This window comes from Protopterus annectens, chromosome 1.part0 (assembly GCF_019279795.1).
Source record: "Protopterus annectens isolate FY-2018-M chromosome 1.part0, PAN1.0, whole genome shotgun sequence".
Classification (NCBI taxonomy): domain Eukaryota; kingdom Metazoa; phylum Chordata; order Ceratodontiformes; family Protopteridae; genus Protopterus; species Protopterus annectens.
Genome location: NC_056725.1, coordinates 198,229,889 through 198,374,067, shown reverse-complemented (window position 1 = coordinate 198,374,067; position 144,179 = coordinate 198,229,889).

Genomic DNA, 144,179 nt, shown 5'->3' with positions numbered 1-144,179 from the left:
GATCCCCCTTTCTCCGCTTCAGGTCGGCATAGTGCTGCCTGACCTGCTCACCAATTCGGAGTATGCCAGTGGCACTGGTGTGATCACAGGCGACACGGTCCCAGGCTTCTGCTTTGTATTGGGAATCATGTTATTGGCCCTGCAGTAGTCTCTGGTCATGGTCTTTCACAAGGAGTCCTGCCATGACTCTGGACTCCTGGATGTCTCAGCGCTGCACCCAAAAGTGCACACCCTCTCCCATTCCAGACATAGTGCCTACAGGGGGAAGCTACAACCAGTTATGAGATGTATTCCCGCCTGTTGGGTTTAAATAGGGCTTGTTTCCCACACTTTGCATGACTGGACGGTTTTGAAAATACTAGGCTATGGGGCAGACCTGCTTACCTAAGGTTGGCATTGCTTAAAGGGGTATACCAATGGGCAAACTGAGTTAGCGGGCCTACACATTGCTTACACCTACTTAGCTGGGTTGTGTAATGCTTAGCATTGCTTAATATTTAATTTGCATTATATTTGCATATTGGCATTGATTTATTATTTATTACATGTTATATATGTGTTCGGTATCCATGATTCATGTGTACGTATACTGTATGGGGTCCTTGTGTTTATTAGGGGATTGCAACACTTTATTACAATGACACCTTACATCTGGGCCTGATGCAGTACTCCAGTTCACATATTTCTGTTATGTAGTAAGTTATACAATATAACACTGTATATAGATTCCTTTGCCATGTTCAGTTTGAATTTCCTATAGTGAGGATCTGTTTGGTGATACCTCAATCTTATGTACTGCTGTGATGGCTTAGTGTTTAACTACTGTGACTATAGTCTACAGGGTCATGGGTTCAAGACCTGCAAAGGCTGTTTATTTTGTTTCTGGCCAGAACAGCGGCTGATGCATACAGAGTGATTACGGCACTTTTAAGCAATTGTATGCGGGTTTGCATGGGTTTGCACAAAGGTAAGAAATGCTAACCTCCGGTTAAATATGCTTACAGAGAGTTATGTTCAGTATTGCTTTACCTGTGTGCACATTGCTTACCCCCATGCATATGGGCTTAAACTCACTTACTCCTGCTTAAATATGCTTACTCTCACTCACTACTGCTTAAATATGCTTACTCTTGCTTACTACTGCATGCTCCCACTTACCACCGCACTAACTTAGACAGTAATATCTAATGGTTCTTGGGAAGGTGGTGGATTTGGAAACTGTATAGATTTATCATTCATTACACATTTTAACTTCTATTTGTATCCCTGATTCCTGTGTACATATACTGTATGGGGCACTTGTGAGTATCTGTGGACTTTACAACATTATGACAATGACATCTCACATCTGCATTTAATGCAGTACTCCAGTTCACAAATATATGTTATGTGGTAGGTTATTCAACAAAATAAATTGATCATAATGTGATTTGACATGGAAAATGGATTGTACTGGAGTGTGATTCGAACCGGGGATGACTGCTCGTAAGGCAAATGCTTTGCCCACTGCATTTTTGCTGTTCTGCTTCATTTGCATATATCTTGATTTTTATTCTCTTGTGCTATTTAAGCTGCATTAGCTGTAGCTAAGCAATGGGCAAACCCGCACACCTACAGTTACATTTGACCTGTTTCATAAAAAAAGTTCTTTATATTTAAATGTTTTAACTATTGCTCTTGTGAACTTGGGGGGATGTTGCTAGGGGTATACGAACACCTTTGAGTGGTATCACTCATTCTTACTCTTAAGCTGCTGTTCTTGATTGCAGGGGTGTATATATTCTGAGAGCTCTGCTCTCAGACATGTGCCCTGCACTTGTACATGTTCCCTGTCCATTTAGGAGCTCAGGCAGCACACCTTCTTTGATATGCATGGCACGCTGCTGTCCTGCTCCGAAACGGCCACTTCTGTGCAGGACTGTGCTAGTCCTGCATGGGAGGATAGTGAATCTGGGGGAGAATTTTGCTTTTTGAAATTGTTGAGGAAAAATCTGTTTGAGTGATGAAGCCAAATAAGGGGTGAGTTGGACTGGTGATTTTTGACAATATTGTTTATGTTAATGCTATGAATATTATTTTAATGGAGGACACTTATCAGGAAATTTCCCGTAACTAAATGTTTGTGGTTTCTCAAAAATAGATTTACTTTTTGAAGATATGTTGTTACAGGGACAAATATCTATGAGTGAATATGATTTTATGATGAATGATAAATCAGACATTGCTAGTATTTTCAGCATTGCAAAAATACATAAAAGTCTAACCAATCCGCCTTTGTGGTCTATCATGGATGCTACTTATTCAAAACATTTTTTATTGCTGAATGTTTAGATAGTTGTCTAAAGAACAGTATTATCCACACTAAAGATTTATAAAGATTCATGGCACTTTTAGCAGTGTTTAGATGATACCCCCTTCAGTTGTAATGCTATTTTTGTGACCATTAATGTTAATAGTTTATTTACTGTTATCCCACATGACATGGGATTGGATTGGTTTGAGGAACAAGTTAGAAAATGTGTTGGCTTCTCAGTGGGTAGAATTAAGTCAATTGTAGTTCTCATGGAAGTAGTATTGGATAATAATTCTTTGTTCTTTGATAGTCAATACTTTAAGCAAAATACAGGTGTTGCAATTGGAGTGGCATGTGCCCCTCTGTTTACAAATGTTGTTATGGCTGAATGGGAGGATCAATATATTTTGGATAGTGAGTTTAAAGACTGTTGGTCATTATATACCAGATTCCTGAATTGCATTTTTATTTTCTGGACTGGTTTTGAAGCAGGGCGCCAGGAATTTCTGGTATATATTGATTCTACTACAGAGTTTTTGAAGTTTTCACATACTTTGAGTTTAACTAAGATAGCCTTTTTAGATGTGGAAATTACCAAAGATTATATCTTCAGAGATATTCTTCCAATGTTTTTAGAATGGTTACTTTTTCAAACACATATCTTCATTATCCTTGTATCCATCCAAGGTATCAGACGAAAACAGTAGTTAAAGGCAGCTAGTTATGTTGGCCCATATGATTACTGAACAGAAGGTATTTTACAGGAATATGATGAGGTTTTGATAAATATCAGTAAAACCACAACAGGCACCCAAAGAGGCAGAAGGTAATAATAAAACACAAGCCTGTAAGTGTAAGCAGCAGCAGGTTTAATCACATAAACGCCACACAATACAAAGCTTTTTCATCCACCAGACTTCTTCAGATGTAAAATGAATGAATGAACGGTGTGCTGCTTATATACCCCTTCCAATTTAATTAATAGTTAAAACAATTGTTTAATTGACACCAATAAAATCCTGTAACTAAAATATTCGTGACAACCTACCAACTTGTCACAAATACAGATGAAAGTAGATAAAAACATGCACATTTTTAAAAATAACTTTAAAATAAATATATAAATACTAAAGCCATCACAATGTGTTGGACAGATAAATAAACTTGAATCAAAAACCAAAAAAAGGAACTTGCAAAACAGTATATGTACTTATTTTATAGTTTTGCAGCTCTCATTTTTAAAATACGGGCAATGGATATGTATTCATTCAGACCTGGGAATCTATTGGCTTCCAATAACAACTGCCAAAATATTTCTCTCACCTCTATCCTATTTTCCCACGGGCCCCCCCCTCACATCACATTGCACCTTCTCTACAACAAAGAAGCCCCATTTTGCTTGGGGACATGTCAGTGTATGTTTAAACAAGGCATTTTTAATATCTTCGACTCTAATAGCATATAAATGCTCAGAAATCCTCCTTCTGAGTTTATGAGTAGTTTTTCCAATGTAAAAGGCACCACAGGTTTTACATAGGGCTAAATAAATCAAGCCTTCACTATAACAATTGGAAAAACTACTACTCTGAATCTGATAGTCTCTTGACAGGATGTGTACAAATCCTAAGTATATATGGCATTGGGCACATGCCCCACATTTGTAGGTTCCCAATTTCTTACATGAAACAATAGAACCTTTATGCTCCAGCAAATCCTTGAGGTTCCTGCCTTTTTTTATATGTGAATCCTAGGGTGTTGGTAAACAAAACGTCCAACTCTGAATAACACCTAAACCTGCTCCAATGTTGAGTAATAATGCTTTTAACCCTAGAGGTATTCTGATTATAAAATATTGAATAATTACCCCCAAGGTTTCTTGATTTCATCCCTGGTAACGTCACCCCTGGTTGTTGTGTGGTACCCTGCACATTTATTGGTACTATCACACTTGTATCTCCTGTTCCCAAAATAAGGGCAAACCTATCCTTTCTCCCATTCTTTACTTCCTCCAAAACCTCATCAATTAAATAGTTAGGATACTTCCTAGATATAAACATTTCTTTGACTCTCTGACTTTCGTCTTCGAAGTCCGAGTCCAAAGAGGTCATCCTACAACTACAGACAAATTGTCCCTTGATAATACTTCTCTTCTGTTTAAATGGATGGGAACTAGTGAAATATAGGTACGAGTTAGAAAAGGTTTCCTTTCTATATACATTAGATGTAAACTGCTGCCCTAGGACGTCTTTTTTAATAGTGACGTCCAGAAAGTTCATATAGTCATGTGTAATATGTGAAGTAAATTTAAAAAAATTAGTGGTATGGTTTAGATAGTCTATGAATTCTGTTAACTTTTCCATACTACCTTTCCAAAAAATGCAAAAATCATCCAGGTAACGTTTGTAATATACCCAATATTGTGCATATTAAGACTGGAACACAAACTTCTCTTCCCAAACCATGAGCACAATGTTGGCATATGAGGTTTTGGAGGAAGTAAAGAATGGGATAAAGGATAGGTTTGCCCCTATTTTGGGAACAGGAGATACAAGTGTGATAGTACCAATAAATGTGCAGGGTACCACACAACAACCAGGGGTGACGTTACCAGGGATGAAATCAAGAAATCTTGGGGATAATTATGTGATGTTTTATAATCAGAATACCTCTAGGGTTAAAAACATTATTACTCAACACTGGAGCAAGTTTAGGTGTTATTCAGAGTTGGACTTTTTTTTACCAACACCCTAGGATTCATATATAAAAAAAGGCAGGAACCTCAAGGATTTGCTGGAGCATAATGGTTCTATTGTTTCATGTAAGAAATTGGGAACCTACAAATGTGGGGCATGTGCCCAATGCCATATATACTTAGACAGGATTTTGTACACATCCTGTCAAGAGACTATCAGATTCAGAGTAGTAGTTTTTCCAATTGTAATAGTGAGGGTTTGATTTATTTAGCCCTATGTAAAACCTGTGGTGCATTTTACATTGGAAAAACTACTCGTAAACTCAGAAGGAGGATTTATGTGCATTTATATGCTATTAGAGTCGAAGATATTAAAAATGCCTTGTTTAAACATACACTGACATGTCCCCAAGCAAAATAGGGCTTCTTTGTTGTAGAGAAGGTGCAATGTGATGTGAGGGGGGGCCTGTGGGAAAATAGGATAGAGGTGAGAGAAATATTTTGGCAGTTGTTATTGGAAGCCAATAGATTCCCAGGGCTGAATGAATACATATCCATTGCCCCTATTTTAAAAATGAGAGCTGCCAAACTATAAAATAAGTACATATATTGTTTTGCAAGTTCCTTTTGTTGGTTTTTGATTCAAGTTTATTTATCTGCCCAACACATTGTGATGGTTTTAGTATTTATATATTTATTTTAAAGTTCTTTTTAAAAATGTGCATGTTTTTATCTACTTTCATCTGTATTCGTGGCAAGTTGGTAGGTTGTCACGAATATTTTAATTACAGGATTTAATTGGTGTCAATTAAACAATTTGTTTTAACTATTAATTAAATTGGGAGGGGTATATAAGCAGTCACAGCCTTCATTCATTCGTTTTACATCTGAAGAAGTCTGGTGGACGAAAATGCTTTGTATTGTGTGGCGTTTATGTGATTAAACCTGCTGCTGCTTACACCTACAGGCTCGTGTTTTATTATTACCTTCTGCCGCTTTGGGTGCCTGTTGTGGTTTTACTGGTTTTTGGTTCTGTGGCACCCTTTCCTTGAAGTTTTTGGATTACTTGTTACATGGAGGTGTCTGAGGCAGAGGCTAGCTTCCAGGATGGGGAAGCAGTTCAAGGTACTGACCTGGATTTGCGCCTGTCTCGTTTGGAGGGGCAGCTTACCTAATTGATTTCGCTTATGACTGGTAACTCTCAGTGAGGGAAAGACAATTCTTTTGATATCAACCCTATGAGGTCTACCCACAGGAGGGATTGCATTTCCACTCCTGCATGCAATCAGGAAGCAGATTTGGATCGCAGACAGGCTGATGTGCCTGTAGAGGAAGTAACGGCAACTTCTTCCGGTTTGCCATTGAGGGGCACTAGAGGCGAGGCTGCATTACAGAAGGGAGCTGCAACTAAATTTTTTTACAATCATTTGGCATTGAATTCCCAGGACCAAGGTCCAAGTGGACAGTCCTCCCTTTTAGGGGATTGTGGTGTTCAGGGACATGCTCTTGTGGGAATGACTGATAGTATGGCTAGTGGCGACAATGGAGTGCACGAGTGGACGGATACTTCATCTTTGGCTTCATGGCTTGTTAGTTACAAGTCTTTTTCCAGTCACCAAGTACTGATAATAACTTTATATTTAATGACCGGGATGCTGAGAAAGACAGTAAAGTGTCTTATAGAGCCAATATTAAAAAACTCACTGATTTAATTTACAAACATAAAACGCTGAGTATTGACAATTGTTACTTGCATGACTGTATCAAAAGGGGTATAGTACCCAAAGGATTGAGTTTTTATAAGTTTCCGAACAATGTAGTGGAAGGCTCCCCCTTTCACGAAGAATTGTTGAGTATTTTTGACCGTAGTGGTTTTGAAGTCATGAAAGCCCTGATTAAAGACAATGAAAGGATTATAGGGTAAGTATATCAGGAGATAGAATGCATAAATTAAGTAGTGACTAATGATCTTATGTTTTCTGTTGAAAATGAGAAGAGAAAATATTTTATTATTAAGCAACAGGTGGAAGAAAAATGTCATGTTATTTTTAAAAGGAAGTGTGGCAAAATGGATAGGGATTTGAGGGATTACAGACAGTAAAAAGCATACCTGTATCCTAAGAATGACAAATTTGGTCGAAAAAATAATAACAATTTTTTTGATAAATCTGGACCACAACACAATATTTATTCCTCTTCTTTTAAACCAGGGAGACACAATGCCTGGGACTCCATGGTCCGTAGAGTGATCTACAGTGATTCAGGGATGGGGGAACATCAGGATTCAAACAATACTGAATTCCCTGAACTTAGGAGATCAGATAGGTTAAGGCACAAATCCCCTGTGTGGTATTTTTACAGGGGTCCCCCAAACAGCACGAGATAAATAAGAGTGGTAGCCAGGAAGGGGGACTAGCCAACATGTTGGGCCAATGGAGTACAGGGAATATTACTGTGGATGGACCATGTCACACCCTACATGACTTTAAAATTTACAATTACAGCAGTGAAGAGATTGACAGGAAACATTTTATTTTATTTTCAAAAGGTTTTAAATTCATTCCCTCTACAGGGGGTAATTTAGTGGACAGCTTAATAGACTTGAGGATTTTTCTACGGAAAAAGAATTTAGATATTATGTTTCAGGGGCAACAGGACAGTGGTACTAATAGTGGTATTAGAAGACCTAGTACCTATAATCCCCCTATACACCCCCAGCTAAACATTTTTGAAAGGGAGGTCAAAGAAGAAATCAGGAATGTTTACAGGGGTGGATTGGCATGGTAAATTTAACATGACTAGAAAAGAAAAGGTACTTCTCAAATCCATTCAAGAAAATAGATACCTGAGGGTGATGCAACCCGATAAAGGTGGAGGGGTGGTCTTCATGGACAGTATTTTGCATTCCAGTAAGATGATGGATATGCTTAATGATACCAACAGGTATGTTAGGGTATCCAAGAATGAGATTAACTTAGCATATCGTAAGATTGATTTGGTTTTACAGGACATGCTGAATGACAATTTTATAAACCAGGACACTTTTAAGTATCTCAGTGTGGACAGACCCCATATCCCTACTATTTTCGGGATACCCAAGGTACATAAAACTGTGGAGGATCCACCCCTGAAACCCATTGTGGCAGCCAATGGCTCTAAAACCCATCAGTTGGCCAGATGTTTGGATATAAAATTAAAAGATATTTGGGTTAGGGCCAATGGTATACTTAAGGACTCCTGGGATTTTTTGAGAAGCATTAATAGCAACATGTATTCTGATTCCTTAATATTTGTAACCCTTGATAGTCGGGATTTATTTAATGTGATTCCACATTCTACAGGGTCAGAATGCTTCCAGGATGCCATTCACCAACATGGAAAACTCGACCACAATACTTTTCTGGTTTATATAGAGTTGATGGATTTGGTATTGAAACACGACTTTATATTTTTTGAGGGTGAGTTGTTTAAACAGATCCAGGGAGTGGCCATGGGAGCAAGTTGTGCCCCTACTTATGCCAACATTGTGTTCATGGTTTGGGAAGAGAAGTTTGTGTTCCAGTCTGATTATGCACAGTATTGGTTATATTACAAACGTTACCTGGATGATATTTGCATTTTTTGGAAAGGTAGTATGGAAAAGTTAACAGAATTCATAGACTATCTAAACCATACCACTATTTTTTTTAAATTTACTTCACATATTACACATGACTATATGAACTTTCTGGACGTCACTATTAAAAAAGACGTCCTAGGGCAGCAGTTTACATCTAAAGTATATAGAAAGGAAACCTTTTCTAACTCGTACCTATATTTCACTAGTTCCCATCCATTTAAACAGAAGAGAAGTATTATCAAGGGACAATTTGTCCGTAGTTGTAGGATGACCTCTTTGGACTCGGACTTCGAAGACAAAAGTCAGAGAGTCAAAGAAATGTTTATATCTAGGAAGTATCCTAACTATTTAATTGATGAGGTTTTGGAGGAAGTAAGGAATGGGAGAAAGGATAGGTTTGCCCCTATTTTGGGAACAGGAGATACAAGTGTGGTAGTACCAATAAATGTGCAGGGTACCACACAACAACCAGGGGTGATGTTACCAGGGATGAAATCAAGAAACGTTGGGGGTAATTATGTGATGTTTTATAATCAGAATACCTCTAGGGTTAAAAACATTATTACTCAACACTGGAGCAGGTTTAGGTGTTATTCAAAGTTCGACGTTTTGTTTACCAACACTCTAGGATTCACATATAAAAAAGGCAGGAACCTCAAGGATTTGCTGGAGCATAATGGTTCTATTGTTTCATGTAAGAAATTGGGAACCTACAAATGTGGAGCATGTGCCCAATGCCCATATATACTTAGACCGGATTCTGTACACATCCTGTCAAGAGACTATCAGATTCAGAGTAGTAGTTTTTCCAATTGTAATAGTGAAGGCTTGATTTATTTAGCCCTATGTAAAACCTATGCTGCATTTTACATTGGAAAAACTACTCGTAAACTCAGAAGGAGGATTTCTGAGCATTTATATGCTATTAGAGTCGAAGATATTAAAAATGTCTTTTTAATCATACACTGACATGTCCCCAAGCAAAATGGGGCTTCTTTGTTGTAGAGAAGGTGCAATGTGATGTGGGGGGGGGGGGGGGCCCGTGGGAAAATAGGATAGAGGTGAGAGAAATATTTGGCAGTTGTTATTGGAAGCCAATAGATTCCCAGGGCTGAATGAATGCATATCCATTGCCCCCTAGTTTAAAAATGAGAGCTGCAAAACTATAAAATCAGTACATATATTGTTTTACAAGTTCCTTTTGTTGGTTTTTGATTCAAGTTTATTTATCTGTCCAACACATTGTAATGGCTTTAGTATTTATATATTTATTTTAAAGTTCTTTTGAAAAATGTGTATGTTTTTATCTACTTTCATCTGTGTTTGTGGCAAGTTGGTAGGTTGTCACGAATACTTTTGTTACAGGATTTAATTGGTGTCAATTAAACAATTGTTTTAACTATTAATTAAATTGGGATGGGGTATATAAGCAGGCACAGCCTTCATTCATTCATTTTACATCTGAAGATGTCTGGTGGATGAAAAAGCTTTGTATTGTGTGGCGTTTATGTGATTAAACCTGCTGCTGCTTACACCTACAGGCTTGTGTTTTATTATTACCTTCTGCCTCTTTGGGTGCCTGTTGTGGTTTTACTGGTTCTTGGTTCTGTGGCACCCTTTCCTTGGAGTTTTGATAAATATGTTTCTTAGGAGAGGTTATCTTCAGGGAATTTTGGTTGAAATAAGGGATAAAGTTATGGTTAAAAGAGAAAGGAGTGTATATGTTCCCATCTTGAATGGTAATCTAATATGGGTAGTAACATTAATAACAGGAATACACAGAATGTGGTTACTAATAAAAAGATTAAATTTATTTCTGCATTTACATTAGATAGTATTGCTATTATTGATAAAAGTATTAATAAAAACTAGAAGGTTATTTCAACTGATAACATGTTTAGGAGTAAATTAGAGATGACCCTCAGATAGTTTTTAGACAAGATAAAACTTTTAAAAATGATTTAGAATCTCACAAATCACAAGTGGTTTTAACGTAAAAAAAAGTCTGGTACTTTTAAATGTCTGGGGTGTTTACAATGTCCAAATATATTGGTAGGAGAAGCTTTTAGTTTTAATGGTATAACTTATAAGATACATGGTCATTTGTCATGTTATATAAGAGGGATGGTTTATTTAGCCCAATGTCAGTTATGTGCTGCTTTTTATGTGGGGAAGACAACACGGAAATTCAGTGACCTTGTGTATAAACACCTCTTGGATATTAAGAAAAAGAGAGGCACAAATGCTTTATATAAGCATATAGCAGATTTTAGTAACTATTATTTTAAGTTTTTAGTTATATAACAGGTGAAACAGGATCTTTAGAGGTGGATCAAAAAGGAACATTTAGAGGTCTGTGGATTGAAATAGCAGGTTTTATTAAATTCAACTATACACCCAGGATTAAATGAAGCTTGCTCTATTAATTCTATTTTAAAATTAAAGCATTATAATGTTTCTGATTGGTTGTTTTACATTCATGTGACAAGAGTTGTGTTATATAATCTGGTTAGTACTGGTTGTTTTAGTTCTGATGAAGTTCCAGCATTTAGAAACAAAGGTGCACAACATTGATTGAATACAATTTTGGATATTATTGCTGGCTTGTTCATCATTTCCACTACTACTACTACAGGTATGTTTCTTGTTGGTTTGTTCTCACCATTTGGTTCTTGGTTTGTCCCCTTGCAGTTTAGCCTCCCTTCTTTTTTATTTCTATAGTCATATCCTTAATTTGTGTGCACACTGCCCTTAGTAAACTTTCTATGCGTGGTCTACCTTTGGCTGTACTTGCCCTTGTTGTTTAGTCTTCCCTCTTTCTTCCTTCTGTAGCCATAGTTTTCATTTCTATGCAAAATGTCCTCAGCATACTTTCCATGCATGTTACACCTTTGATTGTAGTTGCCCTTACCATTTTAGGCTCCCCTCTTTCTTAGTTCTGAAGTCATATCTTTTATTTGAGTGAACTTTGTACTCAGTACACCTTCCCTGCCTGCTGCAGTTCAAATTATTTGCCCTATGTACATTTTTCATGCTACCCACCAGAGCATACTTAACAGGTTTGCCCATAGGCAAGCCTGTTTGTTTACTGTGTGTGTGTGTGTGTGTGTGTGTGTGTGTGTGTGTGTGTGTGTGTGTGTGTGTGTGTGTGTATGTGTGTGTGTGTGTGTGTGTGTGCGCTTGTGCTGTCCAACTCATTGTCATGGCTGCCAACACTGTCATTGGCCATGAAAATGTGCTTGTATTCATGTAAGCACGAGCAACATGAATATGCGATTAGCGCTACTGCTCAAAGCTCTACCTGCACAGTCATTAAGAAACCCATGGTTTGTTTAAATTCTAAACATTTTCTCCTTCACTCACTCCTGAGTGAAGATTAATTGTTATGGAGAAACCAGAAAAACAAACCTTGTTTTCACTATTACAAGTTACAGCTAATAAGGAACAAACTCACCGAACACAACCTAGAATCAAAAGTAACTGTCGACACATATTTGTTTTTGCATGAGTGCAAGCCCCCTGTAACTCCTTGTTTGGACAAATTCTCCTTACCCTAACCAGTTCCATGGTTGTATGAACATGAAGAAGTAAGAAATCTCCTGACAGAAAGATCTCATTGCTGGAGCATACTTAGGAACTGCACCACCAGTGATTTCCAGTAGAAAACTGCAATTAGGATTTCAGCTTCACCAGTTTATTATTGGTGAGTTGGAACTTCCTTATTTTGAATGATATCAGCTAAAAGATAATTCAAAAACTTTATGGCCACTAGTTATATTTTACACAGAAATAAACCACTGGAGTTAAAAAAAATATATTGTTTAAATAAAAATCTGTATTTGAACTGTTCTAGTCAGAATCTTTCAAGAGAAATGTGAAATATAGCACAAATGTGACAGGTGTTTAAATCTGGAATTAATTTGTGAAAATGTTGATATTCCCCTGCCATATCCTGCAAAGTTATTCATTATATCAAGTTACAATGGGAAAAAATTCACAATAATAAAACAAAAATGACTTACTAAAAGTCAAAATGCCATTTTGAAACCTCTGTTAATGTAAATGGTTCACTCACACAAAACATAACACTTCTCATATGAAAAACAAGTCTAAACTGATTTTTCAGTTAAAACAGAAAATTTGATACCATAGAAAGCAGATCTAAAGTAAATAATATCAGGATAAATGCCTTAAAGGAAGGCCTGGAAAATAAAATGCTGTATTATTCTTTCAACACACATTTCTCAAGCCACAATGTATAGCTGTCTATTACTCTGAATTTCAGAAGTGTTCATGACATTTTTTAAACTTCTGTCAGCTATGAGTGACAAGATAAAATAAATAATAGCTTAACTATTCAAATTATAAAGAAAATCAATTTTCCTTCATATTTCCAGGAAATTCAGGCAGATCACTATGCTGAATTGTTCAGTGAAGACTATATCTGACCATTGTAAAACAATACAAAAATAAATGCAATTATACAACAACATAAACAAAAATTATATAGTAAAGGATTACTGATCCTACAGACATTGCCAACATACTGGCTGACAGGTTCAGTGCAAACTTCTCCCCCCCCCCAAGGAGAGATATCCCCCAAACATCTCCAACGCCCAAGTGAGAACTGAAAACACAGCATCCATGGGACCTGATGGTGTCCCCGGCTGTGTGCTCCACGAACTCAATGAGGAATTAAACCCACAGCTAGGACAGCTGTTTAATCATAGTCTTACCTCTGGATACGCACTCCAGGGAGTGCGCACTGCAACTGGTCCACTCACAAAGGCGGTGCCTCCACCAAGCCTTATCTGCAAAGCCATGGAGAGGATCATAATGGACCTCATAAATAAAGACATAGGGAATTTGCAGACTTTGGATCCATCCCAGTTTGGCTTTGTCAAAGGCAGATCATGCCTTCTAAACTTGGTTGACTTTTTCAAACAGTCACCAAAGCCATTGATGAGGGAAAGGCAGTCCATACAGCCTATATCATTGAAAAACTCATCAGCTTAAATGTTAACCCATACATCATAAGATGGGTTGCAAACTGGCTGAGTGACAGAACCCACAGGGTCAGAGTTGCTGGCGCCATGTCAGACTCAAAGCCTGTCACAAGTGAAGCAAACACAGGAGGGTTATGACAAAGTTTGCAGATGACTGCAAACTGGGCGCCATAGTAAAAACACATCTGACACAGATATCCTTCAGAAGGGTCTCACAGAAACGGATAACTAAGTTAAATGCCAAAAATGCTAGCTACCAAATAGGTGGCAATCCACTGAGTACAGAAGAAGTTATCAGGGACCTGGGGACCCAGGTTGATAGTAGTCTGTCATTCGACACCCATGTAGCTAAAGTAGTTAGGAAGACCTTCTACATTGCCCACCTTATCATGAAGGGATTCTCATCTAGATCAAGGGAGGTCATAGTCTCCCTATACTCATCACTCATCAGACCAATGATTGAGTACAATGCCCCATTCGAATGTATCTGACCCGACACTTGCAGCAGCTGGAGAGGCCACAAAGTTCCTCACCAAAAGGATAAAGGGTCTCAAACATCTGTCCTATGCTGCCCGACTGAAAGAACTCCAGCTCTATTCAGTGCTCAGAGGTGACCTTTGCCTAACATACAAGGCCATGTCAAACCCAGATTTGATGAATATGCTTCACCTCAAAAAATCTAGATCCGTCAGAGCCACAAGCTGGAGGGATAGATTCATCACCCAAAGACTCCTATGCTGTGGAATAAAATCCCGGTATATGTGAGGCAGAGCACCTCGCTGGCCTTGTTCAAGAGAAATCTTGACCAATGGATGGGAGATCGCAGATATACCCCAGGGATTACCTCAGTGTCACTGCTCAACAGAGGCACAGCAAAATAATGGGTATAGTTCCCCATACTAAAAGCCACAAAACTATGGCAGATAGCCTAGTATGAACCTATGAACCTATGAACCTATGAAAGGCATAACAGATTAAGTAAGATATCCAGTAATACTAGTCTGTATAATAGAAAGAAATTAGAATTCCATACATTAGAAGGTGGCATACATATTTTTAAATACACATAATGCAGAAGTTCAAGATTCCATATTAGAGTACAGTTACAGTGAAATTATGCAGAGTTTCGAGTATCAAATGGAAATTTGCTGCCAAAAGTCAAAAATTGCTTTAAAGAAAACAATTCCAGTATAAAATGTCATTCAACTTGTACCTGAAGAGGAAGAAAACTAGCTATTAAACTGACATCTCAGTCCTTTCTCAGCTGACTAGACCTATAAAATAGACATATGTGTTGCATTTTATATATCTTCAGTTTAAGAAATCTGACCTAAAAGTTAGTTAACATATCGGTGTTTACTTATACAGTATTAAAACTAACTTTTTATGTTCAGAAATGTTTTCATCTGTAAACACAATCATACAGGAGCCATTCTAACTAATACATGTACCATTTATTATCATGGCAGCTATTATGAGGAGGAAGGGCTATGTGACATACACCTGCCTATTAACCTAAGGGGTAAGCTTATTCTTTGAGATAATTATTAGTATATACATAAAAGAGAGGAGGAGGATTTGAAGTTGTGTACTTGCAATGTAAGAAAGAATTTATCATCTATGCAAGAGACAGACAAATCAAAGAAAGTTGCTTAGGAAGCAGGTGGATATTACTTTTTTGCAAAAGGCCAAGGTAAATAAGTATAACAAGGAAAGCTATTTGAGCTAGCATGCTGAGTGGGATGGAGAGTTAATCATAGTAAATAGTAGACTGAGGACAGAGGAATAATTTCTTGAGAAAGATAAGTTACTCATTTGGGTTCCAGATGGTGTTTCACTAGTGAGAACTTCTTGGAATTTGAGATTTATTGACCCAATATAGATTATCCTGTTTTTTATTTTTATTTTGTACAAAGTGTGGCAGAGGGGCACTCTACTAGTAGTAAGAGGATTGATTTCTGGGTATTTTAATGAAACAACTTAAGAGGGTTTGGATCATAAATATTGGAAAAGACAGCCTCGTGTGAAAGCTCAGAAGATTGCATAGAGTAGGGGAAGCAACAAGGTTATGATGATGTTTGGAAGTCTTTGTACCCTTTGTTTGATGTTTTACCATTTCTAGAGGACAAGAAGTTAAACCCAATAGGCTGGATATGTGCATGATGTTGGGAGAGATAATACTCCTGGTAGAGAACATAGAATTAGAAGACAGATGCTTATCTAATCATGCACATTTAGTTATGTCTATGAGTGAAATAACTAAACCATTTGATATTCAATAGCTAAAAATGTAAGTTGTTGGCGTATGTGAGTGATGACAAGTAACACCTGGGCTCTAATCATGTTGTGCAAGGGCTGAATTCCAGTCAAATGAGTCAAATGAGTCAATATTTTACAGGGACTGTAATTCATTTGTATTGAAGTTTAATGCATTATACTACACCTCATAATGCCAGTCTATGGCAACTTGTTACTTTGCTTTTTTAAATTCTGTCTTATTTTTGTAATTTTTTATCTTGTATTCTTGTGACTTCTTGCATTTATATTTATATTGCATTCATGTATTTTTCTGGAGCTTTTCTCCCCAGGCTCCATTGAAATGGGCTCTTTGTAGCCCAATTGGACCATCCTGGCAAAGAAACTGCAAATAAATAAAATAAATAAATAAAATGCACCTGCGCCTTTCTCCTCCACTCAAATCCTAACATCTATTACTGATTACTAACAAAAATGTTTAACATTTACTGTGTATTAATATCAGGTGTTATCCTTACTGTTCCTACAGTCAGAGATATCTATTATACCTGTAATATATCCAGTTGTTAAATATGTTACCTTTGCTGCATATACTCTTAAATTGTACCCATTGCATTGTATTTTACTCTGTATTGAATATGCAGTGAACAGAGACATTATGAGTCAGAAAGGATGGAGAGATAGAGAGAAAAAGGATGGATCAGGACTAGGTAAGAGTATTTGAGGAAATACTGATGTGTATGCAATTACAGTTGCAGGACGGATCAAGAGGCAATGGTGAGAGTAGTTGTAGACAGTTGTAGACTAGAAGCATTGCAATGGTAAACATTAACTGATGAGCTGATGGCAACATCCATGGAAAGGGCTTTTATTAGTAGGAAACATTTTTGTAGGTGCAATGTAAAAGTTGGCAAATATCTAGAACTGAAGGTTATGGAAAGAAAGAGAGATCAGTTTATGAGCGTATAGATATATCAGGGCAAGCAATAAGAAATAGAGAAGGGGTAAATACTATATTGTACATTACCTGCATGTATTCAAATTTATCCATTATAACAAGTCCACCTCATCTGGTCTCATGATTTATAAATTACTGTTCATTACTTGTCTTTGAAAATGAAAATCCTATCAGAAATAGAACATATAATTGATAGCTATCTATGATATGATTATTTATAGTGATGGTTACTATTATATATATTCAATTTTATTTCATTTTATTCACATCATTTTATTCTTATTCATCATTGCCCATTGCTTTAGGTATATGTTTTTAGCAGGAAATGTAATTTTATTGGATGATATAGTCATGTGATAATGCTTTAGATTCATTTAAATATTTTTTTTAAGTATGTAATATTTTTTGATGAAGTCCATTGCACAATAGAGAACAAAAGTGCTTAAAAATAAAAATACATTCTGTATGCTGAGTCCACTTCTTTGCTGTTTTACGTTTTCATCAAGTTTTTTAGTTCTTCAGTTTTTTTAGTATAAGGTTAGTAAACTTTACCAAAGCCATAGCCAGGAGTGGCCTTAGGTCATCTGGTGCCCTAGCAAAAAGGCTCCACAGCACTCTCCACCACACCTCCCAGTGCCCCCATCCTGGTCTATCTATATCAAATAAATACTGGAAAAGTGCCCCTACTAGAGTGGTGACTAGGCGGCCGCCTAGTTGGCCTATGCCTAAGGTCAGCTATAGCTGATGATAAAATTCTGTGCTTTTTAACTTCATAAGTATAATTTCCTTAATGTATACAGCTAAAGTCCCCAGCCATTATCAAACTTCAGTTCTTATTCAAAGTTAAAGTTTTCCTATACTTCTGGAGAATTCAGCCCCAAGTCCAGAAACCTAGTACATGATTGGTAAGGTTGAATGTTTTTTTTTTTTTTTTTTTTTTTTTTTGGGAGGGGGCATAATAATGAACATGCATACCTTTATTATCACATTATAAGTCAATAACCAGGTATTTTAATAGAATTTCTCCATAAGATTAGCTTTTTCTTATCTTTTCTTTATAGATAGCAATTTCTAGTAGTGAATATTCCTTTGTTTTTAATCTTCTAATATCATTTTGCAAAAGTGAGATTCTTGTTAAAAAGCCATTTATGTTTTATGCATTGTTAAATACTGAAACAGACTACTTCTTCTATTGCCACTTTTTAGGTTATTTACAGAAACACATTTTAAAGCAGATATATCACAATCATAGTGCGAATTAGTATTTTTTTAATCTATATAATAACCCAGATCCTTGGAATAATGGGTGCATAAACAGAAGTAAACTATTGTCCAAATGTTCATTTTATGTAACATAGACAACCCCCCAGATTTAATAAACTCTGTGTAGGAATAGTGTAAGTTCTACATGGAGTGTGCTGTAGCCATGTCTGCAGCTCCTCCTCGGCAGTGCGCCTTGCACATTAATAAAGGCATGCTACTGAGAGATAGCCATGTAATGTGGTTACCGAATCAGTGTAGGGGTTGTGTTCCAGTGTTGGCAGATGTGTAACACAACCCCTGCACTGTTAAAGTGCCGAATGGCACTTAAATAATAAAGTGAAACACATTTAAATATTTTATTTTTGTTTTTGCATGGCATGGGGCTTAGCAATAGACACATGCCAGACATCTAAAAATAGAAATTGGATGCATTAATTATTTTAAGAAAGGTCAGGTGTAAGCATAATTAAACAGGTTTGTGCATTGTGGCATATTGCTCAGCAGTGCTTAAACATAACTGAGCACTATATAGAAATGTATAGCTGTAATAACCATATCCTTGGTAGTTGAGTGGTTAGAGTCATGGACTTGTGTGCACTAACTACAGGGTTCAAATACACAGGCAGACCATTCAGCTTTTACATGAGATAGGAAAATGTTATAAAAATATATTTTTCTAATTGTGTATACATTGACATTTGTTAAACGTGTTAGTCCAGCTGGACCAGAAGCCCATTTTCAGTGGAGACCAGAAGATAAAAGCCCCAGTTACATACAAGTGTTCAACACATTAAAGTCATACTCCAAGATAACATCACTAAAATGCAAAAGGCTAAGAGATATAAAGTAAAATTGATACACATTATAATAAAGTATCATTACTGAACAATTGCATTCAATATTCTTTTTTTTTATTTAAAAAAAAATCTGGTTTGCCCATAGCTAAGCTCTGCTAAGCATTACTAAGCCAAGCCAAGCAATGCTTAAACAGACCCAGTTTAGCAGTACTTTCGGCAGTGATAAGCATTTGCCAGTTTAAGCACTGCTCAGCTAAGCTAAGCAGGTTTTCATGGTGCTAAGCTTCAACTAGCATTTTTTAAAAATGGTCCAGTGGCAGCAAAGGGCAGGAAATCAGCCTTATTTAAGCTGAACAGGTGGGAATACAGCCAGAACCTGTTGGAGTTTGATCCATGCAGGAGTTGGAGAGGGTATGCACTTCCAGGCACAGCTGTTGGGCATGTTGGAGTCCAGGGCCATGGTTAAGCTCCTTGTAAAAGACCATGACATCCGGCTGCTGCAGGGTCAGTACCAGGGGTCCGAATACAAATCTGAGGCCTGGGACTGGCTGGCACATGACCTCACAACTGCAACTGGCATCCCCCACACTAGTGAGCAGGTGCATCACCACTATGATGACCTGAAGCATAGGAAGGGGGAACTCTTGCCCAGTGGATCCAAAATGCTCAGGACAGTGCCTCACAATTTTGTAAGTATAAGAAGCATTGATTTACCAAAGTCTAGTATGAATACCTGATAGACAGGTATGCATAATGGTGTGTTTCTCTCCCTACAGCTACAGAGGAGAAAGCTCACAACCTAGTAGCCCATGCATGGTGCCTGGCCAGGTTGCACCAAGAGTGTGGTAAGTACAGATATATCCTGCAATATATAGTAATATAATTAAGAAAGAGTACAGTAGTAACTGCCAGTTGATATATTCTGTTTTGAGTGTACTGCAATGAATGTGTTCATAGACTTGCAATGATATAAGTGAGTTATGTCAGGTACAGTTCTATATACATGAAAGCATGAAACCTGATAATGTTAAGCAAAGCAATTTACTACTGCATTAATAATGTTAAGGAATAGCAAGTGTATATTGTACTAATAATGATGTTCTGGTAATAAAGTACAACTGGATAAATAATGTGATTGGAATAAATCATCTGCATTCATAAATTCCAGGAAATAAAATACACCTGTGGTCAGAATTGTTAAGGAAATAAAGTCAGTAATGTATACATTGTGGAATAACAGCTGTTTGTCAATGTCTGCATTATGTAAAGTGTTCAACAATGAAAAGACCGTTAACTGTTTCATGTCACCCTCAATAAATGTTTGTTGTGTCAAATGTGTGTATTTTGGGCTGTTAGTCAAGAAGTTGAGTATTATAAGTGCTGTGAAGAAAACATTGATATAATACCATGAAGTGAAGGTTGTCCGATAAAGAACTGTTTTGCTAAAGTGTAAATGTGGAGCTGTACTACAAGATATACTGCATTATAATATTTGTTCTGTACTATATGATCTGAAACTTGAATAGTAATGTGTAAGTTATTATAGTGTGTTTCCCTTAGGATTGTCTTGTATTAACCTTTGCATTTCAGCTATATGCATTCCTGAATGTAGTTATGCCGATGTAGGCAAGTATGAAACTGTAATAGCTGTAAACTGCAAATAAGCCATCTGCAACTGTGTATGGGTCAAGTAGCCAACCCAACACCCTGATTTGGTCTGTATACATCACACATATTCCCATCCACTAGGGGTTAAATGTGTACACTTGCATTCCAAGTAGTACTGCACAGTTCACCTACTATCTCTGTCATACATGCATCTCATGCATGTGTGTTCAAGTGTCACTGCAGTCTTGTGTGATACTCTACCTATGTTACCAGGTCAGAATTTGTTACCAGATGGGATCTAGGCACATAACAGTCAATCAACCCAAATCAGTGGCTCAGTAGTTCAGTTTGCTAAATAATAAGTATGCTTTTCATTTTTCAGCACAGAGACCAGGGTTCAAATCTAGGGACAAGTACTAATATATATTTATAGAAACAGACAAGTACTACTGAATATGTATAGAAACAGTTATGTATTAACAGATGTTCTCCCCACAGGGATCATGAGTAAATACATTTTTTTGTAGTAGCTGTTCCAATGGTATACTAATTCATGTGTCCAGATGTATTATTTATTTATTTATTGGCATTTGTTAACCGGGTTTGTCCAACTGGGCTTGTGGCCCATTTTCAGTGGAGACCCGAGGAGAAAAGCTCCAGTAATACATTTTAAAACATGTACAATTTTAAACAATATTGATATAATAGCAGTTATAGCAAAATGATTCACATATGTTGGGATACATGCATAAAGTTAAAGTTGCATTAAAAAGAAGCTAAGTAACAATTTTACATTGATATAGTTCAATAGGTCAACAATGAACATTTTTTGTTTGTATAAAATTGTGCAAATGCATAGTAGACACATTGGAGAGAGAAGTGTAATGAGGTACTAAGTATGGTCCTTTTGAGGGTACATAAAGGGAAGGAAGACTAGGTAGGGTCATGGCAAGGGCAGGTTCTGGAATTGAGAAAATAAGCTTTTAGTTCATTTTTAAAGTGTGAGGTGTGGGAGATTGAATGTAAGTCAAGGGGAAGTTTGTTCCAAGCATGGGCAAGGGAGTGTTTGTAGAGTAGTTTGCCTACTGACCTTTTTGGGTGGTAGATATCAAGCAATTGTTGGTTAGAGGTACAGAGGGTCCGGGATGGGATGTAGATGGAGACTAAGGAATATAGAGATGGACAGAAGGAGGGTTTATAAAGAATAGAGTGTAGCATATGAAACTGATAAGATAGAAGAAACTGGGGAAGTTCAAGCAATTGAAGAGAGTGTAAAGAAATCCAGTGGTGTGAGTTGTATGTGGAGTTAGTAATGAATCTGGCTATTTTATGGTAAGTCTGTTGCAGTTTGTTTAGAGTGGAGGCCTGGGTATTGGTAAGAACTGGGGTGGCGTATAAGAGGGAGGGGAGGAGGAGTGCCTGGCCAAGGGTAAGTCTAGATTTAGGGGTTAGGAAATTTTTGTTCCGATATAGCAGACCTAGTTTCTGTTTTTTTTTTTTTTATACATTGCAGTATGTGTAGGTTGAACTTGACTTCGTCATCGATAATGACCCCTAGGAGTTGTACTAGTGTGTAAACAGCATTTCTCAACAAGGTGATAAAACATCATTAAATTAAACGTCCACAAGTACATGACTATTCCAAGTTAATATTACAACTAAAACTGTTTATTGCTGCTACAGCTGTATGCCTGGTGCATCTTTGAATGTCTGCTGATACTCTAACCCCATGCCTTCCAAGGATGGCAGGATATGTGTAAACTCTCTGTACTATGAATGATACATATCTCTCAAGTGTCATGCTGTCACAGATAGTGATGACTGTTGCCAAAACCCTTGGACACAGATTTAACATCCATTCGAAGTATATCAGTAGCACACTCACACAATATCAGTGCACAGTACACCTTGGTAGTCATATATATTCCCCTGATATGTAATAGTCCCCTGTAGTTGTGTACGTATAGGTGTTATAGCTTGACCCATACTGTCCCATGTGGAAAGCTTGAGAGGTTTGTACGTGCTAAAGAAGATATAGGGCACTTGTAGACATAAAAGTGATGACAGACCTGTAGAGTATAGAACAGTACTACTGCAATAAATATAAGCCTATGCTGCTGTTAATGGAATGTTTCTCTCTCTCCCCAACCCTTATCAAATATTATTATTGTTATACTATGGGTATGGTTTCTATTTTACATATGTTGTTCTCAAAACCTTATGCTGGGCCTTGTGTTTAATTATTGTTACATATTACAATGATTGCATACTAACATACCTTGTTGGAATACCAGTGTTGTTGGCCTTTTGTCATAACTGTTACTGACATGCTGTTACAATACTGACTGTTATCCCATTTATTGTTGTGTTTTGTATGCTATACAATTGTATTGTTCTGGGTTAATTTGAACACCCATGCATGCTGCTATAACTAACATTTAAATATTCTGTGCATGACTAACCTATACACTTTAAAAAACCCTCAACACCATACCAGACGTGGGTAGGCCAATTCCTGTGGACCCATCTATTCCACCTCATCTGGCCATGGCTCTGGGTCCCAGCCCATCTGGGACCCAACCTGGAGCTGACCCCTACACCACCCATGGGTAGAACCGCCTCAGGGGACATGGCTCACCCCCCCCCCGGGCACAGGCATGTAGAGGGTGTGGTCATCCATCAACAGCTCCTAGGGATAGTGTGCAGGATTCTCTAGAATAATAGGGATAATCAACTGCACCAGATTGAGGGCAAACTGGTGTACCTAGAGGGGCAGGCCAGCCCCAGCACCCAGCCCACAGCAAAGCCACATTCAGGGCCATGAAGGAGCAGTGATGACTGCCCATAGGTGGGGAGCTCAGTCTTACTGCTGCCGTCTGGGGGCACTTGGTCATCCAATTCCACAATACCCTCCCCATCCAAGGTGTTTACCCCCATCATGTGTCATACACTGTCCCTGTCTGCTCTCTTGTTTGTCTTGTCTGTTTGCAAATGCTACCTGTCCTATCCAACTTACCTCCCCACATGTACCTACATCTTTTTCCCAACATCCTACCCTCTCCTTAAAGAAAAATGGCATCTGTCCCACACAAAAAATAAATATTGCCCATACATAGCTCTCCATTTAGTCCACACCTACACTGCCATCAATCAATCATCACAGCAATTAATCAACAAAGTTATGCTGCCCATACCCCTCCCTCTGGGATGTGAGGCTCCAAATTCCAAATTGTCCACAACATGTACAAAAATGGAGAGCTATGGTCCTTTCTTACACCCGTCCTGCAAACCCCTACCTGCCTTTCATATTGTTTCCCCCCTGCTTATCCCCATTTCACCACTTTCCTATCATCCCTTTTTCTTTTCTTTTTTTGGAAATAGTGTAGATTTAAGCAGGTCTAAGCACCACTTGGCATCACAGCTTGTCACGCAAACCAGCACAAACCTGATTAAAGCTGCTTAAAAATGCTTTAATTACATCACCTTCTATCTGTCTGACACTATTCTGTATTTCAGCAAAATTATAACACTGGCAAGTCTCAAACCCAGGACCCTGCTAACTATATCATATTGCATTTGCCCACTAGGCCACTCAGCTTTGTAGACTGATAGGTGTTTCCATAAACTTATCCTGTTTATCAGTGATGCACAGCAGTAAACTATTCCGCTACTGCTAAGTTTCAAACTGAGGACACTGTCAACTACAGCACAGGACATTAACCCACTAAGCCACTCAGCTTTGACAACTATCAGGTGTTTCCAAAAACTTATTCTGATCAAACCCAGTACACTTTCGACTACAGTACAGTACATTAGACCACTAGGCCACTCAGCTCTGAAAAATAGTAGCTATTTCCATAAACATATCCTTATTGCCAGTGGCACATTGCCTGTACATATAATGGGACAATGATAATGTACTTGGGACTGTGATACAGACACCAAACCAGTACGCAGACAAACACATTTTGATGGATGTACATGAGGACTAGGATATCAGGTAGAGATGACAACTGCAGATTGTTGCAGAATGTTCACAGTTGTGCCACCTATATTTGGCACAATTGTCACACAACCTATGCTGTGTGCTGACATACTGGCAAGTCAGTACACACTGAGATTATAAAATCATGACAGACAGTTCAATGTCACATGTCATACACATCTGATCACACATATTCATGCCAATCCTGTGTAACAGGCTGTATGTATGCATATATGTCTTGCAAATAGACCAGCTATAGTATTGAATCCATAGCTCAATCTGTTACATTCCTTACATGCTTAACATTTTTCCATCCACAATCCTGGTTTCCATTTCAGTGTGTTGCATGTCAAGTACATGGTTGTTGGAACAATTAAATGACTGAGCCATGCAATTTTAAGCAGGACTTTTTTCTGCTACTGCAGTCACTGCCACCCATATTAGCATCTCATTGGCCTGTAGGTTGGGACACACTTCACAAATATGTATAGGTGTCCTAAATGTCACCTACCAATCTCTGGATGGCACTATTACATAACAGATGTACCAGAGGCATATGCCTCACCTGGACTATTATGGGTACCCTCACTCTGGCTATGCTATGACAACAGAGCAGACACTGCTCCCGCAGTGACATATACAGTTTGCTGTCCAACAATGTGTTTGCAATCCCCAGTATGGCTCCTGGGAAGAATGCAGCAGCTGCAGCCTGCAACATATGCATCAGTATGTTCAGCTACCTACTACAGACCTACAGTACCTCCCAAACACCTACAACAGGGAATTCACACAACACTCATACATAAAGGGGTGGGGGAATGGTCAAGTGACATGGACATGCGTCAATCTCTTCCCCTACCAACATACACAGCTGATAGACCAGCAGCAACTGAAGCAGCATGCATATTCTGATGCAAATGATGTATGATGCTCACATCTGTTTGTCTCGTTACTGACCTCAACCCACATTGTTAAAGAGTAAATGGCCACATAATCAGAAAGTCTGTTCACAATGGCCAAACATAGCATGCAAAACTGTGGACATACCACACAAATCCAAACTGTGGACAGTATTTCAACCTACCCTCTAAGATGCTGTAGTCCCCACACCTCAATAATGTCCTTCTCACAGGCCAGGAATAGAGTCATGGCCTACATGAAGGCCTCAAATACAGCACTGTGTTGTCATGATGTTGGCTAATGAAAATGCAACCCAGCTGTTCTAAATGTAATTAGCAAGTCTGAGCCATAGATTGGTAAACAGGCAAACATCTCTTCATGAGCATTACCTAGAAAAGGTAAACTGCTGTGTATGGTACACAGGTCTGCGACTTTCTCTACGATGACAGACTGCACTATCTTAGCATTCCACCACAGGATTTCTGCACATAAAGGAGTACAGCACTATACCAGGTATGTAATAGCATTCTCCATGTAATCAGTTGCAGTTGGGGGATGCAGGTATGGGAAATAGGGATTACAATAATAGAGGTCTGTGGTAAATATCTTGGAATTACATGTCGCTGTTAGTCAACTGTCCAGCAGCTACAAGCTTTCCTTTTGGCTCTTTCTGCTATGACATTGATCACAGCTATGGCCCCTGACTCCCCCCAGGAATGGTTAGCTCATGTACAAATGCAACCGGATTGTGTATTAGACAATAGTGGCAGTCAGTAGTGGTAGATATAGCTGCCATATCACATAATGTACTGTCAGTCTGCTCCTCACATGCTGTGAATGTCATACAGGCATAGTTCAAACATAGTCCAGATGTCCCTGACTGTTCCTGATGTACTTTGACTAGGTCACTGTGTACTCAACACCTGCATATCATCATGTGAGAGCTATGGTTAACATACCTGTTGACCCCCTACAACAGGAAAGCAGGTTATAGCCAGTAGTAGTGGGGGGACACAGGCTCACCCTCAACAACTGAGCATATATATATATATTGAGCTTGCAATGTGAGGGAATGAATACTGTACCAGATATTAAAGTGCCATAACTGTTTACTGAGGTGTCTGGCCTGTGACAGCCAGATTCCCCACAGTCTAGAAACAACTGTTACGTTTTGTCCAACTGATTTCTAGACATTCACAGTTGTCTGGCAGAGGGTCTATATATATCAGGCACATATACACATTCTGCAAACATCTGTCTACTGTGGATGTTAGACACCCACATGGAGGATGCCCTACAACATGTTTGCAGTGTTGCTTGTAATTGTGTCACACAGATGTTGCTGGACTGTCCCCATACACCTGTGGTACCACTCACCTATTTGTCGGATGGTGGATGTCTGACATGGTACTGGTTCGTCACCCATGGTGGGCACAACACAGTAGATGGTAGTGATGGGAGTGGACACATAATTACACAGTCTATCACAGCCCACAGGGCCATAACTGGTATACCTGGGATCATACAAAGTTACTAGGCTATTGGTACTGAGGCCCTTACAAGCCTAGCCATTAGTTTATCCACAACAGAATCATTAATCAGCACCTGTTGCCCCTGTCATTGAGGGACACAGGTGGAACCCCTGGGACAGATTTGTGGTATCACAGAAATAAAGCAAACTGAGTAATGTAACAAACATTTTTAATGAAAAACAGAGCTTTCAGGTCACAAACCCTTCATCAGTGTTAACATCATATTCTACTAAGCACATTTACAGTGGATATAAAAAGTGTACACACCCCTGTTAAAATGCCAGGTTTTCATGGTATAAAAACATGAGACCACAATAAATTATTTCAAAACTTTTCCCACCTTTGTGACCTATAACCTGTAAAACTCAATTGAAAAGCAAACCTGTTAGGGGAAAAATATAAAAAATAAAAAAAATACAATAAGCTGGTTGCATAAGTGTGTACACCCTTAAACTAATACTTTGTTGAAGCACCTTTTGATTTAATTACAGCATTCAGTCTCCTTGGGTAGGAGTCTATCAGTATGGCTCATCTTGACTTGGCAATATTTGCCCACTCTTCCTTGCAAAAGCACTCCAAATCTGTCAGATTGTGAGGGTATCTCTTGTGCACAGCCCACTTCAGGTCACCCCACAAATTTTCTATGGGATTTAGGTCTAGGCCCTAGCTGGGCCATTCCAAAACTTTAATTTTCTTCTGGTGAAGCCATTCCTTTGTCAATTTGGATTTATGCTTGGGGTCATTGTCATGTTTAAAGGTGAAATTTCTCTTCATCTTCAGCTTTCTAACAGATGCTTGAAGGTTTTAGGCCAGAAGTGACTGGTATTTGGAACTGTTCATAATTTCCTCCATCTTGGCTAAAGCCCCAGCTCCAGCTGAAGAAAAGCATGCCCAAAGCATGATACTGCCACCACCATGCTTCACCTTCTGGAATTGTGGCCAAAACATTCAACCTTGGTCTCATCAGACCATAACACATTTTCCCACAGGCTTTTGGGAAACTTGATATATTGTTTTGCAAATTTTAGCTGGGCCTGGATTTTTTTTTATGTAAGAAAAGGCTTCCATCTTTCAACCCTACCCCATAGTCCAGAGATATGGAGAATACAGGAGATTGTTGTCACATGTAGTACACAACCAGCACTTGCCAGAAATTCCTGCTAACTCCTTCAGTGTTGCTGTAGGTCTCTTGGCAGCCTCCTTGACTAGTTTTCATCTTGTCTTTTCATCAATTTTGGAGGGACATCCAGTTCTTTGCTACATCACTGCTGTCCCATATTTTCTCCACTTTTTGATGACTGTCTTCATTGAGTTCCACGGTATATCCAATGCTGTGGAATTTTTTTTAAACCCTTCTCCTAACTGATACCTTTCAACAATGAGATCCCTTTGATGCTTTGTAAGTTCTCTGCAAACCATGGCTTTTTCTGTAGCAGGCAACTGAGTAAATGTCAAGAAAACTCTACTAGGACAGTTGAACTTTATTTGGGGCTAATCAGAGTCTCTTTAATTGATGGCATGTGTTTACCCAAGAAGACTGAATGCTGTAACTAAATCAAAAGGTTCTTCAACAAAGTATCAGTTTAAGGGTGTGCACACCTCTACAACCAGATTATTGTATTTTTTTTTATTTTTTTATTTTTCCCCTAACAGATTTGTTTGTTTTTCAGTTGAATTGTATAGGTTATAGATCACATTAAAAGTGGGAAAAGTTTTGAAAAGATTTATTGTGGTCTCATTTTTTATATCACAAAAACCTGGCATTTTAACAGGGGTGTGTAAACTTTTTATATCCACTGCCAATAGTATCAAGTCCACATCACAGCCAAGCAACTAAAACAATTAACTCAATTAACTTAAAGATGCAATTCTAAAAGTGAATGCAATATAATACAATAACATAGAAAATATAAATGCATTATTACCATCTGTTTAACCATGAAATCTTTAAAAATCTTCTTTTTTATGTTATTGTTTATATTGCAATACCTTTTAGAAGTGTATCTTTAAGTTAATTGAATTAATTATTTTAGTTGATTGGCTGTGATGTGGACTTGACACTATTTAAATTTGCTTAGTAAAATATGATGTTAACACTGATGAAGGTTTTGTGACCCGACAGCTGTGTTTTTCATTAAAAACTTTTGTTACGTTACTCAGTTCACTTTATTTCTGTGATATGAACTTATGTGAATTGTCATTTTATTTGAGTTCATGTTATATAGTTATTTATTTCACTTACACATATTTGTGGTATCCTATCCATTCATCATGGTTACACTTGATGAGGGTCTGCATGGGTACTCTGTTTGACATGTATGGGAAGAACATTCCTGTCGGCCAACCTGTCCGATACCGAGTTGGGCACTACTGATTAGTGGCTGTCTACATGGAACAGGTGTTGGAGGCCCTTGATTATCTTTATGTATATTACCATGACCTTTCTAGTTGGTGCAGATGTCTGGATAGCTATATATCAGATGATCCACTGTACTACAGCATTGTTCTACTGACTGAGGACTTTACAGAGATAATGCCCATCTTTTTTTCTGGATGCACTCCCTTTACCTATGAGTTGAACCACATACGATGCCTTTCTGCCACTGCCACTACATGATGGTTGAATGCGACATTGTTATCAAACTGAGTACCTAGGTTACTCAACACACGTGTGTTTATGGGGTTGCCAATGATGTGGCAAATAGTGGGTCAGTGTCCATGCCATTTAGTATATGGCACTGTTTTCTGCATTTAGCTTGAGGCTAGGACCTTCGTGCCAGACTGTACCTGATGTAAGACCCTGTTGCATTGTGTTAACATCATTTGGTGGGTCAATGACAGCACGCAACTTACAGTTGCCACAGCCTTACTCAGTACCTACAAATGTGGGTGGTGGCAGTTAGCATTCATGCCTAGATACATGATGGTTATTTAGGGGCAGTGTCTATTCACAGGGCCTTGACACGTATACGTATTGCACACACTTAAGCAACACAGAGTAGGGATACTACCATAACAAATGCCCAATGAAGTATCGTGAGAGTTGCCAGGATAAAGCATACCCATGACAAGTGCAAAGGACTGGACTTCTCTTGGTCTGCCAATATGACATCTTATTCTTGTAGCATTTTCCTAAATTATGCTATGTCTCACAACATTAAGGTGTTTCTGACATAAAAATGACTGTTTTGTTCAACTATTACACACATGTAGGAAATGTTTGTTGTCCTACACTCTTGGGACCTATGTATTATTTTAGTTGTTTTTCACAGGAAACACTTGGCCAAACATAGACTGCAACCTGTATGGTGGGACAGGTGTTGGCCCTAACACAATCACACTGCTGCAAGGGGATGTACATACTCACATACAAACACACTCCTGAACTTCTTCTGTTGAAAGTGGAACTCCTAACTGTCTAGTTGTGCATACAATAGTGCTGCATACATGTCACATGTGCCACAAAGCTTATATGTGTTTGTAGTGTCGGACACTACTATTCAGCTGGAGGACATGTATAGGTGCTGTAAAGGTTGCCACTGGGGGGATTAATAGGTTTGCACATGCCCTTAAAATGATATAGCCATTTCATGCAAACATAGGGAAGACAGCCACACTGCTGCAAGGAGATATACATATATACAGAGTCGCCAGTTTTGGAATTAGAATCCTTACCTATATAGTTGCATGTACTACAGTGCTAGGTATTTTTGCATGTGCCACAGATCTTATGTCCCTGAAGAGTGTCTGCCTGTGAATCTAAGGTGGATGACATCAGCAGGTCCTGTAAAGCAATCCAATGGGGGATTAGCAGGCCCTTCAAATGGTATAGCCATTACACACACAAGTCAGCTACATTGCTACAGGAGATATGCCTCTCTCTATATATCACACACACACACACACACACACACACACACACACACACACACACACACACACTCACAGAGTTGCCAGTCTTGAGATTAGAACTCCAACCTATCGAGTGATATATATTATAGTGCTACGCATTTATCATATGTGCCACACAGTTTATGTGCCTTGAGAGTGTCTCACTGTGCATCTAAGGTGGATGACAACAGCCGGCCCTGTAAAGTAATCCAATGGGGGATTAACAGGGTGGAACAGGCTCTTAACATGGTATAACCATCACACACAAGACAGCCACACTGCAACAGGGGATATGCCTCACACACACATACGCACTCACAGAGTTGTCAGATCCATATATGACAGGGGGATATAGGCCCAAAGATGGGGACAATATTTTAATATTGCTCTTACAAACCTAGAAAGTTGGTAGAATGGTTTGGCTTTGTGTTAGCATGCATTTTCCAATGAATATAAAGTCTGCACCTCAACTGTGTGTCATTAGTTTCTCACAGCAACCTTTATTGACTTGCCAATAGTTTGCCAGAAAACTGCAATGATATGGCAAGCAGACAAGATATATGAGCCATAAATGTGGACATTCTGCTAAACTCTCTACATTTTATGAGATATGGATGGTGCCCACTGACTTGTTGTAAGCACTGACACAGTTACGTGACAGCCTTTATATCCAAGTGCTACACTGACTTGTTACAACATGCTGTTCTACTATGAATCATCTAGGTTACTCAGGGCTGTATACTGTCCATATCTATGGCCCCATGCCCCTCCATTTTCTCTCTTTGTCCAGCTTTCTTGCAAATAACAAATACTGACATATGGCAGTCTGTAGAAGTCCTACCATAGGTGTAGTTGTCATGCAAAACAGTAGGTGCAGCCAGTCTCGAACTATATACCCCATCAACCATGGTAATGTACTTACCCACTAAGCCATGATAGCCACAAGACAGTGCAGTTTACTTCCTGACACTAGCAACCACAGAAAAACATAACACATTGACTCCTGCATATTGAGAACATGATAAATGTCACCAGGTTGTTTGGGACAGCCCAGGGATTGAATGGTCTGCTGCTATTACCTTGCAAACATACTGTGACTGCAGTGGTATGGGGACACGGGTGTGTTGGCGTAGGGGACTAGCACTGACAGTCAAACATCTGCCCTGTGACCCTGCTGTTTGTCATTCCCTTGCATAGTACAGTGGGTTTTGCTGGCTTGGGGACTACTGCATATTATGGGATGGCCAGTATTGGACAGAGAGTTCCTGTTGTCCCACACAGCTGTCAGTTGCCTGCAGCTATCCCAGTAGCCCACTCTATTCCCTTGCGTACATGTGGCAGGTCCATACATATGCTACCACAGTCTACTACCCCAATCATTTGTTGTAAAGAAGAGTGACTTACCTTGTATCTGCGGCATTTGAGACAACAGTGCTTCAGGGCTGTCTCTGTCTGATGCATGCAGTACACAGCCAATACATGGTAAGGTACAGGTTGTATGGTATGGCTGGCATCCTTTTTACTATGTATGTGAGTTGGAGTGACCTGTCAGTCCCTAGGACCCTAGGTTGTTAGTGCATGTGCTATGCATTGCATCTTTGCCAAGACCAGGTCATATTGGGCATGCCTAAGTCTGCCTACAAGGATAGGCTCAGGGGTTCCTAATCTGAGTCACCCTGTGGCTGTGGGGACCTTGGCACTGGTGGGGGGATGTGTGTACCTTCCCTGTGATGTTCCTGCCACAGCTGTTTCAGCAGGATAAAATTTTGTAGCATGGCACATACTGTGAACATGTGTGCACATGTGGCTGGAGAGTATTGTAAGGCTACACCAGATATATCGAGGCAGTGGAACCATGACTTGAGCAGCCCAAACCCACGTGCTGTGATGTACCTAGTTTGTGCATGTGCCTCATTATGGCATTCTTCAGTAGGTGTGTGTGTGCATTTCTAATGGGTGTCATTATCCACAGTTCCATTGTGTAGCCAGCACCCCCCAGTAGACGACCATGTGGGATGTTGCTCCTGGCAAACATCTGGTACAGCTGTGAGGTATGCCAGATGTGGGAGTTGTGATAGCTGCCAGCACATACATTCAAGATAATGCCCTGGGCATTGCACATGACCTGGCAGTTGATAGAGTGATACCCCTTGCAGTTGACATAGACCCTACCCTCTTCACTGGGTGGTGCTTTGATGTGCACATGGGTGCAGTCTATGGCACCCAGTACCTCATGGTAGTGTGCTATATGGTGGAAGAGACAAATATTGCTGAACTTCTCCTCGCCTGTAAGCACCCTATTATGTCCCAGTTGGTCTTTAAAAAGCACCTGTGGCTAATATTCTAAGGGCTACACATACCTTTGTTTCCATTGGGATGGGTTCCCCCTCTGTTGGCTCTGGGTCTCGGTTGAGGGTGGCAGAGCTTGGTGAGTTCTTTGTAGTATGTCCCTGTTCACCCTGTAGTGCTCTACAATATCCAGCTCATATAGCCCCTGGAAGGACATCCTGGGCCTAAACACTCTTCTCCTTCTTAGTCTGGGCCTATTGTTAGCATCATCATCTTCACTGACTTCAGCCTCAAGCACATACATACGTAGCAGAGCAGCAGCAGGCTCTAGCATTTTGTCAGTTAAAATTCCCAAGTGTGTACTCCAATTGTGCAAAGTATGTGGGAAAATTAGACTGTAGGGTGCATCCATATATTATAGTGGTGTGCTGCAGTTGCAGCCTGTATGATTGTCTCATTATGCTGCATTCTACCTGATAGATATATCATTGGGGTTTGAATGGGCCAGTGTCTGTTGAATATGGGTTATCAGTCATTTCTACCTGATCAGCTTTCCCAGGCTATTTTTTCCAAATTTCTTTCACTGCTAAGCAGTGTGGTGCACCACACAAACCGATGGCGCTAGTGTAAACACTGCTCAGCAGTTTTAACACTCCCCTAACCACAGGCATGCTCAGCTTTTCTTAAAATAACTAAAACATGTTCAGCAGCATCAGACACACACCCTTGTTTAGCTGTGCTTAGCGTAGAGCAAACAGGCACCACTGAGCTCCAATCTACTTTAACATGGTGTGACACACCCCCTTTTGTTCTACTACTACCTACATGGTTCTATCCTTACCACAGGTTGTATCTGTGGACACCATAGCCCTTTTTATTATTCAATAACCTCAGCTCATTTACATACAGCTAATAGAATATACCCTGGATACTTCACTACTCCAGGGCCTTCCTCCATAGCAACCTCTGACACCTGCCATTGTAATACTCTGGATGCTGAGCACTATAATGCAATGTATTTGCAAATGTTTACTTTTCACTTTTTTATAATTTTTAATTTTTTTTTACCATAATGGCATGTTTGCGCATGGTGCAAAGTTAATATATGTATTAAAAAATATAAATTTTTAAATGATTTGCATTGCTTTCTAGACACACTTACCATATGCCTATGGTACCATATCCACCTTTTTTTAGGTTTTTACAGCCCGTCTTTAAAAATTACAGTCTGGTACACTGTTTCTGTCTGCGTACATTTCTTACACCAACACAGCACCTACATGGGTGCCTTTCTGCTTATTGTATCACAAACCTACCTCATTTGTATGTTTTTTCACCAGTTTATGAGGGGATTTGCATTCTGCGGACACTTCTGTATTCCACACGCTCATGCACACTACTCTGTCCTGTTTCCTGGTCTCTCACCAGCCATGTTCCCTGTTGGGGTCATAACACAATGCCTACATGGAGAATCGCTTTGTGTAGGCTTTATTGAATTCCACCCAAAGAGTTAATAATACTAAATATAGCTAAGCTACAAGTAAACTGATTCTATTCCAAAGGAACTTAAAGTGCCTAGTTTAAATAGAAATCCAATCAAAACTAGCATTCTAATTCACCTTGTATTTTCTTACAGTTATATTCAGTCTTACTTTAAGTCTGTAGAACATTCTATGTATCATCAAACAAATGTTTTATATAGATTGTTTATAAGCATATAATAGAAAATACATTTTACAAGGCTAAAAAAAATATAAATCAGTCTTAATTTCACCTCTGCTATTGTTAGATAGTAGTTTATAATATTATATATCAATTGTTATCTTTCAGACATCCATACAAAAAGTAATGAAATTAAAATAATAATAAAAAATACACATACAAATGTTCGTCTATGTACATATGCATACTGGGTTCCCACAGTTCCACTTCCACTTAAATGTTTAATTCTTAGATTCTTAAATAGTTGTTATACAAAGACCCGCCATTAATATTCCAAAACGGGCACACTGATTGGCCAGTGTGCCCATTGCAAATCCCACAATATACCAACGGAAAAAGGTCTGGTTGCCTGGAATTTCTCAGTTTGTATAAAGTGTCCAAAACCTTTCTTTTTTAATAAATAAAAAAAAGAAAAAAGAAAAAAAATGAAGCAACCGTTGCTTCCATTTCAAAGCATTGATGTACTGGGTATGCGTAGGAATGCAAGTCCCATACATATGCGCATTACATCAACACAAGGAAGCAGTATATCATGACCGGCGGAAGAACAGTAATGTGCTGTTATACAGAGACATTAGTTAAGAAAAGTATGTATTTTTTTGTTATTATATAAGAGCAATAACCAACTCCGTGGTTGTGGTATATTGAAATTTACCCACGGTTGGCTTTATTTAATCACTCGGGCTTTGCCGTCATGATTAAACCACGCCAGCCATGGGTAAATATTCAATATACCATACCACATCATCGGTTATTGCTTAAATAATCAGTTAGTCAAGGTAATTATTATGGCGGGTGAGAAATCAGCAACCCACATGTCCATCCTCATACTGTCTATGAAAGCAATCGCATCTTGTTTGCCTATGATCTGGAAATGCCACTTTACATCCCCAAATATGACTGTCAGCTTAACTAAGCACTGTAGTACACTCCAGTAGGGACGTCTGGTCATATACTTTTATCTAAAATGTATCTGTTCCATTCAGAAGAAAAAAGTCCAAGATTCAAGACATACTGTGTGCCATTATCCTATGCCTTGCCCGCAACAGAAGTGTTGCTATTGTCAAAAGGTTATCCTTTGTTTTAAATGGGTTTGTCATTTAAGGATGTAAAACATTTAGAGTAAACCTGAATTTCTGAATACACCACTCAAGTTAACTGTTGTAATGATACCAATTACAAATGCATCAGGTGGACTGATGTATAACAGGCACAGATCTATGTGTGGTCATTCCACCAAATGGGAAGGGCATGGATGTTACAATATTAATATGTATTATCTGTCCTGGAAGAAAATAAAAAACTTATAAATTCATAATGCCATAAAATACAGTGGGATTCCTGAAGAACTGCTTGTGATTAGGTGGAGTTCAGTTTCACAGCACCAAACTCAATGAAGTTCAGTGTAGTAAGAAGCAAAGCATAGGAAAGGGATACAGCTAGGGCTTGGCAGCATAATGAATGCTATTTGATTTTTTGCATATTGAAATGGCTACAGTGTAATCTGACACTGAGTTACAGTTCTTGTTCCTCATTTGCATACCGATAAGGTAAGTTGCATTTATGGATCTCAGTAGGTTTGGCAGTGCTAAAGTTTACCATAGGTCCTAGATGCTTGAGTTGTACACATGGAGAGAGAGAGCCAAAGTGGCCAAAGTGTTATGGTCATTGCCAAGAGATGCACATGGATTAAAACACTTCACTATTCATCAAATGGTATATAGGGGATATACAGATTACTGATGGGTGACAGGGAGTAGGCATATGGCTTCAGTCTCAGAGAGAAACTATGAAGCTGAGCATAGAATTGTCTGCATGTTGAGTAAAGCAGTTGGAGGAATCCAGTCACTAAGAAGAGAGAATGGACATCCATTGACTAACACTGATCAGTACTAGATTATGAAGAAAGCATAACTCAAAGACCTAACATACCTGAAGGAGGCAGACAGCTACTCTGATCACTGGTAAGTAATTTAAAACTAACAGGGAATCCAGTGAATACCGGATGGATGAAAGATGGGGAGAAAAGATGTAATCACCACTCTAATATTGTAAATGCTGAAGAAAGCCACTATTACATCTGTGTACTATATGTGTCACTGAAGCTTCACCTTTCTGCCGTAAGCAATAGGGACAGCTACTGCTGGTAGAGCATTCCAGAATAATCCATTTTCTAAGATTTACTTTCACAAACTGTAATTTCTTCCATGAAGACCCACAGTTTTGGTTAATGACTTTATCTCAAGCTAATGCATCTAATTGATGCTGTTTTGTGGAGATATTCTAGGTCTGGCTTATTTAAATATTACTGTCCTTCAAGAATCCCTTATGTCTGATAGAATCTGTAAAGAAGAAGCGTATACTCATATTAAAGGAGTTACAACAAATCTTAACATAATGGTTTACTAGTTTTGATGTAAAATACTGTGGAGTATGTGTATAAATATAATAGCTACAAATAGGTAGATAATCTGGTATTTAATCAGAAAAGGTATATTAGTATAGGGGATTATAAAAGGGTCTCTTATCTTAATCAGGCTATTATATATAAGAGACGTGGATGTCAAGAAATTCACCTACCAAGGGAAAATCAGGAAGTTAATCTTCATATCTATGTTGAGAATACATAACTTCCTGGGTTATTATTGTCAAGACCTAATCACAGTTCTTTGCAGTGCATGTAGCTTCACCTGTTCCCACATATTACAAAACTTAAAAAAAGCTAGTATGTGCTTTTCACCTTAGAAAGCTGTAGCTCACTAACTGCTGATGCACAGAAAATGCTACTCAAGAAGATCATTCGGAAGCCTATCAAAACTCATAAAAACTTGATTTACAAAAAAAATACATAAATAAATAAATAAAAAGTCAAACAAAGCATTTATTTTTTTTGAATGGCTTTCTGATGCTTTTTTGCTGTGACTTCCAATCAATACTGAGTACACAATAAGTTCTTAACAGTACTATGGGATGCTTAAGAATTGTTAAGCACCTTTCTGATGTCATAAAGATTCTTAATAAGCTTGTCTTTCGCTAACTTTGGAGAGTAATCAAGGAGCTTAATGAACACACACACACACACACACACACACACACACACACACACACACACACACACACACACACACACACTCTCTCTCACACATGTACGCACATTTTATATATAGATTTTTATTTACATATGAATATATATGTATCTATGTATATATTAGCTGAAGCAGTATTGATACATTTCACCGACATGTAATGATTTGATTTTCTAAGGGTGATTCACCTTTATACCATTACTTGTACTTCCTACCTAAAACATAAAGATGTCCTAGTAATCTTTTTGCTAAACCTTTCATTTTAGCTGAAGAATCTTTTGAAGCTCCTGTCTTTCTATGGTAGATACAATTTACACCTAAAATAAAAAAAAAATAAGATGTGCAATATGAAAGACTTTAAGAAATACTAAACAGGAACACAGAGAACATGAACAACTGTAATACTTAGAAGCATTTTATGCAAATGAAAAAGTACTTTGATTCTGTGCCAATGTTCAATTAAAAAGTTAAAATGACACTATAATATAAACTTCAGCATCAGAGTTTAATTTTAAAAGTCAGCGCTGGAAAGCGATGCATTTTATTTTAGCCCTACACTAAGGAGCAAATGTTTTAAGTAACTGACATGTGGTCAGAAAAGCTGGCAATCTTTTGTTTAAGCTTACAAGGATATGAGTTTCGGACTCCTGAAGCAGTGGAGTTTGGAGGGATCTGCATAAGACATTTAAAACGAGAACTTCTGAATGTATGATAGTCATAGATTAACTTTTCTCAGACTGGATGAATATTTTAAATTAAGATCCTTTGAGTTACATTAATTAAACTATTTACTTCCAATTTGTTTTTAAATTTTGTATTTAGATTATGTAACAGCGAATGTATCCTCTTCTGGCTTTTTCCCGGTTAGGGGTTGCCACAGCAGATCACCTGTCTGCTCATGATTGTCAGTGGAGTTTTATGGTGTTGAGCTGCCAGCCTGGTGCCCAACCTTCCACAGAAGGCATACACATGCACACACTCATGCCTAGGGCCTATTTAGAGTGTCCAATCCACCTATAGCATGTCTTTTGGATGTGGGAGGAAACTGGAGCACCCGGAGGAAACCCACGTGACCACAGGTAGCAGACTCCGCACAGAAGGCACCCCAGCTGAGGATCAAACCAGAAAACCTCTTGCTGTGAGGTGGCAGTGCTAACCACTGTGGCCACCCCTATAACAGCAAATGTATGAAATCATTTATTTAATATTTTGAGTCATGTGTTGTGTTAATGGTTATACTGAGTCTAGTTAAATAACAGAAATAACAAATTTTTCTTTCTTGCTTTTATATTGTACAAATTTAAAATGTCAATAATTTGTGTTAAGTTACAATTTTACTGTTCCATATATAAGAGCCTTCATCAGGAGTCACGTCAGTGTAATTATGCAGTTTCATACCAAAGTGCGACTTTCTGTTTTAAATATAGTAAGCTCCATTCCGTTAATTCTCAGTGATTTTCCAGGATATGTCTTATTTTGCCTTAAATGTTGCTCTTGAAATATGCAATTTTAGGACATACAAAAGTCCTACTCATTGAAAAAATGTTGAACTTTTGTAAAATTCCTTGCTGAAAGAAAATGTAATAGCTGGTGTCTAAGTCACTTTGAGGGATAAGGTTTTAAAGTTTTGCTTTGTAATGCCTGAGGTTGTGTCCACATTAGGCATGCAGAAATATTAAGTGATTACCTTAAAATTCAAGGATGAAGTGACATAAAAAGTTAAGAAGGTGTCTCTGAATTAGGCACATACTAAAAATATCACCATAGATCAGGTAGGCTACTAAGTCTTATATAGATCTGCCAACTAGATCTATATTAATATTGAACGAGCATTTCTAAATGGTACAGTATTTGAAGGCTTACTTCCACGATGGCGCAGTGGTGGAGTTGTTGCCTCACAGCAAGAGGTTCTCCCATTCAATTCTTGGCTTGGGTTGGGAGTGCCTTCTGTGTGGTGTCTGCATGTCCTTCCTGCGGTCGAGTGGGCATTCGAAAAACATGCGTTGAATTGGCATACCTTCATTGAAGGTTGGGCGTCGGGCTGACAACTCGACACCATAAAAAAAAACAAAAAAAACCTGCCGATCATTAGCGGACCATTCCGCTGTGGCAACCCCTAACCGGGAAAAGCCGAAAGACAAACAACAACAACAGTATTCTAAGACTTAAAAAGAGTTTTCTGAAACAGCAGATCACACAGTTCTACTACAAAAAACAGACAACTCTGAATTTTCAAATTAGGTCATCGTATGAATTAAATATTACTTTACCAAAAGAACATTCTGGGCAAGGGCTTGTAATTCTCACTTAATTTCAGGAACTGTCAGTCAAAGTGTTCACAACTCAGTACTTGATTATCTCATTTTCATAGTATTTGTTAAAAACCTTCCACAAGCTCTGCCACAATTTAATTGCCTCCACTAGACAGATGATATACAAAATAACAAAATCCTAACAAGAGCGTACTTACCCTTAGCTGTTCTGTAAGAGAAAACTTCAATAGTATGGAAGCAGATAGCCACTAATTACTTAACTATTGACACTACTAAACCTAGAGTTATGTCATTTAGAGACTCTCAGAAGGTAGGTAAAAGGAGCACATATAACGTTTGTGTCATGGATCCTTCTTACCCTCCTGTGCTATTTATTACACTTCAGAAATATTTAGGAAGCTCAGTAGATCAGCATCTCTTACCTACAACTCCAACAAAGATATAGGTCAATAAAGTAATGTCCAACAAAAAAGTACATGCAAAATGTCAAATATTTTTACCACAAATGCAAGACCTGCCATAGTTTAAATGTGCTTCTGTCTAGGCTAGGTTATGGTGCACCCATTATTACACTGTTAGCAATGCAACATACATTTCATATTCAAAGTACCAAAATTAAAATTCCTTGATTTATATACATTGAAAACATTAGAGGACATCATTATGTCTCTCTAAGTAAATATAAATGGTTAACTGTATTTGTCAGAGCCTAATTGCTGTTAAACACTTTCCTGGAGATTCATGAAAGGGCCTAAGGCCCTGCTCCCACAATATGATAATTTTCAATTCACGGACATGTTAGCCAAAGTGAGGAAAGATCTCATTATCATCTTATTAGCATATCTCTGAATCACGGTTATTATTGCTGAGCTGCACATTGCAGTAGTTAGCTGCTGATGCAGCTATATCATGTTATAGTACTACTGTTATTTCCCTGATGCTAGTGTTTCCTGCCTTCCCAATCCACATGTAGTTATTGGTGTTGTTAAGGCAGTAGTTTGTTATCTCTGATAGCTAGTGTTTTCCCTCACCCACTGATTCTCATACTGATATTGGTGACTTTGTGGCACTAGTGCATTATCCCCAGTGGTTAGTGTTTCCCCCAATTTCCAGTCTCAGTGCTACTGTTAGTGGCACTATGATACTAGTGTATTACCCATAATGGCTAGAGTTTCTCCCACTCACTTTAAATGCTGGTGAATGAACAATGCCTTTTGGGCATTTTCACTACCATGATGTGGTGGGGCTAGTCATGATGATCTATGTATCAAGTGACTTCATTAATCACTCACTGCATAGACACCTTCCTAGAGGTGGCTCGGGTTGGAGGAGAGCACATGACTAATTAGCATATGCCTCTCCCCTGGACTGCCTCATTAGCATATAGCACACCTTTGGAGCCAGCCAATACGTGGTGCTGCACGTCTTTGTGCTAGAGCACTGTGCCGAACCATGGTAGGGCTATTATACTGCAACAACTCAGAGTAACCTTTATGAATTTAACTTTCAAACAGCTTAATAAAAATCACTTCCCTCTACTGAATAACAGGCAAGTTAAGTGGTGCAGAGAACAGAATTGCTGCCTCATAGCAAGAGGTTCTCTGATCCAGTTCTCAGCTGGGCTCCCTTCTGTGTGGAGTCTGCATATTATCTCCCTGTTTGTGTGGGTCTCCACTGGGTTCTCCATTTTTCTCCCACATTCCAAAGACCTGCAGTAGGTGGATTGGACACTCTAATTTGGCTATCAGTGTGAGTGTTTGTACAAGTGAGTGGCATACCTCTCAACTGTACAAATTTTGCAGAATGTCTAGATTTTTGCCTTATTTGCCTTCATCCTTCATCCTTCATCCTTCATCCTTCATCCTCCATTCATTCACTTCCTACTCAACAAAGCCTATATACTTATCACTTTCTTCAAATCAAACCACACTATACAACAATATAATCCTACCTCTTTATGCCCTAACTCACCTCTCATTTTTTGTACTTTATCTAATATTTCGCATTTTTGAATGTACCTCAAATGCAAAAGCAATGACTGTATTCTCTTTTACATTGTATAAGTAGCTTAGCTCTGTTGTTTTCACCTTGTCTGTTAGTTTGCATTAAGAGCTTTTTCAAGTGTATGTACATATTCTGTATGTCTGTTCTTTTTTGGAGCTTTTCTCCCCAGGACTCCATTGAAAACGGGTTCTTTTAGGCCCAGTGGACTATCCTGGTAAACCAACTGAAAATAAATAAATAAATAAATAAAATTATAGTTTTGGTCTCTTCTGCATAAAAATTGTGTTTTTTTTCTGGCAAATCCTTAAAGATTAAAGTCTCTACATAATACCAAATAATGACAGAAATTTGAGTTTTAGACTGTATAGCCTTCAGAAAATACAAAATAATGCAAAACCTGTTATTCTAGCAACATCCTAAGTTTATAGGAGCAACATTTAAATTATGTCTATATTTTGGGGCTTTTGTCCCCCCATTCTTTCTGGCTTTGTCCAGATTTATGGAACTGAGAGGTTGAACGGTTTGGTGAGTGGTATGGAAGAACAGCTGAGGCAGGGCTAGCCACCTGATGGTGTAAACCTTGTCTCTAGATGATTGTCACTATTAAGGTGACACCCCAACCTCATGTGCAATAATGGGAAAAGGGGGGGGGTTGATGGAGGGATGGATGTGAAAGAATACAATTATTCAGGTGACTGTACAAGCTAACTAGCAGTAAAAAAGCATTCATTAAAGCTGATGTAGCATGCTGGAAATGTCTGCTAGTCAAAATCCAGACAATTAATAACCCAAGAGTTTTGAAAAAGAAGCTTACAGCTGCTTAAGCAAAACAAAAGCTGTGGTTTTAGAGATGTAGGCTAGGTAAACGTATCATCTTATGGCTGATTTGGTTACTTTGATTTAAATGCATATGTCCTTAACCATTTTGGCAAACCTGCAATGAAGAAACCCTACACTGGTAATGTAAATTCTACAATTTCCAGTTTAGTCACAACATAGTAAAACATCTTATTTTTCCATAATCTAGTTCAAAAGTTCAATAACTCATTAAACAACTGTAGAACTCATCCTTTAATCTTGATTTTAACATAGCATTAGTGTTTTATAATTAAAGCAATAACTTTATGTGGTACACCCTTAATATTACTATTTTCTGTTATATAGTTACTCAGAATATTACTAGATTATATCCACTTGTATGTGACATAACCTGCTGTAGATATGAATATTATGTATATGAACTGCTGTATTTCCTAAAATTCAAAAGGCTGCAAACTACTAATATACAGAAGTGTTAGAATGCTATCTGTGCAAAATTATACACTCTTACTTACAAATGTGAATTCTCATCACTTTTTGTGATACAAGAATAGTTTACAGCATTCTCTGATGTTATTTTTGGCAATAAGCAACTGGTAATGCTGAAAGCCATACATCATATAGTTTGTGTACAATATTCTAACTAGCACAATAATGCATTTTGCTAATGGTTATTAGTATAGTTTGAAATGTGTGACTGTAGAAATGTTGCCTCCTGTTAACTGTCTGATTGTGGGTTTCTTTATAATTTACAGTGTCTCCTTTGTTGTTCCTTTTATGTGTACTTTTCATCTATTTGTTTTTGCCTAACTGGTCCAAATCATTGATGAAAATGGTCCTCAGAACAGTTCACTTTCTTGGCTAGCAAATGTTATATACTGTATATATATATATATATATATATATATATATATATATATATATATATATATACACACACACATATATATATATATATATATATATATATATATATATATATATATATATATATAGATACACAGACAGATAGCTTAGCTTGACAATAAATATTAGCTAATTACATAGGGAATAGGTAGCTACAGATAGATACCTGTGTTGAAAGTTAGATAAATAAGTATAAACCAACATGCCCATTTAACCTCCTTATAAAAAAAAAAATCTACAGATGTTCAGAAATTCAGGAAAACATGCTGACAATCTCCTCTGAATCCTTCCAACACCTTCAGTACTAGTCAGTTATTTCAGTGAATATACTAGCAGTATAAGACTTGTGCAAAGAGAGCTGTGAATGAACCTCCAAGTAAACAGTATGAGATAAAAAAGATGCAGCACAGGACTGAGACATCAGTAACAAAATATTTGAATGACTGTGATTTTCCCTTATGCTCTTTTGTTTGAAAAAAGGCACAAGTCATCTCAAATGGATTTCACTGAATTTATTAGATTTTCATTCTATGTTTTACAGAAAGTTAAACCCTTGTTGTGGTAGGTTCCACAACCTCTTTTCCCCAAACTTATATAAACAATCCATGTGTTGCACAATGAGGAAAGGGGAGAAAACAGAAGATGGAAAAAAAAAAAAACATTTCCTAGGTCTTATTGCTAATTGCCATGGTATGTCTAGGTTTCCTTTTCCTTGCTTCATCTTCTAATCTAGTCCAAAGAAGTATGATGAGAGGGTACTAGTGTATAAAAAAATGTAAGTGTCTGTAACAGAGCTGCATTTTATGCAACTTTTTAACTCTTTCTGTTTAACTGTTTCCTTATATCCTTCAGTGAGGTAAAAAAAAAAAAACTTACACAAGAACCAGTTTTGGCAAACCCATGCCAAATTTCACTTAGCCAGCCTACATTTTTCTGATAACCGGAAGTATATGGCTGTATTAACAATATTCATCTGCCCAGTCTACATTGCCGTACCTTGTTATTCAACCTTAACCCAAAATGTCTAGCACACCTTGCAATTTTTATAATGGAACTAACAACATAATATCTGCTGCCTCCATTGGCTGGCTAACTATATATCTTTTGGATACCATAACTGAATCCCTAACCACCAGGAATCCATGTATTCTAATTTTGATGTGGACCCTTGGGGCATCCAGAAGGCAAAAAATGGTTTAGGCACTACTGGTATGGCCAATGTTGTATTAAAGACAACTTGTGATTAAAAGTCAGCCACTGATTTCATCACTTGTATTTGTCATAAGTACTTCCTATCTCCACAACTAGAATTAATTGCAAAGCATTTCCCATACAGCAAATATCCAATGCCATGTTTCATATAGAATTGTTAGTTCATCTGAAAAGGAACAATGAGTGTGTTACACAGCCTGGGAGATAGCTAATACAAATAGTTTGTTGTTTGTTCATATTAGCTTTAAAACTGGAAGATGCACTAAAGCACATTATTATTTGCCCACCTTACTCATTTAACTCGCTGTGATGTAGGGGCTGATCTGATCTCATCTGCATATAAATTTAATAAAACACAGTAATGTGTCACCTTCTCCCTAGTTGTACACCTGAAGCAGCCTACATGGCAGCGGTATTGTACCTACTGATCTAATGACGTCCAGCTACTCCAGGTGAATGTGCTCACAAAATAAAGTTTTTCCCTCAAAGACTAACTCAAGTTTATCATGTTTGTCATATATACACACATATGCAGCTCTATCTATATATCTAGCGATCTATAGACATATATATATATATATATATATATATATATATATATATATATATATATATGTGTGTGTGTGTGTGTGTGTGTGTGTGTGTGTGTGTGTGTGTGTGGTGTGTGTGCGCGCGTGCGTGCACATGTGTGTGTGTGTGTTTATGTTTGTTTATAGAGATAGTTATCTGAAAAGTCAACAATGGAACTATCATCAAATTATATTCTATCAATCACCCATTTATTGAACAACGCACCATCTATTTTTTCACTGCAAACATAAAATCAGTCATTCCTCCAACAGTATGTTTATAGATAGACAGACCGTGAGATAGATAGATGAATAGACAGATAGATAGATAGATAGATAGATAGATAGATAGATAGATAGATAGATAGATAGATATAGATAGATAGATAGAGAGATAGATAGATAGACCCTCTTCTATTTTCCTAAACAAAGTCAATATGCAGTTGTGTGATCTTGTTCAAGAATATAATGGTATACAGTTGCACAACAGTCCCTATGAAAAGACTTTTAGCATTTTTCCTCTTCATTCTTTTCACTTACATAATCTTGCTTCTTTTTTTACTAGCATCGTCTGAGTAACAACCCGTTCCTTCTGTACATTAATTTAGTAGGTCAGATAATTAATTCCCACTGTCTCAAGTTTTAATTGGACCAAACCTTCACTGGCATTGCTGGTGCTCAGGGAATAAAACCCTCATTATATCCTTCTTTTAGGTAGGCGAGTTGCCCACTCATTTACTTTGGAGGTATCCAACTGGCCTTATACACACTATAAGCATGTGGAATGAATCTAGCTTGGACCAAACCTGGTATGAGGCCTCACCTTACCTTCAGTTATATGGAAATCCTTTTCTTGGATTATTAACTCGAGTCATGTGTAACAGTGTCTCTAAAGTAATATATTTTAGTGATGTCACAATTCTTGCAAGCCCCTGCTTGGAAAATGCCCCTTAGTCAAGAAACCCTTCTGCCCACATATCCGATTTGTGTTTCAATTCTTTACTGCCCCCTACCTTTCTGTCAGTTGAGACCCTTTACCTCCTGTTACATGTGCTTTATATGGAGATAAAATAAATCTAACCCCATAACTTCATCTCATTCAAAGGAACTATTTCTCTTTTTTAATGAACTATTTTTTATTATTATTTTAGGAATAAGAGGTAATAAAACCTCTTCTGAGGGATGACTTGTGAGAAATTAAATGGTTAAGTGACTTGTTCAGAAATGAGCAGTATGCAACTAAAAAGCAGAAGAGAGAGGCAGAATCAATCTTCAAACTGCAGAATAAATTTCATTAACTGCTTTCTGATATACAGCCATGCTTTCATAAGGATAATTCATTCCTGTTGCAGTGTTCCCATGCTGCTCTATAAATAGCAGTCAGACACTTGAATTCATCGTTGCCATCATACAAAAGCCTTTATGATGCACCCTGCTTAATGTATATAATAAATAACATTTGATGACAGTTCTGCATGGTAAGAAATTGATTATGACCTTCACATTACTGTTTGAACCGTGTTACATGATCTGACAGTCTTATTAACTTGAATTCAGAGAGAAGGACTGCATAATCCAAAGAAGCAGAAGCTTCAGATATATTATCAAAACTGTCTGCCCTGTCCCCTCTCTCCTTTTATGTCCCACAGGAGCTCAGTTAAAGTTGGAGTAATGCGTGTTCACATGAGCCCTGAATGCTGCCCATGTATTAATCTGTCACGGGTCATTGACCGGGTTCCAACATTATTTCTGTCACCACTGAAACTCTGGGCAGATCAAAAACAAGAAAATCATTTGAAGAGGAACCTGACACAATATATAAATACAGAGATCACAGTTGCACTTTTGAAAATGGTACCATATTTTATGTTTTCTTTTTTTTTTTGATGAATTTAATACAATAGAAAAATATAGGAAAGTGAAGGAGTTCTGTATTTCAATTATTTCAATTACTTTCTAGGAAAGGCATTGCAATCCACACTTTGCTCATATCAAATCCCAATAAAGCTCTCCGAATTTCATCTGGTGAAAGTAATTTTAAGTTGAAAAGTGTGTTCACATAAGAGTTAGCTCTCATAAAATCTGTGAAATCATCGATATGAGCCAGCTTGAGCTTAGTTCAAAGAAAACATTTAATCTTTTCAGCATGTCCATACTCAATAACCTCCCTTTTCCAACCTGTCACCTTAACACCTAGAAGAACATTAACTTGTGAGCCATATAATTGTTCTCACAAACAACCTTGATTTACCTTAATTACTATCTGTCAAATGTTTAGAAGAAGGCCAGGTTTTTTTTTTTACATTGCCTCATGTCTTTTGTTTACTTACTATGCATACATTTAGGAAGGTTGAAATCAGGAGCTGTGTACATCTAGCTTTTTGCAAAGTCCTGTATTTCCTTACTGAAGACAAAATAACTTTTAATTTTAATACCAGAATACTTTAATGTCTTCTCTTCTTTCAAAGAGGACAATGCCTATTATAAAAATTAAAATGTGCATTGTCACTGCCAAATGTTCATTTTAATTTTGTCCGTAGGGCAGTTTTATATGAGACAACATATCTGGTGAAGAACATGAAAAAAACACATTAAAGTAATATTATGCCTTTTATTTCTAAATAAGTTATTACACTTTGTCTATGTAAAAAGGTAGCATTTCTTGCACTGCAGAACAATAAATAAACATTTCTACCCAAACATAACTATATAAACATTATTGGTGCAGGTCTCTTAAAAAACAAAATAATAAAGCCTGTGATGGTGAATGTATTTATCAATACGTCTTTCCTTTTGAACTTTGTGATGCTCTTATTTTTATGACATACTTCAGGAACAGAAACACTGAGCATGTTCACATGAAAGGAAGGCGACTTTGCCAAGTGCATGAATCAGTAATCATGTGATTTTCTCACACCTATTAATGCGATTCCTGAAATGGAACAACTGAATGAACAAAAATGTGGACTTAAAAATATCATATTCCATTTTGTCAGTTCCAAGAATATTTCCTTTCTTTGGAGGTATGGTGACCTTGGAGTTGTTATATGTAAGGATGTGGGTTTTGAGGGACTTGAGCCACATTAGGTGTGCAACATTTGCTGTTCTCCTGTACTTTCATAGATTTTTTTTCTTTTTTGCAATTTCAGGCCCCACATTTACGAGTCTTACTATTGTGATAGGGAGCCATGGACATCATCTATTTTTGCATTTTGGGGAAAAAAAAAGATTCTTGTCTTGTAGATAAGATGCAGCAGTGCTCACTATCCTTGTGTGGGCAGAAAGTTTTGAGTTAATATTCTGAAACTATTTAAAGTTAGGAGATTGCATATGAGAATGAATAAATGACAACAATTACACCAAATTGTGAATATACTGTATTTATAACTATAGCTTATGAAAACAGCAGTAAACCAGTTTACATGGGTCTAGCCTCAAATATAATTTCACAAATCAAGTAGGAAAACTCTCTATGAAGCAACCAGGTGCAGTGCAGCCTAGCTTTGCAAACAGATTTCACATTTTTGAGAAGCTTTGACAAACAGGTGATGTTTATCTTTCTGATCATAATTTCAACTGGTGTGAAAATTACCTCTGCAATTAAGTTAATTAAAGATGCCCCTGCTCAGCTTAAGTTTATTTCCCTATGAATAAGGTTTTTTACTCATATTCTTTTATAACTATTTTCACTCAAGGTTTAAAATATCATATTGTAGTGTTTGCTTAAGATAAAAACAAGTACTCTAAGCTTGTTTACAGTCTTTATCTTATTATGCCTTTCTGCCACAAAAGCACTGGTGGCTAAAATGCTACACGAAACAGACATAACTTGCAGAATATGAAACACTGATTCTTGTACAACTTAAACTTAAGAAAGATACTCAACTCTGGTAGCATAATCGGTGAGACCTCTGTAAAGGAAATGTAGAGTGCAACAAGGTATTGTCTGGATCTCAAAGACAACTGTTGCTCACCAGCTCAGGAATAATTTTCAAAGAGGTCTCCGACTGACTATTGGTTCAGCTAAACAGCTATGTATCAACCATTAAATAGTACTGGCATATTGATGAAAGGACTGCATAAGAAAAGAAAGGTATGGTGACACCAGCAAAAGCAATATCAATGTCAGAAGTAGCAGTGTGGTATCATGTGTGACCAATTTGAAGGACATCACAGGAGTACAATCAAATAGTATGTGCTCACGTGTACGGTGTAGTGCAACATGGCAGCATGTAACATCCAGCTGGCACAAAATGGACAACATAATTAACAAAAATATATATATCAGCATAGATAGGCACAGCAAAATGGCAGTGACACTCAGCATATAAATGAATAGGAAATGGGGTAGATAAGTAAGTAATAGGAGATCAGAAAGCAGTGGGGAAAAACTCAAAGGCAACAATAAGGAGTGAAACTCTGCATGAAGAAACTTTTTTTTTTGTTGGAAAGAATTTCTTTATTAAATGTCATAAAAGAATACTAGAGCACTGAACAATGCCTGCAGATGGTAGAAGGGGAAAAGTGATGGTAATAGCAGGAGACATACATAGATAGAAAATGTAGTTATATAGATAGACAGACAGATAGAAAGATAGATGGATAGATAGACAGATGTGTCAAAGCATGTTTTACCCTTCTGAGATGAACATTTAGTTGCTAGTTCACCTCAGCCAACTTTATCCTCTGCAAATGATGCTAGAAACCTCCTGGGTACTCCCTGGTCTAGTTTCATGAAATGAGTATCAACCCTCTCCTGAAAAAAAATTATGGAGTTCACCAGTGCCCCTTCCAGGCCACCTCCAACAGGGATATTTAACAGACAAGGTAGCCACTGTTTCAGAGCAGCAACTGGCAAAGACCATGGTGTCTGTGACTTGACCTTATCCTCTTTCACAATTGCACCTTTAGAAGGACAACACAATGGGAAAAATGATATCAGCATGCTTGTGCCTGCCCTACAGTAAATGTCATATTCTTCTGACAAGTATTAGGCACACGTTTTTTGTTACAGCTCTACAGTTTTACAATAGAGTGGAACAAATACCCTACAAATTACACTACTACTGGCAATATTTTTTTACCTCCTGTAGCATGCAAGTGTTCAGCTGCTGTTCCTCCTTCATCACAGTAAAACAAAATGAATACTGTTAAGTATACATGCAAGATAGCTGTGATAGAAGACAACAGTATTGAAAAAATGGTTACAGGGCATTTCTGTTGCCCTCTTATGAACCTTTCCCTTACTCTAGGGGTGTAACAGCTGCTGCCACTGCAGCCTGTTGTATCATTGCCAGCACTGTTTATCTGAACTAATGATGTCAGTGAAATTAGACTGCACTCCTGCCATCTCATGCCAGGCTTCCATGTTGTACAATGTGTGATCATAATAGCCCAGCAGGTATTACCTGAAGTTCCCGTACAGCAAGAATCCTTTCTTTCTTGGAACACTACACTAATTCACTGTACTTATTTCTGTCTGAAGTAATGATGACCACTTAGTCTGGTCCATGCGAGGAACAAAATGGAAACCCCATGTGCATGGTTACCTATTTATGAATATCAATTCACACAACTAAGTACTTCTCCAGGGTACTAGGGCATGACTATAGGACTGTAATGAGATGAGGTATAATAAGTGTATATCTGCATGGCTATAGAACTATAATGAGGTGAGGTATAATAAATGTATATTTGCATGGCTATAGGACTGTAATGAGGTAAAGTATAATAAGTGTATATCTGCCATATTTATGAGTATATAGATCACAAGCTTCACCTTTCAAGTTACTTGGATGGCTAATCTTGATCATGTAATGATAGCTCGATGTGCACAGTCAAAAGTTCTCAGAAAATGGCACTAATTGGCATCATTACCATATCCATATTACTAAATGTCTCTTGTTAATGTTATATGAAGCACCAGTGTCATTTCATGTAACAACATTTTCAACCATTTAACATCAAAATTAAGAAATCTTATTAACACCTCTCTAACTGTTAAGACTTCTGGAGTTAAGGAAGAAGTCCTGCTTGAGGAAGTACCTCATCAACTACAAACCCTGTGATAGATGTGAGTGATAGTCAGGCAAATGTTATGGTGTATGTGTAACTAGGAATCCATGACACTGGTATGGCACTGTACCATCTAACTATGGCTGTAGTGGATTCAAACAAAGAATATAGAAAACTGGGATATTGGGTTTCAGGGCTATTTGTTGAAGCTTGGCTGCATTGCATAATTGGGTGGAAGGCTGTGCATAGCTAGGTACATGAAGACGCATGTGAGGCTGAGACCATAGTTATGTGCATCCCACAACATACCATTTATACCCAATGGTTTGTTTGGCTTCTTTTGCACACAGGGGTACAAGTACTGTCACTTGACCATCCAGATCATAGGCAATGGAGCTCTACAGACTCAGCACATGTGACACCCGATCGAGCTACACATGTGTAGTCTCATAGTTCTGCCATTTCACTGTTGCAAACCTTATCAAAGCCATGCTACTTTGAAATCATTCATCATGTCATGTCATGTTATGGCAGCTTAAATCCACTACTGGAGGATTTGATCCCTGACTATCCACAACATCCCTTAATTTTTGGTTACTATGTTCACTTACCAAGATCATACCATACATAGGTTCATAGGTGTGTACTAAATTAAGGACCACAAAGGCCTTTTTTAAACCTATCCATGTATACCAAATATCTGATAAGTTCTGGTACCCCTGATAAGTGTAAGCAGGGATTTGGGTGAAGAAAAATTTAAAAGCAGAGGCCTGGAAGACAAACCAATTTACAGCCTGCCTGTGTCCATTAAAGACATACGTGCTATATTGAGGATGAATTTCCTGCTCCCCATCCAACTGTCCAAGTTACACTTGAATTGGGCTAGGGAGGAACTCTGCTACACATGGATGAGGAGCCTGTTCATGAGAAAGGGTAGTCTCTGGGATACATTCCAAGCAGGTCCTATTTAAATCACAGGCAAGATCAGGTAATCCTGGTGTTATTTGGTTTGCAGATATGCGAAGGTCCAGCAGAATGGGGTCTGACAATGCCTTGTATCCCAGGCATAGATCTCTCCTCAGCAGCCTGTAGGAGATAGAATACAGGGATAAGACCTTTCAAGCAGTCTGCACAGGATATGTTACTTTCTCCCTGTATTCTTCTAGTGAGGAACGTCTGTGGACATTGCAGTTTTTTGGATGTGCTTGGTTAGGTGCATACCAAACGGTGCATTGTACTCAATGATAGCTCTATTGAATGCTGAATACAGTGCAACAATGATTTCCTTGGTCCTAGGTGCCACACTTTTGTTTATAAATTGCACAGCATAGAATAAGAGACGTAAATTCCAAAAAGGAGTGGTCGCAGGACCAATCCCTGAGGGATTCTGCTTGTGACTGGTCTCTTTGCTGAGGTGTATTCCCCAATTCCAACTTCATGGATCCTATCTGTGAACCAGGGGCTATCCACTGGGTGACATTTATTTATTTATTTTTATTTTACATTTGTTTATTGTGAGAGTCTGACTGAGCAAATTGCCCATTTTTAGTGGAAGCCCATCAAGAAAAGCTCCATACAGACACACAATGAATAAAACAAGAACATACTCATTACAGTACAGAATTAATAAAGCATACAGTATGTGGTTAATAAGAACAGAAACATAGTTTTAAAAACAATCATTCAAAATATGCATAAGGATTTTTTTTCAGTTTATACCACTCCTTTTTAGAATGTAGTTTATACCACACCTTTTTGGAATTTACATCTTTGTAGTCAAGGCCAATGTCAAGAGCCTCTAGCTGACAAAATTTGCAGATGAGTCATAGAATCCTCAACTGACAAAAATGTTCTCTGGAAAGGGCTGACACAGACAATGTGTGTCAGAACAAAGGACTAAAACTAAAAGGTTAGGTTTATACCTAACTTCTTGAGTTTATCAAGAATTTTCAAGGGGGGTATTGTGTCAAATGCCTTGGTCAGGTGAAGGTAGGCAGTGTGAACCATTTTACCCTCATCCATTGCTTTAGCAGTAACCTTCTCAAATAATTCCACCAGTTTGAATAGACATGACCTGCCCTAGATGAAACTGGGTTGGGTATAGTTTTTGGAGGATTACTATTATGGATCATTTTTTCAATGGTTTTGCATATCAGACTAGTGAGACGTATGACTCTGCAGTTTCCAGAGTCTGTAAATAGCCCACCTTTGTGCAGAGAAATGACTGTTGCTGTTTCGGACACTACAGTTGAATATCAATTCCAGAGGGCCAGATAGGTAATGTTCCATGCTATTTAGAAGGTATCCTGAGATATTGTCTGGGGCCATGGATGCAGTGCTCTTGTCCATAGAGGGAGAGTTGATGACTTGTTCCCTAGTGATAGTACGTGGAGTTATATTTGATGGCATTTCGTGAGGGGAAGTTGAGAGGGAGAAAGGGGTAATGTTAGACCTGAATGTGTCTACCAATAGGTTTTCTATATTGTCTGGCTCAGTATAAGTGGATCCATTATCAATGAGCTCTGCACACAATTGTCTACTGCATTTGAGGTGGAGGACACAGCTAAATAATGCCTTGTAGTAGTTGTTGTCCTGGGAGGCCAACTTTGCCTCATATCAGGCTTTGATGGAATATATTTGTTCTGAGTTGTTTGTTTAGTTTGATTAGACTGCTTTTATCCTGCTGGGTATTATACTTACTACGTTTTGTCATGATTTTTTTTTCCATCTGTTATATAAACTACTGATGTTCCAATTCCACCAGGATGGCTTGTTTTTTGAGTTACTTCTGCACTTATTCCTGGTTGGTACACCTGCCTCTATGCAGATGTTAAAATGCTTGTATAGGATTTCTGTGAACAGTTCCATATAGGCAGCAGTGTCTTCATAGTTTATGGGGGCTTGAAAATATGCCATATTATCACTTAATAGTTGGACTTTAGCCTTAGTGTAGTTCCTGTACATTCAAGAGTTAGTTGGGGTTAAAGGTATTAGTTTTAATTCAAAGGGGACTGTTTTGTAGTCTGACCTTACCAGAGAAGACATTGCACTAGGGAAGTGCAGCACTCTTCCATATTATTGAGGACCAGATAATGTAAATCCCCCCCAGCTAGCATATTAACAGCCTGGTCCAGGGAGGTTGTTTTTGCAAAAATCCAGTAACCTCTGTGTCTGCACATTTGGTATTGTATATAATTCCCAGTAAATAATGCGGTAACTAAAGTCACCCATAAATATGGTATTGGGTTGGTTGGGGAGTATTTGCAATAATCTTAAATTCATGTTATGGATTTCCTGGTTCATATAGGGAGACCTATAGCTTTCAAGGAAGTGGTATGGAATTTAGCCTATGGTGATTTGAATGTGAAGAAGATCAAGTGTATTGTCCTGTTTAACCAGCCTTCAGATATATTTATTTTTGATGTAAATCCCGAAAGCACCACCATTAGACCCTGTCTGTATAGTAGCTGGTCTAAATGTGTGGAGGGCATTATATCCCTGTACAGATAATGTGCTTTTACTGACTTTAAACCATGTCAAAGTGATTGCACAGATGTCAGCATTCTCTAGGTTGAGGAGACCTTGTAGGGAGTGGAGTTTCTTGTTTGCACTCAAAGCACTGAGCAGTAACACCTTCAGATTTTCTCAGTTTTGATTTTCTATGTTGGAAGTAATTTCAGTTTGGCATTGTCTAAGAAAGCACTCTGGGGTGGACAATGTTTTAGCTAATATTCAAAAGCCTATAAGGGAGAGGTGCAGCCCATCTCTGGCAAAGCACCATGGTCTGTTGACAAATGCTGACAAATATTGCACCCCATTAGAACGACTGCAGAAACTAAGCCGATTATTAAAGTCAGTAATCTTTTGTTTTTATTGTGTTTTCTTGTGTATTTATTGTGCATCATCCTTGCAAAGGGGAAAATGCTGCCTAATCTTAAGCTCACACTTGCCTGGAACATATATTCCAAGAGCTCCATAATGTCTCTCTTCATATAGTATTTGGAGGTATGTCTCAGGTCATTTACACCCACATGGACTATGACTAAGTCATACTGATTTTTGTGATCCAATGACCTGAATGCGAGCATAATGGGGTGGATCATGGCCCCTGATTAGCATGACTTTCTCCTTAGCCTGGTGTGAGAGACATCAGTGTGCCTCACAATTGAGTTTCCAATGACCAGAATGTGGATTGTGTGATGGCTTGCCTTATGAGCTTAGAAGCAGAGGCTCTATGAGATGTAGCTGTATGTGTTGATGTGGTTATTGTTTTGAAAGAGTGCATTCAGGGCTGCTGAGGGTATTTGTTATGTTATAGTTCATCTAGGAGGTCTTTGGAGTTTAGGAGGGTTACAAGTAAGTGCCATAGCATTTATGCTTTGAACTGTGTGAAGGGGCAATGTGTGCAATACAGACAGCTTGAATGACATTGAGTGCTTTTATGTGACAGCTTTGCCTCCAGTGACATTGTGTAAATACACCTCTCACATACCTTAGCAGATTGTCTGAGAATTAGATGGCTGTCAGTAAACATGAAGCACTTTCTATAGTGCCACAAGATGCCCATATCCACTTAACTGGTAAAGGAAAATGTGGGAAAGTTCATATCAATAGCAACAGGCCCTATTTTATTGATTAGATGGTAGGACTGAGATTATAAAGTAATGTCAGGAGTATTTGGTTTGCAGCTGTGAGGGCAGTGCTTGTCACTACAAACTAGTTGCCCTGTATACAACTAGGCATTGGTGAAATTTCAAGTGTGCTTTTATGTCAACTTAATGTGTCTGCATCTATACAGGGCAGTGCCAAACATCTCCTAAAAATAACTCAAGACACCTTCACCTCCATTAAAACCTGGCTAAACAATGCACAGTTACTACTTAATCCCTCCAAAAAAACAAACTGTTACTGTTTACACCAAAACCTCTTCTCTAGGACATTAAATATATATTCACAAAACAATACAGAAATAGAAATCGTAAGTCATGCAAAGCTATTGGGTGTCACCATTGACAATAAACTCTGCTTTGAAAATCATAAACTAAATACCCCCAGGATTCATGAAGGTCGCTGCAAGGCCGGCGTTAGGCTTGCACCGACTGTGTGACGTGAAGATGGTGCTATAGCGCCGAATGCATATTAATGAAGACGTGCTGCCGCCACAGCCACGTGCATAGGAAATGAGCGTGAGTGCATAGGATGTGTCGAAGTGCCGCACGGAGGCATGGAAATGTCATCTGTTGACGTGCAACCTAAAATGCTTGCATATAACAATTTGCATGCAATAGTAATCACATTTGCCAGTGTCCGTGGATACTGAAACGTATGCAAAGCATGCAAGACAGTTCCTGTGAACACAAAATTAAGAAGCAAATGCAAATGCATGGTAGGGAATAATGGGTCCCCATCTCTCGAACAAATAACATTGAAAACCGTGTGCCCATAGTCCAACGCAGTGTAGATAGTTATACCAAGTGGAAGTGAAATGTATCATGTTAGCGCGCCGCCAATAGCTACGTCCAGCCCAATGGTCAGGGTCACCAGCTGTCCCACATTGTGAGGGAGACTACACAGCTAGGCAGATGTGTCCATAACAAAACCACGATAAATGTAAATATCTAGCGACCATATGACAGAATTATATCCCACAAAGCATGTAATAGTCACATACAATAGGTATGTCGTATGTAACATACCATATGTGACAAGAAATAGAATAAGCAAGAAAACGAAAAAAAGGAGCATATAAACTGCTACAACAATAAGGCAACATGTAGGCTTAAAAGAAAAGTATTATCCATAGCGTTGAATGTGGGTATGTGTTGTCCAGTACAATCGGATATGTGTCCGTAATATATCCCATCCTGGACATAGGAAAAGGTGGCACCCTACCAATGATCAGAGCAGTCGGCCAAAATCCGCACATATGCGGTCCAAGCCGTACTTGTCAGGATGTGTCACAGTTGAACGGGTATTACCCGGGTGTACCAACCATGTCATGAAAGTGAAGTATGGGCGTGTACCTATTTGCGTGATGTATAGCATGTGGAAGGTGAACCATGCCAGGGTAGTCCACATAACCATACAGGTACCTGACATATGTAATGTATGTAATGTGTTACCTTGACCATGTCATGGGCCATCAACCAAAGCAGTGATGGACGGAGTGTCAGGAATATGTGTGTTGGGGGGGGGTGGGTAATGATATAATCTTCAAAGGTGAGACTGTGCTGTATGCAGAATAGGTGAACTGGAGGTGTATGAGGGAGCAGCGGGTGAATTAGAAAGAAACACAAAGAACATGTATACACATCTGCAATACAACCTGACAGGCCATACTGTAGAACACAATCCCACAAACATATGAATATTACAATGTGCGATACAATTGTACAGAAATGTCACAGGCACATACCCACAGAATGGTCCTGATGGAACCGGCCCATTCAAATGCAACACACCTGGATGCATAATTGAATACCCATCATCCCCTCCACAGCACACAACCCACCCCCATACCTGAACGTCCATCAAATCCAGCCATACTTGGCCTACTAGCTTGGCGCAGCGACATCTACACATAGAGACCACTACTCATATGTAGTAGGCAGTGTCACCCTAGGCAGTTTCAGGATTGCAAACTATGTATCCCTTGCATGTAAAACCACCAACACATTTTCGTAAAACCAAAAGAACGGTCGGTATTGGTCTTGTTAAATTTTTGGATATCCCTCATGGGATAATAACTTGTGTAAACATCAGAATGGGTATCAAGACATGATCTCCAGTCCTGTAGACATCTGGACACAAGTCCGAATGTGCAGTAGTGGGGCATGAGACTGTCCAGCCCTAGACAGTCATGCAGAACCTACTACCCAGGATCAAACACCTGCCCGTGATGCATGTGTACCGACATGAATAACCGAGAGAATATATTGTACACATTCGCATAGTGGCACTTGGAAATAGGGTGATGCAGGCACTGACATAAACAGGCTACCCCCTGATCCACTGTATGAGAGACAGTCACTGTGTGGGTAGGTGTGTCCTGACCGACAATGATACAATGCCAAATGTCCTGTGATTGTAGGAAATAACTATGTACCATGCTGCATGTAACAGTTGCCTAAAGCAGTCATGTCAGGATAGAAAATACATAATTCCTACAAGAAACAGACTAACAACTAAACTGCTAAAGGTATAGGCTGTCATCTCAGAAAATAATTAATGTTCTAAACCTGCACTGACCGTGGGTATGTGTTGGCCTAAACAATCTGGTGTCCCCAGAATATATCCCAACCTGTACATATGACAATGTGTCAACCCTACCAATGGTCAGAGCATTCGCACAATAACTGGCCAGCCTCTTAATCACTCACAAAGCCAGTGACCTTTGGAGGAAAGGTGTTGAATGAGAATGACTAATTACAACAATTAAGAGTAATAGATGCATTTAACTACAGAAAATAAGTAGTAATATGAATCTGTCAACACATTCCAAGTTAATAGTACTAATATGGTAGAAGTGTCCGTGATTGTCCCTGACTTGTCATAGCCTTGTCCCTGTCACTGTAAAAACTATTACCCGTGTATCACAGAGGTCCGTACACATATGTACACCAAGCAACTGTGACATTTGTTGACAGGAATATTGCATACCTGTAGTGAATTTATAACTGATGTCCAGAATAATATTCATCGTATATATAAAATTAATGAAATAGTCAAATGTGAAGGGAAACATGTGGAACGCCCCTCCCCCTGTATTATGTAGTGGAACCACTCCCTGCCCTATATTATGTAGTGCCGACCTAATAATGTGGTCAGAGGTGCCCAAACACCTGCGTCTGTAAACACAGGTAGAATGTTAAAATCTGGACTAACTCTGTCCATGTGCTACGTCTGATATTTGAACAGGTACAGGGCAGTTCTAGTCACCAGTTGGACAAGCCTAAGCCCAGATTAGCACATGAACACCCTGACAATAAAACATGTGTATGTGCGAGGACTATAAGCGTAGGTGTTTTGAATATCCTTGGACTGAGTAGACATGCAGCACGGGACCAGAGCAGTATGAAATAGGGAATGTCGGAAGTGTAGTACTGCATTTTTCCCAGCAGGAGAATGGATGCCTGCTGTGTAAGTGAAGCAGTGTCAGAGTAGCTATGAACCATGGGTATACATATAAATGAGGCAGAACAACAATATTGTAGTGGTTAGAGCATCCGCCTAACGTAAAGGCATTCCCGGTTCAAGCACGACTATAGCACATATTAATTTATTGTGTAATGAATGCCTCTGTACTGTAAAGCCAACATTTAAACATGTAAAGGTGAACACGTGTCTCGCATGGGGCCATTAACCAGACTCCATAAATCAAAGTTGTACTTTCATAAGGAATAGGGCACATCTAATCACAAAGAGGTGGCAGTAAACATATGTAACTCACAATAAGTACATGCAAGTGCGCCTGCATGGGTGTAATCAGCTTGTAGCATAGCATAGATAGATAGATAGATAGATAGATAGATAGATAGATAGATAGATGCGTGTATAGATAAATATCCACAGACATAAAAGAAATATGCAATTTTATATATATATATATATATATATATATATATATATATATATATATATATTTACACACAATGAACGCCGAAAGACGAAAGCAAACATGAGGGTTGTGAAGGGAATCTAGAGCAAGTAAGGTATTATAAAGTGCTCGCAGCGTATGTCAGATAAAGCTGCACAAGAGTGAGTAGAGCACCGCTATACACACCAGAGGCAGGGTTATACCAGTGGCCATAACATCGTTGAAGTGCTACGTCAACATTATACATGGAAAATGTAGTACATGTTGCGACCACCTACACTTGTAACGGGCAAATCTTTTGTAATCCATAACACCAGGAAAGGCACGTATATGCAAATATGAATGGATGAAGACCCTGTGAATACACGAGGTGGTACAAAATGTGTGCAGGGCCCCAACACTCTGGAGAGGGCAATGTGTAAAGGTGTGTCATGGCTGCGATATCAGATGGATAATGGCTATTATGCATGGAAACTCAATACAGGTGTGCTGGAGAAACTATGGATATGCGATTATGGACACAGGAGTGCTAGGGTATGTTGCGCCGGTTGCAATGGAGCAGCCCGTGGAGGTCAGCTAGTACGTAGGTGCAAATCCCAGACAGAGCGTCATCTGCATGGAGACATGCGTGAATGTAAGTATCATTGTCAGACTTTGTGCGTCACGGCTGTCAGCCCAGCACGTAAAACCTATCTGCCAACCATGAACGGAACGGAGTTCTGCTGTGACAATCCCAAACCGGGAAAAGCAGAAAGACACAACTACATGCAGATATCAATATGTTGACGTACAATCTCTGTAACACAAACACTCATTCTATTAACATTAATAATATGAATGTGCACAGAAACAAACACAGTAGCAGGAATAATAGGCTGCACATACGAGTAATAGGTCAAATGACACTGTATCACATCACACTTATCAGCGGCACCCCAGACATGAAAAACGTGCGACATCTGTCCGCTGTATAATGTGCAGTATATTGATCACAAGATTACTGGAGTGAAGTGTCGGTGTCATAATGACTAAGGCAATACTATGCTGTTGAAGCAAAGATAAAACCCAATACGCATGTGTAAGTGTCTATGTCCGGGAAATGTATAGGTTAATGGACAAACAGATGTATATATAGATAAAAGCGTATATATATATATATATATATATATATATATATATATATATATATATATATATATATATATATATACACACACACATATATATATATATATATATATATATATATATATATATATATATATATATATATATATATATATGTACACATACAACAGGTATTGATATATACACATACACACAAAACAAATATATATGTCACTGTAGATATACACAAGTACATAACTAGGTTACTTTACAGCAATTAGGGGTAACATATTTACAGACCGGGCATATGTGACTGGGAGGTCCAATAAATAAACATTGTACCCCCCCCCCCACACCGCCCAGCTAGGCCGGGCAGACATACAGACAGGCAATAAAGATAAATACACTGCTGCTGTCCAAAACACCGGCAGAAAAGTACCAGTGGGAGAGATCTGCAAGGTCTACACTTTAAACATGGGACCCCAAAAATTCACTGTACGTGTGAACCCATGGTTATCGATGTGAGCAGGATGTAGGTGTACATGGAAGAGTAGGTTGTGCAAGTGTGATAATACATGGGTTGACAAAACGTACAACATGTGTCCCGAGACGGAGAGAGTGGGCAATGTGTAGGGGTGTGCTCATACCCCAGCTGCGCTCACAGTAAGTATTTGTCATGAGTGCTGTAGAGGGGTGCCAGGTAGGTGAACCATGGTATGCAATAATGGGCTTAAGTGTGCAGGTGCTGGTTGGCAGAGATGTAGTAGGCTTGCCTAGTGGAAGTCATTAATATTCCTATGTGGGCATAGCAGATGCCTAAACATGAAAAACACATCTACCAGATAGTCTGTAAATCATCGGGGGAATGCATAGGCACCAAATCAGTGCCGTGTACCCGATTAGCATGGACGTCCATGGCTATGAATCAGAATGTAACAAAGTCCAACTAAACACTTCCAGAACTAGTGATATTAGGTGGACAGGTGGCAGAATACAGGTAATGACAGATGACAACATGTATGAGTCATAAACAGCATGTACCTCGACAAAAGTGAATGAATACATATGCTCTGTGACTGTCAGTGTGTCTGGTTAATAGAACCAATCATCTAAATGTGTCCCACAGGGTGTTATGCAGTGCTCCTGATACAGTGTTCATTCTCCCCCATTGGTATGTGAGGTTTGCTAGTGAGGGAAAGTGCATAATTTGCTGACCACCTTAGGTAGATGATAGCATCATAGATGAGGTTTACCACCCATATGCCTTTGAGGGACACACCCGTCTGGGCAATTGTGTCCTGCAAAATGAATGTTATGGCACATGGCCTGTGAGTTCAGGAAAGGAGGCCATATATTGTGTGTAATGGTGTCAGAAATTAATTTGTTGTATCAGAAACAGCTACATGTAATAGGAAACAGTCTTAGCAATTATAATGCTACAGGAATAACCTTAATGTATGCAAACCATTGAAATAGTCAGTTTACTACTGGCTGCGGGTATGTGTTGCCTTGACACATGTGATAGCTCTACATATAGGATCTATAGGGCCTCCACCATTCCGAATGGCCAAACTGGGACCTGCTCTGTAGAAATGTCAGATGTACCAGGGCAGAACATACCTACAGCCATGCATAGTACAGAAATATACATATCAGCACAAATCAAAGCGTAGTCTAGCAACAGTAAAGTTGCTTATGCTACTACATATAACATATCGATGTGTCAGGTATACAAGACCTGTAACAAGCAACCACTACAGACAACTAGAATATGAGAATGTCCCCTAATCAGGACAGTTGCAATAGCCAGAGAATTGTCACATGACATATGCCTAATGAGGGACTGTCCCATGCAAAGTGGGAAAGGCGTTACTCTGACAGTCTCCCGTCGTGCAATCTGAAAGGTGGAAAACGCACAGTAGGTATGCGGTAGCATGACTCAGCGGACAGCTGTGTTAACAAAATAACAGTCACATGTCAGCATTGCAGAGTATCGGTTCCCATGTATCAGGCAGATGGGAGCAGATCGTATGATGAACACGCATATAATATGATTACATCACTAGACAGGCTGCCGAACAGTCGAACACCTGCCGTCGCCAAATGGTTAGACATACCTGATACTGTAGTCATGTAGTCCGATGTAATACGCATCACAAGGGATCACACACACCCAGCGTGAGTGACAAATGTAAGCACAAATGTCGGTGAGCGAGCGGCTGTAAGCGTGTTTGTCTACCAGTATGCCAGTAGTGCACTGTCAAAGAAATGTGGAGTCTAAACGGGTATAAGGTGCTGTAACCAGAGGTCAGCAGTGCTTAACACTGTGCAAACCCATGCACAACTGCACCCACCTGCTGGAATGTGCCTCACCCAGTCTGTATCCAAAGGCGTCGGTCTGTCCGCAAACAAAGAACTGTCCTATTCACGTTTTGGTAGCAGTACCCTGTGCACATAGCTCATGTGAATAAACAATAGACCATGGCATATGTACAGACAATAGACCACACACACACCATACAGCACAGTCATCCAACAGTATAGCAATGTACTGGCAGATATGTCCGGACCACTGGTGTATGCATGCCTGTCCGTTCTGTGTTTCAGTGTGTGAGCATGCCCAGTATGACTGTTACGCATGTCGTTGACTGACATTACCATCATACCGTCATGTGTGTGAGCATGCCAAGTATGGTCAACTGTATTGCATGTGTCACATGTCCAGATAGTCAGTACTGTGTTGCCAACCCCTCCGTTCTACATGGACAGGTGTCATGCTGTGTCTGCATGGTAGCTAATGGTCATGTGGCATTGACAGTTTCTACATGTCTGCATAACGTGGGGGGACATCTAACCGCATGCACAGTCCTACACAGCACTGGGGGTGGCACACATGACTCTCACATGTGTAGGTTGGATGGGGGCACAGCTGACAGTTGTACACATCTGGCACTACTGTACTGGTATGCCAGGTACTCCATGTCAGTGTGTGGACCTACCTAAATTGCCGGTTGGAGGAATAACAGTGTACGTCAGATCCCAGCTTTAAATACCAGCATAGTGGTGTTGGACGTCCGAGCTTGCACAACCTACATCAAACTGCCTGGCCTGCTGTAGTTTATGTGTGTCTCTGGGGGTGGGGGTCATTCATTGGGCATATCCATAGGTTATTGTATATCATTAGTCTGTATTGGTCCACACCTGTCCAGTTGCATGGAACGTGTGTGGGCTGTATGGACACACATGATGGTCAGCCCATAATCTGCAGTGGGTTAAGACACCCTGTGTACTACTGGCTACCATTGTGACCCTCGTATGTGCTACGGACATCATGGTGCCACTATGGATGTGTACTGTCTGCTGCCCTAACATTCGACCACCATAGTCTCTTGTATGCTCACATACATACCATAGCAATGGGTAAATACACATTGTGATACAACTGCCAATTGTTAGGTCGATAGACATACCCTGGGTATGTTCCAGACCTCAGGATGGTAATGGAGGGCTGCCTATGTCAAATGCACACAGTGCACCTCCTTATACATGTCCGAGCACAGGTAGTGTCATATTCAGCATCCATTGTACTGTGTGCGGGTCAGAGAGGGTGAAATCCCATGGTACCTACTGTGTCAGTGCATATGCCTTGTGTTGCCTCACTGCCAAGGGCAGGTCATACTGTGCACAGCCCATTTGCTGACTGGGCCCTGCTGAGGTAGTTCCTTCACCAAGTCACACTGTACCTGTACAGGCCTTGGCAGTGGTGTTGGGCCGTGTGGCCCTGCTCCATGCTGTTTCTGCTGCAACTGTTATTGTAGGATCAGATTGTGTAGCATAGCAAATACCATAACAATGTGTGTGCATGTAGCTAGTGAATACTGCAGGGCTCCACCGGATGTGTCCAGATACCAGAACTGTGACCTGAGCATTCCAAAGACATGCTTAATTATATGTCTTGCCTGTGCATCTGCCTTATTATGGTGTGAGTGTTCAGGTGTGTGTGCATCGCTGATGGGTGTCATCAGCCACGACACCAGTGGTTACCCAGCATCCCCCACTAGGAGACTGTAGGGGATGTCCATATTGGCAAAGGTGTGGTGCAGCTGTGTCCGAATCCATATATTGGAATATCATAGCTTCCAGGGCAGACAGCACACACATTCAGTCTAATGCCCTGGCCATCGCATATGGCCTAGCTGTTAGAGGGTATGCCCCTGCAGTGAATGTAGGCCCTACCCCACTCACCGGATGGTGCTTTGATGTGTATGTGTGTACAGGCTATAGCACCCAGTACCCCAGGGTAATCAGCCATGTGGTTGACGAGATGCATATTGCTGGTATTGCTGGTCTACTAATCACATGTGTTGAGGACATCTATGTGCTGACTAGCATGTGCTGACATGGCATCTGTGAACTGGTGCAATACCCTGGATGCAGATGCCTGTGAGATCCCCATGATATCCCCAGTTGTGCTGTGTGGTACCTGTGTGGGGTACCTGTGGCTAGTATACCTAGGCCAACACATACCGTGGTATCCATTGTGATGGGTTTCCCTCGGCCTGTTTGATGTGTCAGGTGTGGCATGCACAGGTCAACAAGCCGCTGTAGGAGGTCTCTGTCCACCCCATAGTGCTCCACCATCCCCAGCTCTTGTAGCCCCTGGTATGTCACCCTCGGTCTATAAAGTCATATGCCACCCAGTAAGGGTTGTTCAGCAGCATACACATCCTTACTGCCCTCAGCCTCCTGCACATTTTGGCCTATGTTGCCTGCTGCAGCCCTTCTCATTTGTTTGGACTGTGTTGTGAAATGTCCCCGCAGGTATACACTGGTGGTGTAGAGTGTGGAAGAAACCAGTGTGTATGCTGCTTTCTCACATTACCGTACTGTTCAGGTTCCGGCTGGCCATGTCATCTGCTGATTGTACTGATCATCACCTGTTTGTGCAGCCTGTACACCCTGACTACCCCACTACTGCTTTTGTCCCTCCCAACGTCACCAGGCAGGTATAGACACACCCCTAGCTTAGGCATGCTAAGGCAGGCGCACTCCCGAGGCACAGTTCTGCAATGTACATACAGTATGCCTGACCCCCCTCCCATGCTGTCAACCATATTCGAGCCCTGCAGCTGGCTAACTACACACATACACACCAGGGATCTGCATCACACCCTGGGGATAAATGGGATACACTACTGTCAACCTCATCTGCATAGTATAGTCTTCTAATGAATAGTTATATGACCCATACCGAACCTCCAAATTAATAACCACTGCTTAGTGTCGCTCAGATCCATACACAACTGGTAACAGGTGCCTTACTATCACCATATTCGATGTCCCATGGTCTTCCCAGCAACAAAATAACCGGTGTCTACACGACTACAATCCAGGACCCTGCACACAACAGACAATGTGCATTACCACTACGCCATGGCAGATATACATACATCCGAGGTTATCACGTACAGATCATCCGGCACAATCATTCAGTAGTGCTGATGTCCCCAGACATATATGTTTATAGCTATGTCTATCTCTCTGTATCTACATACATCATATATATTATATGTATACATATATATATATATATATATATATATATATATATATATATATATATATATATATATATATATATATATATATATATATATATATATATATATATATATATATATATATATATACATACATACACACATATACATATACACACATATGTAGATATTGCATTTATATCACAACAGCAGACCACATGACAGCAAAGCATTAGACAGGAATGAAAAGGAAACTACATGTGCCACCTGCATCATGTAGTGTTTTTACTATCAAGGCATGTGTGTTTTGTTGCATCACACAGGGTCAGACTGTATTAAGGGTAAGAGTAGGGCTGCTGACATTTACTCACCAGACATATTGGCGAATGTATGTGTTGACAACCCAGTGTCTTGACAGAATATGTGGGCTGTGGACGCTATATAGGTCAGGAACAAAACACAATGAACACATCCCACAGCTAGCCACACACAGATACCAACACATAGGGTATAACTGCCAAACACACACCTGCCATGCCTTGGAATCGAGCATCTACCTGTCTATTCTACCACACTACAGCATTACGCAGTAACAGAACTCGCTTCTGAGTTTCAGCATCACAGCACACCCAGAGGCATACTTCCGGGTGGGTGACATCATCCGCAAAGGCAAAGACGTGGATAGGGAGTGTACAGAGAGTGAGCTATCTAAAAACATTATTCTGTTCCCAGGCAACAGGAAACACGCACACACACGCGGCAGGGCTGGGATTAGAATATAGAATGTACTACCTGACTACCTTATCACACTACAACATTACGCAGTTACAGAACGCACTACCAAGTTTACTGGAACACAGCACTCCCAGAGGCATACTTCTAGGTGGATGACATCATCAGCAAAGGCAAAGACGCCGATAGGGAATGTATGGAGAGTGAGCAGTCTAAAAGCATTACTCTGTCCCCAGGCAGCTGGAAACACACACACACACACTTGGCAGAGCTGGGAGTCGAACATACACCTAACTACCTTATCACACTACAGCATTACGCAGTTGCAGAATACGCTACCGAGATTACTGGCACACAGCACTCCCAGAGGCATACTTCTAGGTGAATGACATCATCAGCAAAGGCAAAGACGCCGTTAGGGAATGTATGGAGTGAGCAGTCTAAAAGCATTACTCTGTCCCCAGGCAGCTGGAAACACACAGACACACACGCACTTGGCAGGGCTGGGAGTCGAACATACGCCTAACTACCTTATAACACTTGTTACAGAACACGCTACCAAGATTACTGGAACACAGCACTCCCAGAGGCATACTTCTAGGTGGATGAGAATATCAGCAAAGGCAAAGACGCCGTTAGGGAATGTATGGAGAGTGAGCAGTCTAAAAGCATATTACTGTCCCAAGGTAGATGGAGACAAACACATGGCAGTGGTATGAGCGGGACAACTGCCTATCTACGGAGCACTATTACAACACTGCATAGATACAAGACGTGCCACAGACAGTATACCCTTCAAGACAGTCAACCAGTGTGTTCAATGTAGGAATCCATCCTGACGTGGGGTATGGACATCTGTTGCCTGGATGACCACTATCGCTATACAAGATTTCAATAGTAATGCCCATACACAGAGGCACATAACCAACACAAAGTGTCACTGGGCATGCTCACACACTTAGTAGCACATGTCCGTTTGGAATATACTGTGTGTCCATCTACACAATGGCGTACTGGGCATACTCACACACTTAGTAGTAGCAAAGGGCTGTCTTGTATGCACATGAATTCTAAACACGGAAGGGCACAGTGTGTCAATAGTGAACATTGTTAGAACGAACACTGCACTACATATATCTGACACTGGTCGTCAGTGCTAGATGTGTAGCGTTCGTAATCACAGCTGACAATCCAGATCCAACAATGGGGAATATGGACATCTCTGCAGTGAGGAACACCTGGCATATGGCACAGTTGTGCACAATAGCACTACCACCATATACCTCAGATACAGATGTGTGGGCCATAAGACCGTGACGAACCGCTCCAGTTGTTAGTGTCCCCACGTACATGAAGGCCACTCACATGTACTGACCAGTACACACTCAAGAGCCATCACAGATGTGTCAGGTGCAGAACACAGTAGTAAATGCCGCATTCTACTATGTAGCCCTCAGACATCACCATGTCCTTGGACCAGCAACACACATCCATACATTACTACAACACCATGTTACTCATGACCAGTGGACTGTACATAGGTCTACAGCAACTGTGAAGACTACACATGTACTGACAGGGTTCCATCATGTGTTATGCAATGCAATGATACCACTGTTCATAACCAGGTCGGCTCTACACATAACAGGGGCCCTGGGTCTCATACAGCTGTAACAGATGACTGTTGCTGTACACCAAAAAACACTCATGTCTGGATATGACATACATGTAATTGCCATGGATATGTACTTGCCCCCCCCACACACACACACACACACACACACACACACACACACAAAACACATATGTACATAACATAGCTTTTGCTGTCCTCCGTGCAGACAAGTGGCTACAGCAATCACATGCATGCACATGGAAGGTAGGTCCATGGCTGTTGAATGCTAACAGTACATAAGGTAGCAATGTTGACTGAGGTAACATTCCCTCTGTACTAGTTACCCATGACAGCCATCATATCATACAACAGTCCATGTGTCATGTATGTCATCACACATGTCCACCAATTGCAATGCATATAAAAATGGCTACATGACAGGAATGTAGGACCAACACACATGTACATGTAGTGGTGTGCATTCAGCTACCATGCATGTGCAGTAGCTGATGTATGCAGTTCATCTGTGTCTAACTACAACATGCTGTTGCAATGCAGCCCCATCATTGACACCTGTATATGGTGAAATACTGACAGTATGGTAGGATGTACATCAGGTATGGATGGATGTGTGTACATAAAGTGGTGGCCACCTTTCAGATGGATGTTTGCTGAAGACAGCTCACAGGTGTGTCAAAAGCCATCCTACCATGACATGTGCAAACAGTACGCTATGTTACTGTTACTTGAAGGTGAAAACATACAACCTACACAGCGGTCAGGGTGTTAGTGACTGTAAATCACTTGACACATGTAACACTTACATTCTGCCGTGTGCATATGGCAGCACAATTGCAGAAGGTTGTGTTGGTACACATAATGCGGCCAATACTGCTGCATGTCTGTCAGACTTATCATCAAATAGCAGGTGTATGATTCACAGTTCTGCCATGTGTGTTTGCTTGTGCGACCATATATGCCATGTATGGTGGGGAATACATCCCAATTGTTACACATCCCTGTACACTTTTGTAGAGATCTGTACATACTGCAGTGTAGAAAGCAAGACATATGCAGCGGTGGTGTGTGTATCATACATGTCAGCTATCTGTATGTGAATGACATTTGTGGACTCCACAGTTTGTGTGTGTGTGTGTGTGTGTGTGTGTGTGTGTGTGTGTGTGTGTGTGTGTGTGTGTGTGTGTGTGTGTGTGTGTGTGTGTGTGTGTGTGTGTGTAATGGGTATCACATTGCAGTGTTGTCTGTATGCCCTACAAATAGAATGCACTTTTAGAAGATGTGCATGAGCATTGAGGGGTAGTATGAGGCGTCTACATTGCTATACAGTGTGAAGTACAGACACTGTGCCATTGCATGGCATCATGAGGTGTCTATATTGCTATACAGTCTGGAATACACACACAGTGCATAACCATGACTGCATGCATACACATTACATAACTACTGTGGATTGTGACCCACGTCACTGAGGTGTATACACACTAAACCATGCTGTGTCATGTGACAGGTCACTGGAAGACCTACGGATGGCACCCCTGCACAACTACTAAAATGTCTTAGCTGCCTGGCAACTGTGTTCACACATGGCAGACTTGTCAATACACCATGTCCCACATGACATTTATGTACCACACACACGAGGTGCACGGCTGACAGTGATGTCCAACAGCAGCAAGGGAAATGTATGATATCTGTGGCCTGATGTGGTGTCTATGTCTGTGGAAGCTGTACAGGTGACTACTGTTATGCTATGACACAGTCATGATGTTCAACACATCTTATATGGACGAATTAAGTGACACCTCCACAAGCTGTGCACAGGCTTTTAGGATGTCCAGTGTTCCACATCAACTATATAACCATTCAACAAAGGCTATAGTTGGACCATGTGTGGACAATGTGCAACAGGGTGTATCTACTGTGACTTGCTACATGTCTCTGGCCATCCTCCATGGCCATGTGTGAACATGTGTTGGCCAAATGTTTGTGATGGCCGTCTATCTCACATGTCTTTGTTGTCCCATATGACATACATTCATAGATGTCAGATACATCACTGTCCACAGGGCTATGCAGACAAAGGGTTGTATGTTTGGTATGTGGGGTATGTATTATGGGATAGTGAGACAATATTGCAGCCAGAACACTACATGTCTGGGACATGTCAGATGGCACATCACAATGTGTGCACCCATTGCAGGGGCATATTCCACAATGATGAATCCTGTGGGCTGCCCATATCCCAGCTCACTGTGTGATACTGTTTGCATACCACACATGTGTTGTTCCAATGTATAGTACATATTCCTACATTGAACAACACCTCCACCATTGTATGCACAGCTGTCCACACATCTAGCAATGCCAGATACTGTGGTTTCATGTCAGTGTTTCATTTAGTTTGTATATATTGGACATGGGTAGCCAGTGTGACTGATGACAGATGCGACCTGTATATCATGACTGGACCATACATTATGCATACATGTGTTAAATGGCCACATGGCGAATAGATCTATGCATTAACATGCCTGATACTGATAACTGTCTCACCTGCAATGGACTGATGTCTGTGCGGCACGCCAGAGCTACCTGTATAGGGGTAACACAGCAGTTTAAACATTATCCATGACTGTATGACAGCTACAGGGTGCACTGTGCATGTTAACACATTCACCTGTACAATAGCATATAGTATGCACATGTGTGCATACACAGGGTAGCATACTATAGTATGCGGCATGTGTGTAAACATACCTTGCATATGATGTTACATTACATATTGTACAGTGACACATGCAACTAAATGGGATATAATAGTTATATGTGAAGTAGTGACTTACCAGGCAACTCCAGGCTCGGTGGTTGGGAGACACCCTCCTCCACGATGGCAGCTAGAGTTTGCGGATGCTGTTCTGAGGTTGTCCCCAGGCTGGCCAGTAGCTCCTCAGTAGGTGTGAGTGGGGGCTGGGTTGGTGGCCCACCACCTGTACTACCTTGTTCCCTGGTGATTGCATTGGCATGCTGTTTCGCATGTCGTATCAGGTCCGTGCAGTGGCTGCGCTCCTGCTGGTAGGTGTGGTTATGGCCACCCACATCATTAACCCTCCTGCGAAGTTCCTGCCACATGTCATCACGCTACTGGGCATGTTGTGGCACATGGCTGAACAACACCTCATAGTTATCATGGAGGTATGGTATGAGGGCATCATCCTCCAGGCGGCTATACGCTGGCAGGCGTGAATGAGGCATTATCTAGAAGACATAATGATGGAGACAGGTCACAGTATGACAGAGATGTACAGAGATACAGCTGCACATACATTTGTGTTAAATCTAGTACATATGAACAGTTATCTTTGCAATGTAACAGCCGTTGTGCATTGGATATTATCACCATATACATGTGTCACCTCATTACATTGCTCATACTCCAAGTGAATGCTGTCTTGATGTGGACATGTCTGTTTGCCTGTACTGGTGTTCTTACCTATCAGCACATGCCTGGATGTGTCCACAGTAATGCTGTTGACCTTGATGCTGTGTATATGTCACATATCAACACATACACTGCCTTAATGGACATGAGCAGTGACAATGCAGACATGCGCACAGAAAGCTTTACATGCATGTGTTTTGCCATATACATCTACACGGCACTGTACAGCAGTTCAACATCCTGCCACATATCGCCTGTGTTGCACATGTGATACACATGGGACAATGGCTAGCTGGACATTACTCACAGGGATGGTTATCAACTATAGCATGTACGGGCAAGGTTTTCTAGCTGTATCTGACAGCTATTTTGCCACCGTCAGGTGCATCAGTGCACATTACTGATCCAGACAGTTAATGATACATCTACCATGAGGCCATCGCACCATGTATGACAGAGATGACATGTGCAGCTTTGATGGACAAGGTTGCATGGTATGGCAGGAGTATGTAACATGTATGGCACAGGGATCTGTCCAGCATGTGGCGATCCTTGAAGTAGGAAGGTGGCTGTCCATGACGTATGTCTTTCAGATCAGGATATGTACGTGTAGCATGTCCAACATCACAGTGTTGCACATGTATTTATGCAAGGTAGCCAGCATGCTGCAGAGTGAAGGTGAGGATTGTGAAGGCTGGTGTCACCCATCCATGCATGGCCAATACCCCTTAAAGGTAATATGTGATCTGATATTGTTCACCCGAGTGCTGAGTATGCCTGTCCAATGATCTCCATGCTCATGGATGGCACCCTGTCAAGACACGGGTGCCTCGTATGACTACCTAATAGGCCTGGAGACATCACCAGCTCAGGGAAGTGAACTGCACAGCACCATCCCTTACACACAGTGTCCATAATGTTTACCGCTGCCAAGGTGGTAGTTAATGGGTACAGGGTTATTCACCTAGCGGTGACAATGCTATTAGCAGCTGTCAGATTGTGCACATATGTCAAGCACCTCACCCACAAAGCCCATTCTGTATGTTGTCCACAACACTGAGACAGCTATTGATCCTAGGTCATGGCCAATCACATCCTTACATACGCAGATGCCTCCCATTTGTCTGTGTGGCATGAGCTACAATGTGGGGGGAGTACAAAACATTAACCCTGTTTTACTGTAGCTGCCACTGGTGTGATATGCACATGTCACTCATACACCTGTTGTAGTGTTGCTTCTGTCAACAGGCCACTGGTAGAATACTCCTGTGACATACAAAGGTACATCTAGTATACTCAGTGTAGCTGGAACACAGTATGGGTGATGATGTCCTATGACCTGTCACAGGTATGCTATGCAGTGTGAAATCATCCGTACTGTCATCTACATCTGTACTGCTAACATCTACATTGATAAAGGTTCATAGACTTGCAGACCATACTCAGCAGGGTAATAGTGCAGTGCCTCCAATTATGACTTGGGTCTCCATTTGTGGGTTGCAGTGGGTTTATATTATCCAACACCCTATCTGTATTGCATATTCATGCTCAGCACTTGTTCAGAACATGTAAGCACTTCATGAGCTACTAATTACTATAGCACCCATTCCAACTCATTTCCTACAAGTACATTGTTTGTCCTTACATTTCCAGCTTGCTTACAGTACAACAGCTGTTGTACACACGTACCTCACATATCTAGTGAGACATGGTTGAATATACAGGCATGTCCAAGTGTCACTTACCAGTGTTATTGCCTGTCTATATGATGAATATGGCAAACATGAGGCAATAGAGCAATTGTCTCATGTACACAGTCAATGCTCACCTCCCAACATACGACACTACATCCTGTTGGAGATGCACATATGTAGCCATGCTGGGGGTAATGCTCTCTCCAACCCAGACTGAACCTGACATTCATGTGGGGACATTAAACATTTGCAACACACCCCACTCATCACATAGTCTCACTAGATCTCCACTACCACAGGCCACACATAGTATGACTACGACATTTGCAGAACCTCTCCATACTCTCTGTGTAGGCAACAGAAGCAGCCCCCATCGCCAAACACAACACCAATTACTTATAGCCCACAGACTCATGTGTGCCCATCAACTACAGCCAGTAGGGTGTTATAACATACAAAACACACCAGTCATAGGTAATTCTGTAGGCGGTCACACTGATGCCCCACTCAACAGGCTACACAAGGCGATAGTCACTTACATCTGGTTGTCGGGTAACAGGATCCGCAACATAACCTATGCACCCATGCCACAACTCACCAGGTATAATTTGACTGTCATTCTCCATGTTAGTGTGACTGCCCTGAGATGTAACTTCCTGGACTACATGTACAGGGACATGCAATAGCTCTCCGGTCTTGTAGCCCAGAAGGTATTGCCCAAGCCCTGAGAATAATTCTGCATTCATCCATATTGATACCACTGTACTACGACTGAATGTTTCACTTCAACAGCTGCCTATGCTTCTGCTGTCATTCCACAGGCAACCAGTATCTGTCTTCTTTGAATGACATGGTCAACAAAACACGATGCTTTGGCACAGATGACCTGCACCTGCCAGCCCTGGGATTACAGATACCATGTAAGCTCTTGCTGCTCCTATACTGCCTGTCTTGGACAGTTTCCAATAACATATTCACCACCAGAACAGGAACAGGCAAGCAAAACCTGGGGTAATGTTACTCAGTGCTTGACATCTTCATCTCTAACGCATTCAGGCGAGACACTCCTTATAATGGACCACTTTGATATCTCTGCAGTGACTGGGACCTGCCTCTAGGCACCAGAGAGCACACCTGCACTGACAGGTTATACACAGACCCCACCTTTCAGTCATGTAACAAGGACTGGAACATCCACGGTGGAGGTGTGTCCATTTTTCACAAGGATGTACATACCTGCAGGCTGGTTACTTACCACAATGCATCAGAGGTAATCCACGTGCAACTAACTGTGGCCAGAACTGCTATACACATTGTAACTTGCTACAGATTCCACACCATACCCCATGGTTACTGGCCCTCATTTCTTGGTGTACTGGACAGCAGGGTTCAGACAGGAACTACTGATGTGAGACTGACACTACCCCACACTTAACTGGGATACCTACTCATGTACCAACACATTAGGCCAACACTTTCTGGGATTTATAACCTCCACTCAGCTGGATCAACCCATACACACCACCACCAAGGCCAACAATATCCTAGACATGAACATTACCAACATGTGACTGGTGTTTCACACCTGGGGTTATCCCCTCATTGGTAGTTTCCGAATGTATGCTAATCACCCTTGTTATCCATTTCCCAGCACCACACCCGTCACGGAATACACAGTACAAGATTTCTACAAGGACTACTTCAGACATCTTATGACAGTGGTAGTAAATGTCATGACACCCGTGCAGATGGACAATGTACTTACAAATGCTGAAACATACACCAGTGCACTTCATTAGCACTTACACGACTGCATGGATCATGCTATCCCAAACAGAGCCATGATGGTACCCACCAGAAAACGGACACCACTCTGGGGGTCCAATTCCATGGACATAATGTACAACAAAAGGTGGAGGCTGTTGCAAAGTGGAGTACAATCCCATGGGTGGGGTAGCTCACTGGTCAGCCTCAGTAGGAATCCGGGATCCCTTATCACATCCTCCAAAGCTAGCTACGTAAACATTACTGTGACACATTCCGAGGACTACTACAAAGCATTATGGAGGTATGCCAGTACTCGATGGCAATGCCCACATCTGCTCTAACATATAACGGTTAGGCAGGAACATTACAGAACCGACTGATATTGGCAACATCCTGGCAGATAGGTTCAATGCTAGCTTTATACCCTCTCACTCCCTACAGGGCCATAATCTATACAGGAACAATGCAGAGTCCCTGCGGTCACAACTACACAGTTCCAACCTGCACTCTGTAAGGCCTGGAACACAGACTCCATGTGACCGTCCAACATTCCAGGCTGCGATTTATACAAACCTCAGAATGACATGGCTCCCTACTTGGCCACCAGATTCACTAATAGCCTTGTATCAGACATTGTAGCCCCTGAATGGCACACAGCAACAGTTATCACACTCCACACAGGTGGCACCACAATGAATCAGAGGGACTATTGCCCTATACACCTGACTGGACTGTTCTGCAAGGCTATGGGGCACATCATCATGGAAGTCATTCACAGAGACATTGGTGGGCTCCAGACCTTTGATGCCACCCAGGTTGGATTTGTTAGGGTCAGACCATGGCTCCTACACCTGGTGGACTCCTTTGATACAGTTACCAGGGTAGTTGATGACAGTAAGGGGGTCCACACAGCCTACATTGTCCTCTCATTGGCTTTCAACACCGTTCTCCATTCTGGTATTGACAACATACACATCCACCTGCACATCGACCCCTATGTCTCGAGATGTTATGCAAAGTGGCTTACAGACAGGACCCGCACAGTGAGGGTAGCATACCGTCATACCTACTGTAATTCAGTTACACTTGGTGTACCACAGTCCTCGGTCATAGGGCCCCTCATGTTTGGTATATGCTTCCCTGAGGTACAGGCTAACACAGAGGGACTTTCCCTGAATAGGTTTCCAGACGACTGCAAACAGGGAGCTATGATTGATCCACCAGCTGATACAGACACCCTCCATAAGGGTGTCACTGTGACGGGTACCTGGTGTCAATAACATGGCCTCAAGCTGCATGACACAAGGTGCATAGACATTCCCTTTGGATTACACCAATCACCCTCTGACTATCACATAGGTGGTAGTCCCCTACATACCTGTGACATTATACGGGATCTTAGTACACATGTATATAGCACCCACTCCTTTGATAACCATATTGCTAATGTGGCGTGGATATCCTTCTATGTGGCCACCCTTATCTGTAACGGGTTTATAGCTGGAACAAAGGCACCCATTGTACCTCTATACTCCTGACGTATGACACACGTTCAAGGGTACAACACCCCTTTTGGGGTGTACCTTACAGAACAGCAATGGCTTTACATACCACAACATGAACACACCATGAGGATTATTGACCTCCGAAGGTTGACGTATGCGGCACAACTACAGACACCACAACTGTACACATTTGCATACTGCATACTCAGGGGTGACCTCTGCTGAACATACAGGGCCCATGTCCACAACAATATTGATGCAACATAAGCATAAGCCACTGAAAGCAACATGCTCATGGATATGTACACAAATGCAATGATGAGTGGGACGTGCTTGAGGGATACATTCCTGAACCAGATACTCACCATGCTTTGGAACATGATTCCTATGTACATCAAGCAGGGACACTCACTAGCACTCTTCATGAGATATCTCGATGGGTGGATGAGAGACACACATGTACACCAGGGATCACTGCAGTGGCTGTACTGTACACAGGTGCAGGTAACACATGGCTCTGCTGTTCACAGACACAGACACTACCCTGGGGAGGTGCCGCCGGTGAAAACACTGTAGTTGGGCTTACAAATGGGCTTGGCCAGACAGCATAATACCTAACTATGAACCTGTGAAGCTATTACATGTCCTTTGTGCATGGATAACTGAGTAACTCTTCCATTTCAATTAGCTATCATGCTGTTACAGTGTCCCGTGACTACAAGCCATATGTATCCTGTTATTGTGTATTGTACATGCCAATAGACATACCTTTTGTTTGCATGATATAATAGTTATGCTGTGTAAAATATCTGACATATCTACCTACAATACTGTACTTTACACATATTTTAAACATTATCCCATAATGCAAAGCATACTTGCACAGCAGGACCACCTTAGGCATGTTATTCTTGTTATATGCCCATACACATGCCTACTGTGATAGTATATCAACATATACTATCCCCTGCTATGGCACGTACTTGTTGGACAAACCCTACCACTGACAGCGGGTGGTGTGGAATTGTTGTGTTTAAAGCCCTCATGTAGCATCCCTTGTGGTGTATGAGATGTTTACCTTGTGGCCCACAGCAGGACACACAATTTCTACAAGCATTACTATGCTCAACAAGACATCACTACATAATACCTTTTCCCACTTTATGCATTGCGTACACTTTAATTAATACAAAACAGGCTCTACATACACTAACATACTGAGTGTTCTACATACCTTGTTAGCGTTCCGAGTCTTTGTAAATATCTCTCTTACACCTTTACTGTTTAAACGGTTCTATGGTATGAGCATACGGTTTGAATGTATGGCAAGGCATCCTTATATACGTAGATACCTGTAACATGTGGTATCCTGCCGCCAATTGGTGTTCCTGTGTAAATTATTACATGCACATCAGCTGTGCAGCTACTCCATTTGCCAATTACATGGCAACAGTGGGGTATAATTGAATTCTCCGCTTGGGCGTTGCCCTTTTGCCCTTCCTTCAGAGAGACGGCCTGTATGTGTTTTGTTGTGAGGAATTGCTACTGCTATTTGGAGAGACATGGATATTTTGAATTCATATCCCCCGTGGATTGCGTGTGATGGCTAGAGTATGTGATTCTACATGTGAGTGTACCTGTCATCTCAACCGTCTGATAAGGGACTATTGCAAACAAAACCTGTAACATCGCCGTCTGTTCCATTATACAACAGCTATGATTTCACATGGCGCCATTACAAATGTGTCTCACAAGGTATGTTAATGCTTCTGCAGATTTAATTGAGTGAGTGGATGTTTGTGATGTTATTACAGTCTGTATTGAAATTGTTTCAGGTGTGGGGGAGATATAGGTGGGTGTACATAGCATATACAGGTTTGTGGGGACTGCATTTTTACATATTCCATATATGCGTGTGGGCTCCTTCCCTAATTGAAGATCTCTCATTAATAGACTAAAACTATGGCTGTTGCAGGCTTATACATTGAGCCATTGTTAATTGGTTCCTATATAGCATGCAGGTGAGGTTGATACTTCAATACCTCTGGAAATACATCGATATGTAAGGGAATGTTACTAAATGACAGCTGTCTCGTGTATTTCTGTCACAGATATTTGCACTCATTGCAGTTGTGTTGGTGACTGGACCTCTTTGGCATGGGTTGTCACCTTTTTAAATGGCCATAGAGTGACATTTGCAGGACACACATTGGTGTTTACAGGCCGACACATACCCACGGTCAGTACACAGGATAGAACATACTTTTATCCTAAATACATACTTATTCTTGTAGCACTTTAGCTACTTATCATGTTTCATGTAACATTTACGTATTCTAGATACAGGAATAACTATTTAATGCAACTATTACATAATATATGGGACATAATTATGTCCTACAATCTCGGACATTTGCCCTTTTTAATGTTTGTTGTCAGGAAATAACTGCCCAGGGAGGGGCTGTCCCTCTTAAAGTGGGACAGGTGGTAACCGTATGCCTACGGCCAGCTATGACCACACCTACCGTAATGATCTACCTCCGAGTTAGCACTAACAGACACACGATGCAAACACACACACATTACAGTCCCACAGAAACGCACACGGCACCCTCAACACATACTTACACAAACTACAGCAATCACAAACACAGTTGAACACAGTACCTACCTGGACCTCAGCACTGGCAGCGATAACTAAATTTCCCTTAACATTGTGATAATATTACTCGCGGTTCTAGTGTTTCGCTAATGTGGTCTTTCGGTCTTTAAGCCTCGTTATTGCATGTGTCGGTATGTGAAACATTCGATAATTGGCAGTATCCTATTTATTTGTACCTCCATGGTTGTGTACATGTCGTTGACCTATCTATATATTTGCAGATATAGGTGAATCCGTACATATCAACATATATCTCTCTATCACCCTTTCTATCTCTATTTCATATATATACATATATATATATATATATATATATATATATATATATAATATATATATATGTGTGTAGGTTCATATGTAGGTACTAGGCTATTGGCTCTAGGGCCTATATAAGCCTAGCCAAATGTACCCTGGCTTTTGCCACCCAAGAAAATTATTTTCCTGTGCCACTGTCGAGCAGAGTCACAGAAGTGATCCACGGGGTGAATTTCCTATCTCTCATCCAATCATCAAGATTTTTCTTGAAGAGTGCTAATAAGGAGCTTTGTTTGATATAGACAGGAAGTTTGTTCCAGAGTATGGGAAGTCTCTGGGACAGGAATCTATCCCTCCAGCTTGTTCTGTTTATTGTGGTGATGAGGTTTAGGTCCCTAGAGCATGTAGCTTGTAGGGATTGGGATTTCTTTAAGTGGAGCATGTCTAAAAGCTCTGGGTTTGACATAGCTTTGTGTGTTAGGCAGAGATCGCCTCTGAGTAGGCGATATGCAATGGAGTAAACCTGTAGTTTTTGGAGACAGTCTGCATAGGGCATCTCTTTGAGAACCGTAATCCTCTTTGTGAGGTATTTCTGTGGCATTTCCAGTTATTGTAGATGTCTTGTGAGGACATACCAAAAGGGGCATTGTACTCTATAATGGGTCTAATGAGTGACGAGTAGAGGGGAACAATGACCTCTTTTTTCCTGGATGAGAAACCTTTTGTGATGAGGTGTGCCACATAGAAGGATTTCCTGACTACTGTGGCGATGTGATTATCAAAGGAGATACTACTGTCCACCTGTGTCCCAAGGTCTCTTATCACACTTTCGGTGTTAAGTAGACTACCATCTATGTGGTAGTTCATGGGTACTGAGTTTTTACCAAAAGGGATGACAATGCACTTTTTGGCATTGAGCTTGAGGCTGTGGCTTTGACACCAGGCATCTGAATCAGCGAGGCCCTTTTGTAGGATGTCCACATATTTTGGAGTTTTGATTATGGCTCCTAGTTTGCAGTCATCTGCAAACTTCATTAGCCATAGACCTTCTGTGTTGGCCTGTACTTCAGAGAAGTAGATACCAAACAGGAGAGGACCCAGGACTGAACCCTGTGGTACTCCACTTGTCACTGGTCTGAAATTGGATTTGGAGTCTGCGACTTTCACAGTGTAGGTTCTGTCATTGATCCAGTTGGCAACCCATCTTGTGACATAGGGATTTATACCTAGTTTATTGAGTTTATCTATAATTCCAGAGTGGGGGATGGTGTTGAAAGCCTTGGTGAGATCTAGATAGGCTGTGTGAACCACCTTACCCTCATCTACAGCTTTGGTAACTACTTCAAAGAAGTCTATCAGGTTTAGGGGACATGATCTGCCTTTTACAAACCCGAACTGGGTGGGGTCCTGAGTTTGGAGATTACCAGTGTCATTGTTTATAAGTTCCATGATGATACGCTCCATAGCCTTGCAGACCAGGCTCATTAGGCTAATGGGGCGGTAGTTTCCGGGGTCTGTGGTGGCTCCCCCTTTGTGGAGTGGGACAACTGTTGCTGTGCGCCATTCAGTGGGCACATAGCCTGAGGTGAGGCTATGATTGAATATGGTACTTAGGTGGGGTGCCAGTTCATTCTGTAGTTCATGTAGAACACAGCCTGGGATGTCGTCAGGTCCCATGGATGCTGTGTTCTTGGCTTTGGATAGTGTGTTTTTTACCTGTGCAGCTGTGATTACAGGAACTTTGCATTCTTCTGGTATAGGGATGGGCCTTTTAGGGGATGACAGAGGGGTAAAGTTAGCACTGAGCCTATCTGCCAGGATGTTGGCAATATCAGTTGATTCTGTATATTTAGTGCCATTGTGCTGTAACTCAGAGCAGATCTGAGTGTTGCCATTGAGATTCTTGACATAGCTATAGACTGCATCGTGGTTGTCTTTAGAGTCAGTGGCGATTTTGTTTTCATAACTAGCTTTGGAGGATTTTATGAGGGATCTCAGCTTCTTACTGAGGCTGACCAGGGAGTTTCTCCAATCATGGGATTTTACTTTTTTTTGCAACAGTTTCTTTCTTCTGTTGTAGAGTTTGTTTATGGCAGGGGACCACCAGATTGGCTTCCTTTTTTGGAGGATAGCATCTTGGTTCTGTTAGGGATTGCACAATCCATGCACTCGTGTAAGTGCTTATAAAGTTCATTTGTGTAGGATTCAGCAGTCATACCTCTATTGTCCATCAGCATGGGTGTTGTAAAGTTTGCCACTTCTGTTTTAAGAAGCATGAAGTTGGCTTTGGAGAAATTTTTTACTGTGGTTTCCCTAATGGGGGGTGGGGGAGGGATGTGGATGTCTAAGGTTATTAGCTTGTGGTCGGATCTGACCAACGAGGAATTGACCTCTGATGTGGAGCACCGGTTGCCCGTGTTGGTAATAACCAGGTCTAGGATATTGCTGCGCCTGGTAGGGGTGTGGATAAGCTGATCCATGGCATTGGAATTTATGAATTCCACAAAACGTTGAGCACAAAAGTTGGTACATGAGTAGTTTTCCCAGTTAATGGTAGGGTAGTTGAAATCGCCCATTATTAAGGTATTAGGCTGTACTCTAATATTTTCCAGTGTTTTAAGAAATGAGGAGTGGGAATCCTGGGGCATGGTAGGGGATCTGTAGCAAGCTAAAATTTGGATTGCGGTCTTGCCCAGAGTTAGTTGCACTAGGATAATTTTGGATGCATTATGCTGAGCAACTAGCCTGGAGGTGTTGATATCCTTAATGAATATGGACACACCTCAGCCTTTAGTGTTTTGGTCCAGGTTAGGTGGCCGAAAGGTGTGGTATGAATTATAGCCTGGTAATGCAGGGGTACTCTCTGGAGCCTTGAACCAGGCCTCTGTCACTGCACAGATGTTGATGTTCTCCATTTTAAGGAGTGCCTCGAGAGAGTGCATTTTGTAGTTTAGAATTCTAGCACTGAGTAGCAATACCCTCAGATTCTTCTTGCCTGTACCTGTTAGGGTGGTGAATTTGTCATTTTAACCTTGCCTAAAAAAAGCACTATAGGGGTGGCTAGAGCCTTAGCCAGTATCCGGAATCCCAGGGATGACAGGTGCAGGCCATCTCTGGCAAAGCATCGTGGCTTGTCAATCATGTCATACCAGGCAGACAGATACTGGACCCCCTTAGAATGACACCAGAAACTTAGCCAATTGTTGAAGTCAATCATTTTGTCCTTGTACTGTGGTATCATTCTGGGTGATGGCAGGATGCTACTCAGGGCTAGGGTCATACCTGCCTGGGCTACAAGATCAGACAGCTCCTCCATGTCCCTTTTCATATAGTCCAAAGAGGTACGTCTCAGGTCATTCACACCAACATGGACAATGACAGAGTCATATTTGTACTTGTGAAGTAACCTGAGTGCATTCGTTATGTGGCGGATCCTGGCACCCATCAGGCAGCTGACAGTAACTTTCTCCTTGTTTAGCCTGGTGAGTGGAACATCAGTTTGCCTGATTATAGAGCCACATGTGACTAGAGTGTTGGGTATGTTGTTATGCCTTATGGGCTGTGGTTGAGCGGCACACTGAGTTTGTGGGCTATGTGTCATTTGGATTGTGCTGGGGGGGTGGAGGTTGCTTGTGTTTCTGCTTTGGAGGTCCCTGTTGCTTGGGCATGTTTTTACTGAGAGCCTCCACGAATGTAGGTGTGTGTTTTGTGTTTCTATGTGTGTGTTTTGGTGGTGTAGGTTTTGAGGGACTATGTGCTAAGTGTGGTGTGGGTGCAAGTGTTTACCTTCTCCTCTTGACTGTCTAGTCCGGTCTTGGGTGAAGAGAACTTTGCATCCAGTTTGGCTATATAAGTGCATCTCTCACAGGTTGTAGTGTTGGGTGGTAGGAGGAGAGAGTTGTCTGTGTACATGCGGCAATTACTGCATTGCCCCAAGATGCCCAGATTCATCAGGTAGACAAGAGAAAACACTGGGAGCTGACCCTTAGACATGCCTAAATAGGTGCTTATCTGTTAAGTACTAGAAATTGTTTTCCTCTAGACAGTGAGGAAAGTTGAGTGCTGTAGTAATTTGTAGCTTATTTACTGCTTATAATAAGTTCTGAACAAGTGCTGAAACAAAAAAATGGCTAGTTCTAAGAAACAAAATTAAGCTAGATAGCTTCCCTCCAACACAGAAAGGCTTGGGGGCCTAGAAGCCTACAAATAGTCCTGGACACAGCAAATTTATATCCAGGCTAGACTACCCACAGGAAAGGCAGGAAACAAGCTTAGAATTTTTTTTTTTGTAGTGGAAAGAGAGAAAGGTGTAGCAGAAACTAAGTTGATTGGCCTTCTCAAATGTTCTCCCTGTACTGGGTAGAATGAGGTAATGACACCTTCTCAAATGTTCTCCCTGTACTGGGTAGAATGAGGTAATGACACTAGACTGGGAGGAGGGTCCCAGATCAAATTTACACTAGGGGCGGGCAACTGTAAAGCAACCAACTATAAAAACACCATACCAACAGGGAGGGAGGGAGGGTAGGAAACAAACTGATATAGAGAGTGAGAGGGAGAACACACCTTTCGTTGTGTACATGGCGGTGTATAATGTTTCCTGTACTCCGCGCATTTGAGTTTTAACCTGCCACAATACACAACTGCCGTTGGTACATCTCGGGTAGCTTAGTGTTAGGTGATTGTGTACATGATTGCGTGTTCTACTCCTGGCAGTGGTTGTTTTACCCTTCAGAGCAGGCACTATTAGTACAGGGGTGAATAATGCTAGTTTCACCTATTCTGGACATCGCTGACTGTGATCTGCACGATATACAGCAAAGCTTAGCCCTGTTTTGCGCATATCCATATAGTCATGTTTAAACAACGCTTACCAGCACATGCCAATGCATAAACCCGCTAACGTGCTAAACCTGATCTGATGACCTGCATCCAACATCCATTATTCGTGCCTCCAGGATTATGTAACGTCCCTTGCAGGAAGTGGAACCAGGAACATGCACGACAGTCAGTGCATTTACCACTTGGGCATCTGGGATTTGTACATGTGTTATGGTGTTTTGTATGTGGACTGTACTATGGCTGTTACTCCATACTGCAATCAAATGTGTAACTCAGTTAGTTTACATATGGATGAGACCTATTAATGGTATGTCCAAGTGATGTTTAATGGATGTGCTCCAGCATTGGGAATGTATGTCACAGTGAGCCACACATTATAATGTGCTACACCATCACACAACCATAGGTGGAGCATGCTGGGGTGACAGATACCTGTCATGGGTACTCCCCATGCTTTGCCACTACATCCCTGATTACATTATATGGAGCCCCTCATTAACACATCAGGGAATCCATGCAGAGTGTGTGGGGAACAGTGATTACACACATGGATCCCACAATTGGCTCTGCTCCACTGAGGGACAGTTGGTTAATCAATGTGGTGGTGACAGCAGACACTGTTTGCCTTGTTTGATGAATGGCATCTGACAATCGGGCATGTAACTACCCATGTACCTAGAAACCTATACATACATTATCAACATATGCTGTTAGGTGCGTGTACTGTTCAGGTGTTGACATTCCTTGTTCCAATAGCTGTTGTGTGTGCAATGGTTGAGGGCTGCCTATGTAGGATTCACACAGTAGGCCACCTATACATTACAATTTACAGGTGGTCGTGTGTGTGTGTGTGTGTGTGTGTGTGTGTGTGTGTGTGTGTGTGTGTGCCATCCAGTTTACTGTGTGTGCAGGTGGAGAGGTGTGTCAGTCCGTAGGGGCCTACACTGTCAGTGTATGTGCTATACTTTCCATCTTTGCCAAGGCGTGGGCATATTGGGCATGCCTCCGTCTGCCTACTGGGGCTGGCACAGGGTGTTCGTGGTCTGAATCCCTCTGTGCCTGTGATGGCCTTGGCAATTGCGGTGGGCGGTGAGGGCCTCCACCATTATGTCCCTGCTGCAGCTGTTTCCACAGGATTATATTATGTAGCATGGCACATACTATGAAGATGTGGTCACATGTGCCTTTGAGTACTGCAAGGCTCCACCAGATATGTCCAAGCAACAGAACTGAGTTTTCAGCATCCCAAACGCACGCTCTATGATGATTCTGGTTTGTGCGTGTGCCTCATTATGGCATTCTTGCATGGGTGTGCATTTCTGATGGGAGTCATCATCCATGGCTCCAGTGCATAGCCAGCATCCCCCACAAGGTGGCCATGTGGGATGTCCCCCCTGACAAAGACCCGATACAGGTGTGAGGCATGCCAGATGTGGGAGTCATGGTAGCTTCCATGGCTGCCAGCACACACATCCATGATAATGCCCTGGGCATTGCACATGACCTGGCAGTTGATGGAGTGGTATCCCTTGCGGTTTATGTAGCGCCTACCATGATCACCAGGTGGTGACTTGATATGTATGTGCATGCAGTCTATCGCACCCAGTACCTCCGGGTAGTGTGCCACATGGTGGAAGAGACGCATATTGCTGGCCAACTCCTCCTGAGTTCGGGGGAAGTATATATGCTCATTGGCATGTGGTAACATGGCATCCAGGAACTGGTGTAGTACCCTGGATGCTGATGCCTGTGAGATCCCCATTATATCTCCAGTTGGCCTTTGATAGGTACCTGTGGCTAGTATTCTCAAGCTTACATATAACACATATCTTCGTGTCCACTGGGATGGGTTCCCCTCTGTTGTTTCTGGATCTCAGGCGTGGCCGGCACAGCTCATCTATTTGCTGTAAGATGTCCCTGTCCCCCCTGTAATGCTCTACTATCTCCAGATCATTTAGTCCCTGGTAGGTTACCCTTGGTCTGAACACTCTTCTCCTCCTCCGGGGCCTGCGGTGGTTGTCAGCATCATCCTCCACAACACCTTCAGTCTCTAAGACATGGTGATGAATCACAGCTATGGCAGCTCCTAACATTAACATTGTAAAAGTTCCCCATCTGTTTACACCGATGGTGCAGTGTTTGGAAATACACAGGTGTGTGTGAGGTGCCTTCACACTTTATACTATTGTGCTTTGAACACTGATGATGTCATAGGGTGTGTATGTACAATCGGAGCTACAGGGTATCTTATGTGTTTTACCACAGGTACTGCTATTGTGGTGCCTTTGGTGTTGAATTACATTTAGCTGCCGTGGATTACCTCTTGCCCTTCCCTTAACATTTCTTAACGTTTCCCCTCCCATTTTCTGGCATGCATCCAGCAGCCTGCTTTCTTTTGTACTTTCCAAAACCTGGCTTATCTTGCGAAATGTGTTCTATGGCCAATCTACTGCAGGTTTGCTTTGCTCTGCTATGACAGTTCTCTTTTATTTGCAATCCGACACCTCCCCTATCCTGTTCTGCAGGTTGCTGCGAGCAGACTTGTTAGCTGCCGTCGATTGCCCACTGTGAGTTAATAGGTGTTAATTGCTCAGTTGTACTCCAATTACCCTACTGCGGCATTTCCTTATTTTCTTCCCCTAACCTTCCTGTTTGAGCTATGGTGTGCGGCGCATGCGTCCGCTTTCCGGGTTTCGGGCACATTTTCATCCATGTACACATGCGCTTTCGGGCACCATATGTGCTCTCAGCTAAACGATGCTATACCTACATCCCCACCTCTATCCTGCAGCTTTGCTTAGCAACGGGCAGCCCAGATTTGCATTGCTCCAATGTGTTTACAGCTACGGTGGCACACCCCAATGCTGATGTCATGTATACATCCAAGCCACTCCTCGGTGTTGTAGCGCTGCGCCGTATGGTACATCGTTAGTCTGGCAGGACGTTTGCAATTCACTATTACTTGCCTCATTTGCATTGCATTGACTACTAATTCATAGTTACCATGCCGAACACTGTCACAGACCCTTAGCAACCCTTGCAGCTTGGTTGTGGTGTACCGTGCATACCATTGAGTATTATGGTGAAATCATGATTTGTATTACATTGCAATTTTATGACATTTATATATATTTTCCTTGTGTTCCCATTTGCGCACATGTGCCCTGCGGTTGTACTTTGCGTTACTGTGGACATGACACTAAATGTTGTTTTTTAGGTGTTGTGCATCTTTTCTTATGCCACTGCCTGTATATTTAGCCATTGGCATATGTTAACTTTGTAATACATGAGTCTGGTCCGCTTTCGTAGCTCCGATGTTCTGTTTGGCAAAATGTAAACCGTTTTTTTTTTTTTGGTTTACATTTCTGTGGGCTTACGCTACGCCTGCACCACTTAATGAATTGCTATGTACCTTCATTTTCATGGTGCAGTACTGCGCATGGGGTGATTAGCATACCTGAGCCGAGGGCTGCGCAGATCTGGCGTACGCTGGTAGTACACATGAAATCGGATCATACCTGAATCGCTCGGCAGCCATATTTGGCATTATGCCACCTATGCTACGCCTGTGCCTGGTTCAAGCTTCATGAATCCCGGGGACCATTAAAAATACACACTTACAAATACAAATACACACTTGAAGCTTGGCAAACTCTATAGATACAAGCATTTTATGGACAACCCCACAAAAAAAAAAAAAAAAAAAAAAAAACACTTGCCAATGCTCACTTGATCTCCTCCCTCTTGAATGGGGCCCCCATCCTCACTAACCTCCACATGACTCTCAAAAACAAGCTCTAATCATGTTTCTAAAAAAAGTTTAATTTGCAACTGGCTTATCTTATCACATGCATCACTGTTATGCCCTCAATGAATTAAATTAGCTAGATTTCCCCCAATATCTCAGTTATGTACAACTAACTCAAGTACACAAAATAATACACAAGGGCAAGTAGACTAAGCACTGGAGATAGTATATTCCATAGGGAGATGGAAGAGATGGCATTAGACTTTAGCAAGAGGGGCTATGATAGTAGTATTATTGAACAGTCTAAGAGTAAAGTGATACATTTGAGAGATAGTACAGCCAAGCCCTATTTGTTGGGGGTAAATGATGACTTCAGTAATACTGAATTAGCAAGCTCAAGGTCTACTGATGTGATTAATTATGTGATGAAGTACAATAGGCATACAGATATTGTAGAGAATATTATTAGGAAAAACTGGACTATTTTAACATCTAACCAGGAAATTCATTAGATAGTAGGACAGAGATCAAGATTTACGTTTAATAAAGAAAGTAATCTTAAACAGCTTTTGTGTTATAAAGATGTTAATAAAAGTAAAGTTATTAAGATCTCCATAAGTAAATCAGGGATAATACCCTGTTTGAATTGTATACACTCCACTGATATTAATACTGATATCTCTGTTACACATCCATTTAGTAAAGTGCTTAAATTTATGGCCAGGGGTATATGTAGTATGGCAAGTGTGATCTGTCTTGCCAATTGCATCCAATGTAGTTGTTTTTATATTGGAAAGATGAATAAAAAACTAAAAGAAAGAATTAGTTCTCATTTATCAGATGTTCGAAGAAGTATTCTAACAAATGCATTGGCTAAACATGTATCTGTTAACGGGCCACTGCATAAATTTAAGTTTAGAATTTTACAAGTGGTGTATGAAAATCCCAGTGGTGGTGATATTATAAACAAAACCGAATGGATGGAATATAGGTGGATAAATTATTTTCAAGTAGATAGCTTGCCTGGGCTTAACACTAGCATTAGTATTAAACCAATTTTAAAAGATAGACATGATTTAATATAAGTTGCCAAGCTGGCTGTGTTTTAAGTAATTGATTTGTTAAGTACAATTGTTTTATATATTTTCATTTTTTATATTTATTTTGATGTTATGTGTATTTTCATAAGAAAGGGGACTTTAAATGTAATTTAAATGTAATGAGTTCTAATTAATTAAGAGTGTGAGCAGATTGGTTGTATGGTTTTATAAAAGATCATATCTAGGATGTTGTTTTTATGCACTGAAGAAGAATTATACATGAAAGCTTTGTGTGATCATTAAAACCATTGTGCGTTGGACTTCCTGTTTTTTGGTTTTATTTTCTACTTTTCTTCTCAAAGTCCTTTGGCTTATAAGGTGTTTGTTTTGTGTTGAATATACAAGTCTGACAGTTGCCCAGCATTAAACCAATCTTACAGCTGTATAACCCATCCAGAAATCACTGCTCCACTGATAAACAGTTTTTAGAAGTATATAAACCTAACACAAGAGCTGATCAAAGCCTCTACCCCTTTACAATTGCAAAATTATGGAATACCCTACTCTCAAATATCACTATCTTAGACTCCTTTAAGACTTACAAACTCACTCTAAAAAATCACTTTTTTTACACTTGCACCTGTCCTTAAGACTAACATACGCTATGCTATCTCTTAACTATATAGCTCATACTACCTGTTTTAACTCCTTCCAGCCAGCTCCTCACCTCCCTTCACCTCTCACTCTCACTTACAACCCACCACCTAGTATCTCCCATTCCCTTACCCAAACTCACTACTTAGTATCTTCATTTTTCTCCTCTTTTCCAACTTCTACATCTCAAGCTCTATATATTTGTACTTACATATCTCCCCTCTTATCATTTCTCTCTCAATGCTACTTTTCTTAACCATCACTCTCCATCTGTCTTAGTAATCCTACACTTAAACCTTTTGCTCTCTAAATTCTGCAATGCTAACTACAAATTATACCTATAATGACTTAATACAACTTCCTACAAATATAATTCTGCCTCATATCCTAGATAGACTTGTCCTTAAACCGTTATTCTATTTACAGATTAAGCTGCATTATGTCTGTAACTGTATATAATAATGTATTAAAGTTAAACTGTATTTTTCTATTATAGAATGTAGTGTGTAAACACAACTTTAAATTGTCAAAATGTATGTGCTTTGGGTGAAGCTTTTCTCCTCTGGCCTCTGCTGAAAATGGTTTTCTGACCTAGTCAAACTTTCCCAGTCAATAGATGTCAATAAATAAATAAATAATAACTAGATCCAAAAGATTTATGGATGAAGTATTTAGAGAAATATTCTGAAGTTAGGTCAGACAGCAGCAAATCAACCAGTACTTACTGAAAAGAAAGAATTAGCTTTGTGAAGAATGATGAAAAGTGGGAATTCGCCTGATTGGCTACTGCCTGGCTACAACTAGTGCCGGTCTAACCACAGCTTCACTCTGCTGGGATACAATGCTCCTTTGATACTGCTCTCACCAGAAGCAAAACAGTAGCACCAACCCAGGATTAAAGGAGTTACAGGCTCTTTGGTGATCAACAGTTTTGTTCTACATGATGCAAGGGGTCTGTAGGCTTATCATAGATTTTTATTGATGGATGCCTTAATAGCAACCAGATTGATCAGGAAGATCACACACAGACACTCACTTCCCAGTCAGAGATAGTGAGGTAGCAATGCCATCTGCTCCTTCTCCCACCAGGAGCAAAATATAAGCACAAATTCCAAGATGGCACTTATGAAACAGTTATCAGGCTTTTTGGTGATAAAGCATTCTCCAGGAAATAATGTCCCTATGGTCATTCTCACACCAGGATCAAAACACAACCACTACTTCCAAGATGACTACTGAAAGGAAGAATGTGGGCTCTCCAATAATTGGTGGTCTTGGACTAGTTTAATATCCTAAGCATTTCAGTGTACACTATGCAGTTAGATATGAAAGAGGGGACGATTCGTGTTTTAGTAATCTAAGGCAAGAGCCACTAATTTTAAAATGGCAAGATAGACTAGAAAGGGGTGTACATTTAGTATTCTGGCAATATAGAATACAGTGGAATGGCCAATAAATTTAAATAGGGGAAGGGGAGTGACTTCACAAAATGATAAGTCTGTGATTACTGACAATAGCCAATGAAACAGGATGTTGAAGGAAATATGTGGTCAAATTAACATAAGGTGCATGCACTTAGACACTTGAGTTTAAAAGCACAACAGCACATGGAAGGTTTAATTCCCAGCTCCACCCTCAGTTCACAGGTAATTAACTCTAATTGACCTGTTATATGTGAAACTCACAAGAGAGACGGCTGTGGTCTCTTTCTTAGTATAGATATGCAGTTGAAAACAGAAAACAAATAAAACTCAGTGTAAAGATAGTACACCACAAAATATAAAATAGACGGCAATGAAGCAATACAAAATACAAGAAAGCAAACACAAACTGACCTTTCTCTCACAGCAGTCTATGGCAAAGTCTGAGTGAGCTGCATGAAAAGTTGTATTTTACCCCTTAAATAGAAGGTTTTGTTTCTAGCTTCATCATCACTTCACAGGTAATTAACCTTAATTGACCTGTTCTAATTTCTGTGAAATTCAGAAGAGACACAGCTGCTCTTTCTTAAATTAAATATGCAGTAGAAAGCAGAATGCAAGTATAACACAGTGTAAAGAAAATACACCACAATATACAAAACTGAAAAAGGCAGTGAAGCAATAAAAAACAGAAGAAAGCAAAACCAAACTTACCTTTCCCTCATAACAAGCTATAGCAGAGTCTGAATGAGCTTTTCCTGTGATTTCATTCATCTTTCAACACACCCCCCACCTGTGCAAGAGATGGTGACTGTGCATTGGCATGCATAGCATGAGTATGACAATCTATGTATTATTGTTTCCCTTCTGTCTGTGTTGTGGCTCAGCGACAAAACACTGCTGCTTTATTAGTAGTGCAATGCATTTCGCCTGTCTCTGCTTCAGCTGCTGCACTGCTACCTGGGGGTTGCATTTAGGGGGTTATCAACCAGGGCTATAGCACATATCTGACATCACCTGCAACATGTAATATGCATCATATTGCACATGGCTTACTCCCTGCTTGCATGACACTTGAATATATAGTTCTGTAAATCCGGCATGTGAGGCACTTACCATACTGGCAAGGTGCCCTGAAGGAAGTTCCCTTGCAAGGGATCATTCATATTAATTGGATGCATGCTAAAGGTGTGAATTGTGTGAACAGCACATTGTTGATCTACACATCTACACAGACCCTGTCAGTACATTTTTGTAACATGCTTGTATGCCCTATAACACGGGTAATTCTTTCGGCAAGCATTTTGTGCACATGTTTTTATATTGGCAAAGCAAAAGATATTTTAAAAGAAATTTTTAGTCAACCACAACCTTTTTCTGTACTCACTGAACTCCAAAGTATTTGATTAGTGAAATTTTCTGGTCTCTGTCTTATCTTTCTAATTAATCATTTTCAAGTTAAGCTTATTTTTGCATTGTTCTTAAGTTCATAAGTTATTCATAAGTTCACATGTTGTTTATCAACATTAAGGCTATCTTATATCTATTCACACTGACTCCAAGACTTCTGGATCAAACACTTTGACCCCAGCCCATGAATCAAGTTGTGCTGAAAGAATTCTATGTTTTTACTGTCTGTCATGAAGTAGTAATTTATTCTGTAATATCACCAATCTTTGTGCTAAGAAAAGATGACTCAATTGTGTCTTCATAGCACCTAGAGCAAACTTCATAGCCTAATGTCTTATTATTAAAGTAGAGTTATATTTTTTTATGTCCAAGATAACTTGTAAGCTACAGTTATGCTAATGAATGGTAACTAATTGATGTATTTTCATCTCTTATTGTAACTCTAATCTTTGTGAAGTAAAATCCTTTTTGTGAATTTTCATTGTACTCTCTCTCGAGATAATTTAACTAACCTGCCTTGTATATGCAAAAATGTTACTGTACTATAAGTTTGGCCTAGTAGTATATGTTTTATACGGTAATGTAAGACACAGTTTATTTCTTGAGCTAAGATTTATAAATATGTATCCCTTTGGAAGCTTAGCTTTATTATTTGTCAACAAGAGCCCCATAGAGCGTCCAGTCACACAGACACTTTTGTGCCTGTGTGACTGATGGTTTACATCTTCATCTTCTGCAACTGCGCGGAATTTAAATTCCAAAAAATGTTTGGACTATGGATGAATGTACAAGTGACAGGTAGATGTGTGTGTGTGTGTGTGTGTGTGTGTGTGTGTGTGTGTGTGTGTGTGTGTGTGTGTGTGTGTGTGTGTGTGTGTGTGTGTGTGTGTGTGTGTGTGTGTGTAAGAAGTAGGTAGTATGGTTGCCACCTTAATGCCCAAAGTGGGACATTGTACAAACGTCAGATTTTGCAGGGCAAAACATATCCACAGACAGTACAAAGGACAGAACTTCACTTTTTTGCCTAAATAAAAGCTTATTCTTGTAGCATTTTAGTTGCTTATTCTGTTTCCTATACAATTTAGGTGTTTCAGATGCAGAATAACTGTTTCATGCAACTATTACATAAAATATAGGAAATATCTTTGTCCTAAAATCTCAGGACATTTGCCATTTTTTTAATTTTTTTGCAGGACACAACTGCACAAAGTGGGACTGTCCCTCGCAAAGTGGTGACTGTAACACTAAAAAAGTAATTTACAGGGCACAGTGCAATGAATGTGATGCATTCTATGTGGGCAAGACTGTAAATAAACTCAAGCGAAGGATTTCATGTCATCTGTCAGAAATCCGCTCGGGATGTAAAAATAATGCACTAGCCAGACACCTTTCTCTTCATAAAAGACACACAGGTTTTATGTTCCAGATCCTGGATCGCATAGACATGGGTGATCTTGAAGGAGACATCCCGAATATTCTGGAGAAACATGAACTCATGTGGCAATTAAAGCTGAACTCTTCTAGAAAGCCTGGACTAAACTACTACTGTTCAATTAAAAGTGCACTGGAACTTAGAAAATTGCCACATTGTTTACATGACTAATTGTATTTTATTTTATTTTTTTCTACAAATTGGTTTTAAATACCATTTTAAATCATTTGAAATTTAAGTGTATATTTTGTTTCCATCATCATATATATATATATATATATATATATATATATATATATATATATATATATATATTTTTTTTTTTTTTTCTGGTTCTCTTTTTTCCACTTTATTCAAAATGATGGTAATAACAATACTAACTAATTATACAATTGTATAGGTTTTTAGGGTTCTTGTACACAGACCTGAAGAAGACTAGAAGGACTTAAGCGATCTTTGTTAACAATAGGTAGAAACTGATTTTTACATGCAAAATGTATATGTATATATTTATATATAATTTTTGATCGCAAAATGAACTAAGGTTGATATATTTCCAGCCATGTAGTATATTGCCTTGTATAAAATCTCAGACTTAATAATCTACTTAATAATTTGGTTAAATAAGATGTACTATTAAAGTACATTAGGGCTATATTTTATTATGACAGCTACTAGGTAGGGCAGGACCAGCTCGAATGTCACACTGATGGGGGAAGGGATGTGAATTTAACATGTGTACCAATAACACTTTGTTTTACAGCACAATAAACCACTCCCATGCCTGATAAAAAGTATATATATATTTAGAAAGCTTGTGAGGAAATTATTACTCTATTTTTGTTTTACTTGGATCACTTGTCTGTGTACTTAATAAAGGATTTTCGACTGGAAACAGACTGCCTGCCTTGTTTGGATTACTTTCAAATACTTAGTAATGCTGTAGAATTATATATTTTCTATTATTTCTTTTTGACTTGATGAGTTTACGTTCGCTACTTCTACTACTATTGTCTGATCTGATTAATATACAGTGATTAACTAGAAATATATGGACTGAAAATCTTCCACACAGAGAAGTTTCTTACACTGTTTTGTTTTTAGACCCACTACACTTTAGTGGGTTGTTTTGAGACTTTGGGTATACCACGGAGATTACTTGTTTTTTGTAGATTTGTATTTTAAGGGTGTGGGGTGCTGCACTCCTGAGTATGTTCTCTTTTGTATGAGATGCCTAGTAACTATGAACCTGTTGTTCAGCTTGCCACCCATTCCTTATTGCAATATACCAGCTTACCATTTTTTTAATTTAATATAGGCAATTTATTATTTAAAGGCAGCAGGCACTGAATTTGTAGATAAAACATTGAAATATAAAGTTGTTTTCGAACAACAGCCTCTTCATTAGTTTCAGATTTCTTTAATGTAGAATTATTCAGATGTCTTATTTCTGCAGAGATTGTGTATATTGACTGACATTGGTGGACTGAAAATGACAGAAGTTTGAGTGGCCTTTGATGGCTGAAATGTTCTGAATTGGGCAGTTTGTCATTATTAGTCCATATGTTTTGCTTCATTGCTTATTGGGAAAAAAATGTTCAAAACTATAATTTTAAAACACTCTAACAAGAGATGCTGTATTATAAAAAGGATATATATCAATTATTATATATTATAATTAATACAGTCAGGAAGGTGGATCAAAGAACTTTTGCATGGTCATAAAAATGTGTGCAAGGGGCCTATGATTTAAAAACAGCCCAAAGGTAAACTTAATCTGCAACTGGCCAGATGCATTTTCTTTGAACGTGGGTTTCAATACTGTTTCAGTGAATGTGAATTTCAAAGGTAGAGAAGTTTTAATGCTAAGTCTGTTTTTAATGTAAGACTATTGCTTTGTTTAGCAAATGTCTATCAGTGTCTGTGCTATAAAATTTGAAATAAAAATTGTAAATTAAATCCAAATATCTGTAATCATTGTAGAAGTAACGCATAAAACAGTATGCACACTGAGAGTTTTGAACAGTGTTTATGGCAACTGAGGAGAAATAGCCAAGTAATGGGACACTGAAATGGCTGTATGAAGGAGCTGAGTGGGGGTGGGGGGAGTGGTCTAGGTTTGCACACCTCTGCAAAAAATCCTGAGGGCTTGCCTGCTTATCAGTTGAGCATGTGTAGCAAAGGAAAGATTAGTATTTATTGTTATTCCCAAATCTTTATATTGGGTTAGCTCATTCAGTGACAAATAAACTGCAGTCTTTCCAAAATGCATTGTTACATTTCTTATAACTAAAATGTATACCCATTTTGTGTGCTCAGTCACCAACTGTTTCATATGAGACTTTACATTTTCAGTATAAAATTAATTTTGTACAATGAATGAGCCCAGTCTCATAGTCATTTCATAGTTATTTATCCAACAAGTCTTAGGTCTAGGAATGGAGGCAAACATAATATTATATAACATCAGTCCAAGAGTGGAACCTTGTCCAACTCCAAGAATGATAAAAAAAGAGTTGCAACATGTGCTCTTTATGCTTGCTGAATAGGGTCTATCCATTAACCATGACATGATCAGTTTTTACCAGGAATATATTGGCCTTAGCCTTAATTGGGCTTTGGTAGATTAGGGCTTTGGTAGATTACATGCACTGTCTTTTCTCACCACCGTAAACTTATTTTGTTTTTTCAACAGGGTTTTGTTATTATTATATCTTTAAGCAAATCCCATTTCTTTGAGTCTTATTAAATGCATTTGATAACTAACTTCAAAATATATACAAGTACAGCAGAACCACAAAAGTACCAATCACAGTAAAATATATAAGAAAAACAATAGAGATATTTGATGTAGTTTTTTTTTAATATTGTTAGTTAAGTGCTTTCATCTAAAGTGTTCCCATAGACTTCATCAGAACTAACAATAATTTCTGCCATTTAAATAGAACCTTCCTATGTCATGTGACTAAAATCTTACAATAAACAAATAAAGTTCAAACCTAGAAGAAGCAATTTATTGTTTAATAAGTAAGTTGCACTGCATTTACTTAACATCACATTACATCAAAGCAATAATAATATCCAGAAAGGTTTTGTTTTTGCATATAAAATTAATCGATGTTTTACAAATGCTGTCATTAAAAGTAGTCAATTCCATAAATGTTGCAACTGTGCTGTCTGAAGTTTTAAAACACTAGAAATAGAGGTACAATCATTCAAACTAGAAAAAAGTTGCATTTAATCTGAATTGCTTTATAAGTTCTTATTTTGTACCTTTCTTCCAAGTACTTCCATGCAATTGTTTGGAATGAGTTCCAAAATAGGAATCTGAAAGATGTATTTATTATTCTTATTTATTTATTTTATTTTACATTTGTTGACTGGGTTAGTCCTACTGAACTAAGTAGCCCTTTTTCAGCGTAGGTCTGGGGAGAAAAGCTCCACAGTTTTACAATTTTAGTGTTAACAGTGTCAGTGGGTTATGCTGTATACATACAATGAAATACATTTTATCAGAAAAAAAAATAATGGAGAAAAACATAGTAAGGATATATAAGAGGAATTATCTGATACAAACATTTTCAATAAATAGTAAAGAGAGTTAATAATGCATGAGTTATTTCATGAGATATGTCACATTAGAAATGGAGATAAGAGATGGAGATGAAGAGCAATACTTTGAACAGGTTTATGAGTGAAAACGTTTTGACATTTTGGTGCTTATGTATGAATTACTGGGCTGGATCAGGGATGATGAGTGCAGAGGCAGGACCAGTGAGTTTGGAGGTACTCTCTAGTGGCAGTTTTGAATTGATTTGGATGTTTGATGGACCTGATGTTTAGTGGTAATTTGCTCCATGATATGTTAGGATTGTAGCTGGAGAGGTTGCAGCCAACCTTAGTCTTAGGTTTGCATATTTGTAGTAGGTTAAGGTCAGAGCTGCGTAGGAACCTAATGGGGGAATATTGAGAGATGAGGGGAGATAGGCTAGGGCAGGATTTCAGGTATAGTATAGTGTGAATTATCTGTAGTTGAGAGAGTAGAAGCTGGTGATGTAATTCCAGCCAGTTTAGGTATCTTAGTGAAAGACAGTGATGCGATTTATAAGTTTGGTGAGCAGCCAATCTGGCAGCCATGTTATAGGTAGATTCTTGTTTAGTTAGTAGTGTGGAGTTAAGATTGGTAAGAATTTGGCAGCTATATATAACGCTAGGTAGGAGGTATGCATGACAGAGGGTTATCTTTGCTTTGTTAGTTAGACACATTTTGTTTCAATAAAGAAGGCCAAGTTTTTGGTGTGTCTTTTTGATGCAGTTGTTTATATATAGATCATACTTGAGCTGGTCATCTATCATTACTCATAGTAGTTTTGTAATAAGTTCAACATTAATGGGGGTATTATTGAGGGACAGTACAGAAAATGTAGATTTAAGGTGGGTGAAGTTTTTTCGGAGAAATGATAAGAGTTTTGTCTTTTTGGGTTAAGAATTAGCTGGTTGTCACAGAGCCAGGATTTGACTGTGTTAAATGATACTTGAGTTGCAGAGATAAGATTAGTGGGAGTATCTGTGATGGTGATGACGGTGGAGTCATCTGCATATTGTACAAGGGATGACTGGACAGGAGATGTAGAGTAGATTAGTGAATATATTGAATAGTAATGGGCCAAAGACAGATCTTTGGGGGACTCCCAGTTTGATAGGAAGAGGAGGGAAGAGAGTTGAGAGACATCTCACTGATTGTAGATGGTCAGTGAGATAGCTGGAAAACCAAATAGTAGTAGAGGCAGAAAAGTTTAGGTAAGACAGTTTGTTCAGAAGAAGAGGGTGAGATAATGTATCAAAGGCTCTTGAAAGGTCAAGGAAAAACAAACTTAAAAAAAAAATTCAAACAGGGGATATGTAAAACGGTCTGCATAAGGTGTTATTGGTATTTTTGTTCTCAATATCAAGTTTAGCCAAGAAGCAGCTTGTGAGGGGGGGGGGGCAGAATAGCCTCAGATTATGCCACTTTTTTAAGTTGCTTTCATCCACAGCATGTCTAGCCACCCCTTCCACCCCTTCCCACAAAAAGCAAAGAATCAGTTTTCAAATGTATTTCACATAAATGCACACTAGCCCAACCTTTACTGTCAGGTTTTAAACTGAACAAGTAATGAAAGAAAGTTGTTTTCATCCATAGCACAGCTCCTCCCCAGTAAGGAGTAAATATGTCTGGCAATTTATTTCACATAAATGCAGACTAGCCCATAATGCCATGCTTTAAACAGAGCCAATACTCCATATCATACAGACTTCTTAGGAGAGACTTGTGCTTGGCCTACAGAGCAACCCTAGACCCAAACCTAATGAACTTACAGCATAACCATAAATCAAATGGGTCCAGGGCTAATGATTCCAGGGACTTAAATATGGCCTGCAACTTAAATAGGACATACTGGAGAGACAGATTTATCTCCCAGTGATTGCCATGTCTTTGAACAGGCTACCCGTTCATGTTAAACAGAGCACCTCTATGACACCGTTCAAGAGGAACCTGGATGAGTGGATGGGGCACTGTAAATTCTTACCATGGATAGCACCCACAACCTTCCTGGACATGGACACTCATCACTAAATGCAGTGTTCGGTATTGACTAGCACCTCTACTGTATTACATTAGGTTGAAATGGCTAGGCTTAAAATGACCACCAGCTCTCTAGCCTAGCAATCTCCTATGATCCTATGATCCAAATGAAGAGGATCTAGTTACTTCCATCCACAGAACAGTTAACCCCTCAAACAGGTTGCTTGTTAACATATTACAAAACAGAGGAAATATTCCAAATTTACTTAACAGAAATACACACTAGCTCTTAATGCCAGACTTTAAACTGAACAGAGCGCATGTTGCATTCATATATATCATAGCCAGCCACCCCCCCAAAAAATCTAGATTTTGCCAGCATTAAAAAAGGACTCCTCTGTACCCACAGTCAGTTTAGTATACTTTTTAATACACACAATGGGTTTTCTGTTCACTGCCATCTCGATGAATCATGGGACAGCAGTGAACAGAAAACTCTAACATTATTTAATTAGGGTTATTTTTTTTTCTTTTAAGTATTGATACATTTCTATACTTAAATGAATAAATAAAAAGCATTCATACTGAATAAATTCACTGACTCATGTTGCATGTGTGCAAATGACAAGAACTATAAGTGAATAAAAGTAAATGCTCATGGTGCCTGATATTTAGCATTAAAAAATATTTTGTTTTTGACAAATGGTTAATCACTGGTTATATTCACCATGCAAGCTAATTAATATGTTAGCTTGTATACTAAACATGAAGTAACTTTGGATGGTCGTGGGCCCCCTGATGCTGTGGGCTCTGGGCCATCACCTGAGTCTCTCCCTTTACAGTATAGACAAACACACACACACACACACACACACACACACACACACACACACACACACACACACACACACACACACACACACACACACACACACACACATACACACACACACACACACACACACACACACACGCATGTGCACATGCATGCACACATGCACATACACAAACACACATACGTATATACATGTTTAATGAACTAGAGTATGCAGCCAAAATTTTGTAATACATGGGTGTAGCAAGTATGCAATCAAAACTGGTTGATTTTTGAAGAACTTTTTATTAACATGAACTCCATTTTTTTTTACTCAAATGATTTTTATTTTGATGAAATACAATAATTTAATACATTCACAACATTCAGTAACTGTTTACAGTATTTACATTAAGCCTGACACAAAGGATTCAGATAAAAACATTTGTAGTTAAATAATACGTTAATAATATAGACTATGCTAGAAAGAGTTTGTCTCCATCTGTAGTAGGATATCAATGAAATTTAAAACTTTCCTCCACGGACTATTAACCAATGGCTTAAAAAAAGTTCTTAACTCTTTAGTTTTTTTCTCCATTAGTATGCATTTCTTCAGTGATGATAGGAATTCCTCCATTGTCGGTGCTACATTAGAGTTCCATCTTCTAGGTATACATTTTCTGCCTATTGCTCACATTGTCCACAACAAATACATGTCATCTTTCTTCATATTATTACTATTAACAACATTCAATAAAATTAAAGACTTTGTCAAAACGAATATATCAGTATAGATAGCTTGAAGAAATTTGTTAATCTCATTCCAATATGATTTAATATTACTTCCAAAATGACAAATACTCAAAAACAAACTGTAGAATAAAAAATCCACCAAGCTATTCAACCTCTGCAACACACTTCTTTATTATTAAGTGTTTTTCCTCCAACTGAATCGTTGGACTTCCACAGATAAAATGAAATTTAAAATTTATGAATTTAAATACAGCTCTAAAAAGGTCAGGCGACCTACTCATTGCATATTTAAAGTAAAAAAGTAATTTAATTGTGAATCCATTAAATATATATTAAATTACATATATTATTTAAAACATTTTACAACCAGCCAACACAAGTGTTTTCCACAGAAAACTTATTCTTTTTAAACCAAATATATACTTATGTATAAGTGTATAAAGATATGAATATATGAATATATGTATATATACCTGTGTGAATCTAAACATATGCAAGACTAGATATTCAACATTTAAAGCATTTAAAGCATTTAAAATATTTAAGTCTGGTCAAAAAACAACATATACTCATTCCTCTGACCCCTTGTTATTCATATCTTTATATAAAATAACAATGCATAATAATAAAAATAATATATATATATATATATATATATATATATATATATATATATAGAAAGTAAGAAGAACTAGAATGCTTACATGCATATATACACATGTATAAAATCAAAATCATCTCTCTAAACTTTTTAATTTCAATAAGCACATAGTAGAACATTTATCAAAAAGACCAGGGTATGTATAGGCATTACGTCTTATTTGCCAAATTTGTTCTAATTTCTCTAATAATATAGAATGAGGGACACCTCTAAGAACATTGTTAACCTGGTCTATGACCTTAAACTTAAATTTATGTTCTGGGAAAATAGATATATGCCTTGCTAAAGCATTTTCTTCTTTATGTTTGATTATGCTATACAAGTGTTCATACACTCTATCCCTTAATCTACGATCTGTCTTCCCAATATAAAATGATGGGCAGACGACATTTTGCCACATAAACCACTGCCTTAGAATTGCAGTTAAATTTACATTTACTAGCTATTTTTAGACCATTAACAGTTATATTAATTCCTTGCTCCATTGTATTACAATAAGGGTCGTTACCACAGTGAGTTATACCTGTCTTTGTAGTAGATATCTTTTTCTCCTCTTTTTCTGTTTTAAATAATATATGTAATTTAATATATATTTAATGGATTCACAATTAAATTACTTTTTTACTTTAAATATGCAATGAGTAGGTCACTTGACCTTTTTAGAGCTGTATTTAAATTCATAAATTTAAAATTTTATTTTATCTGAGGAAGTCCAATGACTCATTTGGATGAAAAGCACTTAATAATAAAGAAGTGTGTTGCAGAGTTTCAATAGCTTGGTGGATTTTTTATTCTATAATTTAATATTAGTCCAGTCATAAAAAATATGAGACCAGTCAGCATTAGTGGGCAGATGATATCTCCAACATACTTTGCTGTTTGAAGAGTTCATTTCTGAGAGTTTTTCAGGTGTCAAAAAGGATCTGTTTAGAAATTTCCAATGAAACATCCTCCAGAATTGTAAGAAGTTAGTTTAACGGAAAATAAAATGTTTGTTTTATCTTCCATTGATAATGATACTTGAAACCCTTTAGTTAGGTATTGGCAGTAGGAATATTTAGGAGCTGTCTTATAGACAAAGTGTTATATGGATATGATAATTCATTCTTAACATTGATATTATTATATAGAATTCCAAAAATACAGTTTATAATTTTTGGTACGGTTTTGAAGGATGAGTTATGTATTATTCTACACAGATCCTTAGTGCATGCTGTGACACTCTGAAGAACCAGCCAGTCATTAGAGGATAGGCCATCGGTTGACAATATACTTTGTGTGTTCAAAGCTTGTTGGTTTTCAGTACATTGCATCCAAAAAATAGGTTATTATTTTCCATAAACCAAAAATCTCTCTATGTGTTTTATCAGGGAAATCCCTTGTAATAGTAAATGGTATTAAAATCTATGCCACAGTTTGATATATAAATTTGCGTTAATAAATTTTCCAAACATATTAAAAATATTATTTATTAGTGCTAGTTTAGTTAATTTTTTTGTAATATATTGTACATTTAAATAGTGCCATATCTTGTTACCTTTGTCAGTTACTAAAGCATTCTTTGATAAATAATTTTCATTAGTATAATGGAGTATAACTGTTTCCATTTGGAAGAGTATCTAGGATTTTTCCAATTCATCACTATTTTAATAACAGATGCCTTTATATAAGGTCCAATCTCTGGGAATTTTAACCCCCTTCTTCCCATTTTCTGATATGATGAGAATATTCCACTCTATTTCTTTTGGGGTACCACAGGAATTTCATCAGAGTTGAATTGATTTCTTTAAAGATTTTCTTTCCTGGTGGAAGTATAAGAGCTTATGCTATATATAATATTTTAGTTAACAAAACCATTTTTATCAGTTGTAACCTATCATCAAATGTTATAAACAAATTATTCAATTTGTTTATTAATGTCTTGATTAAGTCTATGGCTTTAGCATAGTTAAGCTGTAAGGTTTCCTCTATATTCTTGCCTAGAACTATTCCTAAATAGTCTAGAGTTGGTTTCCAATAATATGATTAACTGGAACCAGTATGTTCTTTTTTTATTTAATATTAAATATTTTGATTTAGATTTGTTGAAGGAAAGTCCTGAGATTTTTTGGAAATGTGTTGTTACTATATCCACTTCACCTAACACTTCCTTAGAGTTGGAAAAGATAAGTAAAGATATCATCAGCAAACATCATTATATTAGAAATATACTGGTCATATATATTTACACCTCTTATCTTTGGGTTATTATATATTAAAATGGTAAGTATTTCTATGGCCAAATCAAATAGGATAGGGGACACGGGACATCCTTGTCTAGTACCTCTAGTAATTTGGATTGCTTTGGAAGTAAAGGGACCTAATTTGACATATGCTAGATTATTTTTATAGAGTTTTGTTATCATTGTTATAAAAAGGGGGAAATCAAATAACTGTAAGACTTTAAATAAATAACCCCAATTTAAGGAGTCAAAGGCCTTTTGAATATCTAGACCTATTATCAATGCTTCATGGTTTCCTCTATTGAAGTAATCTATCAAAGTTAATACTTTTTTAATATTATCCTGTGTTTGTCTGTTATGTATGAAACCAGTCTGGTCTTCATTAATTATTTTAGATATGGGTATTTTCAATCTATTGACCATAATTGACATAAATAGTTTATAATCATTATTCAACAAGGAAATAGGTCTATATGAGTTGCAATGATTAGGGTCCTTATTCTCTTTTAATATAGGGAACATTAGAGAATATCTCAAAGAAGGAGGAATATTTGCTAATGTTTGAACTTCAAGAAAGGTTTTATGTAGGAGAGAGATTATAGAAGAAGGGAACAATCTACACATTTCGATAATTTAGCCATCTATTCCAGGTGCTTTATTAGACTTACTTCCTTTTTTTATCCCATCTATAATTTCCTTTTGAGAAATAGGATTTTGTAGATCTAACTTAAGTTCCTCAGGAATTCTTGTTATGTTGGGAACTATATTCTCTAACTTCTCACATTCATTTGTACTTATTTTATCTTTATGATGCTCTGCATAATAATAATTAAAAGCCTCCAGAATGTCCCCTATGTCCAAGACTTTTTTCCTTTTCCCTTCATGAAATATACTATCAATGTCATTAATTTTTGATTGTATCTTAACTTTCATAGATAGGTTATGAAGATTCTTAGGAGAGGTAGCATAAGAATTTAATTTCAGTTTTTCCATAGCTAAATTAGTTTTATGGCATAATATTTCATTGTATTTCTTATTTGCTTCTTCTATTTTCTTCTTATTATCTGTAGCAATTATGTTTTTATTAGATTTAAGAGATACTATTTGATTTTGGAGTTGCTGTAACTCTGAGTCCCATTCTTTAATTTAATTTTTTTACCAGCTAATGGTTTTACCATATAGATAGGCCTTTAAGAGAATCCAGTGGTGGCTGGTGACTTCAAATCAAAAGGGGGGCTGCAGGAGACAGCTGAATGGGTGTGAACAACTAGAAAGGGGTGGAGCTATGCTAAAAAACAGAAAAACTGTGACTTTAATTAAATGCGCTGCCCTGGGTGCCAAACCATCATTATGAGAGTCCAATCAAGACAAAACAAAGTGTAGAAGAAAAATATATTTCATGGCATTGGCTACATAGCAGCTTAATATCTAGATGGACACAAAAAGGTTGTGAGGCATGAAAAAATAAATTACTTTTTAAATACATTACTGGAATGCCAGTCAAAATCAAGTATAAAAAAACAAGCAGTACTCAACTCAAACCACTTCTCCTTGCACTGCAGTTCTAATTATATATATTCAGCTTTATAAAAGTACCAAATCACATGCTGAAAGTAGCAATCTCTGTGATACCCCTACTTGTAAAAATGTTTCTTATCCAAAAAAGACCTGCTGCCTAACAACAACTATCTACTTGTTTCATGGGGAAAACATAATCAAAGTAAAAAATGAACAGCAAACAAGAAATAAGCTGAAGATAAATTGTTTAAAGGATTACTGCACAGGTTATGGACCACAAATGACAGATTGACATTTTGTTTAGTTTACGTGTAAAGCCTGCAAAGATGACTGCAAGTCTCCAACAAATGTAATGAGGTTCTGAAAATACTGTAATCCAGTCCTTTATTACAAATACTATCATATGCATTTCAATACACAAGGCTTATACACTATCTAGCTATGTAAATATTCTCTGCATGGCCACAACAAAAAGGCTTCACAACAAAAGGCTTTCTATGTTGGTAATTCTTTAACAGTATGCTTATTAAAGCTTACTTGCATCTTACAATCTCAGACACGCTTACCTGATGGTCATTAAAGCATTGCTAGTTAAACACAGACCAATAGGTACTGCAACAACATGCATTTTCTGAATAAGAAGCATAAATCAACAGTATAAAAATATGACAGAAAACCAGAACATTCTGCAAAATCAAGGACAGATGAAAAGCCACTGTAGTACTTGTGCCTACCTTGGATGGGGGGATACTCTACAAACTTCCACTGCATAACTGCTCCTTGCCTTGCTTGGACACATCCAGAATCACTACATGGGGGAGTGGGGTACAAAAAATATGTCACAATTTGAAATGTCTCTGGCTGACAGTGATGGCCCTGACACATGTGTCATACCTCTCAATCTCAAAGCAAGAAATCTGGACAAAACCATAAATAGAAGTGGGACAAAGGCCCAAAAATAAGGACAATTTTAAATATTGCTCTTATAAACTTAGAAAGATAATAAAATAGTAGGTCTTGTATTAGTATGAATTTTCTGGAGGGTATGAAATCTGAAAACTCAAATGTCTGTCATTATTTTCTAGCTTCAGTCTTTAATGATTTGCCACTAATTTGCCAGAAAACCACAATTTTATGAAAAACGGACCAAAAATATGATGCAAAAAATATAAAATAGCCACACAATACAGCTGGGAACCTGTCAAAATAAGAGAATCTACATGCATTTCTGAAATTAAAAATAATCTATAACTCTGATCATTACAATTACTTATTAATTGCAAACCCTCCATGATTTCTTAGAAAATTTGCCATTTTGTAGAGGGATTATTAGGGGGAGAGCAACACTTTGAGCCAAAAATGAAGACAGTTAAGAGGTTTAGCTATATCTAATTCAATAAAGCAATTTATTTGCATGTACCTTAACGCAGGAAATCTGGACAAGGCCAAATATATTGGGGGAACATACAAACAGTACTAAAAATTGCTCTTGTATAAACTTAGTTGACAGAATAACAGGTCTTGCTTTAGCATGCATTTTTCTGAAGGTATGAAGTCTGAAACTCAATGTCTGTCATTATTTAGTGACTTCATTCCTAAATTATTTGTCAGAAAACCACATATTTTATGAGGAACAAACCAAAAATAAGAAGCAAAATTCTATTAATTCTGCAAAAATCTGGACAGTAAAGAGGTATAGTTTAGCTGGGACTGTCTGAGTTTGGTTGAATGGGACCACCCCCCCCCCCGTAGCCATTCCAGTGTCCCATTATTTGGCTATTTTGCCCCATTTACCATAAACACTATAATGTGCATACTGCTTTACTTCTATGATGATTTGGATTTCATTTAACAGTTTTATTTTACATTTTACAGTAGAAACACTGATACACATCTGCTAAACAAAGCATTGCAGTCTCACAATGAAAACAGACTTAGCATTAAAACTTCTCTGTCCTTGAAACTCACATTCATTGAAGCAGCATTGAAATCCACATTCATAGAAAATACATCTGGCCAGTGACAGATAAAGATTAACTTTGGCTGTTTTCAAATCATAGGCCCCTAGCACAGGAAACATACATGTGTTCTTTAATGCACCTTCCTGACTGTATTAAATTATATTCCTTATATTACAGTACAGTTGTTAGAAGGTGTTTTAAATTTATTGTTTTGAATATTTTTTCAGTAAACAATAAAGCAAAATGCATGCACCAATAATGACAAAACTGCTCAGTTCGGAACATTTCCATCATAAAAGTCTACTCACACTTCTACAATCCACCAGTATCAGTAAATATACACAATCTCTGCAGAAGTAAAAGTCATCTAAACAATTCCACATTAAAGAGATCTGTAACTAATGAAGAGGTTGCTGCTAGCAAATAACATTATATTTCATTGTTTCATCTACAAATAAAGTGTCTGTTGCCCTTGAGGAATACATTGCCTATTTTGCATTAAAAAATGATAAGCTAGGAATATTGCAATAGAGAACAGATGGCAAACTGATAACAGGTTCATAGTTACTAGGTATCTCTGCCAAAGAGGACATTCTCTTCTCAGGACTGCAGCATCCATCCCCTTTAAAAGTACAACCCAGTACAGTATCAGCAATGTATCCACATACTGTGGGAGTAGAACCCACAGTCTTCTGCATCAAAAGCAAGTACGCGACCTGCTGTGCTATTAACAATGCAAGCATACTCAGTATAAGCAGCACTAAACTTATCTTCCCCTGATGCTCTCAGCTCCTTGCAAAATTCACTTGACAGACAACTGTATCTTTCAACTTTGCAGCACAAGAAATCTGGAAAAAGCCAAAGCCCAAAAACCAGATACACATTTTAAGCATTGCCTGTATAATCTTGGAAAGTTGCTAGAATAAAATACTGCGTTACTACTATGCACTTCACTGCCAAGTCTTGAACTCAGGACTCTGTGCACAACAGTCAGAGCAACATACCACTATGCCAAATCAACTGCACCTTGAAATATGGGAAGACTAAAACTTAAATGGCTATCATTTAGTGAATTCAGTTCTCACCATAGCTCTCAACCTCTTAGCACAAAACACATGGACAAAGCTAATAATGCTTTGCCAGAGATGGCCTGCACCTGTCACCCCTGGGATTCTGGACAATGGCTAAGGCTTTTGCTGCCCCCATAGTGCCTTTTATAGGCAAGGTTCAAATGACAAATTCAGCACTGTAACAGGAACAGTCAAGCAAAAACTAAGGGTAATGCTACTCAATGCTAGAAGTCTAAATCTCAAAATGCACTCCCTCGAGGCACACTTTAAAATGGAGAACATCAATATCTGTGCAGTGACTGAGACCTGGTTCAAGGCTCCAGAGGGCACCCCTGCATTACCAGGCTATAACTCATACCACACGTTTTGACCACCTAACCTGGACCAGAACACCAAAGGAGGAGGAGTGTCCATATTCATTAAGGATATCCACACCTCCAGGCTAGTTGTTCAGCATAATGCATCTGAGGTTATCCAAGTGCAACTAACTCTGGGCAAAACTGCAACCCAAATTGTTGCTTGCTACAGATCCCCCACCATGACCCAGGATTCCCACTCCTCTTTTCTTGATATACTGGAAAATATTAGGGTTCAACCGAACACCATAATAATGGGCGATTTCAACTACCCCACCATTAACTGGGAAAACTACTCATGTACCAACTCCTTTGCTCAACACTTTCTGGACATTATAAATTCCAATGCCCTGGATCAACTTATCCACACCCCCACCAGGGGCAACAATATCCTAGACCTAGTCATTTTCAACATGAGTGACTGGTTTTCCAGACCTGAAGTCAACTCCTCATTGGTCAAATCTGACCATAAGCTAATCACCTTAGATATCCACATCCCGCCCCCACCCCCATTAAAAAATACAGTAAAAAATGTCTCCAAAGCCAACTTCATACTTCTTAAGACAGACGTGGCAAACTTCATGACACCCATGCAGATGGACAATACAGTCATGACTGCTGAATCCTACACAGATGCACTCTATAAGCACTTACACGAGTGCATGGCTCGTGCTATACCAAACAGAACCAAGATGCTATCATCCAAAAAAAGGATGCCAATCTGATGGTCCCCTGCCTTAAACAAACTCTACAACAGAAGGAAGAAACTATTGCAAAAGAGAGTAAAATCCCATGAGTGGAGGAGTTCCCAGGTCACCCTCAGTAAGAAGCTGAGATCCCTTATAAGATCCACCAAAGCTAGCTATGAAAACAAAATTGCCACTGATTCTAGGGAGAACCACAAAGCATTCTTTAGCTATGTCAAGAATCTCAATGGAAACACCCAGATCTGCTCTGAGTTACAGTACAATGGCATGAAAATTACAGAACCAACTGATATTGCTAACATCCTGGCAGATATGTTCAGTGCTAACTTTACCCCCCTCTCACCCCCTAAAGGGCCAATATCTATATAGGAAGAATGCATAGTCCCTGTAATCACAACTGTGCAGGTAAAAGATGCACTCTCTAAAGCCAAAAACACAGCATCCATGGGACTGGACAACATCCCAGGCTGCATTTTACATGAATTTCAGAACAAACTGGCTCCCCACTTAAGCACCATGTTCAATCATAGTCTCACATCTGGCTTTGTGCCCACTGAATGGTGCACAGCAGCACTTATCCCACTCCACAAAGGGGGAGCCACCACTGATCCTGAGAACTATCACCCTATTAGCCTGATGAGCCTGGTCTGTAAGGCCATAGAACGTATCATCATGGATCTCATAAACAAAGACATTGGTAACCTCCAAACTCTGGACCCCACCCAGTTCTGGTTTGTGAAAGGCAGATCACACCTCCTGTACCTGATCGACTTCTTTGAGGCAGTCAACAAAGCTGTAGACGAGGGTAAGGTGGTTCACACAGCCTATTTTGACCTCGCCAAGGCTTTTGACACCATCCCCTATTCTGGAATCATAGCTAAACTCACTAAACTAGGTATAAATCCCTACATCACAAGATGGGTTGCCAACTGGCTCACTGACAGAACCCACACTGTAAAAGTTGCAGACTCCAAATCTGACATCAAACCAGTGACATGTGGAGTACGGCAGGGTTCATTCCTGGGACCTCTCCTGTTTGGTACCTACTTCTCTGAACTACAGGCTAACACATTAGGCCTTTGGCTAATGAAGTTTGCAGATGACTGCAAACTAGGAGCCATAGTTGAATCCCCAAATGATGTGGACATCCTAAAGAAGGGCCTCACTGAGACAGATGCCTGGTGTCAGAGCCATGGCCTCAAGCTAAATGCCAAAAAGTACATTGTCACCCCCTTTGGTAAAAACTCTATACCCATGAACTACCACTCAAGTGCCAGTCTACTTAATGCCGAATGTGTGATAAGAGACCTAGGGACCCACGTGGACAGTAGTCTCTACTTTGATAATCATATCACCACAGTAGTCAGGAAACCCTTTTACATGGAATACCTCATCACAAAAGGGTTCTCATGCAGGAAAAAAGAGGTCACTGTTCCCCTCTACTCGACACTCATTAGACCTATTATAGAGTACAACGCCCCTTTTGGAATGTACCTCACAAAACATCTGCAGCAGCTGGAAAGGCCACAGAAGTACCTCATAAAGAGGATTACTGACCTCAAACAGATGCCCTACAATGACCATCTCAAAAAACTCCAGCTTTACTCTGTAGCATATCGCCTACTCCGAGGTGATCTCTACCTAACATATAAAGCTATGTCAAACCCAGAACTGTTGAACATGCTACACCTAAAGAAATCCCAATCCCTCTGAGCTACATGCTCTAGGGACTTAAACCTTGTCACCACAATAAACAGGACATGCTGGAGGGATAGATTCCTGTCTCAGAGACTTCCCATACTCTGGAGCAAGCTACCCATCTATGTCAAGCAAAGTTCCTCATTAGCACTCTTCAAGAAAAATCTTGATATGTGGATGGGAAATAGGAAATACACCCCCGGGATCAATTCTGTGGTTCTGCTTGACAGGGTCACAGGAAAATAACTTTCTTGGGTAGCATAAGCCAGGGAACCTTGTTGGCTAGGCTTACATAGACCCTTGGGCCAATAGCCTAGTACCTGCCTATGAATAATGGGGGAATACAGCCCCCAAACATATTCAGTGAATTCAGTTCTCACCATAGCTATCAATCTCTTAGCACAAACACCTGGACAAAGCCAATAATAGGGGAATACAGCCCCCAAAATAGGGACACATTTCAACTATTGATCTTATAAACTTAGAAAATTGCTATAATAAATGGTTTTGTCTTGCTATGCACTTTCTGAAGAATATGAAGTCTGAAATTCAAATGCTGGTCATTATTTAGTGAATTAAATCCAGAAAACCAAAGATTTTATGAGGAACAGAACAAAAATATGATGCAACATTTTGAGCAGGTTTCACAGGTGATGGTGGGTAGAGAATTCAGGCTCTTGCTACCTGCACCCAAGGTACAGGGTTTAAGTCTGAGTTATTCTCTAACCACTACTGTTGCCTGAATCTCTTCTAACCACCAGGTATATTTATCTGGGACATTTTCACACACACACACACACACACACACACACACACACACACACACCCTAATACTGGATCACAGATAAAGGGTGTGACACTAAAAAATGTATCTGGAACACATATTTTTCCTACAAGGAAGTTATGAAGAGACACATGAAGGACAGCTCAGGAGCAGCTAACAACTGTCTATACATGTTTAAAAATAATTCAATATCAAGTGTTAATATTTATTCTACTGTACTGCACTGTTGTTCTTGCTAGATTGACCAATAACAGAGTAATTTAAAAACATAAATGCATGCATCAGTAACTGTTGATAAATCCCAACCCAGAAAAAAAAATAAGAAAACATATTTTTGCTGCACTAATCTAAACACTTTCATAACAGGATCATTCAAAAATTGCTATAACATCCAAACAGTAAATGTCCTAACTTTTGCCATTATTTATTAATTTAATATCTGTGGACTGGGCAAGTCATCAGGTTCTGAGACTCTTTTCAACCACAGGCCAAGTCCAAAGGCACAATAAGAATTAATAAGAAGTAACCACAATACAGGATGTCCTCAGTTGCCTGCCTTTGAAATCCAGGTGTTTCTATTCATTACAATAATTATGTTTACCTTTTATAGAGTCAAAGGGATACTGGGACCCTCTCCCAGCAGCTAGTACATGTAAGGCTTCAAAGTTCATTCTGGACAGAGTATAAATCTATTTTGCAATGCAAAAGGACACTCATTCACGCACTGCACACACATCTGGACAATTTGGAATACTGTCTATAAACTACTACATGTATCTGGCAATAAACTGGAGCACACAGATAAAACCCATGTATGCAGACTCCACACAAATGCAATCCGGCGCAGTACCAAACTAGAAAACTTGTTGTTAGGAAGCAATGCTACTCACTGCTGCACTATGCCACTCCATATATTTACAGACACAGCAAATTCATAATAAATGATACACTCAGTTATCTGCTTCTCATACACAGGTATTTACACACAAAGGAAGGATTATGTAAAAATTTCTGCTTTTCATTTTTTAATACTGCATTTTTTTTATTGAATTGTAAATGTTACAACACAAAAAACAGCCCCATGTCCTGAGTGTTATTTGTACAAATAGTTTCCAGCTATCCAGCATACTGAAACCTTTGCTATTTCTTTCAGTAAGCAATTCTGCTTTTAAGAAGAGAAAGTTAGAATTCCTGTATATGTGATATTAGAATGATATTTAAAGAACAGCCTTACTCCATAGAACAAGATCTCTAAAGGCAAAAAGCTCTGTTTATTTTTGCACACTCCAGAGTCATTTAGTAATCATGAAAAGCAGCAATGCTTTTAAACAGCCCGCCTTCACTCCCTTTCTAGTGAACACCTCTGATAAGGGCTAAACTCTTTAAGCCCTTCTGTTTGCCCCCATACCCCACATTTGCTTTCTATTATTATATGTGCGAAGTAGCTAGGGATTTTGGAAATGTACACACACACACCTGTTGAAAAGTCCCAGCCAGCTCTGAAAGATTGGTCACAGTCATTGGCAAGTAAGTCCCATCATTTATTTATTTATTTGTTTTATTTTATTTTACATTTGTTGACCGGAAATGTCTGACTGAGCTGAAGCCCTTTTTCAGCAGAGGCCCGGGGATCCAAATCCAAATGTTCCCTCGATGAAACTGTTCCTGTGAGAGAAGGCTGGATATCTAGCCTGCAGACGTTGCTGTCCAGTCTCCTTCCAGTCTGTGCAGGTCTAACCACACAGATTCCTGGGCATTTCTGCAGTCTGCTGCCTTCTCTATAATCCAAACTGTTCTTAACTCAGTCTGGATTAGTTCCGAGAATGCATGTGTACGTGCAAGTTCTGGGAATGCTCACATGCATGCGCGGAATCCGTTCTGGGAGTTATTTTTATTTTCTTTAGTTATTTTTATTTTTTTATTTTCTTTAGTTATTCTTATGTTTTTCATTTTAAGCTGGGGGGGCTGCAGTTCTACAGTCCGATACGACAAGCTGCCCCTGAGAGAATCCCAAACCATAATTGTGTTTGCTTCAGGTTTATAATTAATCTCTAAGAAAAGTTGAAGTTCAAAAGTTATCCAAGATTTAAAGTATTTAATTTTTGTGATATATGAAGGAATCCTTGAAGTAATAACTAATTGACTGGATTCCAAGTGCATTGTTAATAACAGTGAATTATGATCTGAAAAGGGACAAAGTTGTATTGAAAAATTCAAGATTTTAGAATAAAGATCTTGTGAAATATATATTTTATCTTTTCTAGTTTGGGTACCATGTCTATAGTCCAGATGTGAGAATAGTAAAGAATTTGGTCCCAAAGCATTAAAGGTATCTTTTAATTTAAACATTTCAGTCCATTTTTTTAACTGTTTGGCTGAGGACAATAGTCTAGGAGATTTCCTATTGGTAGTTTCTGTAATATCTGTGATACAATGGAAATCACCTCCTAGTATAATATCATCTTTAGAAGTAGTTGTAATAAAGTCTGAGTGTTTCTTAGCTACTCCAACCCCATACCCAGTAACCAGTATAAATTAATCAGAATTCAAATTCTATTATTAAACTTTAAGTATAACTAAGGCCATGAGTCCATCATTATCTACATGTTTGTAAATGATTTGGGGATTAAAGAAAGTTTTTTTTTTCCATAGAATTGTTACTCCTCTGGTCTTATTTTTATAATAAGATTGAGCAAGTATTGTATATTCCCTAGGGCCCTACATAAATGTGTCATTTATTTTAAAGCGTGTCTCTTGGAGAAAAACTACTTGAGCTTTGTTTAGTTTAAGATACCTTAGTAGGTTGGCTCTCTTATATGGGTTGTTTAAGATATTAGTATTTAAGGATATCAAATTTAAATCCATATCAGAATTCTTTAAAGATAAATAATAAAGGAACCTGTATTAATAGAATCCTGTATACATAATACTCTTCCTGAATAGACAATAGAATATCAATTGTTGTATTTCTATTTATCTCAATCCAAATAACTTTCACCATGAAAGGTAAAAGTAAAACAATTGTGTCAGGCGTTTCAAAACTAAAAAAAAAAAAAAACAGTTAAACAACAAAAAAATATCATATTCCACTCTGATATAAACTTTAATATACCCTATACATGGAATGAGATACATTCCTAGTCTAGCAAACAAAACTAAACATTCTAGACTACCTATCCCAACCATCAACCTTTGTTGGTTCGAGCCCATGAAAACAAAGTAAAAAAATGGAGAATATATTATAAATTAAGAGAAAAATAGTAGTGATAAACAACTTAGATATTAATTCCAGTTATGTTTTAGAGATGAGTTATATACACTATTATTAGAAACATTAAACATTTATACAGTAATTATTCACTAAGGAAGCAAGAGACATATTAGGATATATACAATCTGAATTTAGTGCTTATTAGACTAAGGAAACATTAGCTTTATTAACAATCAAAATGATTACCCAAAATACCTAAGCATGTCATCTGTATTAGGTCTAATAAAAACTTCAAAATGGCAGAACAAATCAAAGAATCATTTAGCATTTGTATTTACTTGCCCTCTGAATAAATCTTATCATGACAAACCCCACTAAATAAAAACTTCATGAGAATTGGGTGTTAGCACATAGTGAGTGTGTATCATTCCCAAAGATGTTAACATAGATTTTTAGAAATATTCCATAAGACATATTTGTCCTTTATCTCCTAAACATTTAGAATAGCAGATGCTTAAATAACTGACTAAAATCAATAATAATTAACTGGCATCAGTTAAAATGACAGAAATTAGTAAAACACAGTATTTATATAAAACTTACTATGGATAACATGTCTTAAAAGTGAATGACTCAAAGACAAAATTAAGATAAGAGATAGCTGTAAATATCTACCATAGTAATAGGGTAATACTGAAACTCATAACTTTGTTGTGTTATCACAAGTCAGAGATATTACTGAGCTCTTTCTCTGTCATAAAGTGCTAATATACTAATAGACATGACTTTATAATAACTGAAAACAAGACATCTGAAATATAAATAATATCTAGGATACAATAAGGAAATCCACATATTGAATGCAAAGTAATTATAGTTCAATCAAAATTATTTATGCATATATATGCTAGGATTTAGTATGGTGTTTGAGTATTCTTACAGTTATTACCATTAGTCATAAGCATTTCCTGTAAATGTATAAGCCTATACTAAACACTTGCTAACTGCACAGGAAAGTTATTTATAAAGATCTATTTATGAAAAACTCTATTATAGTCACTAGAAATAGTGGCTATAATTAACTGTTTACAAGAAAAAAATAACAGTTCTGTATATATTTGATCACAAAATATAGTCCCTATTATAAAAGGGAGCCATGAATATATTTGCAAACAGTGTAGCTCATAATTCTTGTAAAAGAAGCCTACTATGCTATATTAACCAATCAGAGACTTGACATTCACAATTAGGCTTGCATATACACATTAGATGTAATACTCCATTTTTTTGAGAATTTACTGTCCTGCAATTAACTGGGACAAATACCTCAAAAGTTCTGATGCTCAGAAGCCAATGGGCTTAAGAAATACTCCCTTGAACAGATTGTTAATAAAGCCACCAGAGGATATAATATTCTAGATTTTATACTCAAGAGTATAGCTTTTACAGTTACTTTTATATAAATGTATGTTTACTGTGTCACAAGTGATAATTCAGTAAAGGTGTTAAAAAAACAGAAATGCTTTTACATGTACTATTCTCCTGGTCTTTTCTTTTCCAGTTTACATGTACCATAAACTTTTGACATTTGCTTTCAAAATCCCTGAGGCCCATGCAACCACATCTCTGAATATAAAGACTTTGAATTAGAATTTGGGTAAACCACATAATTTTATGACAAAATCTCAAAATTCACCTTTGCCAGCCAGCTTAGGTGCTTACTCAGCAGTAAGCTTCATAAATGAGTTCTACATCCATTTAAAGATATGCATAGAAATAGCAGTCCCATCCATAACAAAATGTAATGGGATGTGCAAAAATAACAACCCCTGCCTCCCCCAAACATTTACCAACATAAATAAACTTTATGGGAAGTGACAAAAAAATCTTAAATTATACAGCAGATCCAAAGCTCCTTATAATGTTGTTGTTGTTGTTGTGTCTTTCGGCTTTTCCCGGTTAGGGGTCGCCACAGTGGAACTCCGGTCCGCTAATGATTGGCAGCTGATTTTTACGTGCCGAGTTGCCAACCCTGACACACAACCTTCAATGAAGGTAAGCCCATTCACGCATGTCTCCACGCAGAAGATGCTCTAGCTGAGAGTCGAACCGCACAGCGTCTTACTGTGAGGCGACAACACTGCCGCAGCTCCTTATAATAAGAATAGAAAAAATACAGAATTAAAAAATATTATTAGGACTTGTAAAGCCACCCATGAACCTAAGCTAGGTTCTGAAGCTCAAAAATAAGAATGAGACCTACTTTGGCTAAGTTAAGAAACTAAGGAACAGTACCCAGCATTGCTCAGAACTTATCCAAAATGAGACCACACACACTTTGACCAAGTAGTCATTGCCACTTGACTAACAATCGAGGTTAGTGAAGACTTCACCCTTGAAACAGCTATCCAAACTCCAATGATCACAGAGTCCATTTTGTCTTCTATCATCAGCAAGAAACATATTCTGAAGATGATAATAAAAAAACAAAAATACTCCCTCCCTGTAACTGACAACAAACTACAATGTTTTATAAATAGAGCCAAACATATCCTCAGTGAATACCTCCTCATATAATTTAAATTAAGGTAAACTGTGAGATCTATGGCTGAATTATGGTGCACATTGCACCACTGTGCTGATGATTCCCCTTAACAGAGTTGGAATTACCACAGATGGTGTGTAGTACATTACTGCAGTGGTGATTCCCATTCACAAGGGCTAGAGAGATGCCCTGCTTGACATGGAGATGGAGTCTATTCCTCTGATGGGGGAGTCTCTGGGACACAAATCTATCCAACCAAGTTCTATTAATGTCACAGGCCAGGTTTAGGCCTTGCATGCTCATTGCTTGAGTGGATTTTGACTTATGCATGTGCAGCAACTCCATCAAAGCTGGGTCTGAGATGGCCTTGTATGCCAGACACAGGTCACCACTGAGCAGTCTGTATGAGACTGAGTAGAGGGACAGGGCTTTTACCCTGTCTGTACAGGACAGTTGTTTGTGACCCTGGATTTTCCTAGTCATAAACCTCTGTGGTCTCTTCAACTGCTCATGTTCTTGATAAGGTACATGCTGAAGGCAGCATTGTATTCAATAATGGGTCTGATAAGGGAGGAGTATAGAGATGTTATCACCTTCTTGTTCCTGGATGAAATACCCTTACTTATGAGATGGGCCATGTAGAAAGCCTTCCATACAATGGAGGTAATGTGGTGGTCAAAAGCCAGGTTGCTATCAACCTGGGTGCCCAAGTCCCTCACAACTGCTTGCATACTTAGTACATTGTTATAATGTGATAATTAGTGGGAATGACATTTACCCCAAATTGGCTAATGATGCATTTATTGGCATTCAGTTTGAGGCCATGCTCCTGGCAGCAGTCATTAGTTTGGGTAAGGCTCTCTTGGAGGATGTTCATATCACTAGAGGGATTTAAGACAGTGCCCAGTTGCAGTCATCTGCAAACTTGGTCAGCCACAGACCACTGGTTGTGGCTTGTACCTCAGAAAGGTATATCCCAAGCAGTAGAGGCCCAAAAACTGATCCTAGGGTGTACAACACTCATTATGGGTCTACTACTTGAACTGGCTTCCCCTGTTTTGACTCAGTGGGTTCTATCAGTGGGCCAATTAACTACCCATCTGGTAACATATGGGTTGATGCCTAGCTGGGAGAGTTTATCTATTATGCCCAAGTGGGGAATAGTGTTGAAGGCTTTGGCTAGGTCAAGGTAAATGGTTTACACTGCTGTCCCCTCGCCCATGGCTTTGGTGACTACTCTGAAGAAGTTGACCAAGTTTAATAGACATGATCTCCCTTTGACAAAACCAAACTGCATTGGATCAAGTGTTTGGAGGCTGCCAATGTCCCTGTTTATAAGGTCAAAGATAATGCATTCCATGGTCTGGCATATCAGGCTTGTTAGGCTGATGGGCCTACAATTGCTGGGGTTAGCAGACGCTCCACCTTTGTGTAGAGGGATGACAGTGGCTGTCCTCCATTCAGCTGGGATGAAGTCAGTGCTCAGGCTTTGGTTGAATAGGGTGCCTAATGGAGCTAACAGCTAATGCCTGAGTTCATGTAGGATGCAGCCAGGGATGTTGTCATGTCCCATGGAGACTGTATTTTTTGCCTTTGAGAGGGCATTAAATACCTGCTCCCTCATGATGAGGGGAAGTGGGCAGGTGCTGGGGATGTCCTGGTTTACTGATGGGGGATGGGGGGGGTGATGTTTTCACTGAACCTGTCTGCCAGCAGGTTGGCTATATCTATGGCGTTTGTGAACATAGTGTTCTTGACCACCAGTTTAGGGCAGATTTGGGTGTTACCTTTGAAATTGCAGATGTATGTGAAGAAGGCCTTGTGAGTGTCCTTAGTTGATGTGGCCAATTTGGACTCAAAGTTAGCCTTAGAGGATTTCACCAGTGACCTTATTTGCTTGTTCCACTTGGCACCTGCCCCTTCTTTGTCCTGGACAGCATTTTTTTCCTTTTATTATAGAGTTTGTTTTTGCTGCTGTCCACCAGACAGGTTTACTCTTCCTCGAGGAAGATGATTTGGTCCTCTCAGGTATTGCTGAGTCCATACAGCTATGCATGTACTCATATAGTTTTTTGTTGTTGGCTTGGATATTAGTGCTTGATTCAATTGAAGGGATGGTGGATGTGAAGCTGCTTATACCTGTCTCAGGAGATTGTAATCAGCTTTGGAAATGTTTTTTTGTTTGACCCTGACAAGGGAGGGTCAGGGGAGATGGTGACTTTGAAAGTGATTGTTTTATAGTCAGATCTTGCCACGGAGGATGACACTGTCAGGGTGCTACAGTGGCTACTCATGTTGGTTAGTACCAGTTCCAGGATATTTTCACCTCTCATGGGGGTGTCAACCAGCTGATCCAATGCATTGGCACTGACAAAGTCAAGGAATCTCTGAGCATTCATGTTTGGGCTAGAATAGGTCTTCCACTCTATGGTTGAGTAGTTAAAGTCACCCAGGATCAGGGTAGAGGGTTGAATCTTGATGGAATCAAGTAAGTCCAGGTAGGTGGAGTGGGCGTCCCGAGTCATGGTTGGGGGTCTGTAACTAGCTATGATTTGAATAGGTGTTTTGTCAACAGTTAACTGCACTTGGATTCTCTCCTGTGCATCATACTGTTTGAATAGCCTGCAGGTGTGTATGTCTTTGCTAAATATTCAAACTCTACCTCCTTTGGCTTTGTAGCCCTTCATATGGATTCTGAAAGTATGGTGGGATGAGTAACCTGGTAAGGCTGGGGTGCTCACCACAGCTTTGAACCAAGTTTCAGTGACTCCACAAATGTCAGCATCCTCCAGAGTGAGGAATGCTTGCAATGAGTGCAGTTTCATGCTAAGACTCATAGCATGTAGCAGCATAACCTTTAAATTTCATTTAGAAGACTTTTTCATGTTGGTAATTTTGTGTTCGTGGTTTTTCCTAAAAAAGGAACTATAGGGGAGGCAATAATCTTTGCCAGAAGCCTGAAGCCGAGGGATGACAGATGAAGGCCATCTCTGGCAAAGCACTGTGGTCTGTCAATCATGTCCTCCCAGGCTGTCAGGTACTGGATCCCATCGAAATGACACTAGAAACTAAGCCAATTGTTAAAGTCAATCATTTTCTGTTTGTATTGAAACATCACTCTAGGTGATGGTAGGATGCTGCTTAAGGCTAGGGGCATGTCTTCCTGGGACACATATTTAGCAAGCTCAATCATCTCTCTTCATATAGTCCAGAGAGGTATGTCTCAAGTCATTCACACCAACATAGACTATGACAGAGTCATAACAGTTTCTGTTGTTAAGAGACTTGAGTGCATGCATGATATGGTGGATTATAGTACCTGACAAGCAACTTACCATAATTTTCTTGTCTAGCCTGGTGAGGGGCACATCTGTGTGTCTCATGATAGAGGGTATCATGATTAGTATGTTGGGTTTGTGTCTAGGCCTTAGAGGCTGTGAGACACAGGCATGTGTACTATGTGTGGTGCTTGATGCTGTGGGTTGTGATGCGCATGTGTGTTTTTGCTTCTCTCTTTTGTTTAAGTATGTTTTTGTTGAGAAAATTAACATATGTAGGAGTATGTGGTACAGGTGTGGGTGGTGTTAGAGGTGTGGTGTTTGTTGAGTTTGCAAAGAAAACCTTCTTAGTATCAGCTGTACTGGCTTGTGACTGAGTTAGCAAGGATTCTAGGTTCTTAACGTAATTGCATCTTTTACATATTGTGTTCCTAGGTGGTAGTAGTAGAGGTTTGTGTATGTAAGGCAGTTGCTACACTGGCTCAGGATGCTCATATCAAACAGACTAGCAGAAGAAACCATAGGAAATTGTCCATCCATGTTTGCCATAATCTGTGGAAGAGAGGTCAGGATAGAAGAGTGGGGACTATCTGAGACAAGTGCCAATAGGTGTGAGTAGGGCTGGATAAAATCAATACAGTAGCTGTAAGCAAGGGCCTCACTTACACAGGAGTGCTGGTAAGGAAGAAATGCCACTCAGATACCTTGCAAAGGGTTAAAACAGTGCAGTGGCAGTATGCAACATACAACTAGCACAAACCCATGCAAATGCAAGGTTTAAATACCACAAAAATTAAACTAAAATTGAAACACTGGAATTCACTAATCAACCTATGTCACTGAGTTCTTGGCTAAACACTCTCTACCAGACCAGTTCCAACCAGTTCCCTTACTCCCATTAAGTGCTGGCAGGCCCTGGTCAATAGAAGATGGTGTAGTAGGAACACAGCAATCACACAAACAGATCAGCATATAGCAAAACCAGTAACCAGACTATATTCAAAACATACTCAAACTCAAGGCAAACACAAACTTCTCAAAATAGGAAAAAGGGAACTGGAGAAAACAACACAGCACCAAAATTTTGGGTATGGGTGCTGCGTTGCTTCCTCCAGTTACTTTTTTCCTGTTTTGAGAAGTTTATATTCAAAACATATTTAAACTCTGTTTAGGTTAATTTGGCACAGCAGAACAGGAACACATTTAAATATAACAGTAGCAAAGAAGAGCAAAATGATTAAAACAAACTAACTAACTAAACAAAAGAGGAACTCTAACTGCACACTCCTCCCACTTAGATGCAGGGGAACCATTTCAAAAAAGATGGCCTAGATTAATGCTCAAATTATAAAAACAGAGCTAGATTCAGCAAGTCTGCATTTAGTCTATCCTACAGCAAACAAGGTGCACCAATTTCATTAAAAAACAGTTCAAATAAGCATGCACAATAAGCCTACAACCAGCAATTCCCAGCTCAGAAGGACAGCATCTACCCTCTCCTTCAACAAGAGTGTAGACCAAAACCCTCTTAATGTAAAATAACTGTCCTGAAGTCTAGGGGCTTAAAACTGACTGTAGCCAAGAAAGTATTCACAGTTTGCAAAGAAATTATTTTCTAACTTTTTTAACTGACCTAGACAAGAACTCTTAAAACTCCAACAGAGCAGAAAACTTAAAGAAAATGTAATTCTAGAATAAGACACAAAATAAATGTGATCAAACATTAAATGAAAGGCTTCAAATAAAACAATGCAGCCAAAGATTAGCAATATTCAGAGAAAACAGGATATTTCTAAATATAAGAGCAATGCTGTTTCTCAGCTCCTCCCACTAATTAACGAAATCTAGTCGCAGTTTGCAAAGGAATTTTCTGGTAATTTTTTAGAGACCCTAGCCAGGATCTCTTAAAACTCCAACAGAAAAGACAATGTAAAACAAAGCAAATCTAATTCTAGAATAAAATACAAAATAAAAATGATCAAACCTTACATGAAGAGCTTCAAATCAAAATAAAATACAGCCACACATCAGCAATATTCAGGGCAAACAGGAAACACACAAACACTTCAGATAAATACAGGTATTTCTAAACATAAGAGCAATGTTGTTTCTCAGCTCCTCCCACTAATTAAATGAAGCTGTTCATAGTTTGCAAATGAAATCTTTGGTAACTTTTTAACTGACCCTGGCCAAAAACACTTAAAACTCCAACAGAGCAGAAAACTTAAAACAAAGCTAATGTAATTCTAGAATAAGATAAAAAATAAAAAATGATCAAACCTTAAATGAAGAGCTTCAAATCAAAATAAAATGCAGCCACAGATATAATTGCAGCAAACAGGGGGCACACAAGCATTTCAACTAAATACAGATATTTCTAATTATAAAAGCAATGCTGTTTCTCAGTTCCTCCCATTAATTTACTGAAGGTATTCACAATATGTAAAGCAATTATTTGCTAACTTTTTAAACTGACGTAAGCAAGAACTCTTATAACTCCAACAGAACAGAAAACTTAAACCAAAGCAAATATAATTCTAGAATAAGATACAAAATAAAAGTGATCAAACCTTAAATGAAGAGCATCAAATCAAAACAAAATGCAGCCACAGATTAGCAATATTCAGAGGGGAAAGAAACACTTAAACACTTCAGCTAAATACAGATATTTCTAAATATAAAAGCAATGCTGTTTCTCAGCTCCTCCTACTAATTAACTGAAGCTGTTCACAGCTCACAGAAAGGAGTTCTTGATTAACTTTTTAACTGACCCTAGCCATGAAGTCTTAAAACTCCAAAAGAACAGAAAACTTAAAACAAAGCAAATGTAATTATAGAATAAGATACACAATTAAAGTAATCAAACCTTAAATTATGAGCTTTAAATCAAAATAAAATGCAGCAACAGATCAGCAATATTCAGTGCAGACTGGAGGCAGGCAAAAACTTCAGCTAAATACAGATATTTCTAATTACAAATGCAATACTGTTTCTCAGCTCCTCCCACTAATTAACTGAAGGTGTTAACAGTTTGCAAAGGAATTCTTAGTTAACTTCTTTAATTGACCATAGCCAAGAACTCTTAAAACTCCAAAAGAACAGAAAATTAAAAACAAAACAAATAGAATCACTGAATAAAATACAAAACAAAAGTAATCAAACCTGAAATGAAGAGCTTCTAATCAAAGTAAAATGCAACCACAGATCAACAACATTCATAGCAAACAGGAGGCACAGAAACACTTCAGCTAAATACATATATTACTAAATATAGCAGCAATGCTGTTTCTCAGCACCTCTCACTAATTAACTGAATCTATTCACAGTTTGCAAAGAAATTCTTTGCTAACTTAAGTGACCCTAGCCAAGATCTTTTAAATCTCCAACAGAAAAGAATATGTAAAAAAGCAAATTTAATTCTAGAATAAGATACAAAATAAAAATTATCAAACCTTACATGAATATTTTTAAATCAAACTAAAATGCAGCCACAGATCAGCAATATTCAGAGAAAACAGGAAACACACAAGCACTTCAGATAAAGAGATATTTCTCAATATGAGCAATGTTGTTTCTCAGCTCCTCCCACTAATTAAATGAAACTGTTCACAGTTTGCAAATTAAGTCTTTGGTAACTTTTTAACTGACCCTAGCAAAGAACTCTTAAAACTCCAAAATAATAGAAAATTTAAAACAAAGCAAATATACTTCTAAAAAAAAGATACAAAATAAAAGTGATCAAACCATAAACGAAGAGCTTCAAATCAAAATAAAATGCAGCCATATATCAACAATATTCAGAGCAAACAGGAGGCTCACAAGCACTTCAACTAAATACAGATATTTCTAAATACAAGAGTAATGCTGTTTCTCAGCTCCTCCCACTAATTAATTAAAGCTATTCATAGTTTGCAAAGGAATACTTTGGTAACTTTTTAATTGACCCTAGCAATGAACTATTAAAACTCCCAACAGAACAGAAAATTTAAAACAAAGCAAATGTAATTCTAGAAAAAGATACAAAATAAAAGTGATCAAACCTTAAATGAAGAGCTTCAAATCAAAATACAATGCAACTGCAGATCATCAATATTCAGAGCAAACTGGAGGCAAGCAAAAATGTCAGCTAAATACAGATATTTCTAATTATAAACGCAATACTGTTTCTCAGCTCCTCCCACTAATTAATTGAAGCTATTCACAGTTTGCAAAGGAATTCTTCATTAACTATTTTAACTAACCCTAGCCAAACTCTCATAAAACTCTAACACAACATACAATTTAGAACAGAGCATATGTAATTCTAGAATAAGATACAAAATAAAAGTGATCAAACCTTAAATGAAGAGCTTCAAATCAAAGTAAAATGTAACCAAAGATCATCAGCATTCAGAGCTAACAGGAGGCACACAAAAACATCAGCTAAATACAGATATTTCTAAATATTAGAGCAATGCTGTTTCTCAGCTCTTCCCACTAAGTAACTAAATTTATTCACATTTTGCAAAGGAATTCCTTGGCAACTTTTTTAAAGTGACCCTAGCCAAAATCTCTTAAAACTCCAATAGAAAAGAAAATGTAAAACAAAGCAAATGTAATTCTAGAATAAGATACAAAATAAAAATGTCCAAACTTTACATGAAGATCTTCGTAACAAAATAAAATGTAGCCAGAGATCAGCAGTATTCAGAGCAAAGCGGAAACACACAAACTCTTTAGATACATACAGATATTTCTAAATAAAAGAACAATGCTGTTTCTCAACTCCTGCCACTAATTAAATGAAGCTGTTCACAGTTTGTAAATCAAGTCTTAGGAAACTATTTTAACTGACCCTAGCCAAGAACTCTTAAAACTCCAACAGAACAGAAAACTTAAAATAAAGCAAATGTAATTCTAGAAAAGATACAAAGTAAAAGTGATCAAACCTTAAATGAAGAGCTTCAAATCAAAATAAAATACAGGTATAACAATATTCAGAGCAATCAGGAGGCACACAAGCACTTCAACTAAATACAGATATTTCTAAATACAAGAGCAATGCTGTTTTTCAGCTCCTCCCACTAATTAACTGAATCTTTCACAGTTTGCAAAATAATTCTTAACTATCTTTTTTTAAGTGACCCTAGCCACACTCTCTTAAAACTCCAACAGAAAAAAAATAAAAATATATAAAAAATATAAATATAAAAAATAAAATGCAGTCACAGATCAGGAATATAGAGAGGAATCAGTAAACACACAAACACTTCATATAAATAAAGATATTTCTAAATATAAGAGCAATGCTGTTTCTCAGCTCCTCCCACTAATTAAATTAAGCTGTTCACAGTTTACATTTCAAGTCCTTGGTAACTTTTTAAACTCACCCTAGCAAAGAACTCTTAAAACTCCAACATAACAGAACATTTAAAACAAAGCAAATGTACTTCTAGAATAAGATACAAAATAAAAGTGATCAAACCTTAAATGAAGAGCATCAAATCAAAATAGCATGCAGCCATAGATCAACAATATTCAGAGCAAATAGGAGGCACACAAGCACTTCAACTAAATGCAGATATTTCTAAATACAACAGCAATGCTGTTTCTCAGCTCCTCCAACTAACTAAATGGAACTATTTACAGTTTGCAAAGGAATTATTTGGTAACTTTCATCTGACCCTACCCAAGAACTCTTAAAACTCCATCCAAAAGGAAAACTTAAAGCAAACCAAATATAATTCTAGAATAAAATACAAAATAAAAGTGTTCAAACCTTAAATGAAAAGCTTCAAATCAAAATAAAATGCAGCCACAGAACAACAATATTCAAGGCAAACTGGAGGTACACAAAAACCTTACCTAAATGCAGATATTTTTAAATATAAAAACATTGCTCTTTCTTAGCTGTTCCCACTAATTAACTGAAGCTATTCACACTTAACAAAGGAATTCATTGGTAACCTCTTTAACTGACTCTAGGCGTGAACTATTAAAACTCCAACAGAACAAAAAACTTAAAAAAAATGGAATTTTAAAATAAGCTAAAAATAAAAGTGATCAAACCTTCAATGAAGAGCTTCAAATCAAAGTAAAATGCAGATACTCATCAGCAATATTCAGAGCAAACAGGAGCCAGACAAACACTTCATCTAAATACAAATATCTCAAAATATAAACACAATGTTCTTTCTCAGCACATCCAACTTATTAACTGAAGCTATTCACAGTTTGCAAAGGAATTCTTTGGTAACATTTTACCTGACCCTAGCCAAGAACTCGTAAAACTCCAACAGAACAGAAAACTTAACACAAAGCAAATATAATTCTAAATAAACGTATTTTTAATTATAAAAGCAACGCTGTTTCTCAGCTCCTCCCGCTAATTAACTGAAGCTATTCACAGTTTGCAAATGAACTCTTTAGTAATTTTTTTAACTGACCCTAGACAATATCTGTTAAAACTCCAACAGAACAGAAAACTTAACACAAAGCAAATGTAATTCTAAAATAAGATACAAAAGAAATGTGATCAAACCTTAAATGAATACCTTCATATTAAAATAAAATGCAGCCACAAATCAGCAATATTCAAAGCAAATTGGAGGAACACAAAAACTTCAGTTAATTACAGATATTACTATAGATAAAAGCAATGATCTTTCTCAGCTCCTCCCACTAATCAACTGGAGCTATTCACAGTTTGCAAACAAATTCTTTGGTAACTTTATATTACCCTAGCCAAGAATTCTTAAAACTCCAAAAGAGCAGAAAACATAAAGCAAAGGCAATGTAATTTGAGAATAAGATACAAAATAAAAGTGATCAAACCTTAAATGAAGAGCTTTAAATCAAATCAAAATGCAACCACAGAACAGCAATATTCATAGCAAACAGGAGGCGCACAAACATTTCAGTTAAATACAGATATTTCTAAATATAAGAGCAATGCTGTTGCTCAGCTCCTTCCGTTAATTAACTGAAGATATTCACAGTTTGCAAAGAAATTCTTTGCTATCTTTTTTAACTGACCCTAGCCAAGAACTTTTAAAATGCCAACAGAACAAAACACGTAGCACAAAGCAAATGTAATTCCAGAATAATATACAAAATAAAAGTGCTGAAACCTTAAATGAAGATATTTAAATTAAAATAAAATACAGCCACAGATCAGCAATGTTCAGAGCAAACAGGAAGCACACAAATACTTCAGCTAAACACAATCATTTTTAAATATAAGCATAATGCTGTTTCTTAGCTCCTCCCATTAATTAACTGAAGATATTTACAGTTTGCCAAGGAATTCTTTGGTAACTTTTTTTAAGTAACTAGCTAAATTGTCTTAAAACTTGAACATAAATACATGCAAAACAAAACAAATGTAATTCAAGAGTAAGATACAAAACCAAAGTGTTCAAACCTTAAATGAAGAGCTTCAAATCAAAATAACATGTTGCCATGGATCAGCAATATTCAGAGCAAACAAGAAGCACACAAACACTTCAGATATATAAAGATATGTCTAAATATAAAAACAATGCTGTTTCTCAGCTCCTTCCACTAATTAACTGAAGCTGTTGACAGTTTGCAAAGGAATTCTTTGTTAACTTTTTAAACTGACCCTTGCCATGAACGCATAAAAGTGAGACAGGAAAAAAATCTTATAACAAAGCATGTCCAATTACAGAATAAGATACACAAGAAAAGTGATCAAACCATAAATGAAGAGCTTCAAATCAAAAATAAAATGGAGCCATAGATCGACAATATTCAGAGCAAACAGGAGGCACACAAACACTTCAGGTAAACATAGATATTTCTAACTACAAGAGCAATACTGTTTCTCAGCTCCTCCCACTAATTAACTGAATATATTCACAGTTTGTAAAGATATTCTTTGCTAACCATTTTAAGTCGCCCTAGCTAAGATCTCTTAAAAAACTCCAACAGAAAAGAAAATGTAAAAGAAAGCAAATGTAATTCTAACATTAAAATGCAGCCACAGATCACCAATATGTAGAGCAAACAGGACACACACAAAACTTCAGATAAATACAGATATTTCTAAATATAAGAGTAATGTTGTTTCTCAGCTCCTCCCTCTAATTAAATGAAGCTGTTCAACATTTGCAAATGAAGACTTTGGTAACTTTTTAACTGACCCTAGCAAAGAACTCTTAAAACTACAACAGAACAGAAAACTTAAAACAAAGCAAATGTACTTCTAGAATAAGATACAAAATTAAAGTGATGAAACCTTAAATAAAGAGTTTCAAACCAAAATAAAATGCAGCCACAGATCAGCAATATTCAGAGCAAACAGGAGGGACACAAACAGTTCAAATCAATACAGATATTTTGAAATATAATAGCAATGCTGTTTCTCAGCTCCTCCCACGTATTAACTGAATCTATTCACACTTTGCAAAGAAATTATTTTGTAATTTTTTTAACTGACCCTAGCAAAGAACTCTTAAATCTCCAACAGAACAGAAAATTTAAAACAAAGCAAATGTACTTCTAGAATAAGATAAAAGTGATCAATCCTTAAATAAAGAGCTTCAAATTAAAATAAAATGCAGCCATAGGACAGCAATATTCAAAGCAAACACGAGGTACACAAGCACTTCAACTAAATACAGATATTTCTAAATACAAGAGCAATGCTGTTTCCCAGCACCTCCAACTAATTAACTGGAGATATTTACTGTTTGTAAAGGAATTCTTTGGTAACTTTTATCAGGCCCTAGCCAAGAACTATTAAAACTCGAACCGAAAGGAAAACTTAAAGCAAACCATAACTAATTCTAGAATAAAATACAAAATAAAAGTGATCAAACCTTAAATGAAAAGCTTCAAATCAAAATATAATGCAGCCACAGATCAATAATATTCAAGGCAAACTGGATACACAAAAACCTCACCTAAATACAGATATTTCTAAATAAAAAAAAATTGCTCTTTCTCGGGTGCTCCCACTAATTAATTGAAGCTATTCACACTTAACAAAGGAATTAATTGGTAACCTCTTTAACTGACTCTAGGCAATAACTATCAAAGCTGCAACAGAACAAAAAATGTTAAAATAAGATAAAAATAAAAGTGATCAAACCTTCAATGAAAAGCTTCAAATAAAAGTAAAATGCAGACACTCATCAGCAATATTCATAGCAAAGAGGAGCTAAACACTTCATCTAAATACAAATATCTCAAAATATGACACAATGTTCTTTCTCAGCACATACAACTTATTAACTGAAGCTATTCACAGTTTGCAAAGGAATTCTTTGGTAACATTTTAACTGACCCTAGCCAAGAACTCTTAAAACTCCAACAGAACAGAAAACTTAACACAAAGCAAATGTAATTCTAAAATAATATACAAAAGAAATGTGATCTAACCTTAAATGAATAGCTTCATATCAAAATGAAAAGCTTCAAATCAAAGTAAAATGCAGACAGTCATCAGCAATATTCATAGCAAACAGGAGCCAAACACTTCATCTAAATACTAATATCTCAAATTATAAGCACAATGTTGTTTCTCAGCACCTCCAACTTATTAACTGAAGCTATTCACAGTTTGCAAAGGAATTCTTTCGTAACATTTTAACTGACCCTAAACAAGAACTCTTAAAATTCCAAATGATCAGAAAACCTAAAGCAAAGCAAATGTATTTCTAGAATAAGATACAAAATAAAAGAGATCAATTCTTAAATGAAGAGTTTCAAATCAAAATAGAATGCCGCCATATTTCAACAATATTCAGAGCAACCTGGAGGCAAGCAAAAACTTCAGCAAAATACAGGTATTTTTAATTATAAAAGCAATGCTGTTTCTCAGTTCCTCCCACTAATTAACTGAAGCTATTCACAGTTTGCAAAGGAATTCTTTGTTAATTTTTTTAACTGACCCTAGATAAGAAATCTTAAAACACCAACAGAACAGAAAACTTAACACAAAGCAAATGTAATTCTAAAATAAGATACAAGAGAAATGTGATCAAACCTTAAATGAATAGCTTCATATCAAAATAAAATGCAGCCACAAATCAGCAATATTCAGGGCAAACTGGAGGAACACAAACACTTTAGCTAATTATAGATAATACTAAAGATAAAAGCAATGCTTTTTTCTCAGCTCCTCCCACTAATTAAACAAAGCTATTCACAGTTTGCAAAGGAATTATTTGGTAACTTTCATCTAACCCTACCCAAGAACTCGTAAAACTCCATCCAAAAGGAAAACTTAAAGCAAATCAAATATAATTCTAGAATAAAATACAAAACAAAAGTGATCAAACCTTAAATGAAAAGCTTCAAATCAAAATAAAATGCAGCCACAGATCAACAATATTCAAGGCACACTGGAAGCACACAAAACCCTCATCTAAATGCAAATATTTCTAAACATAAAACCATTGCTCTTTCTTAGCTGTTCCCACTAATTAACTGAAGCTATACACACTTAACAAAGGAATTCCTTGGTAACCTCTTTAACTGACTTTAGGCCTGAACTATTAAAACTTCAACAGAACAAAAAACTTAAAAAAAAGCAAATGGAATTTTAAAATAAGCTAAAAATAAAAGTCATCAAACCTTCAATGAAGAGCTTCAAATCAAAGTAAAATGCAGATACTCATCAGAAATATTCAGAGCAAACAGGAGCCAGACAAACACTTCATCTAAATACAAATATCTCAAAATATAAGCACAATGTTCTTTCTCAGCACATCCAACTTATTAACTGAAGCTATTCACAGTTTGCAAATGAATTATTTGGTAACATTTTAACTGACCCTAGCCAAGAACTCTTAAAACTCCAACAGAACAGAAAACTTAACAAAAGCAAATGTAATTCTAAAATAAGATACAAAAGAAATGTGATCAGACCTTAAATGAATACCTTCATATCAAAATAAAATGCAGCCACAAATCAGCAATATTCAAAGCAAACTGGAGGAACACAAAAACTTCAGTTAATTACAGATATTACTATAGATAAAAGCAATGATCTTTATCAGCTCTTCCCATCACAGTTTGCAAACAAATTCTTTGGTAACTTTATATTACCCTAGCCAAGAATTCTTAAAACTCCAAAAGAGCAGAAAACATAAAGCAAAGCCAATGTAATTTGAGAATAAGATTCAAAATAAAAGTGATCAAACCTTAAATGAAGAGCTTTAAATCAAATCAAAATGCAACCACAGATCAGCAATATTCAGAGCAAACAGGAGGCACACAAACATTTCAGCTAAATACAGAGATTTCTAAATATAAGAGCAATGCTGTTTCTCAGCTCCTCCCATTAAATATATGAAGCTATTCACAGTTTGCAAAGAAATTCTTTACTAACTTTTTTAACTGACCCCAGCCAAGAACTCTTAAAACACCAACAGAACACATAGCACAAAGCAAATGTAATTCTAGAATAATATACAACATAAAAGTGCTCAAACTTTAAATGAAGATATTTAAATTAAAATAAAATACAGCCACAGATCAGCAATGTTCAGAGCAAACAGGAAGCACACAAATACTTCAGCTAAACACAAACATTTTTAAATATAAGCGCAATGCTGTTTCTTAGCTCCTCCCATTAACTGAAGATATTTACAGTTTGCAAATGAATTCTTTGGTAACTTTTTTTAAGTAATCCTAGCTAAATTCTCTTAAAACTCCAACATAAATAAATGCAAAACAAAACAAATGTAATTCAAGACTAAGATACAAAACCAAAGCGATCAAACCTTAAATGAAGAGCTTCAACTCAAAATAATATGCTGCTATGGATCAGCAATATTAAGAGCAAACAAGAAACAGACAAACACTTCAGATATATAAAGATATGTCTAAATATAAGAACAATGCTGTTTCTCAGCTGCTTCCACTAATTAACTGAAGCTGTTGACAGTTTGCAAAGGAATCCTTTGTTAACTTTTTTTAAATGACCCTTGCCATGAACACTTAAAAGTCCGAGAGAAAAGAAAGCTTAAAACAAAGCATGTGCAATTACGGAATAAGATACACAAGAAAAGTGATCAAACCATAAATGAAGAGCTTCAAATCAAAAATAAAATGGAGCCATATATCAACAATATTCAGAGCAAACAGGAGGCTCACAAACACTTCAAGTAAATATAGATATTTCTAACTACAAGAGCAATACTCTTTCTCAGCTCCTCCCACTAATTAACTGAATATATTCACAGTTTGTAAAGGAATTATTTGTTAACTTTTTTAAGTCACTCTAGCTAAGATCTCTTAAAACTCCAACAGAAAAGAAAATGTAAAAGAAAGCAAATGTAATTCTAACATTAAAATGCAGCCACAGATCATCAATATGCAGAGCAAACAGGACACACACAAAACTTCAGATAAATACAGATATTTCTAAATATAAGAGTAATGTTGTTTCTCAGCTCCTCCCACTAATTAAATGAAGCTGTTAACCATTTGCAAATTAAGTCTTTGGCAACTTTTTAACTGACCATAGCAAAGAACTCTTAAAACTACAACAGAACAGAAAACTTAAAACAAAGCAAATGTACTTCTAGAATAAGATACAAAATTAAGGTGATGAAACCTTAAATAAAGAGTTTCAAACCAAAATAAAATGCAGCCACAGATCAGCAATATTCAGAGCAAACAGGAGGGACACAAACAGTTTAGATCAATACAGATATTTTGAAATATAAGAGCAATGCTGTTTCTCAGCTCCTCCCACTTATTAACTGAATCTATTCACACTTTGCAAAGAAATTATTTGGTAACTTTTTTAACTGACCCTAGCAAAGAACACTTAAAACTCCAACAAAACAGAAAATTTAAAACAAAGTAAATATACTTCTAGAATAAGATAAAAGTGATCAAACCTTAAATAAAGAGCTTCAAATCAAAATAAAATGCAGCCGTAGGTCAGCAATATTCAAAGCAAACAGGAGGGACACAAGCACTTCAACTAAATACAGATATTTCTAAATACAAGAGCAATGGTGTTTCTCAGTGCCACCATCTAATTAACTGGAGATATTTACTGTTTGTAAAGGAATTCTTTGGTAACTTTTATCTGAACCTAACCAAGAACTATTAAAACTCCAACCGGAAGGAGAACTTAAAGCAAACCAAAAATAATTCTAGAATAAAATAAAAAATAAAAGTGATCAAACCTTAAATGAAAAGCTTCAAATCAAAATAAAATGCAGCCAGAGATCAACAATATCCAAGGCAAACTGGAGGCACACAAAAACCTTACCTAAATACAGATATTTCTAAATATAAAAACATTGCTTTTTCTCAGGTGCCCCCACTAATTAACTAAAGCTATTCACAGCTAGCAAAGGAATTCATTGGTAACCTCTTTAACTGACTCTAGACAATAACTATTAAAACTGCAACAGAACAAAAAAATGTTAAAATAAGATAAAAATAAAAGCGATCAAACCTTCAATGAAAAGCTTCAAATCAAAGTAAAATGCAGACACTCATCAGCAATATTCATAGCAAAGAGGAGCCAAACACTTAATCTAAATACAAATATCTCAAAATATGAGCACAATGTTCTTTCTCAGCACATCCAACTTATTAACTGAAGCAATTCACAGTTTGCAAAGGAATTATTTGGTAACATTTTAACTGACCCTAGCCAAGAACTCTTAAAACTCCAACAGAACAGAAAACTTAACACAAAGCAAATGTAATTCTAAATAAAGGTATTTCTACTTATAAAAGCAATGTTGTTTCTCAGCTCCTCCCACTAATTAATTGAAGCTATTCACAATTTGCAAAGGAACTCCTTGGTAATTTTTTTTCAACTGACCCTAGACAAGAACTCTTAAAACTCCAGCAGAACAGAAAACTTAACACAAAGCAAATGTAATTCTAAAATAAGATTAAAAAGAAATGTGATCAAACCTTAAATGAAGAGCTTCATATCAAAATGAAAAGCTTCAAATCAAAGTAAAATGCCAACACTCATCAGCAATATTCATAGCAAACAGGAGCCAAACACTTCATCTAAATACAAATATTTCAAATTATAAGCACAATGTTGTTTCTCAGTACCTCCAACTTATTAACTGAAGTTATTCACAGTTTGCAAAGGAATTCTTTTGTAACATTTTAACTGACCCTAAACAAGAACTCTTAAAATTCCAAAAGATCAGAAAACCTAAAGCAAAGAAAATGTATTTCTAGAATAAAATACAAAATAAAAATGATCAATTCTTAAATGAAGAGTTTCAAATCAAAATAAAATGCTGCCATATTTCAACAATATTCAGAACAACCTGGAGGTAAGCAAAAACTTCAGCAAAATACAGGTATTTTTAATTATAAAAGCAATGCTGTTTCTCAGCTCCTCCCACTAATTAACTGAAGCTATTCACAGTTTGCAAAGGAATTCTTTGGTGATTTTTTTAAAATTGACCCTAGATAAAAAAATCTTAAAACACCAGCAGAACAGAAAACTTAACACAAAGCAAATGTAATTCTAAAATAAGATACAAGAGAAATGTGATCAAAGTTAAATGAATAGCTTCATATCAAAATAGAATGCAGCCACAAATCAGCAATATTCAGGGCAAACTGGAGGAACACAAAAACTTCAGCTAATTACAGATATTACTAAAGATAAAAGCAATGCTTTTTTTCTCCGCTTCTCCCACTAATTAAACAAAGCTATTTACAGTTTGCAAAGGAATTCTTTGGTAACTTTATATTACCCTATCCAAGAATTCTTAAAACTCCAAAAGAGCAGAAAACATAAAGCAAAGCCAATGTAATTTGAGAATAAGATACAAAATAAAAGTGATCAAACTTTAAATGAAGAGCTTCAAATCAAATTACAATGCAGCCACAGATCAGCAACATTCAGAGCAAACAGGAGGCACACAAACACTTCAGCTAAATACAGATATTTCTTAATATAAGAACAATGCTGTTTATCAGCTTCTTCCATTATTTAACTGAAGCTATTCACAGTTTTCAAATGAATTCTTTGCTAAGTTTTTTAACTGACCCTAGCCAAGAACTCTTAAAACTCCAACAGAACAGAAAACATAACTCAAAGCAAATGTAATTCAAGAATAAGATAGAAAATAAAATTGTTCAAACCTTAAACGAAGAGCTTCAAGTCAAAATAAAATGCTGCCATAGATCAACAATATTCAGATCAAACAAGGAACACACAAATACTTTGGATATATACAGATATGTCTAAATACAAGAACAATGAAGTTTATCAGCTTTTTCCACTAATTAACTGAAGCTGTTCACAGTTTGCAAAGGAATTTGTTGTTAACTTTTTAACTGACCCTTGCCATGAACTCTTAAAAGTCCAGCAGAACAAAAAGCTTAACACAAAGCATATGCAATTATAGAATAAGATACAAAAGAAAAGTGATCAAACCATAAATGAAGAGCTTCACATTAAAAATAAAATGGAGCCATAGATCAACAATATTCAGAGCAAACAGAAAACACACACAACTTCAGATAAATACAGATATTTCTAAATATAAGAGTAATGTTGTGTCTTGGCTCCTCCCACTAATTAAATGAAGCTGTTCACAATTTGCAAATGAAGTCTTTGGTAACTTTTTAACTGACCCTAGCAAAGAACTCTTAAAACTACAACAGAACAGAAAACTTAAAACAAAGCAATGTACTTCTAGAATAAAATACAAAATAAAAGTGATCATACCTTAAATAAAGAGCTTTGAATCAAAATAAAATGCAGTCACAGATCAGCAATTTTCAGAGCAAACAGGTGGCACAGTTCAGATCAATACAGATATTTCTAAATATAAGAGCAATGCTGTTTTTCAGCTCCTCCCAGTAATTAACTGAGACTATTCACAGTTTCCAAAGAAAGTATTTGGTAACTTTTTAACTGACCCTAGCCAAGAACTCTTACAACTCCAACAGAACAGAAAACTTATAACAAAGCAAATGTAATTCTAGAATAATATACAAAATAAAAGTGATAAAAAATTAAATTAAATGCAGCCACAGATCAGCAATATTGAGAACAAACAGGAGGCACACAAACAATAAAATTAATGATTTGTTTCTGCTTTCTCAAAGGAAATCGGGAGACTATACCATATTAGGAAGTGCAGAAAGCAGAGTGAGGAGAACAATGGCATCAAATAAGACACAAACCAAGGAGGTATAGTGGGAACTGAATTTTATATGGGAGAATAAATGACATAAACCAAATGGTTTGCCATTTACCCTTTGCAAAGGAATTGTTTGGTAACTTTTTAACTGACCCTAGCCAAAAACTCTTGAATCTCCAACAGAACAGAAAACTTCAAACAAAGCAAATTGAATTCTAAAATAACATACAAAATAAAAGTGATCAAACCTTAAATGAAGAGCTTCAAATTTAAAATAAAATGCAGCCACAGATCAGCATTATTCAAAGCAAACAGGGGGCACACAGACACCTCAACTAAATACAGATATCTATAAATATAAGCACAATGTGCTTTACCATCTCCTCCTACTAATTAACTGTATATATTCACAGTTTACAAAGGAATTATTTGGTAACTTTTTAACTGACCCTAGCCAAGAACTCTTAAAACTCCAACTGAATAGAAAACTTAAAACAAGGCAAATGTAATTCTAGAATAAGATACAAAATAAAAGTAATCAAACCTTAAATGAAGAGCTTCAAATCAAAATAAAATTCAGCCACAGATCAGCAATATTCAGAGCAAAAAGGAGGCACACAAACACTTCAGCTAAATACAGATATTTCTAAATATAAGAGCAAGGCTTTTTCTCAGCTCCTCCCACTAATTATCAGAAGCTATTCACAGTTTGCAAAGGAATTCTTTGGTAACTTTTCTTAACTGACACTAGCAAAGATCTTTTAAACGTCAATGGAACAGAAAACTTAAAACAAAACAAATGCAATTCTAGAATAAGATACAAAATAAAAGTGATCAAACCTTAAATGAAGAGCTTTAAATCAAAATTAATGAAGCCACAGATCAGCAATATTGAGAGCAAACAAGAGTCACAGAAACAATTAAATGAATGATTTGTTTCTGCTTTGTCAAAGGAAATCAAGGAGGGTATGCCATGCTAGGAAGTGTAGAGATCAGAGTGAGGAGAACAATGGCCTCAAATAGGACACAAACCAAGGAGGTATGGTGGGAAATGACTGTTATATGGGAGAATAAATCACAGAAACCAAGTGGTTTGTCTCCTACTGACTTCAGTAAGCTGTATCTGGCAATTGAGCTGCTTGATCCAATGCGGGAGTCCATGACAAATTGCTTACCAGTGTAGACATGTCCAGGGAATGGAAGGTTCTGCAAGTTTATTGGTGTAAAATCAGTGGGAAGAAAGGCCAAGGAGAAAATTCTGAAGGGAAAGCAGGTCACTTTTCTAGAGGGCAACAGTTTCCACGACAGCAACCGACACAGGTTCATACCTGGATGCAGCAGTCAGTCAAACTTGATTCAGTTTTACAGTTTGATTTGGTCCTGCATCAGTATCATATTGGGAAACTGGTAAATTTAAGGGTAGGACTGAGAGGCTGTACCCCTACATGAGAGAAGTTTAGGGTACACACTGCTCTGCTGATAGGGTAGGTGTCTGGAATAAGAAGTGATTATTAGAATAAGACAACATTTCTATATTCACTACTGTTTATTGGGCTTGTTGAAGTATAACTGAGAAAAAAGAATTAGGCATTAACTTCTCACTGATATCACTCTGATGATATGGGCAAGTGCCAGCATTGCCAACTGGAGTTTTGTAATGAATGATATGTCCTTTGAATATCAAACTGTTTTATAGCAGATGTTTCTGTTACAAATGTATTAGAACCGTATGTCATTTGTATATCAAACTGATTTGTAGAGTTGCTTGTGCTGAGAATATATTTGTGAGGTTTGCTTGTGTTAAAATGTATCAACAGTGCTCCCTGCTGAAATGAAAATAAATGTACATGTATTATTGTAACTGAATTAAATATACCAGCTAGCTTACTTTAAGAAAAATAGGGGAAATGTAAACAAGCTGTTAAATCAGTACAATGGCACCCCACAGTGTTGAATAGGACTGTAGATGCTAGGTCTGGAAAAAAAGCTTTTGTTCATTAGCTCAGTAAAAAGAGGGGAAGCCCCAGGCACTGTCATAAACATGTATCTGTGCATTGCAGCTGTTTATGCTAAATTCCTGTCACACCTTCAAAGAGGAATACTGTTAGAACTTAGAGTCAGGTGACCAGATGAAGTCATTCTGCCAGCTCTCTTGGAAATTATATTTTAGATATTACAAATAGAAATCTCATTGAGTATTTTGTTTAAGGTCCTGCCTAGAAAGACTGCTCATGTATTTTATCTTGCCTTGCCCAAGTAAGTTATTAGGGAACAGCAAATTCTCTTAAAATCAGTCAGGAATATAGTGAAACTTAGTTTAGAAAGTGTTTTTCTTTATTTGTATGAGTCTGTTCATCAATGTTAATTTCAATGTTTTTTGTTATTTGAACTCTGTGGTTTACTCTAAATATATATTAAATATTTTCATGTTGTTTTATTTTTTTTATTATTAAAATATTTGAAACTTTTATTGTGTCTGGTCCTTGTAGAAAGTATCTAACATTTGAGAATACTTATATTTATTTGGTGATGCTGTTGGGCCTCTCCAGGAAGCCTAGCTGTCTTGGTCAACTACTATCATTTGTATTAATATTAGCTTCACTAAATTGGATACCCTTTTAAGAGCCTTATAGTAATTGACTGGTGGCAGTGACTCTACCTCATAGTCTGGGAAGAGTTGGTAGACTGTGTATTCTGTGCCAGCCTTTCCCAGGAGCATGTGTGTGTGTGTGTGTGTGTGTGTTTGTGTGTGTGTGTGTGTGTGTGTGTGTGTGTGTGTGTGTGTGTGTGTGTGTGTGTGTGTGTGTGTGTGTGTGTGCACGTGTATGTGAAAATTAAATGTTAAAGAGTATGTGTGTTAGCTACTTGGGCTGGGGACAAGAGGAACGGGGATTCCAGAGAGGGTGTTGGAGGACTTGGCATGGACACTCATTTGAGGACCTAAACCTACAGCTGTACCAGTGAGGAGTCTTATTGAGGACCCAGATGGAGGCAGATATAGAGACATCCAGACCCTGGGCAGAGTGTGTTCCCTGTGTGATCTTAAGGGAAATTGTACTTGATGCAGGGAGGTCTGCATTCGGAAACACTGAATGTTTCCATTTGTATTTCAAGTGCATGTCCCTGTACAGTGTCAGTGGTGAGAATTCAGACTCCTTGATTACTGGTGCAGCATGGGGCATCACATATTGGTGGTAGTGGTGGCCATCACATATTAGTAGCAGTGGTAGGCATCACAATCACAGACATAAGTGTAACAGCAGATGCTGGAGAAACGATCCTTGAGAGAGATTTAAAAAGGTTGTCCAAACAAGCAGGTAGGTGGCAGCTGAGGCTGATTGCATAAACACACAATTCATTGCATCTGTGCCCCAAAAGCCTGTAGTAAAGTATAAGCACTGCGGAGTGAAGCTGATGACAGCAATTCAAGACAAGGATCTGGTGGTGCAGATTATACGCGTTTATATCACATTATCGAAAGCCGAAAACACCGAACACCATTTAATCGAACCTAAATAATCTAAAACACACAATATCAAACATTCACAACAGTGAATTTTTTCCCTGGGAAAAAATTCATTATTCCGAAACACATTCACACAAGAAAAGGCACATCACAAAAACAGCAATCCACACACTTACACTTAAAATCATACATTTAACCCTACACTAAACTATACAAACACTACTATCTATCCACTTACCTTAACCCTAACCCTAAGGTCCATCACTATCGCACACTCACCTTACCCGCGCCCTAACCCTAACTCACTTAACCTGCCCCCAACCCTAAACTCTGTCACTATTGCACACTCACCTCACCAGGGCCCTAACCCTAACTCACGTAACCCGTGCCCTAAACCTAACGTCCACACAATCACACACTTACCTGAACCCCCGAAACTTTCCACCACAGTGCTAAAAATAGCAAAGCCACAGAAACAGACAACCAAATTCTTTTCCTAGGAAAGAATTTGATGTTCTGCAGCTTCGCTATTTTTAGCGTTCGATGCATAGTGTTCAACATTGTGGCATTTGATGTTATCGGCTTTCCGATTACACCTGGACTGGACTAGCAAGAGCTGAGTGAGAAGGCAATGGCAACAAATGACAGTTATGGGGTATCCTCAGGAAGACATACTACAGTAAGTAAAGAATTAATGATCCCACTCAGTGGGGTCCTAGTCTGACCATAATCTGGACACTTTTTTGACTCTTGCAGGCCATGTTAGTGTGCTGAAAAGAATTTGGAGAGAAATAACTAGAAAAGTTTGCGTTGTGTAGGGAAAGGAATATGACCTGAGATTTATAGCAACTGAAACTGTTCACACTAGAGACCAGAATAGATTGAGGACAACATGATATGAACGCACAAGGTTATGTCTAGGGTTGCCACCTTTTCAAATGCCAAAGTGGAATATTTTGGGTAGAAATGTCAGATTTTGCAGGCCGAAATATACCCACAGCCAGTACAAAGGACAAAAATTCACTTTTTTGCCTAAATAAAAGCTTATTCTTGTAGCATTTTAGTTGCTGTTTCTGTTTCTTATAAAATTTAGGTGTTTCAGATACAGAGTAACTGTTTTATGTAACTATTACATAAAATATAGGAAATAATTTTGTCCTAAAATCTCAGGACATTTGCCATTTTTTTTAATTTTTTTGCAGGACACAATTGCCCAAAGAGGGACTATCCCTCGCAAAGTGGGATAGGTGGTAACCCTAGTTATGTCAGGGAGATGTGAAGGTTCATCTTCTGTAGGAAAGACTGTGGAAGAAGTAGGAAACACAGTCAGCAGAGTGTAGGGACTAACTATACTAACTATTCCCCTGCTCAGTGAAAGTACTTCTCTTTAGAAAGGGTTCTGGACCCACAAAATGCACTACTAATATATAAAACTAGAAAGCGTTCTAGACCCATAGAATGTACTACTAGAATCTGGAGCATTTCTCCCCGGGCCTCCGCTGAAACCAGGCTCTGTGGAACCTAGTTGGACTTTCCCGGTCAACAAATGATAAATAAATAAATATAAGAATAGAAAGGGTTCTGGACCAACAGAATGCACTTCAAGAATATAAGAAACAGGAATGGTGAATAAGGGAAGCGTGGAAGATTGCAATGGGGTTGTGTTAGAATACTAAATCCACTTAAGTAACTGGCTAGGCATGTTTATTTACTTCTGTCATTAAACAAATAAAATGCAGACTTAATTTAATGCAAAAGCAGCTGGTTATATATAAACAGTACAGGCTTATGTAAGATGATGTTGTTTCCGTGAGTGAGAATGGAGTTTTAGGGGAAGGGAGCGAGAAGGGTATTTTAGGTTTAAGGAGCTGGAATGAGAGTTTTAGGGTTAGACTTAGAGTTATGGTAGGGCTATGGGAAATACATAGTTATGGGAGATCAAGTTAGTGGGAGTTTTGTCACTTGCCTATTTGAGCAAAAGTATCATGAACTTATACCACACAAGTTCTTGAAGTAGATGATTTTCTACCACCAGTATTTTTACCATTTCTGAAAGCTCGCATTCCATAATGCTCTTTTTCAGCAAAGCAGTATAAAAAGGAACTGAACCCTTATTGAAACAGACCATCATTGTGAAAAGCAAGTTACTAGAAGACAAAACTGTGTCAGCAGCTATTCACAATAACCAGTGCCAAATGTAATGGCATATACAATGTGTTCATAATTCTGAAGTACTGAACAACTACATATCCATATCGCTGCTTTATGTATTACTGGTGAAGGTTGTGGTT